Source organism: Patagioenas fasciata, chromosome Z (genome assembly GCF_037038585.1).
Source record: "Patagioenas fasciata isolate bPatFas1 chromosome Z, bPatFas1.hap1, whole genome shotgun sequence".
NCBI classification, from domain to species: domain Eukaryota; kingdom Metazoa; phylum Chordata; class Aves; order Columbiformes; family Columbidae; genus Patagioenas; species Patagioenas fasciata.
Genome location: NC_092560.1, coordinates 83089160 through 83232526, shown reverse-complemented (window position 1 = coordinate 83232526; position 143367 = coordinate 83089160). Strand labels below are relative to the sequence as shown.

General features: G+C 44.8%; 2 protein-coding genes across 11 annotated transcripts in view; both read left to right on the top strand.

The window, feature by feature from the left end:
- ZBTB7C (zinc finger and BTB domain containing 7C) overlaps positions 1-56956 on the top strand; it is a 161730-nt gene extending 104774 nt beyond the window's left edge. For 6 of the 7 annotated variants that reach the window (XM_071802314.1, XM_071802313.1, XM_071802316.1 and 3 more), the window contains 2 exons: positions 48202-49398; positions 54197-56956. In XM_071802314.1, coding sequence (XP_071658415.1) covers positions 48218-49398; positions 54197-54833 — 1818 coding nt within the window. In that variant the 5' untranslated portion in view covers positions 48202-48217 and the 3' untranslated portion in view covers positions 54834-56956. Of the gene's footprint in view, positions 1-8207; positions 8502-48201; positions 49399-54196 lie in introns of those variants that run through there. The other variant, XM_071802317.1, reaches the window with a different exon arrangement.
- A 28816-nt stretch (positions 56957-85772) lies between these two features.
- On the top strand, positions 85773-134032 carry SMAD2 (SMAD family member 2). Of its 4 annotated transcripts, none has more exons than XM_065861018.2 (11): positions 85773-85843; positions 96480-96772; positions 119323-119412; positions 120586-120779; positions 121250-121384; positions 124474-124548; positions 125756-125809; positions 126449-126661; positions 128073-128210; positions 128374-128518; positions 132062-134032. In XM_065861018.2, exons 2-11 carry the CDS (start codon positions 96537-96539, stop codon positions 132183-132185), a joined length of 1404 nt encoding a protein of 467 aa, XP_065717090.1. In that variant the 5' UTR covers positions 85773-85843; positions 96480-96536; the 3' UTR covers positions 132186-134032. The 4 variants fall into 4 exon arrangements, with proteins under 4 accessions (XP_065717090.1, XP_065717094.1, XP_065717091.1 ...); XM_065861019.2 differs by having other exon boundaries at positions 85813-85944; XM_065861020.2 differs by lacking the exon at positions 85773-85843 and adding an exon at positions 89772-89822.
- Positions 134033-143367: the final 9335 nt, after the last annotated feature.

Below are 143367 nucleotides of genomic sequence, written 5' to 3'. Positions count from 1 at the left end.
CTGTTGGAAGGCTCTTGGGAGCGAGTTATCCAAGCCTGCTGATTTAAAATTGTTTATCGCTAGTAGATGCTGTTTAACAACCTCCTTGGTTACTAATGGAGTGGAAAGCACTTCATCCTCCGAGCGCGATCCGAGCGCCTTGTCCTGCTTCTTTCCCAACGCGGAGCAGAAATATTGATTGAATGCTTCTTGCCTTTTCTGCATCATTACTTCTTCTCCCCATCTGAGGTTGCTCTGCTGATTTATACTGAGGCATTAGGATATTTCCAGGAGTATTTGCGGTCCCTTTCCATATGGAGCCGAACATCTTGTTGGCTTTGCGGCCGTGCACAGAGCAGAGGCCTCCACCGTGCTGTCCCCAGTGCTGGCGGGTTGACACAGTTCAGGACCCCGGAAGGTGCCTGAGGAGCAGAAATTCCTCTGCATCTCTTTGCATTTATTAAGGAGGGATTATTTAATTGCTCTGCTGTTGCCCATCTGTGTTGCTGAGCCACTGGGCCACCTCCAAGAGCTCTAAAGCCATCAGACGCCTCCCAGCCCTCCCACAAAGGATGAGATTTGACCCCAAAACCTTCAGATTTTTTAAAGTCGTTACATCCTATGTCTTAATATTTATTTCTTTGTGTGTCAACACGCCAATTTTAGGTTACTTACCCATGGATGGACAAGCCCTCATCTCTCTTTAGCCGTTTGTGACTGCTTGCGAGACAGCAACGTAGAAGAGATGTAGAAGATGTAGCTGCTATTTTTTCCTCCCACCTTTGCCCTTTTCCTTTTCTCCATCTCCCCAGCTCCCTCCTGCCCATGGTTTCTTAAATAATAACCCACGTTCATCAAATCCTCTTCATTTGCTGTTTCTCTCGCACCTTCTGCGAGATGAGGATGGGTTTCCCACACACCATTTTTTCCCACTATGAGTCCAATCTCATGCTCTTGGAAGGACAATCCAGTTGCACTTGGTGGGCTTGACGTAGGAAATCAGGGGATCATGGTTGGGTTCAGTGTTTGTTTGGGTTTTTCTTTTGCCTGTATTTTGCATTATTCTTGGTTGAACAGAGTAAAGTGGAGTCTGGTGGTGAGGTCTGGGGGTGTGGAGGGTGGACATGGATAGCAGGCACGTTTTGTTGCCCCACGTTTTTAATACTGAGACTAATAAAGTGCTCAAAACACTTGCCAAGGGTCAGGGTAAGGCTCCTCTGATCTGAAATCTTTCAACCAAGGTTGCCTCTGCTTCTAAGTGCTGGAGGGCAGGCAGAAATTACTGGGTGAAGTATTTTGTTTTGTATGAAGCTGGAGGGCATAATACACAATCATAACGACCCTGTTACTTGAAAATACCGCCATGAAATAACTTTGTTTTTTATCCTCGATTTCCTATCAAGTATGGTTTGAAATCTGTGCATAGAGTTAGTACGGATGCTAAAATCTTGAATAACTGAGTGAAAATCAGGTGAAATAGCCAAAGGAATCACAGAATCCCAGAATGTCAGGGTTTGGAAGGGACCTGGAAAGCTCATCCAGTGCAATCCCCCATGGAGCAGGAACACCCAGCTGAGGTTCCACAGGAAGGTGTCCAGGCGGGTTTGAATGTCTGCACAGAAGGAGACTCCACAGCCTCCCTGGGCAGCCTGGGCCAGGCTCTGACACCCTCACCAGGAACAAGTTTCTTCTCAAATTGAAGTGGAACCTCCTGTGTTCCAGTTTGTACCCATTACCCCTTGTCCTATCATTGGTTGTCACCCAGAAGAGCCTGGCTCCATCCTCCTGACACTCACCCTTTCCATATTGATCCCCATGAATGAGTCACCCCTCAGTCTCTTCTCCAGTGCCCCAGCTCCCTCAGCCTTTCCTCATAAGGAAAAATGTTCTACGGTAAAGTTTGGGACAACAAGGGATGAGGATGCTCGGGTGGTGAAGATGCGAGACATGAAGGAAAATACTCTTGAACCCAGTAAAGGGAGTTTGATCGGTTGTGTTCGATATCGCGTGGAGCTCAGGTCCTCCCTCCCGAGCGCAGCCTGAAAGCAGAGGAAATAAAAAGCTTGGCTTTTACTAAGCAAAAGAATGACCTGCAATGTCATTTTTATATGTGTTTTTTTTTCCTGCGGGAAGAACGGCTGAATTCAGTGTTTTCCTTTCTCGCTGCAACGCTTCGCTGTTCGGCTGGGCAGGCCAGCCAGCAGATAATGAATCTGCCGAAATGTGGTTATTGATATAGCCGAGATCATTATACCTCAGGGTCTTGTGAGCTTTCCCATCTAAAGGGGCATTTTTCTGAAGGTTGCGGTCGTGACATAAACAGCCTCATTTCATATGAAATCTCAGCCGGCGAAGTCCTCAACCTGGGAGTATTTTTAAAATACGTTATCAGGAAGGTAAATCAGGTCAACCGCATTTATTTTTTTCAGCTAGGAGAAGTAAAATGTTTCATTTGCCTCTCGCTATTAATGCGATATTCTGCAAGGAGCTGCAGCCTGATCCACAGCTTTGGAAAGCAAATGAGGTCTTTTCTCTGTTTTCCACCCACATCAGGGACCTTCTGCTCAATTTCTTATTCCTGGGTAACTTTCTGGATTGTGGAAATGAAAACGAGTGGTCTGGGCAGAGGGTTATCAGCACCCAGAGGCTGGCACGCTGGCTGTGATGGACAATTTGAGCCAGGGGAGGTTTAGATTGGATATTCGGAAAATATTACTCCCAGAAAGAGCTGTGGGGCATTGGAACAGGCTGCCCAGGGCAGTGCTGGAGTCACCATCCCTGGAGGGGTTGGAAATGCATTTAGATGATGTTCTTAGGGACATGGTTTAGTGCTAGAGTTAGGGTATGGTTGGACTTCCAGCCAAAACAGTTCTAATTCACTTCTTCGTCCTTATCGCAGTCATAGGTGGGATAGCACGAGCAGACCCAGCAAGGAGTCGTGGCTCATTTTCTGTGGTTGCAAAGAAAAGTAACCTGTGGAGAAATTATGAGGAACACGTTTCAAAAGCTGCATGTAGCAGTTGTGCTGGGGCTGTGAATTGTGCAAGGAGCTTAGAAGTGATTGCGGTGGAAACCAGGCCCCAATCTGCGGCCATCACTAGGGTCTGGGTCTTTGTGGATGTTCTCCACCACCTCCCTTTCATCCTCCAGCAGATTTTATTTATAGAATTACAGAATCATTTTGCTTGGAAGACGCCTTTAAGATCATCGAGTCCAACTACAACCTAACTCCAGCACTAAACCATGTCCCTAAGAACATTGTCTGTATGTCTGTTAAACATCTCCAAGGATGGTGACTCAACAGCTTCCCTGGGCAGCCTGTCACTTATGTTTTTTACCACCCATCTCATGTTTGTTCTGGGGTGATAGGAAGGTTTTTTGGCGTTGGGGTTGCTGACGAGTGTAAGGTCGATTTTCAGAAGCCCCAAGTGGTCTGGACCTCCCTGGAGGTCTTCATCTCACCCAACTTCAGCTGCTATGGGGTGGGAGAGGTACCTCCAGTAAAACTCTGTGCCAACCCATTGAGCTCTGCAAAGTGGTTCTTCCATCCACATCTTGCCTTTAATTATTAAAATCCATTTGTGCTTAGGCTTCAACCTGCAATCATTTTTTAGTAGCCCTCGCCCAGTCCCAGCCCTGCAAAAACACAATCACACTTGAAAATCTTTTCTGATTAAGAGGAAGGAAGGACTGAAGTGTTAGTCTTGGTTCCTATCTTCTCTCTACAACTGCCTGAAAGGAGGTTGGAGTGACAGCGGGTTGGTCTCGTCTGCCAAGGAACAAGTGACGGGACACAAAGAAACGGCCTCAAGTTGAGGTTGGACCTGGGGAACAATTTCTTCCCCAAAGGGCTGTGGGGCATTGGAACAGGCTGCCCAGGGCAGTGCTGGAGTCACCATCCCTGGAGGGGTTGGACAGACACAGAAATGAGGTTCTCAGGGACACGGGGCAGTGCCAGGGGTGGGGTAGCAGTTGGACTTGATGATCTTGAGGGTCTTGTCCAACCAAGATGATTCTATGGTTCTACGGTTCTATGACTCGTTACCTGCTGGTAACCTCCTCCTTACCATTGTAGAATTCTAATCTGTTGCCCTTGGAGATGATCTTTCCCACCACGCAAGAGATTGCCCAGGCAGCAGCTCTGCCCGACTTCTTCTTTCATTAGACGGAGAATAAGACCCAGTGGGGAAAAGGTAAATGTTTCCCAAGCAAAATACAGGTTTAATTCAAAGTTTGTAGAGAAGTTTGGTCGCATTCTTGCTAACGTGGGATCATTCTCGTTCCCTTGTGTCACCGTGAAGTTGCAGGGGAGCAAGAAGAACTGGGAGCTGTGGGTTACAGACTGGGAGCTGTGGATTAAGGGGTGGGAGCTGTGGATTGAGGGGTGGGAGCTGTGGATTAAGACTATGTTTTCATTTCTCAATGAAATCTCCAGGTAGCAGAAATGACCCGATTTCCACTGAAGTTCACAGAGTTCCACCAACCAGGTTAGGCAAAGTACTGGAGATCCTTTAGGATCGATCTGGATTATGAACCATTATGGTTTCGAATGTGAAATCACTGGGACTCCAGCTGGATTTTTTTAGCAAAACGCTTAATGAACATTGGTTTTCACTGGTGTGCTTCAGAGCTTTTATTTTCTTTTCATCTGGGAAAATTATAAGAGCAGCTTTGCATGTACAATTAAGCTGGACCAGTGAATCTGCCCAGTACCTGGTAATTCATAATTCATCCTTCCTCCTGACCTGGTGGTCACCAGCAATAAGGTGTTAGAAATGAAGGTTGTGGGCTCACATCTCTCCCTTCCACTTACTCTGTCAGCTTTAAAATAAAGCCAACATTTGGAAGCACTTAGGCAAGGCTTAACTTTAATACCTGAGGAGCGGTGTTGAAGTTAACAGGGGGATACACCATGTGTGGGATAAACACGTTGGAGGAAACCTCGTCAGGCTTTTCCAAATTTCCCATTTGCACGCAGTTTCTGTGAGATTTGGCGGGGGGGATATGGTTCTGGGGTTTATTTCTTACCAAAATGAAGCAGGAAAAAAGTCCTTTTTTTCTTTTTTGTCAACAGTTTTTGGTAGCAAAACAGGGATGTTTGAGGAAGGAGATAATTTTGCTTTGAAAGATGTGGCTGGTGCAGCAAATCTTGTTGCAGGAATTATCTTCCTCTGGCTCTCAGAGACCTGGGTTCACTGAAGCTGATTATAGGACTTTAGCAAAAATTTAAAACCAGCCCAAAAAACTCAGGTTCGAAAAGAAAAAAATTGCAAAAATCCACAAAACATGTTTTATTTTTAACAACAGCAGACAAAAAACAAACCTGTAGAAAACAAAACTGTGTCAAAATTTTATTTTGGCCCATGAAAATCTTTAAATTCGATGATCATTTATTTTTCTGATTGAATGAGCATCTTTCAAGTACTCTTTCTTCTGAAAAGCTTTCAATTCAATATACTTGTAATTAGAGCTTTCCTGACATGGGATAAGCAATCATTACAAGCCTTTCTGTTATTTTTTTCACTAGGTGTTTTCTGTTGTGATTGTGAACCGAGATGGGCTCTGGCACAACCCTTTCTTCTTTTTTCTTCTGCTATTCTTATTTCACACCCTGTCAGACGTAGTTGAGCGTCTCTTCTTTGCAGTCTGGGAGACCCATTCATCGCTCAGTTAATGATGATGAAAAAAACAAGAACCAATTTCACATGGGAAACGGTGAATAATTTCCAGGGGACCTGCTGATCTGCAGTGGTTTTGGACTCAAAATCATCGCTGAGATCACAGAATCCCAGAATGTCAGGGGTTGAAGGGACCTGGAAAGCTCATCCAGTGCAATCCCCCCATGGAGCAGGAACACCCAGCTGAGGTTCCACAGGAAGGTGTCCAGGCGGGTTTGAATGTCTGCAGAGAAGGAGACTCCACAACCTCCCTGGGCAGCCTGGGCCAGGCTCTGACACCCTCACCAGGAACAAGTTTCTTCTCAAATTGAAGTGGAACCTCCTGTGTTCCAGTTTGAATCCATTACCCCTTGTCCTGTCACTGGTTGTCACCCAGAAGAGCCTGGCTCCATCCTCTGACACTCACCCTTTCCATATTGATCCCCATGAATGAGTCCCCCCTCAGTCTCCTCTTCTCCAAGCTCAAGAGCCCCAGCTCCTTCAGCCTTTTGTTTGTCACTGCCTCCGCACCTACGTGTTCTTCTGTTTGAAAATGTTGGGTTTGGCTAGCAAGAATTTGGGGACATTTTTAATCATAGAATCATTTTGCTCAGAAGAGGCTCTCAGGATCATTGAGTCCAACCATTAACCCACCCCTGGCACTGCCCCATGTCCCTGAGAACCTCATCTCTGTGTCTGTCCAACCCCTCCAGGGATGGTGACCCCAGTACTGCCCTGGGCAGCCTGTTCCAATGCCCCACAGCCCTTTGGGGAAGAAATTGTTCCCCACATCCAACCTCAACCTCCCCTGGCGCAACTTGAGGCCGTTTCTTTGTGTCCCTGTCTCCCCTCAGCTCCTGTTCTCCAGCTGAACCCCCCAGGTCCCTCAGCCGCTCCCATCACACTTGTGCTCCAGCCCCTTCCCCAGCTCCGTTCTTTGGACACGCTCCAGCACCTCAGTGGTGCTGGAGACTTTCCATAAAACCATCTTTGAAGGAGCAACATGAACAATGCTCTTCAGTATCATGGGACGGACATAATTGTTCCTTCAACGGATCAGCTTTGATGGGGGCAACCCATTTAGATTGGGATAAAAAAACCCAACAACAACAAAAAAGGGCACTTTTTGTGGGAAACAAAGAGTCGCTTGATTTTGTGCTTGTCGGGGTGGGCGGTTGGATGGGTGCTTCCATCCCACAGCTCTGGGACTACCAGGAAAAGTGGGTGGCAACTGGTGTTGCTCTCCGCGCCGGCTCGGCAGTCGCTGGATGCGGCCCAAGTTTTCCTTTCCCCTTATCTGGGGCCAGACACATTGTTCGCACCAACTCCATGTACTGATTTACCCAGACACTCCTTAGAAACCCAGTAGTCAGAAGAGCTGCAGATAGCGGTTTGGGTGTGGGGATGGAAGCAGCAGATTTTTTTTCCCTACAGACCAAAAAAGCGTGTAATAGAAGTTTGAAAAGTAACCGTGTTCTGAGCACAGAGCTCCTCCAAACCGTGTCTGGGAGTGCCAGGTTGCCCCGAGCTATCTTACACTTGATTTTGCCTCGTGCTTCAGAAAGGTTTCTCTTGTATAAACAATTTTGGTTGTGTTTTGGGGTTTCTTTAATGTGCTTCTTTAAAGGGAAACCAGCAGAAGGGCATGTTAGGTGGAACTCCGTGTCCAGCTGCTCTCATCGGATTTATTGTATTAACAAAAGAAAACATCCATATTTCCTCATTGTCATAACACCTGTGCCAGAAAGGAACTAGTATTTTATTTAATGTGGTGTTTGACTTGATGCTCAGAGATGTGGCTGCTTAATTTGGGGGAGAATCTCAAGAATGAGCTGATCCCTGGGACACCCAAGGAGAAGAGGAAGAAACCTGTGGTTTATCACTCAATACAGTGGCCAAGCCTTTGGCGTTGCGCGCATGCTGGCAAGCCGGGCTTAGCCAGGCTAGGCGGGTCGTGGAGGTGGAGGTGACACGCTTTGCTGAGCCGGGCTGACTCCTCTGCTGGGGACGTCCCCATGGACGGGGACCACAGGAGGTGGGTGTGACATGGGGTCCTTGGCCGTGTGGGCGCAGCTGAGGTGACCAGGAGGTGGCTTCCAAATCTGGGTGCTGGGTGGGGGGCGCTTTGAAGCCCCACGTTGGGCACTTGGGAAGGGTTTTAAAGTCACTTGTTCCATGGATTGGACACCCAATTTGGGGTCTTGTCACCTGGATAACACAGTGACGGGGGACTCGGGTGAGCAGACCCCACTGTTGTAGATGCTTTGACTTCATCTTCTTGGGTCATTCATGTGCAAAACCTGATTTTTTTTAGTTAAATTATACCCGGTTCTTTTCCAAAAGAGGTTTGCACCACCCCCCCAGGTTTACCTTGTCCCAGTTGTATATGATTTGCAGGGGAAGTGGAGCAAATCAGGAGTAAAGTCACCTGTGGGGTCACCTCGGTGGGTGCAAAACCAGCAGATCGATGGTCAGGGGTCAGCGGTTACACCAGGGAAAGGCTTAAAGCAAAAAAGATGCGATAAATCTGCTTGAACAAAACACGAGATTTAAAACAAAAAGAAAGTTCTTCTTTCCAAAGAACTTTGTGTGCCTGTTTAAAAAAGAAACACAAAAAGATCCCGGTTAAATCGGTCCGTGTCCTGCGTGTTTTTTAGACCTTAATAATACAGGTGGACGAGGAGGGCTCTGTGCCAAATACTTTTGGTTTAGAGGGAGTGGTGGGAGTGAATTCTCCCAACCGCTCCTAGAAAGGCTTAACTTTCTGCACACAAATCAATGACAAATCTCGGCTGCAGCCGCCGCCGCTGCCGGATTCCCCAGGCGGGCAAGGGCAGGACGAGGGTCGGCACCTGGAGCGGGAAGGTGGGTCGGATGCTCTGCTTTCCACTTCCAAAATACGCAGGTTTTTTTAATTGCTTTTCCCCCATTCAAGGCTTTTATTGAGGGGAGGGGAAGGCGTTGAATTCCGTGCTCGGAGGCTGATCGTGTTCGTGCTAAAAATCTTGGGTGCGTCGCCGCGATTTTGTACCAATCTGTCTCCATTTATATGCGTTTTTAATTGCCGGTTGAACTCGAACCTGTGATTCTGATTTCCCTGCTTGGTATCTTGTGTCTTTACCAACCCCGGAGATTTTGGCTGTGTATCAACACCTGTACGAAACAACCTCTCAATTTGCTGAGTTGTTTTCTTTTTAATTGTAAATCCAGCTTAGTTATTTGTTTGTTTTAGATAGGAAATATCAGTGTGAAAAAACATCTGTTAACATCTCCTGCTGGGTATGCAGAAGGGCTCGGAAGAGGGAGATGATTAATATTTATAATATAACTTAATATAATTTACTGCAATATTATGTTGTGTTATATTATGCTATATATTTAAAACACTTATTTCTTAATATTTGTTTTAAAGCCGTTTTTCTTTCAGTTCTTTGCAGAAAACTTGCTGAAAAAAAACGCAACAAGCTTCCTTCTCTTAAATAGTTAAAATGTCTCAGTAGATTTGATGCTGGCAGGGAAATTGTGATTAAAGACAGGCTGGGAAGTGTGGTCGGGATGAGGCTGCTGCTCAGTGCGGGGTTAAGCCCAGCTCAAGCTGACCTGCTCCGTGCTGCAAGCGGGGATTACAGGAGGTGCTTTATTTGGAGACCCCCTACCTGGCGTTTGGGTTTAAATCTCAGTCTATCTCAGGCAATTTTTGCTTCTTTACAAGCAAGCGGGACGCAGCAGGACGGTATGGTATACGCAGTTAAGCTTTAATATTTTTAACAGCTCCTTCTTGAGATTAAACGCTATTTCAGCAGCGCAAACCCCCTCCCCATCTCCCGTGACCCTGTGTAGGTAATTCCCAGAGCCGCGCTGCTGATAGAAAAAACAACAGCCGGGGTTTTGCTTAAGGTTGGGCTGAATGAAAACAGGAGGGGAGGAATGTGCTGGGCAGAGGAGGAACCGGCGCTCGGCCATCCCGGCGTTGCTTTCCGGAGCGCATCGGGCGGATGGAAACACTTGGCGCCGTCGCGCGGGGGGGGGACCCGCAACTCGTTCCGTCCTCGAAAAGGGGATGTGGCGGCCACCTTCACCCAGGTGCAATATTTGAGGGAAAGAGAGCGAGTGGGATTCTTTTTCCCCACCTTGGGTGGAGGTTTCTGCTCCCGGGAGGGTTTGGAGGTTGGGAGCAGCCAAGGCAACTGAGGTCTATCTGGTCTGAGGACCAAGCCTGAAGTTCGCAGAGCAGGTCTATCTGAGCACTGGTCGCAGGGAGCAGATACCGTGGGCACAAACCAGCCCTCGATGCCTTCAGCATCTCCAGCACCCCACACCAGCGGACAAACCTTTTGCCGGCTTCTCGGTGTCTATCTTGGTGTATCCACCCCAGGACAGCCCAGCAAATAACTCCTGGAAAGGGAGATAAGATGCTCTGCCATCTTTCCTTGGTCTTCTAAAGCTTTCATCACCCCCACCACCGCAAAAAAAAGGACATTTCAAACCTGTGCTCCAGAGCAGGCGGGATTTAAAACCCATTTTACGCTTCTGCTTGCCGGTGTTTACTTGAAGTGCCAGGAGTCAAAGCCGGCGTGTTTGAGCACTGAGCAAGCGTAAGCCATCCCAAGCTGGGATTTTCCAGCGAGCCCGGGGCTGTCCGGCACCTCACTCCCTTATCCTCCTTTGAAATTCCTCCTCTAATTAATAAATAAGTGGCAAGTTTCACTGACATGATTTCGGCGCTATTGCTCTTAATTAAATAGCAAGCAATTATAATTGTTTCCAAAACACCGAAGTCTTCCCTCCCCGGTTCGTAGTCCTGCTCTCATTGCCATTAAGCATCGCCGGCAGAATGGTTTTGTAAATATGGAAGGAATTAGAAAAGGTGGAGGGTCTCAGACGGCATTGAAACGGGGGGTTATGGAGTGTGTGTGTATGATCTGAGCACAGGGGACAGCAATGGGAGAGCTGAGCCCTGCCCTCCCAGCAGAACGGGGATGCAGCATCACGCCAGGTCCCATTGCACAAATGCCTATGTTTATGTATAAATATAATATATATTATAAATTAATATAGTATTTACATTTATATTTTTAAAAATACATATTACACTATTAAATTGGTCTGTAATGAGTGGATGGGGCAGCCTGGAAGGGCGCGGGTCAGTGAAGGAGCTGCCCGGTTTATTTTCCTTTGGCTGAGAGCTTTAGGGATGAATAGAGGGAGGGGATCCGGGACTGGGATGCTTCTGCCAGGAATGATTTGGAGGCCTCTGTATATTAGTCAGACCTTTATTTTATTCCTTACTGGAAGCTTGAGAGGAGCCACATGCCCGATGGCAACATTGCTCACAGGTCTGCAGAATTTTCAACTATCTCTCGTGTGAGCAGCTTGCCTTAGTTGTGGATTTATTTCTCACTGCTGTTGGGTTGCTGTGTTCCTTGTCCCTCAAAAAGATGTCCTTGCCCCAAAGGAGTGGTTGCGTGATGGTCATGAGTGCTTTTTTGGGTGGGGAGGAAGGATGGCACATCCCAGCCGGTGGTTTTGCAAGGGGCTGGATGTGCTTGGCAGCTGCAGAAGAGGAGGAGATGATGTCTTGCACCATGAGAGGTCTCTACCATCTCCATAGAATCATAGAGTCATTTTTAATCATTTCTGTTGGAAAAGACCCTTAAGATCATCAAGTCCAACCATAACCTAACCCTAGCACTACCCCATGTCCCTGGGAACCTCATCTGTGTGTCTGTCCAACCCCTCCAGGGATGGTGACTCCAGCACTGCCCTGGGCAGCCTGTTCCAATGCCCCACAGCCCTTTGGGGAAGAAATTGTTCCCCACATCCAACCTCAACCTCCCCTGGCGCAACTTGAGGCCGTTTCTTTGTGTCCCTGTCTCCCCTCAGCTCCTGTTCTCCAGCTGAACCCCCCAGGTCCCTCAGCCGCTCCCATCACACTTGTGCTCCAGCCCCTTCCCCAGCTCCATTCCCTTTTCTCAACGCTACATGTGGGTCCAGGTGGGCATGTTGATGGTGGGACCATCAAATTGCTTTCTTCTCCCAGGGTTCGGGGAGAGGTGGCCATCCCCAACCCTGCCCTACCCTGTGGGAACCAGTTTGGGAAGTGCTTGTGGATGAGCCAGCCCAGGAGGAGGTAGGAGACCACTTTGGATTGAGATCCTGGCACGGCTGGGAGGAGGCAGGGTGGAGGGATGGAGACCAGCCAGCTTCCTAACTATGCAAACAACCCACACCCTTGTTCGGTGTTTATCCCCACCGAGCCTGTCACCATGGTATCTGGGCACCTTTTGCCAAGGTGAGTTGAAGCTGATGGAGCAGATTCTCTTGCCAAACCCCAGGCTCTCTAGGCATGTGTCTGGGAGGTCTCCTACATCAGCCAGATCTTCCAGAGTTGCTGCTGTTGATTAATCCAAATCATTTTGTTGCTGCCTTTGGTCCCCCTGCTGCTGCCTGCCCCATCCATGGCCACCTTCTGTCTTCAGTGATCTCCTCAAAGCGGGATCATCCTCACCTCCACCTTGGGGTGTCTGTACAGCGTGTCCACCACAGTGCCAGATGGGCATCTGGAGAGCCGGCTTCACAACCCCCTGTGCTGGGACTGCTGCCTTGACGCAAACTTTGGGCTCTTCTCCCTAACATGGCTGTGGCTCTGGGATGCTGGGGAGCAATTTGGAGGCTGGTGGTGCCTCCAGGAACACATGGCGTCTGAGCACATCATTGAGTGACTAACCAGTGATGGTAGAATCATAGAATCATTGTGGTTGGAAGAGACCCTCAAGATCATTGAGTCCAATCATTGATCCACCATGTTCTGCTCACTGTTCATGTTCTTCTCACTCTTTGTGTTCTCATCACTGTTCATCTTCTCCTCACTGTTCATGTTCTCATCACTGTTCATCTTCTCCTCACTGTTCATGTTCTCATCACTGTTCTTGTTCTCTGTTACTGTTCTCCCGTGTTTTGGAGCAAATTGTTCCATCTGCTACCACCAAAATGGAGGTGAGATGGCTTGATGGCCTCTCAAGAGGAAACTGGAGGAGAGGCGAGGCTGAAAAAAGAAAACAGCAAAGAGGAAAGAAAAGCAAAGAAGCATATTCTTTCTTTAAGGTATTTAGATAAAAAGAAGAAGAATATTTTTATTGTTGATGTTGAACAATTTAGAAATGGGAAATATTCCCCCTTGCCCTATGGGCAAGTTGTTGCCCTGGCTGCTTGCTGGTGGTCCAGACCTTCTGCCCAGCCTTGCAGGGATGCAGACTCCTGGTGCTGCTGCCTTTCTTGCACAGAAATAATCGGTTGGGGGATGAAACTTGAGGCAACCTCAGATGCATTTGGCGACTTCTCGTTTCCCAGCGGCTGCCCAGTGATTGCGTTACAGCCACTTTTATAGTCTGCACTGAGAGACTGAATGGCAGCTGGAAGGAGACCTGAAGGTCCACCTCAGTCAGGATTGATACCTCCATGCCATGGCGAGACACTGGAAATACTAAAAGAGGACAGATTGTGAAAGAAATGGGTCAGATTTGCTTTCCTTTATCATCAGGTCCCTGTGCCATGAGCAGATATTGTTCCCTTGTCTTTAGGGAGGTGGTGGATGAGACAACCTTCTCCATGGGCTGGTCCTCATCTGGGTGAGAATGGTAGTGGTTGGACTGGGTAAGCTTTGAAGGTCCCTTCCAACCCAAACTATTCTATAGTTCAAGGTGCTAGGTGGCTTTGGGAGCTGCAAGGGAACATGAGAACATCTGAGCATCGCAGGGTGGAGAAAAAGGTTGTGATTTACATCCAGGCCCAAGCTTGGTTCACTTCTGGCTAGTCCTGCACTCTTAGCCCTTTCTGAAAGAGATTAGCTCCTCTGTGCCCTAATTTCCCTGCATGTAAAGTAAGACCTTCCATGGGTCTTGATCTTTTTTTGAGAAGACTTGGAGATGCTCTGGTTATGGGGTGAAAAAATGACTGACAAGTATTCTACCAAACAAGAATCAGAGATTTTTTCGCTCCTGGCTGCAGAGGAGCAGGCAGATTGCAATATTGCAGCCTTTCTGCCTTGCACACACACTTTCCAAACAGTTTTGTTGCAATTAATTACAGTGTAATTAAAGCAGAACGACCGTGCTAACTAAGGGCAAAAATCTTGTGAAACAAATAGTGTTTGGGCTGATTTTGTAATTGCTCCGGGTTCCCCGGATACAAATTACACTGTCAGGACTCTTGATTTATGGCAGAGCGATACAACACACAAATAACTTGAGGCAAGAGCCGCCTGTGTGGGTTGCAAGTGCAGTGGCCTGTGTCCCATCGGTTCTTCTTGTGGGTGACCCATGAGGTGTGTGGTTCTCCTTGAGTCGTGGGTTCTCCTTGAACTGTTGGTTCTCCTTGAGCTGTTGATTCTCCATGAAGTGTGGGTTCTCCTTGAACTGTTGGTTCTCCTTGAGCTGTTGGTTCTCCTTCAGTTGTTGGTTCTCCATGAAGTGTGGGTTCTCCTTCAGCTGTTGATTCTCTTTGAGCTGTTGGTTCTCCATGAAGTGTGGGTTCTTCTTGAACTGTTGGTTTTCCTTGAGCTGTTGGTTCTCCATGAAGTGTGGGTTCTCCTTGAACTGTTGGTTCTCCTTCAATTGTTGGTTCTCCATGAAGTGTGGGTTCTTCTTGAACTGTTGGTTCTCCTTGAGCTGTTGGTTCTCCATGAAGTGTGGGTTCTCCTTGAACTGTGGGTTCTCCTTGAACTGTTGATTCTCCATGAAGTGTGGGTTCTTCTTGAAGTGTCCCATGTCTAGCAGGACACAGGTGGCACCAACTGTCCCCACTCTGCTCCAACCCCAAGTTTTCTCATGAAGTTTCCTCACCAGGGAGGTAATAGCGGTGTCCTGGGTGCAACCCAGTCCTAGGCAGAGGGACACAGCCGGTGACAAGCCACCAACAGGGACATGGTGGGGTAGATGGGTCTCATCCATCCGTGCTGCTCCAGGCTGTGCGACAACAAGGCTGATGACACAATTTGGCCCTTGGGTCCCAAACTTTTTGTGCTGGTGGAAAGTCCCCATGTGGGTGAGAAGGCAAAGCCCAGCTTTGCTAAGTCTCTGGCACATTTGTGCAGCTTGATCCTTCCCAGGCAATCTCGTGAGGCCACGATAAATCACACCAGGACACGGTGACACAGCTGGGGAAAGTGACCTGCAAAGGGAATACAAAGAGGTTTTGCCCTTATCTGCTTCTCCGAAGCAGAAAAGGCACTTTTTTAATGCTTTGTTTCCTCCACTCTGGTTTCCAGCTGTACTGGAAATACCGCGCTTTGTTTTTGTGCAGGAAGTCCCTTTCCAGATTAGAGAACCAGAGCGGGTGTTTTCTCACCTTTGATTAAAGGAGTGTAGCTGTGACTTTTTAGCAAAGAAATCCTGCCTTTGGAGGTTATTTGAGTTAATGCATTTCAAGGAATGCAAACAAAAAAACCCCCCAAAATATCCAGACACAACTTCATGGAGTTTAAAAATAAATGAGGTATGCTTCTGAAAATTCAGGAGATAAGTGAAAAACAAGGAGATGAGCTAAAAGCATCAGTTCTTACAATCAAACCCCTCTGTGTTCGGCTTTTACCACTGAACTCTGGGGTTTCGGACGTGGGTGTCCCCATGGGGATGTGATGCAGCTTGGTCACACCAAGGGCTCCCTGTGAGATTCAGCACCAAAAACCCTCACTGTGCTTGAATCATAGAACAGTTTGGGGTGAAGGGACCTTCCCAGCTCCCCCAGTGCCCCCCCTGCCATGACAGGGACATCTTCACCAGCTCAGGTTGCTCAGAGCCCCGTCCAGCCTGGCCTGGGATGTCTCCAGGGATGGTTCAGCCACCACCTCTCTGCCCAACCTGGGCCAGGCTCTCACCACCCTCAGGGACAACAATTCCTTCCTCATGTCCAGCCTGAATCTCCCTCCTTTAGTTTAAAACCATCACCCCTTGTCCTATCTCAACAGGCCCTGCTCAAAAGTCTGTCCCCATCTTTCTCACAGGCCCCTTTTAAGTCCGGAAAGGTGCAATAAGGTCTCCCTGGAGCTTCTCTTCTCCAGCTGAACACCCCAACTCTCTCATCCTGTCCTCCCAGCAGAGCTGTTCCAGCCTCGCATCATTCCTGTGGTTTCTCTGTCCCCTCTCCAGCAGGTCCGTGTGTGTCCTGTGCTGTGGGTCACAGGTGGATTCCCATTGTAGCCAGGAACCCGTGGTGGTTCACACCACCATCCCGGCTGCAGCTCAAGTTTGAGCATCTTCCCCCGGTAGGTTTTGGCATTGGGTACGAGTTTTTCCCCCCGACACACCCCATCAACCACTGGGCTCCTGCTCTGAATACTAAATCCTGAGACAGAGAGAAGGAGCCCGAACGCTGATTAATTTGAGCCCGTGCTGCTCTTATCCTGGTTTCAAAGTAATTGTCTCTCTTGTCCACAATTTTCTCTCCTTACATTTCGCTGCATATTTATTAGGTTTTTGTGAGGCTATCTGCAGCCACATTAAACCAATTTACTCCTTGAAATGTCTGACCTTTGATCTGCCAGCCACTGCCTTTCGGAGCCAGAAAAAGAGCCTTTAATAACGTGTCAGATGAAAGGCTTGCTGCCGAGCCTGTCACTTGCACAGCCCAACTCCAGTTAATAAAGTATCGGATGAATCAATTATTGCCTAATAATTGTTACCTATATTTTTGTGCTAAACAAGGAGAGTATTTTTCTCCTCTTTTCCTGGTTGCTTTATCATCTCCTGCTAGAGAAAAGTAATAAGGTGAATGCATGTACACAGCTATAACCAATATTTCTCAAGCAACATCTTCAACCTCTGTAGCTGGTTCTAATCCTAGCAGGCGTGTTGGTTTCTTTTCCTGGCAGAGGTGTTAGACTGTCTGGGTGCATCTCATTTTAGGAGTCTCTGCAGCATCCCTGTGTGTTCTGCCATGTTCTGTGTCTCCTCAACTCCTCCAGCCCTCATCCACAGCAGACATAGGAGAGGTTTAATGGGTTGCAAAGTGCATTGCTGGGGATGTTTCAGCTGCTTTTCAGGCCAAAGCGGTGAGTCAGGGGGTTGCCATGACTCGTACGTCACAACAAGGTTGGAAGCAACCAACTCCAGGACCACGTTCTTGCCCATCACCTCCCAGCACCCTGGGCACTGCCCGTGTCCTTGTGTGTCAGGTTGGATGGTCCTGTGTCATTGCTGGAGGACAGGAATCCCAATCCAGGGGTGATATGTCACCTCTTACCCCATGGAGAGGACAAAGTGGACTTCAGTGGCAAGGCTGGCTTTCCACACCACAAGACTGGGCAGCTCTCATCATGTTCGTGGCTGCATCCAAGCACATTGGCTACCTTTTAGTTTACATTCTTACCATGTATCTGAATGATAGAATCATAGAACAGTTTGGGTTGAAGGGATCTTCCCAACTCATCCACCCCTGCCATGACAGGGACATCTTCACCAGCTCAGGTTGCTCAGAGCCCCGTCCAGCCTGGCCTGGGATGTCTCCAGGGATGGTTCATCCACCACCTCTCTGCCCAACCTGGGCCAGGCTCTCACCACCCTCAGGGACAACAATTCCTTCCTCATGTCCAGCCTGAATCTCCCTCCTTTAGTTTAAAACCATCACCCCTTGTCCTATCACAACAGGCCCTGCTCAAAAGTCTGTCCCCATCTTTCTCACAGGCCCCTTGTAAGCACTGAAGTGACCAACACATTATCTATCTACTGCTCCAGAGCCATCAAGCTTTCAGGGGTTTGCCGAGAATAACAGAGGCAGGTGTGGCCCAGCTGCTGTTGAAATCAGGACATGGTGATGGAGCTGGTGGATGCAGAGTAGCTTCCTTGAGGTCTCTGCAGCCTCTGGGCACAAGATGCCAATGTCCTGAACCCCTACGCATCATCTGTAGCATCTCACACTGGGTCTGAGACCCTTTTTTGTAAGGCTGCTGGCTCTCTGCAACCTGTTTTGGACTCCTTTTGGGGATGATGGAGGACATTATTCAGGTCCTCACGGAAGATGGAGCATCCGTGAGGCGCCAGGGGTACAGGACCCTCTGCTCAACAGCGGGGCTTTGTCCTGTAGCACTTCCAACCTCCCCCCGGGTAGGGACATCAATCCTGCTTCTGCTGAAATCAGCAGCCAAGCCAGGTTTCGCGGGGGGTGAAATGGGCCGGTGAAGTTTAATCACAGCAATTACAGTTTCTGTCACCTGCAAGGTTCTCCGATGCATCATTTGGAAACAGCGTCTTGCCCAGGAGCTCCATTTCACTCCCAGTGACATCTCTCCAGGGCAGGAGCTGGCAGCCGTCCGGAGGGGAGCACCTGGGTACAGATCCATCCTGGAGGTGGCCTTGGCAAAACGCTTCGGTATTTATGCATTATTTATTTTCCCCGACGCTTTTCGTCTCTCACGTAGCTGCTTAACAGCACCAGGCATTCACAAAGTGATGGAGAAGGGCTGTAAAATGCAGGAGGCAACTCAGGTCTCCTCTCTCAGCTTTAGTCTTTCACGGGGTGACTTCTCTCTTGCCAGATGGGAAGGGACGTGCTCCTGACATCCCCAGCCTGCAAAACACCGCGGTGTCGAGTAAAAGCAAAGCCTCGAGTTTCAGGGGAAGGAGAAACCATCTGCATCGCTCTCTCCAGCACATCTGTGCTGATTTGACTCCGCGAGCACTTGGTAGCAAGCCTGGTTGATTCATCTTCAAAAAGGCGGATATTAATTGCCGTTGAAATGGGAAGCATTAAAACCTGGGTGAAGAAGAGGTGGGGAAAAATGGGGAAGTTTGGAAATACCGTGGGCTGGGAATTCTTTCGCTGCTCTTGAGAGTATTAACAACATTCATAGTTAAAATCGGTTCTGTAGGACTCCATCTGCTAGGCCTTGCCTACCATAGGTCGGGAGTGGAGGTGGAAGCGAATGTCACTGGAGGGGTTTCAGACCAAATCTCAGATTTGAGATGAGATTCAGATGGTCCTGAAGACCTTCATAGACCTGCATTTCTTATCTGCATTAAGAAATAAATGTACCAAACCACGTGTTATCCTGTGCGTAATCTGCCTTCCAGCTTCAATACTGGCTCACGCTTCGTGCCTTCCTCTCTGCTTACCCAGTGAAAAAGCCATGACCAGGGACACTTTTTTATCCAGGGCTGTTTCCAAGCTGAGCTTTACAGTGGAACTCAGCCTGGAACAAGAACCTGTGCTAGTCCTGGCCCTGGAAAGCCAAGCAACCGTATTGACCCTAAAGTCCTGTCCTGGAAGACCCTGCAGAGACTTTCACCGTGTCCTCGGGTTTCTCAGAAATCAGCGCTTTGCTTTCACACCTTCCAGCAAGGAGAGCCTGGGAGTCATGGGTTGATTCTCCTTAAAATGATGCTGCCACTTTCACCTTCACCTTTCACGTTTGACACCCTGTGGTGATGATGCTCCACGTTATTCCCCAGCTCCAAATCCATGGATGCTCAGCTTGTGGTCCCCACTGTCCCCTACCAGTGTGGGTGAGGGGAAATTCAAGCCTTTTTGACCTTCGGTTTTCCTCCTTGGGAGATGAAATTAATACTCCCTGCCATACCTTGCAGGGTTGCTGCGGGGTTGAATTAATTAACAGACCTAATCTCACTCGCATGTGGGCAATTGCTGTGTGGCTGAGTCTAATAGTCACCTTTCCAATGGCCACAAGGGACTTTGCGCTGGGATTTGGCTTGGGTGGGGACACCCTGGGGACCTCACCAGGATCTGTCCCTTGGGCGACGAGGGGCTGAGGCTCTTTCAGAGACACCGCAGCTGCCTCCCTGCAGCCCTGCACCCCGTAATTTCCAGGCTCGCAGTGCTGCCTCTGCAAAGGTGGATTTGGTTTCTATTAATAAGGGGATAATAGCACGGGAAACCTGGCTACGGGATGGTCCGTGCCCAATTACTGCGGTCGCTGGGCTACGGCAGCTGCTTCCCTGCAATTATCCCACCGCAGCGCAACCCTCCACGTTTTATTCTTAGTAACAGAGCCCCAGGCAAGGTCAGGGGGGTCTCTGCAGCCCAAAGTCCCCAGCTGGGGGATGCGGGAGCTGAGACAGGGATGGCAGAGCCACCTCGGTGTCACCCATTGCTGGAGGGGTCAGTGGGGGCAGCACTGATGTCCCCAGCCCTGAGGCTGGCGGCAAAGCGGCGCCCTGGTTTTGTTTTGCACATCGGCCTGGTGGGGGGAGGACATAAAATCCCTGATCCAGTCAAGACGTGGTTCAGTGGTGGTCTTGGCGGTGTTATGTTTATTGTTGGGCTTGATGATCTTAAGGGGCATTTCCAAACTAGATGATTCAGGCTGGACATGAGGAAGGAACAGGTATTGAGCAGACTGAAGAAATGATCCGGGGCTGGAACAGCTCTGCTGGGAGGACAGGCTGAGAGAGTTGGGGTGTTCAGCTGGAGAAGAGAAGCTCCGGGGAGACCTTATTGCACCTTTCCGGACTTAAAAGGGGCCTGTGAGAAAGATGGGGACAGACTTTTGAGCAGGGCCTGTTGTGACAGGACAAGGGGTGATGGTTTTAAACTAAAGGAGGGAGATTCAGGCTGGACATGAGGAAGAAATTGTTGTCCCTGAGGGTGGTGAGAGCCTGGCCCAGGTTGGGCAGAGAGGTGGTGGCTGAACCATCCCTGGAGACATCCCAGGCCAGGCTGGACGGGGCTCTGAGCAACCTGAGCTGGTGAAGATGTCCCTGTCATGGCAGGGGTGGCACTGGGGGAGCTGGGAAGGTCCCTTCAACCCAAACCATTCTGTGATTCTATGATTTAAGACTGGACGTGATGCTTGGTCTTACTCCCAGTATAAAATGAGTTGTATGGAAGCTCTGCTGGTTTGCACCCATTGGGAACTGGCCCATCCCCACTAGCAAGCTGGTGTGGGAATCACGGAGGCAGGAGAAGCACTGAGTGGTCTGGAGATTGAGATCTGGGGAATGCAGGGTGAGTTTCTTCTCCAGCACTTTCCCTGTACATCTGTAGGAAGCCGCTTTCCTTCTTTATCCCTCGGCCGGGATCTGTGGACACGGATAACAGCCTGACAGGGGATGCAGCAAAAACAAATGACAGCTGGGGAGATGCTCAAAAGCAAGTTATCCAAATCACTCTAAAAACACAGAGGACCCTTCCTAAACCTGTGTTGGTTGTGGGAAAGCGATGAATGGAAAATATATGTCAAGGATAAAAAAGTGATGCTTAAAGGGCAGGAATAAAGCCTTTCTCCTGAGAAAAGCCCGGCTCTAGTCTGTGCTGTTTCAAATTAAGTTTTCGGTTTCCTAAAGGCAGCAGACAATGCTTCACTCAATTCTCTCCCCACTGTCATTAAAACTCGAGTGTGTTGTCTGGCTATAGTATTTTGCCCTACCTTAAGAGCTCTAATCTTTTTAGGACCATTTCTTGCCACTATCTGCAGCCACTCGAAAGCCTCCTCGACCGCGGAGTGAAATACAATCCCTGTCTCGGGGAGCTTTACCTCCCCTTTGTCTTCTGCAAAGACAGAGGGAAAATAACCACTTAACAAATCCGCCGGGTCTGAAATTTCTGCCCCCCTTCTCCGTCTCCGCTTTTTGCCGCTCTCATTTGTCGTGGGTTGCTTTCTCCCGGTGCCACTCGCCTGTTGCAGGGAGATGGCGAGGAGCCTTTTATTGTTTGCCTGACAATTCCCTGCAATTTGCTGCTCGCTGTTTCTTTCGGGCTCCTTTAATCCTTTCTCTTTTTTTTTTTTTTTTCCCACTTGCTGCTGCTTATTTTCAGCTCCTATGCAGCTCTCGTTTCTTCCCCAAAATTGTTTATGTTTTGAAAAACCCCTTTTTGCTGCCAATGATGCCGTTTTTTGAGCATGGATGCAAGGAGGTGCCATTCCGGGCTTCTCCAACTATCCCTGTTGTTTTTTTTCCTTTGGGATTTTTCTTCCAGCCCTCCCTGGAAGCCCAAATGGTTGTGCTTTGGTTCAGTGAAATTCCCAGGTGAGCTCTCCATAGAATCATAGAATCATTTTGGTTGGAAAAGACCCTCAAGCTCATTGAGTCCAACCATTAACCCAACATTGGCACTGCCCCATGTCCCTGAGAACCTCATCTGTGTGTATTTCCAACCCCTCCAGGGATGGTGACTCCAGCACTGCCCTGGGCAGCCTGTTCCAATGCCCCACAGCCCTTTGGGGAACAAATTGTTCCCCACATCCAACCTCAACCTCCCCTGGCGCAACTTGAGGCCGTTTCTTCTCACCCTACCACTTGCTACTTGGGAGGCCAACATGTCCCATGCTGCAGCCTCCTTTCAGGTAGCTGTAGAGAGCCATCCCAGCTCCTTTTGGGTGATTTAGGCTGTATCAGTGCAACCCAGAATCCTCCTGCTTTACCGGTTGCCAAAACTCTGCTGGGGACAGGCTGAGCCAGCTGGATGCTGGGCTGGTGACACCGACCATGAGATGTGTACATGAAGTTCAACCCATGGCAACCACCCGACACATTTGGTGGCCCTGATCTGGAACTCCTCTGAGCTTTTGGCTGCTTCTAGTCTTAGGCTAAACCTGAGCCTTAGGCAGGAGCCAACTTAGGCTGATCATCTAGATAAGGTGGTGAGTTGAGATTTGGACGAGCTAACTCAAAAATTTTGGCTCTGCCATGGGTTTCCTCCATGGCCTGCAGCAAATCTTCTTGTATCTCTGTTCCTCATCTGTACAAACAGGGTAATCTCTCTCTTTTTTTTTCTCCCACTGTTTGTTTGGAACACGAGAATTTAGAGACAGATTGCTCGTTCTTCTCTCTCGCTTTTAGTGTCTATAGGGGGATGAGCATCCCACTTGTAGTTAAAAGGCACTGCTGCTGTATAAACGGTCACTGCAATTAGTAATAATAATAATAATGATAATGATAGTAATAATAATAATGATAAACCCTGCACCTTGCGCAGTATAAACTTAGTCTCATCTGGAGATGCTCTGAGCTGTCATCAGCAAACAACAGCAGCAGATATTTTTATTTCCTTGCCTGTACGTATTCAGGCAGAGTTATGCTTTGCTCTTTTTACTTGGGATCTACAGCTGGACAATTAAAATCCATCCTTTCTCCTGCTTGCAATCGAAATTCAGACATTCATATCCATACAAGCATCTCCCGATCTGCCCCAAATTTGGCTGCCCTGAAGGCAAACAGCATCGTCCGGCGTAACCCCCTTGCTCTCGAGCTATCCAAACTCTCCCCGCTGTGTCAGCCAGGAAAATAGATTTCACTTCTCCCCAGCGGTCCCGTCTCCTCCCTCGTTAATATTGCAACAAGAATTCCTCCTCGGGAGCACCGCCTGTCCCTCGGGAAGGCTTCCAACCTCCGTGTTTTAGCCAGGTCTATGGCGACTCCGCAAGCTCCATCCTCCACGCAGACACAAAGCCGGTAGCATCACCTCTGCCTTTTTCCTGAGATCGCCCAGAAGGTAGATTTATCATAATCTTCACGGCTCCTTGCCATTTTGTTTTTTTAATGACCAGGTGGATTTAGGTTGGAAAAGCAACTTGAATTTCCCGACCTCAGAAATTATTAGGAATAGGTCTGGGGACGCTCTCGTTCTGGTGGGTTTTGTCCCCTAAGGCGCTGTCGGTGCAGCCCCAGAGCTGCGTCTTTAATTGCTGTTTTTATGAGCATCGCGGAAACTACGCTGCAGTTTAGGAAAATAAGTGGGATCTCTGTTAATAACCAACTGGTCTCGCTGCCGATATCTCGGACCAGCAAAATAGAGTTCTTTCTCCTCTTTGGTAATAACAAACTGATTTTCTCTGTTGTCTTTCAGCATCCGATGAGTCCTTGTTCCCATTTCCCTTTAATAAGCGCTATTTTGTTTCCATTATTACTCAATAGTAAAATCTTTTCCGGCAACTTTACCAGAAGCAGATTTACGGCTATGAAAATAAACTTGGGTGTGATGAGATCTTGTCGCTTTTATTATCTATAAAGCACCTCGCTTGACTTTGTAGTTACCAAAATGTAATTATACATGTAGATTTTTCCATCGTCTCTCTTTATTGTTGTTTTATTTTTTTTAAGAGGGAAATGATGAAAACTTAAGACATCTATGCTTGATATAACTCAAGATATAACTGCTGTTGACTTTACCCTGGCATTTTCCAGAAGAAGGGCAGAGAATAATCACCATGCGTTGCGATGGTGCAGATCTGCCCAGAGTGTTGTTCATGTTAAGACACATCTTTGGGGTTTATTTCATGATGAGCCTGGAAAATGTCGACGTTTCCTGGTTTGATATACGGTATTTACCGATTCTTACGCGGGGCTCGATGTTAATTGTCGTCGGAGGCTCTGGGTGTGGGTGAATCATTGTATAATGCCCACACCCTTCGGGTGGCTTAGGGTGCGGCTTTGTCTTTGCCTCACCGTGCAGTTTTCAGATGTATTATTACCCAAAAGGAACACACCCTTCCGTGCTTCCTTGGTTTTTTTCTTTCTTTTGTTTTCTTTTAAATTTTATTTTATTAGGGATTTGCTCAGAACCAGCGCTCCAAGCGCCTGGCAAAGCCGCTCTTGGATGCGGAGCTGGCAACTCCGGCTTGCCCAGGCTTCCCGCTGGGATTCCCGGCGCAGGAGCCATTGCTGCTGGTGCTTTGCCATGGGAGAAGGTCAACTGGGGCATCTCCTTCTCCAGGCTGAGATGGGTTTCTTCAGCTGGGAGAAGAGAAGCTCTGAGGAGACCTTATTGTGGCCTTTCTGTGCTTAAAAGGGGCCTATGAGAAAGATGGGGACAGACTTTTGAGCAGGGCCTGTTGTGATAGGACAAGGGGTGATGGTTTTAAACTAAAGGAGGGAGATTCAGGCTGGATATGAGGAAGGAATTGTTGTCCCTGAGGGTGGTGAGAGCCTGGCCCAGGTTGGGCAGAGAGGTGGTGGATGAACCATCCCTGGAGACATCCCAGGCCAGGCTGGACGGGGCTCTGAGCAACCTGAGCTGGTGAAGATGTCCCTGTCATGGCTGGGGTGGCACTGGGGGAGCTTTAAATGTCCATTCTAACCCAAACCATTTGATAATTCTATGAGTCTCCCCATGGGAGTGATGAGCATGCTGGCCTGTAGCCACATCACGGTTGAAGACCGCTGGGGACTTGGGCTGATCTTACCTAGGCTGAGCTCCTAGGCGGAGCTTATATAGATGGAGCTTTCTGTGATAAGAAGGAGATGGAAAGCCGGGAAAAGTGAGTATTTCTGTGGAACTGGAGAGAACAGGAATTACCCCTTTGCAGAGGACTTCTAGCCTGAGCTTAGGTTTAGGGACTTTGATTGGACTTGCCCCATGCAAGAACTTTTGAATGTGTGTCCTGTCCTGCCTCAGTTTCCCACCTCTCTGTGGGATGAGGATCGTGATAACTACCCAAACGCTTCCCCAACATGGTGCAGGCTCTTGGTGATGGCAAATATAACCAATTCTTTGTCCAAATGAAGACTTCTCTTGCAAACTGCTTAGGAAAGGGCTGTCCCATTGAAGAGCCCTCTTCATACATCGTATCCGGCCTTTTCCTTAAGCACACCAGACATCATATCTTCTCCACCTTGACATGTCCACCCACCATGGTGGCTCTTCCACCATCTCCACCTGGCCAACCCTCAGGAGTATCCGTGGTGTCCCCACCATCCATGGGGACCCCTTTGCTCTTCTCTAGGTCACTGTCATGTTCTCCGACCACCTCGTTTTCCTTCTGTGAAGGGTTTTATTCCTGTTTTCTTGCCTGAAGTAGGGGCTGTATTTAAATGAAACACATCTAAGGCAAACTCACAGAGAAGTCTCACCTTTCCCCACACCACATGATTGAATAGGGGGGCAAAGATGCAACCCCCTTATTAGAGTAATATAATTTTCCATCTCAAATAGGAACCAGGGATGTTTTAATGATTGGGCTCATTAGATGGACTTTCCACTTAAAGTGTCTGTCTGGCAATTAAGGCTGGGAAAAGCATGACTGATGACCACACCTTCTGTGACTTAATGGGGAGTCTGAAGGCTGATCTTATTATCGCACCGATACAGTCTGTGATAAAAAAGAATTTAAGATACTCTCCAGAGATTTATTTGCCCATTAGGAAGCTGCCAGGAGAAGGTTAAGGGAACTCGTAAGGTCAAAGCTGAACAGAGAAAAGTACTAAACGCTTGGGATCTGGGTGGGCAGTAACCAGAGGATATGGTTTCTACTCTTTGCTCTGCTGCTGACCTATTACATGGCCTTCATCAAGTCACTTTATTCCTGGTTTTGGTTTGTTTTATTTTTCCAGTGTGGCTGGTCATCACTTTTGGGTGGCACCTTGGTGGTCCTGCTGGTGCTTCAAGTAATGGGGCAAAGCCACGGTGGCACAAGTCCTTGCTGCCATCCGCTGCCAAAATGGGATAAAAAATTGTGTTGAGTGGAAGGAAGAATCTGTAGCCAAGAGGGAAGGAAAACGATGGTGTTTGGGGCAGGGGACTGAAAAAGGGTACAGCAGAATTTCCATTCTCCTTCAAGAGCATCCTCATGGGTCCTCGGTGATTCCCTGACCTATTCTGTCCGCTTTAAAACGTGACCCGCTGTAATATTTTACTTAAGCTTGGTGTTTAATGGGCTGGAACTTATTGCAGAGCTCACTGTGTTGGCTTCAAACCTCCTGTTGGGTACCGTTTTCCTGACATTAGCTTGCTATAGCTTGTCAGTGATTTTAAGTGTGCTGATGGGTTGAACACCCCGGGATACAGGAGACGGCTCTTTCAGCTTTGTATTTAGCTTCAGATTCCTTAAGTACAGTTGGGAGAGATAATTCAGCCAAATACGGTTTTGTACAAAGTGAAGTTTTAGATCATGGAAAAATTACTGTGTGTGTAGGGTCAGTTTTGTCGTATTAACAGAGGAATTGTGAAAAACGGAAGCATTTCATTTCAGCATCTTCAAAGCGAAAGCCTTGGCTTTCACTGGCAGCGCGATTTGTTTGCTTCAACATTTCCTGTGTTTTTAATTGCACAGGTGCCCAGAATTTAAGGAAAACATTTTGTTTCGGGCTGAGCAAATAATTTTTGAATGTTTTTCAATTCCAAAAGGAGAAGCCCTGCTCGCTCCCAGAAGAGCCGCTTCTCCTTCGCTCCCCATCTGTTGCAAGAGGGTGACACTGGCTCCATCCCTGTCTCGGTCCATTAGGAAAGCAAAGAGTCCCAGACTTCTCTTTGTGCCAAATTGAGTGTTGAGAGAGGAAAAAAAAAAATAAATTATAAATATATAACTTAGAGTTGTGTGAAAACTAAATAATTGAATATGAAGGCTTTATGTCTTTTAAGGAATCCTTTTGAAGTTGGCTCTTTTGACCTTCCAAGCCCTGCATAACTCTTTTCCTTCTCCTCTCTCCTCCTCTTTGTTGTTCTTTGCGCTCCTGCAATCTCCTCTCCCGCTTCCTTCATCTCCTCCCACCCTGATCCGCGACTCCGCTTCTCCGTGCCCTGGGTTTGAAGCTGGTGGAGCCTCCTCTCCCTCCCTCGAGCCTTCCTCCCGTCTGCTCTCTGCCAGGAGCCTCTCCGACCCACCCTGTTTTCTCCAGCTAGCATTTTGCCTGGGTTCTTTCCACCCCCCCACATTGCTTTTTTTCCCTCCCCTTCCATTGGGAAATGTTAAATTAAGGGACCTGCCTTAATCGTCTGGCTGGCCAAGTGCAATACGTCCGCCCACGGGTTTCAGCAGGGGATGGGCTCCCTTCCCTCTCTATGGACAGAAGTGGGACTCCACCCTCCCGTGCTAATAATATAATAACTGTGTGACCTTCCTGAGCTGAATCTGCATCGTGTCCAACCCCACTGCCTTCTCTGTTGGCCTCACGGTCTCCCCACGGGTGGTTGTTCCTACATGGTCCGGCACGTCCCAACATCCCATCCTCGGGCTCTAGCGATGCTGTAAAGTCAGAGTTTGGAATAATTCAATAAAAGAGGTTTCAACCAGTGAAAAGGTCATTTAGGTAGTATATAAAAATTGTTACAGAGCTTCAGTTTTACCGGTTCAGGGAACGGTTTTCTGTATTTACTGGGAGTTGTAGCTTTGCTGGGGTGAATGGGAGGATTCAGCTGACTTAGAGAATCACAGAATGGTTTGGGTTGAAGGGACCTTCCCAGCTCCCCCAGTGCTACCCCTGCCATGACAGGGACATCTTCACCAGCTCAGGTTGCTCAGAGCCCCGTCCAGCCTGGCCTGGGATGTCTCCAGGGATGGTTCAGCCACCACCTCTCTGCCCAACCTGGGCCAGGCTCTCACCACCCTCAGGGACAACAATTCCTTCTTTCTCGCTTCAATGAGACAAACAATTTTCTTTCTAAAGAATAAATTCAGGTCTGAATAAAGGATGTGTGCACATGCATGTTTCTTAGAGGTATTTAAGGCAGGAGAGCGCTGATATTGGAGGGAAGGCAAAACTCTTGCCCTGCATTTATCTGGACAAGGCTTTCTTGCTTATTCCCTGAGAGGGCGGGATGTGGATTCGCTCCTGTTGCAGGTAAATATTCGCAGTGATTTCATGAAGTCTCGAGTTCCTCCTGCAGCAAACATGTGAGCTGAGAAAGGGCAGCAGCGGTTGGCTTTGTGAAGAGCTGCTCTCCTTTCTTGCCAGGGTGCAGAGTTCATTTTTCCACTTCCACATCTCCGACAAACGCCCGATGAGAGCATGGCACGGGGGGAGCCAAGCGATTGTGTTGTCATGGCAAAGACTCGTGAAAGAAGAGCAAGATTCGTATCGTGGCCGTGCAGAGGGTTGGAGGAGAGTGGCCCAAAGCCAGGAGTCATGCAGGCATGGCTGATACGGTTCTGCGCTTTTTTGCCAAGTGTGGGCTGGTTGGTGGCTTATGCGAATTGGGCCGTGTAAGTCTTGGTCCAAGTCTCAGTGGGCATGATTCCACATCACAGAAACCAGCCGTACGGTTGACGCTTTTGCTGACAGTCTTAGCAGAAAGATGAGTTGCTGAGTTGGCCCTGAAGATCAAAAAAAAAGAAAAAAAAATGAAATCCGAAGGATTTTGCACCTAGAAAAACACCACCTTCTACCAGGGCAGCAAGAAGAGCAGATGAGCCCAGAAAGCCCAGCACACACGCACAATTATGGTGACATGTTTACCCAAAAGCAATGAGGGGAGGGCTTTAGGTTGATTTCTGGAGATGTGGCCTCATGTGCAGGTTCCCTACATGCCTGTGGTTTTACTAATTCGTCTCCTTTGTCCCGTGGCTCCCTGTCTCCAAAACTGGAACGTGGAGTCAGAGACTGGTTTTGGTGGCAGAAACCTTTGGAGGCTCCTGATTCAGCTCTAGGTCAGGCTTATGCCTTTGTGCAGGTGAGTTTTGAGGATCTCCAAGGATCCAAATCCCAACACCTCTCTGGTTATAGGTTTCAAGGCTCTTCATGGTTCAAGACTTGGCCAGCCTCTTCCTAAAATAAGCTTTTCTTACATCTTATCTAAACTTCCTTTGGGCAACTTCAGTCCGTAGCTTCTTGTATTCTGAGACTGACTCCATCTTCTCCACATTTATGCATTAGGTAGGTAGATAAAAAAGTTTTATTCCTTATTAACTCCTTCTTCTCCAGGCTGAATAAGCCTCTGTTCTTATCTTGTGTGCTCCAGCTCCGTGACCATCTTGGTGTACCTCCACAATGACAATGTCCATACAGTGAGCCCAAATTGGACACAGCGCTTCAGCTGTGGTCTCAGAAGTGACGAATAGAGGGGAAGGATCACTTCTCGTCACCTCTGGGCAGCGCTTTTGCTAATGTGACTCAGTGTATATCCAGTCGTCTTAACTGCAAGGACATGCTGCTGACTCCTGGGCACCTTCGTGGCCACCAGGACCACCAGGTCTTGTTCTACAAGGTTTCTAGCCAAACCCAGGCGACGCTCACTCCCTACTGAGGTGGCACGGATGGGGAATGCCAGGGTCTTGGCAAAGCTCAGAAGTCGAGGAGCAAATTGTCCCTGGAGACGCAGGACCTGGACGATCAGACGGGGCATGAGCTTGGCCATGTTGTGCGCTGCTGACTACGGCAAAACTCACCTCAACCTTTTTGCTTGGAAGCGTGAAGCCCATTAACAACCGAGAGGTGAGGTGGCTGTAAGGAGCAAGAAAACTCTGTAGAAAGCCTGAGGATACGCTGAAGCACTTCTCTTTTTTTGGCTCTCAGGGTTGTTCTTGCTCAGAGGAGACACAGCTCGTGTAGTTGATGGGGTACCTGCCATGTGAATATAAAAACGAGATTTCTGTCTCCACCGCTGCCCATACATCACCATTCACAAGCCTGGAAGCAGAAGGAGGAATAAAAGGAATAACAAGAAAATAAAGAAACATTGCAGCCAGAAAGCTATCCTCTGCTTTTCACAATTCTATAAATTATGCCCTTCCCTTTGTCTTTAATCGCCAGGCATATAAAATACGCTTGCAGCAGAATCATATTCTTCCCATTAAAGTTTCAGAGGAGAAATACAGGTCCCATCTGCCTGTTTAGCAAAGCAGGGCAGTGCATGACCATTTCTTCTTCTTTTTTTTTTTTTTCCTCAAAATCTGCTTTATGGCAGGAATTTTCTCTTTTAGGACTGGCCATTCATTTCATTTTCTCATTTCAGCATGCATTTTCACAAGCAGCCTCCTCTTTATTCTCACAGAGGCCTTTCGCCAGTACCTTTAAACTCAAATGCACTGAAAGAAAAGAGGTGCAACCTACCCTCGATAGTGGGAAAAGAGAAATGAAGGTCATAGAATCACAGAATAGTTTGGGTTGAGGGGACCTTCCCAGCTCCCCCAGTGCCACCCCTGCCATGAGCAGGGACATCTTCACCAGCTCAGGTTGCTCAGAGCCCCGTCCAGCCTGGCCTGGGATGTCTCCAGGGATGGTTCAGCCACCACCTCTCTGCCCAACCTGGGCCAGGCTCTCACCGCCCTCAGGGCCAACAATTTCTTCCTCATGTCCAGCCTGAATCTCCCTCCTTTAGTTTAAAACCATCACCCCTTGTCCTATCCCAACAGACCCTGCTCAAAAGTCTGTCCCCATCTTTCTCACAGGCCCCTTTTAAGTCCAGAAAGGTGCAATAAGGTCTCCGCGGAGCTTCTCTTCTCCAGCTGAGCACCCCAACTCTCTCATCCTGTCCTCCAGCAGAGCTGTTCCAGCCTCGCATCATATTTTTAGTCGTCTCCATACCTGTTCCACGCTTATCACAGGTTATGCGAGGAACGTCCAAAGCAGCTTGAATGATTATTCATGGTGCTGCACCCTTAGAAATCCCTCCTGCCCGGCAGAAGGACGTGTCCCTCTCTTTCACCATAGACCCTCATTCTTATTCCGTGGCATTCAGAGCAAATTCAGAGGACTGGGGCTGTGCAGCTGCTGTTTCCGTGCCTGGAGATTTACACCCCTGCTTCTGCTGCCATTAAAGTTGCCCTGCTCTCAGTATAAATCAGGCCGTGCTCTATTAGATGCCTCCTATGTTTCCAAGAAGCCATTTGCAATGGTAGAAAGGATCCACTGCAAATTTTGTACTGGCTTTTGAGGGCTGAATTGTGCTGGGGGGACCTATATTCCCCTATTCTGATGTGTTCACCATAGAAGAGGTTTGGTTCTTTTTGGTTTTTGGGTGTTTTTTTTTTTACCACCTTGGGCAAGAAGTTGTTTGGTTTGATAGAGGTTCAAATTTTATTTTTAAGCAAAATATGAGAAACCCAGGAGAGGAAACCGCACTGTGTTCCTTAAAATAAATGGAAGAAAAGACAGGGCTAGAAAAATATTCTCTGATGCATGCACTTCCTGAGCATGTACCTTGGCATACACAGCACTGAGGAGCTCTGGGTGTTTAACTGGATTGTCTCTTTCATAGGATCATAGGTCAGAGGATGGTTTGGGTTGGAAGGGAGTTTAAAGATCATCTGGTCCAACCCCTGCCATGACAGGGACATCTTCAGCAGCTCAGGTTGCTCAGAGCCCCGTCCAGCCTGGCCTGGGATGTCTCCAGGGATGGTTCAGCCACCACCTCTCTGCCCAACCTGGGCCAGGCTCTCACCACCCTCAGGGACAACAATTTCTTCATAATATCTGATCTAAACCTCCCCCCTTCCACTTTAAAAAGCATCTTGTTGTTCCTAAGCAGCCACTTCTGGTTTTTTCCACTCCGTGCTCTGCACCCCCGATGCAAGTGCCCAATTCGGTGCTGAGACTTCACAGGTTTTAGAAAACGTCTTCAAATCCCAATTTTCACCATCCCCAAAGCCGAAGCCCCCAGCATCCACCTGGGCGAGGGGAGCAGCCCTGCTCATCGTCCCACACCCACATCTCCGCTCCACTTGCCAGCACGCCCACAGCGCCATTCCCTTATAATTAAATCTCCTTTCTTTGTTTTTTTTTCCCCCAACTGGAAGGATTTTGCTATAAACAAGGGTTTTCTCTAACCATAATTGGCACTCGGCAGAGGGAAAAGAGCTGCAATAACTCAGGGCTTTGTTCTTTGTGCAGGGAGCACGTCCCTCCGCCGATCCTCAGGTATGCCAACAATGCGAGCGCAGCTCCCCTCGACCCGACATGAATCGCAGGGCAGGGTTTGCAAATAGAGGCAGCGGTCAAAATGGGGCTTAAGTGAGTTTCTAAATATTTGGAAGCACCGATTTGGAAAAGGAAAGTCCCCGGCGTGCCGCGGTGCCGGTGTTTTGTCGGGTGCTGGTGCGTGGCTTTGAAGTGCGGCGTTGGGTTCCTGCCCGTTCCTAGGAAGGGCTGAATGGATATGTATATCCATATATTAAAAAAAATAATATTATGTATATGTATATATATATATATATATATATATATATATATATATATATATATAAAATGCAAGACACAGTGTTTATGTTCAATTTTTGTTGAGCGTCTTCATGGACAAACAAGGAGAGGGAATTGAAATGCTGCAAAGGGTGTTTGGCTAATGCGATGCATATGTGAAATAAGATAACGTGGATTAGAAATGCCAGAGATGGGAGGCGAGGTGGGTGGATGGTTAGGTAGGTGTTTCCAAATGTCTGCTTTTGTTGTGTCCACTTAACTAATGAATTTTCCTCTCATAGGGAGGATTCACTGTCATACATTTAATGAGATGCTGACATATCTGTGCTGTGGCATGCAAAATATAGTGAAATGATGGGGAGAGTGGGGTAAAATGGTGACGTCGTCCCACCGAGGACAAAATGTACGTCCTGAAGTTGTGTGAGTGGTTACATATTTATGATGATGCTCTTTGGGGCATTTCCCAGACACACACGCACACTCAGAGCATCCTCCGGTCCTTTGCTCGGGAGGTGGATCAAACCTCGCAGCAGAATCGGTGCTCCCTGTGCACGTGCGATTCTCCAACACAAAAATACTTGGGGTTGCCGCTGTGTTAGACATCTGGGTTTTTTTGTTTGTGTTTTTTGGTGGGTTTTTTTTGTGTAGAGTAGGAAGAGCAAAGCATCTTCTCTATAAGATACTCTTCATTTAGAGCTAAGAATGAAAACCTCCATAGATACGGGTGTTGTGCTGCGCCGTGACACTGATCTGTACCATCCCATAGGTTTGCCTGGAAGTTGCAGCACTTTAACTCATTCTGCTCCTACTGCTATCCCAGGCAGATGCAATCAGACCTGTGCAGATGTTGCCTTACGCATCCAGCTGTGCCAATGGAAGGTGATGCCTGCCTCTGTCGCTGTGCTGCTGGAACCGTCCTTCTGCAGTACCAGCCAAATTCCCTTCACCCAGCTGCCCACAGCAGCTGGAATAAACCTGGTTGCTACTTTTTTCCTAGCAGTAATCAGGATTTTCATTAAAAAGCAGCCTCAAAAGCAGAGCTGTGAGGGGCAATGATCTCTGGCCTGATAGTGGATGAGAAGGTGGGGGTCGTTTCTTGTGCCTCTGGCACCTCTTGGACCAGGAGACAGCATCTGTCCTCAGTCTTCAAGTGCTCTGTAGGGGTATATGTAGTCCTTTGTGTGATATAAGGTATTTTTGTAATGGTATAGCTGTCTCTGTTCTAGCTCTTGTGCCCATGCGGCTCTTTCTGTAAGTCCCAAACTAGCTGCAGATCCCATGCCAGCATCTTCATGGTGGCCCCAACACAAAAGGTCTCCGTAGGATGGTGTGATTCGGATCCATCTGCAAGACTGTCTTGCGGACCGCTGGTGCAGATGCAGAATAGCAGGAGTTAATCCCTGGAATCAATCCATAGTTACACCAGGATAAATAAGAATAGGTTTTACCCAGCAAAGCCCAACAAAAGCATAAAATCCATCTGTTCTGCTCCAGCGTGGCCAAGTCCTGGCTCTTCTGGACAACCCCTTTGAGTCGGGACATGTGAGCAGCTTCCCTTGAAAAATGTTTCCTTGTAAAGCCTTCGTGAACTTGTGCATGTTATGGTTATCGCACATGTAATTTCATTTGACATTGTAATGACAGCATGGGGAGTTCAAAATGTAACAGTAAATACAGTTGTTAGGGGAAAAAAAGAAGGAGAAAAAAATCCCATCCCATCATCTTGAATGCCTCTTCACGTCATGGGAGGGATGCAGACAGATTCCAAACACCATCAGCGTTTCTGGGTTCCCGCTGGAAACTGCCTGGAGTTCAGGAGGGGCCAAAACAAACAGGCGGAACTGTCTCTCTTTACATGGTGGGGCTGCATTTTCTCCTCCTTTTCTCTATGTCTTTTTCATTTTGAAGGATCACTCCTCTAAAATCCCTGGAAGAGAAGAAGCGGGGGATTCTTCCCCTGCTTGCTTGGGCTGTTTTTGTAGCCGGTGGCGTGATGCAGCCCCGAAACTCCAGCTGAGACCTGGATCCCGGCTGGAGCTCCGGTTATTTTCGAGCGCTGCCTGTCCGCAGTGCTGCATTGATGGGTCGTTTGCCAATTCCATTATAAGCCTCATTTACAACTCAGCTGCTTTAAATCGAGTCAGACTGTGAGTTGGTGTGTGTGTAGTCAGCTGGCGATCCTCCACCAACTTTGAGTATATTTACCAACCCGGGCATGGATGGACCCCATTGAATCGCAGAGATTGCTGGAGCAGGTCAGGCTTTGCAGGACTCAGCTGCTGTTGAGCTTATCGAGCAGGTTGGCAGAGAAACCGGGAGCTTTGCGCACAGAAGGAGCTGAGATACAAATGAGGTCTGAATCTGACCCCTGATCTTCACTTAAATTGCTCTGTAACCTTCAGAGCCGGATTAAATCGTCCCCTGAAGACAGCGAATTGCCTCTGGATATTCGGTGCTTGGGCTGTGCTGTAAGGTTATGGTCATATATTACCTGTGGTCTTCAGAGAGCTCATTAGTTGGTTGGTTTACATACAAGAAGTCTGGATGAACGTCTCGTCCCCTTTTCCCCGAGTGTCCTCTGCTGAAGCCCGGCAGTAATTCCTCTAGAAACACCCGGCTCAAGGGTTAGAGATGTGATGCACCTTGCTGGATTTCAACGTGGTGGGGACGTGCGATTCAGAGAAGTGTTGGCTTGAAGAGAAATGTTCATAGAATCACAAATGGTTTTGGTTGGAAGAGACCTTCAATGCTCATCCGGTCCAACCCCCTGCCATGAGCAGGGACATCTTCACCAGCTCAGGTTGCTCAGAGCCCCGTCCGGCCTGACCTGGGATGTCTCCAGGAATGGGACATCCATGATGCTCCTCTTGGGTCACTGAAGGGTGGGGGGGTGCAATATTCACCCCTCTGCGATGGATCTGGGGCCCTGTCACTCTGAGGGGATGCTCATATGGGTAAAAAAACAGGTGGATTTGGCATCCTCTCTGAAGGCTGGGACTTCAATTTTCATCCTGTGTTGGGGTTGATGCAGCAACGTGGTCCAAACCCAGGATTCTGCCCATGGTACGGGTGACAGTGGTGCTGGAGGGGCTGTGCTTTGCAGGCTGGATCATTGTCACAGGGCAAGATGCTCTGCAGAGGCGTCTTCCATGACCACGTCTCTCCAAAATCCACTTTATGTCCACACAGGAGCTGCTCTGGCCTGGCTGTAGCAGGGCAGCTCCTGTGCTTGGAGCTCCAGGACTTAAATGGCAATTAAAAATGAATGAGGCTACAAAGGCTCTCATGAGAGACAAGCAGGAAAATAATATTTTGGATTATGCTGGAGGAAAACAGACCAATCTGAGTTACCACTCTCGTAAATACTCATGGGAGTGGAAGATTAATGAATGTCAGCGTGGTGTAAGTAGCAGAGGGCATGGTGGGAGGTGAAAGGTGAGGTTGAGCTTAACACAAGCTGGGTTTTAGAGACATGCTAGCTCCTGAGGTTGTCCTTGTGAGAGGCAGGACAGAGCTCCTGCCATTGCCTTGGTGCAAAGCTGCAGATGCAGATTCAGTACTTAAAAATGGCCTGTGAGAAAGATGGGAACAGACTTTTGAGCAGGGTCTGTTGTGATAGGACAAAGAGTGATGGTTTTAGACTAAAGGAGGGAGATTCAGGCTGGACATGAGGAAGAAATTGTTGTCCCTGAGGGTGGTGAGAGCCTGGCCCAGGTTGGGCAGAGAGGTGGTGGCTGAACCATCCCTGGAGACATCCCAGGCCAGGCTGGACGGGGCTCTGAGCAACCTGAGCTGGTGAAGATGTCCCTGTCATGGCAGGGGTGGCACTGGGGGAGGTGGGAACGTCCCTTCAACACAAACCTTTCCATGATTCCATGCCTTGGCCACGTGGTGGGTCAGACATTGGACACGTCTTGGCCAACGCATGAAGATGGGAGCTCCTCCCGGAGGGATGATGCTTGGAGATGTGATGGGAACCAGCAAAAATGTCCCCCAAACAGTGATGTGGATGACTGGTGTTGCCCGACAATGCTGCAGGGGAGCAGGGGAGGGTCTGGACGATCAACCCTGCCCGGGCAGGGAGGTGAACAGAACCGCTGCCAGTGCCACCGCCGAGCTCAGCCTCCCACCCCACCGCTGCTGGAGCCTGCCTGTACCTGCTCCCAAGCCGATATTAAGCCTGCTCAAACACTGCACCGCCTTCTCCTCGCATTGTTTTCTGTACCCCACACCCAGCACCAAAATAGCGATAACCCCCCCTTCCCCACCCTCCCGCGGTGACTCAGGCTGGCGAGCAGGCACACATCTGCTTCTGATTTAACGTGCTGGAGCGCTCCGACCCTTTTATTTTTACTCCCAAAGTCCTCCCTTCGGTGGCTTTCTCTCTGGGGGCCAAGGGGAGAGAAGGAGGAGCTGGATCCACATCCTTTGCCCCCCCTGCCTTTTTTCAGCACTCCGAAACTGATTTTATTTCATTTTGGAGCCGTGTTTTCGTGCAAGCTGGTGACAGCCTTACCCGGATCCGCGTCCAGGTCCCTCGCAATCCTGTCCACTCCGGAGGGACACCAGCCAAACCAGTTTTCCATGGTTAAGCTGGGCACATTTTTTTCCACTGTGGTGTATTTTTTTTTGTCAGGAAGCAAACCCACCCAGTGTGTGAGTACCATTCAATAGGAGCCTTTTTTTAAAGAATTTCTTTTCCTTTTTTCTGGCTATGGAGAAAAGCAAAGCGAGAGGGAGCGAAGGGGCCGGCTTGTTCTCCCAAGAGAGCTCAGAATGGGAGGAAATGGTGCTTTTTTCTTTTTGCTATTTTTAAATGCTGTGCTGGAAGGAGGTACCGACCACCGATCGGCTCGTGGGGTTGTAATGTTAGACACCAGTAGGGATGTATCCTATATATATACGTATATCACAGAATCACAGAATGGACCGGCTTGGAAAAGCCCTCAGAGATCATCCAGTCCAACCCTTGGTCCGACTCCAGTCCATTGACCAGATCATGGCACTAAGTGCCATGGCCAATCTCAGGTTAAAAACCTCCAGGGCCGGTGAGTCCAGCACCTCCCTGGGCAGCCATTCCAATGCTGACCACTCTCTCTGCACAGAATTGCTTTCTCATCTCCAGCCTCAATTTCCCCTGGCAGAGTTGAAGCCCATGCCCCCTTGTCCTGTTGCTTAGTGCCTGGGAGAGGAGCCCAACCCCCCTGGCTAGAACTGCCCTTCAGGTGGTTCTAGAGAGTGCTGAGCTCACCTCTAAGCCTCCTCTGCTCCAGACTGAACAAGCCCAGCTCCCTCAGCCTCTCCCCATAGGGCTTGTGCTCAAGTCCCTTCCCCAGTCTTGTTGCTCTTCTCTGGACCCACTCCAGCACTTCAATCTCTTTCCTGAGCTGAGGGGCCCAGAACTGACCCCAATACTCCAAGTGTGGCCTCCCCAGTGCAGAGCACAGGGGAAGGATCACTGCCCTTGTCCTGCTGTCCACGCTGGTTTGGTTACAGGATATATCACATATAGCTTCATATAGCAGGTTCTGAGCAAGGGGGAAAGTGGTGTTGGAGGTAAGCAGCTGCAAACATGTGGGCAGAAATGCCACCAACAATGTCACGTACCTCCAGGACCCTCATCCAGGTCTTGCCAGAGGTGCTGGAGGGACCAGCAACCTGATGTTCAGCCGGGTCAGTTCCAGTGTGGGGACACCTCTGGTGGGGATTTTCCTCTCGCTCCCTTTTTTTTCCTCTTTTTGAGGGTTTTGTGAACACAACGTGGGAGAAGGGACTCATCAGTTGGAGTGTGAGTGAGATTCCAGTAGAGTTGGGGGGCTGCACAGGATGACTGGAAGCTCTTCTGTGTTGCTGGATATGTTCCCCTCCCGTGGGATTTCTGTGCACATGTATAAGGTGTATGTATGTGTGTCCATATCGATACATAGGGAGAGGAGATATTAATCCAGGACCATTTCTTGAACCACTGGCACCTCATTTAAAAGTCCCTAAATGTTGGAGCATGACCAGGGGAGCATCAGGGATAATTGAGAGAGATGCAGAAAGGGACCTCGGAGGGTTTACAATAAAAAAAACCCCATAACTAACTGGATATTGAGCATCTCCAGCCCTGGAGAAACCACAGCAGAGAGGTGCAGGAGGGTCGTGATGCCCAGACCATTATCTCCTCAAGCTCTAGACCTCCAAGGAGCTGCTTGGATGGGGGAAACAAGGCTACAAGGAGACACAATGGTCATATGTGGCCACTCTATAAAGTCCCTTCCCACCTGCCTAGACACTGTGGTTAATTAATTTGCCCCTGCTTTGTGCATAGATGTAGCCCTCAAAACACCATCTGGAGCCAGGTTGTGCCTTCTGTGCAGCTCCGCTAACTGTTGATGTTTATTTGACCATTTATCCCTGGGATCCCCCTTTGCCAAAACCTGCCCAGCCCATCAGATGGGACTTGTCATGCGGCATGCTGACTTAATCCAGCTGCCACCCAGAAATGACCCAGAACTCATGGGTTTGGAGACTTATATAAAGTCTGAAATTGGGAAGTGTGCTGGGTAATTTAAAGAAGCCAGAAAGGAGAAAACCAAAGTGAAAACGTGGCCCTTCAATTACAGGAGGCATTGAACTCTACTCTGGCCCTGCCAGAGCTCCTGTTTGCATTTATCTGGGGCCCAAGAAGTGGTTTCAAGGAAACCACCAAGCCATGGGGCTTGGTCGTGCTAGTGTGATGGCATCTGCCTAGCGTCAGTCCCACACCATGCAGAGCTGCCAGCAGGGAGGTCCCTATGGCCTTGCCCAAAGGCAAAGGTGTTGATCTACCAAACTTCACACCAGAGTCTGGGAGCTCGTTATAAAATGATGCTGAGGTCAGGCCAGGGTGGGAGAACTCAGGGTGGATCTAAGGGAATGCTGGGGCTTTTTGGATGCCTATGGAATCACAGAATAGTTGGGGTTGGAAGGGACCAAGCTCCCCCAGTGCCACCCCTGCCATGACAGGGACATCTTCACCAGCTCAGGTTGCTCAGAGCCCCGTCCAGCCTGGCCTGGGATGTCTCCAGGGATGGTTCAGCCACCACCTCTCTGCCCAACCTGGGCCAGGCTCTCACCACCCTCAGGGACAACAATTCCTTCCTCATGTCCAGCCTGAATCTCCCTCCTTTAGTTTAAAACCATCACCCCTTGTCCTGTCACAACAGGCCCTGCTCAAAAGTCTGTCCCCATCTTTCTCACAGGCCCCTTTTAAGTCCAGAAAGGTGCAATAAGGTCTCTCTGGAGCTTCTCTTCTCCAGCTGAACACCCCAGCTCTCTCAGCCTGTCCTCCCAGCAGAGCTGTTCCAGCCTCGGATCATTCCTGGGGCTCCTCTGGCCCCTCTCCAGCAGCTCCATGCGTGTCCTGTGCTGAGGACCCAGAGCTGGATGAGAACTCCAGGTCGGGCCTCACCAGATCAGAACACCTGGTGCCTTCCATGATGAGTGATGATGGAGAGAGCAGAGGAGCTGGACTTGTTCATCCTCACGTGCCAACGGAGGGTTCAACTTGAGTAACAAGCCCATAGAGGAGCTGAGGCCAGGAAAAATGGCGGTGGCAAATTCCCATTACAGCCAGTAGCACCCAACCGCTCGACTCACTGGGGGAAGGCTTTGATTTACAATTTGCAATTTCACCAGATCGTATCTGTACATAAACAAAGTTCTTGAAGAACAAGGTGCCCGGTGCAGGCTCTCAGCAGCTGGAGCTGACCTGCAGGGATAGATTTGTGGAAAGATGCATAATATTTGCTGCAATGTATAACCAGCCTTTAAAAATTCCTGAGGATGGATTCACAAAGGGCACAGGAGTCGCTTGGCTCACACCTCAGTGAGACAATGAATGGCACCTGCAAGCACTATTTATCTTCTTAAGCAAATAGTCCTCCTGATGCTTCTCAAGAGATGCTGTACCAGAGAGATACAGCACCTCACTGGTATTGACGTGTCCCAGCTTAATTTCTGTGTGAATTTTGGAAAACAGGATGAGTGGCTGTCACTAAAGTGAAGGAAGGGTTAAATTTGTCATTGTTCGAGATTCTTGGGCACTCTGGAAGTAGATGTCCAGCACCTTTTATTTTGGATCTCTGATGGGACTTCAGGTGAAGATGGCTTTCTGATCACCTGCTTATATGAAACTAATAGTTTCAAGCCCCCCAAAAAGTCAGTTTTATATAGTATGTGTAAATATATATGTTTCACATGGGCTCATCTTGCCAGCCAGATGTTGATGAGGCCAAATCCTTGTATGCACAAGGATTTTGTTTGGAGATCAGTATTAATATTGAAAAGTTCTGGAGGCAGTGTAGAAATACCAGGCTGAAGGTCACCCGTGTGATCTCAATCCCTGAAGCGTAACCACTTTAATTATGTGATCAAACCGTGCTTGACTTCCCGGGGCTCTTCCTTCGGGTAGGAGCCGTCACACACAGCCATGGCTCTGTTGATGGTTGGGCTGTCTCCCCAGGGCTTCTTGGCCACCCCTCTCCTCCCAGCATCAGCAGGAGGTCTCCGTCTGTGTCAGTGTTGCTGGGGCTCTGCCTGGTCATGGTGCTGGTGTCCTATGGAGCATCCTCTTCAGTTATACTGACCTGCTCCTTTTATGGCGCTTCTCCCTTGCCAGGAGCCACACAGGTTGATGGCACCACTGCAGTCACCTACTGGGCTTCCTTCGCCATGCATGCAGCAAATGAGCATCTTCCATGGCCTATGTAGCTCTCCTTGCATCATTCCATGCCTTATCACTTTGGAAACCTCCACCCTTGTCTGCTTTGTCCAGATCTCAGCAAAATCCATGAATTTTTCGAGGAGGGATCATAATTTTTGCGTGGATGAGTGTATTACAGACCTCTTCAAAACCAAACACCCCACCTTTACTGCTTCAGCCCCAAGCAAGACTGGTCCTAAGAGAAGGGATGGTCTCAGATATTAGAGGATGGGATGTATAGAATAATGGAATCATAGAATCGTTTTGGTTGGAGAAGACCCTCAAGATCATCAAGTCCATCTGTTAACACTGGCACTGCCCCATGTCCCTGAGAACCTCATCTGTGTGTCTGTTCAACCCCTCCAGGGATGGTGACTCCAGCACTGCCCTGGGCAGCCTGTTCCAATGCCCCACAGCCCTTTGGGGAAGAAATTGTTCCCCACATCCAACCTCAACCTCCCCTGGCGCAACCTGAGGCCGTTTCTTTGTGTCCCTGTCTCCCCTCAGCTCCTGTTCTCCAGCTGAACCCCCCAGGTCCCTCAGCCGCTCCCATCACACTTGTGCTCCAGCCCCTTCCCCAGCTCCGTTCCCTTCTCTCCACTCACTCCAGCACCTCAAGACCTTTCTTGCTGTGAGGATGCCCAGCTTGATATTAAACCCCTGGTGCTATTTCTTCCCACAACATCATCTTTGGGTCTGCAAAGTGGCTCATCTCCTTTAGAAAACAAATTATTTCCTTGTGAGGGAGGCAGGGGTTGGTGTCCCCACGTTTCCCTCGTCATTTCAGGCATCTCACAGGGAAGTGATCGAAAGGTGAGGAGCGACTCTCTGCCCCACCTTCTCGCCAGAGGGGAGAAACACTCAGTACTAGGGCGGGTGGTTTAATAACGTGTTCTTCTGGAGGCAGGTTGTTCAGGGGGAGGTGTGCTCAAGGAAATATTTGCCTTTTTTGAGTTTCAGATCTTCTCTTTTTTTTTAGTAAAAGGGAAGAAAGCTAAACAAAACAAAGCAAAACACCTCTCTGCTTGCCTTTCATGTAGGCTTTTGGGGTTCCCAGCTCCTTCTTGGTAGGAATGAAGAGGCCTCTTCCAGTTGAAGTCAAGCACTTGGCCAAGGCTCTTCCCCGTGGGGCCGGTTTTGGGTGGGGTGTCAATGTGGGTGGCTCTCCTTGGGGACACTTGCACAATGGACTTGCTCAAGGTCATGGATGCAAGAACAGAGTCCCAGCATCCCTATTCCCCCCAAAATAACACAGCTAAAGAGCAGGAGCTATCAATCACGGGTCAGCATATCCCGTAGAAAGCAGCTGTAATATTTTGACAGATTAGGGTCATCTCACATGCACATCTTAATTGCCTCATTACGACGAGGCACAAATAAACCTGGTGAAAAAAAAACATAAAACCGTGTATATTTATGGGCTGATGGACGTAGCAGGCAGGTCTACATCGTGGCCACGTGGCGTGGGACCATGGCGTGCTTTGCCGGATGGTCTTGTGCTTCAGAGCTCAAATCCCTGCTGGGTTTTGCTCCCTGCAGGGACCAAACGTGAGGGATGGTGTGATAGGGGGGCAGGATCTGGCTTTGGGGGTGGTTTGCCCTGGGCTTGCACCCCACTCCGTGTTCTGCCTGGAAAAGTGTCATTTTGACACCAGTAGCAAGCAGAGATCAGCTGGAGCCTCAGGCTCCTTCATCCGCTGTGCTGAATGCAGAATGAGCCGCTTTGTGCTCCCCAGTGTACCCTGGGGCACCCCTTTATCTTTGGGGTGGCACTCCTGGTGAGAGCCCCAGCACTTTGCACAGGGAAAATCCTAGCAAAGGCAAAGCCAAGCAACACCCGTTTGATAAGGAAATGCTCCAAGAACCTCTATATAAACATAAAAATATAAAATTAATGTGAAAATATAAAAAAAAAGATATAAAAATCTGAAAATATAAAAAAGCAGATATACATGTGTACAAATATTATGTAAAATATAATATTAATAATATTATATTGATTAGAATATTAAAATATTGAAATTATACACGTTATAGTAATGATGCTACATGCCAGCACACAACCAAAGCCCAGAATTGCCATTTCCGAGCTAAGACTCAGATCGTGAAGCATTGTCCCCATGGATGGAGGGGATGGGATGGGGACATCCCAAGCCCTGAACCAGGAACCACATCTTGCACAAGCTTGGGTGATTCCCGGCAGCTTTTATCTCCTTCTCAGGGCGTTGTTGCTGATGATGAGGAAGGAGATGGGAGAGGGAGGTGCTGATGAAGAACACTCGCAGGTCTCAGGTCTCCTGGCCTTGAGCAATATTGGGTTCCAGGGTCAAGATCCTGTCCCACCTCTTCTGGAACATCTTTCTCAGGGCTCCTCCGAGCCCTCCATTTCCACTTATACAAATGAATATAGACAATATTGCTTTACTTCCCCTGTGTTCTATAAATATACCTCTACAGTCTATGTGTTTACTGCTATTTCTTTACTTATCACAATGCTAGGTGAGCGTTTGGCCTCTCTCTCTGATATTTTGGTTGTGTATTACTGTTTTTCAGGGGCTGTGTTATACTGAAAAATAAAAATTAAAAATAGAAGGGGCTTTTGAGCAGCACGATGAGCTTCGGGTCTCCCAGGGAGTGAACAGAGCAGATGATTTATAGTATTTCTGCAGTCCCAGGCTCGGATCTGGGTTGTGTCACCCACGTGAGGTTTAACCTCAGCATCACAGCTGAGACTGCTGCCCACATCTGCTGACACATCCATCCCCAAAACGGATGGATTTTCACCCAAAAAAAGGGACAAAGCTCAGCTCCCTCAATCCCTCTTTTCTCGCCGTGGTGGGGGAGGTCGTGCTGTATCCAAATAGCATCTCCCAGGATCACTCTTTTATAAATGGGGTGGGAAAGTCATGAATGAGTTTCAAGCATGCCCATAAATGCAATGTTTCAAGACGTCATCTGCAGAAGACGTTGATTTTGGGTGCCCTCCACTCCTTCCCCCCACTGAACCTCGGTTTATTTTAACAATGCCGTAATTTTCTCTTATAAAATGGGATTTATTTTTTTCTGTTTAACTCCATGTCATCCGCTCGGGCGTGTGTGCGCTGGTGACATTTTTTGCCATCGGGTCGCTATTTTTAGGGCTGTTATTCTGGAAGAACCCCACCCTTGGCTTGGGGAGGGGAAGGGGGGAGCGTGGGAGGAGGGAGAGGAGGGAGGCGGGGAGGAAGGAAAAACATCATCCTCATCACACTTCCAGCCTCTGGCCATCACCCTCCCCTGGGGGGCACGGGGACCATAAGGTCATTTCTGAAGCTCCGGAGCTGTCAAACCATCCTAGGAGTTTAAAAAATGCAAATGTATGCAAATGAATCTCCTAGGCTGTTTCTCTCCCCCTCCCCACCCTGTCGAAATGACATGAATCACCTTCAGTTTTGCCAGCGTCTTGTAAAGTTATCGGCTTGCCTAAGTGCTTTGGTTAACAGAACCGAGAGGACCAGGAGGGGAAGAGGAAGGAAAAGGCATCCATTTCCACCAAAAAGAGCTGTACATCGTTTTATTCTATAATCACATACCCCCCGATCTACTAATTCAATTTGTTTCTTGCTGCCAAGCGAATAATCCACAAACTAGGGAGGATGGTGTTTAGTGTCTGAAAAAAAAATTCTATAAAAACAATCATCAGAGTAGCCCAATATTCTGCTTTTCTGATCTTCTGCACTTAGGGTAATCTGGCCATAAAACCTCAAAACAGATTTGTAGGAAGACACGTTCGTTCATGCGAGGAACTGCTTTAACACTAATGCTCCTTCCAAACAAAAATAAATGAGTAGAAGATAAGTACAGCAATAGAAATTTAATTGCTCGTGCTTATTATTAAGGATACAAAGCCCTAAAAAGGAGTTTGTCTTTCCCCCTCTGGCTCAGGGGTTGTTTGTTCTCTTGCACTCCACTTGGAGAACAGGTTGGATTTACTTTCATTTATTGGTGATTTTTCAGGGCAGATTTGATACGGAGCCGGTCGGGCTGGTAGAGGAGCCGAGCTGGTTAACATGGTTAAGCACAGCACACTGTAACGAATCGGTTTGGTTTAAACAGACATAATTAGCGTGGAGTTAATTATGTGAGACTTGCAGGGAGCGGGGGGTGAGGCTGGAGCGTCGTCCCTTGGTTGAAACTCAGGTGGCTGGAGCTTGGGGGGCTCAAAGGGGGTAATTCCCAGTTCCTCTGCCCATCTCTGGACGTGAGGAGGCGGCTGGAGAGGACTTCCCATGGTGGGACTGCCCTCCAACCCCACCGTGAAGGCCTCACTAGATTGTCCCCTGTCCAGTGGGGACCAGGCTGGTGGTCTGTAACCCATCCCTGGGGTGTGCTCCGTAGGGGTTACAACATTTTCCCAAGGCCTTTGCTCGCCGGCTCCCAGGCAGTGTTTGGCAGTGTTGATGAGGCGTGGGGGAGATATGTGCAAGGTCTCAACTGGAGATTGACCCTGTGGAGGAGAAGGGAGATGGCATTTCTCTTGCCATGGGAATGTTCCCTGCACTCTAGTCCTCTCTACGGCCCCCCGAGAGTCACTGCCTTGGTGGCCAAGGTGAAGCAAGCATCTCCCTGGACAACCTTTGTCACACCAGGCCTTTCCATCGCCATCCACACCTCACTGTGTCCAGCTCTGGGGTCCCCAGCCCTGGACAGACATGGACCTGAGGAGCCACAGAAATGACCCGAGGCTGGAACAGCTCTGCTGGGAGGACAGGCTGAGAGAGTTGGGGTGTTCAGCTGGAGAACAGAAGCTCCGGGGAGACCTTATTGCACCTTTCCGGGCTTAAAAGAGGCCTGTGAGAAAGATGGGGACAGACTTTTGAGCAGGGCCTGTTGTGATAGGACAAGGGGTGATGGTTTTAAACTAAAGGAGGGAGATTCAGGCTGGACATGAGGAAGGAATTGTTGTCCCTGAGGGTGGTGAGAGCCTGGCCCAGGTTGGGCAGAGAGGTGGTGGATGAACCATCCCTGGAGACATCCCAGGCCAGGCTGGACGGGGCTCTGAGCAACCTGAGCTGGTGAAGATGTCCCTGTCATGGCAGGGGGGGCACTGGGGGAGCTGGGAACGTCCCTTCAACACAAACCTTTCTATGATTCTATAGGGATGTTTTCCCAAGGGATCTGGGAATGGGGCAGACAAGTGAGGAGTTGTGTGTCACTACATACCTAAATGCTCAGAGAAGGACGACCAGGGAGCACGGGCCTGGCCAGAGGCAGATGGCTGTCTGCCATCGTCCCTCCTGCGCTGAGCTCGCTCCGTTCCCTGTCCTGTTTGGACTTGTCAGCATGGTATCAAATGCCCTGTGCATCTGGCAGACAGCTTCCCCTGCTGAAGCAGCTCCAGCTTCAAAGGGAAATTCGGAAGCAAAAAGCTCACACCCAAAAGGAAAACCTCTAATTTTTTTTTTTTTTGGTCATTTTTTTATCTGTAAGATGTTTCCTCTTTCACATGGCTCCAGCAGCCCTTCCACATGAGAAATCCCAGGAAAGGAGAGAGACTTCCTCCAGCAGGCCATGAACACATTAATCCCCTCACACACAGAACACAGCCAGGCAACTCTGGATACACTAACCCTTTAGAAACCCCCAGGACACAGAGCAGTGTCACCTCCTCGAGCCCCAGCTCGTGGCCCTGCTGCAGGTAGACAGTTCACAGCCGAGCAGTTAATCTCCGAGACAGCACATAAATAAAACTGCAGCCCCATTCTGGCACCTTCTGCAAGGCTGGAAGCATCAGGCAGGTTCTCAGTCCCATCCTGTGCCACTTCTGTATCTCTTCTAGGATCCAATGCCATGTCCTGGGTATCCTTCCCTGCTCGGTGTCTGGCCGTGCTAACTCCAAACCTGCTTCCCACCAGCTGTGCGGACCTGGTCTGTCTCATGGTCATAGGATCACAGAACCACAGAACAGATTGGGTTGAGGGGACCTTCAAAGCCCATCCAGTTCCCCTCTGCCATGAGCAGGGACATCTTCAGCAGCTCAGGTTGCTCAGAGCCCCGTCCAGCCTGGCCTGGGATGTCTCCAGGGATGGTTCAGCCACCACCTCTCTGCCCAACCTGGGCCAGGCTCTCACCACCCTCAGGGACAACAATTTCTTCCTCATGTCCAGCCTGAATCTCCCTCCTTTAGTTTAAAACCATTGCCCCTTGTCCTATCGCAACAGGCCCTGCTCAAAAGTCTGTCCCCATCTTTCTCACAGGCCTCTTTTAAGTCCGGAAAGGTGCAATAAGGTCTCCCCGGAGCTTCTCTTCTCCAGCTGAACACCCCAACCCTCTCATCCTGTCCTCCCAGCAGAGCTGTTCCAGCCTCGAATCGTTTCTGTGTCCCTCTATGTGGTTTATCCACATGCTGAGGTGACATGGGATAGTTTCCAGGCATGAAGTAGCAGGAGGACACGGATATAGAGACCTGCTGATCCCTGAGCACTGTTCTGCTGCTGCAGGCAACCACCATGACCAGCAGTCCCTCCTACTTGGGATGTCCAGTTGTACCGGTCCCCAAAATAATGAAGTAGATGAGATGGGAAGTCCCTGGATCATCTTGGTTAAGTGGTGCAGGTGCTGGCACTTGGCCGTGTGAAGCAATAGAGCATCACCCTTTCCTCACATAGCTCCTGGCAGAGCAAATCCAACATGTGCCTGGAAAGATGTTGGCACTGGGAGGATGTGGAAGAAACATGATGGGGAGGGACTCATTGCACAAGGTTCCTGGGGGAGGTATGTGAAAGAGAAGAGGGAGCTTGTGGTGGTTATGAAAAGGTGGATACTGTGGGAACTGAGAATGGAGACAAAGACGTGGAGGGGAGCAGAGGCTAAATCACAGAGGACCTGGAAAGACTTGAAGGTGACATGGAGGTGCGTTGGAGCAATGCAAGCAGGAGGTGATGACAGAGACCCAAGTGAGGTAGGGGAGAGGAGGACTCTGAGAGAAGGCAGCGTCCTTTGGGTGCTACTGTTTGGGAACCCCCTGTTAATGCTCTCCTCTGTCTGTGTTTTTCCCTAGGGCACTAAATGAGAATATGGCCAATGGCATTGAAGATCTTATCGGGATCCCATTCCCGAACCACAGCAGTGAAGTCTTATGTGGTTTAAATGAGCAGCGGCATGACGGGCTCCTCTGCGATGTCATCCTCATCGTACAGGACCAGGAGTACCGGACCCATCGGTCCGTCCTTGCTGCCTGCAGCAAGTACTTCAAAAAACTCTTCACTACCGGCACTTTAACAGACCAGCCCTATGTTTACGAGATTGACTTTGTCAAGCCTGAAGCACTTTCTGCCATCCTGGAGTTTGCCTACACCTCAACCCTCACCATCACCACCTCAAATGTCAAGCACATCCTCAGTGCTGCCAAGATGCTGGAGATCCAGTGCATTATCAACGTATGCCTTGAAATCATGGAGCCGGACAGGGAGGTAGAAGAGGAAGAAGACAAAGAGGATGAAGATGATGACGAAGATGAAGATGACGATGAGGAGGAAGAGGAAGAGGAGGAAGAAGTAGAAGATTTTGTCAATCAGGAGAACCTAACCGATGTCCAAGAAGTAAGCTGTCACCAAAGCCCTTCGAAGTCTGATCTCACCGAAGAAGCATATACAGAAGCACCTAAAGACTTTCCGAATCACTACCCAGCCAATAACTCCTCTGGACAGCTGGGTGTGATACGAGACTTCTCCATCGAGTCCTTGCTAAGGGAAAACTTGTACCCTAAGTCAAACATCCCGGAAAGGAGACCAGCTCTCTCTCCTTTCACTCCTAGCTTCTTCCCTCATCTATGGAATGGCGATTTTAGCTCCTTCTCCCAACTCGAGGAGCCCCAAGTAGACAACGCCCCCTTGGATCTGGTCATCAAAAAGAGGAAGATCAAGGAAGAGGAGGAGAAGGAAGACCTGCCTCCGCCTCCTTTCCCTAATGACTTCTTCAAGGACATGTTTACCAACACCCCAGCAGCTCCCTTAGGGCATATTAAGGCAGAGACTGACTATAGCGCTTATCTCAATTTCCTAAGCGCTACCCAGTTTGGAGGAGTTTTTCCCCCGTGGCCCTTGGAGGAAGAGAGGAGGATAAAGCCCAAGGCATCCCAGCAATGTCCCATCTGTAACAAAGTCATCATGGGGGCCGGCAAGTTGCCCAGACACATGAGGACCCACACAGGAGAGAAGCCGTATATGTGCAATATCTGTGAAGTCCGCTTTACCAGGTGTGTGTTGGTTACCTCTGCCATGTGTGGCTGTCTACGGTGGGGTGGTGGTGGTTGGAGGAGCCACATCATGACATCATGGCTGATCCTTGATCTACACATCCCTTTTTCCCCAAAAAAATAAGAAAGCAGGGCATGATTTCCATCTGTTTAGAAAAAGAGGGTGGAGGAAGAAAACGAACCTACTGATTTTGTTGGGTTGTGGATCCATCTGCTCACTGGACAAAAGCTTAAATAAGTAACAGGATGTTTTCAGCCCCACCATAGTTCACCACAGTTGGACCAGAGAGAGCTGGAGAAGAGGCGGTCAAACAGCCGAGGAGGCTTCATCTTTGATGTGCTGAGAGATGCGTTGAGTTAGGAGGGTCATTTAGCTACGGGATGTAATTAGTTTGGGTTTGCACATTTTGGCATCAGTGTAGACCACAACCAAGTTGCACATGTTTGGACATGACAGTGTCTGGGCTTTCTGAGGCTGGAGCCGTCCTAATTATTATATGTTAGTAGCAAGGAGGATGTCGGTCTCTTTTCCTAAGTAATGAGTGATAGGATAAGAGGAAACAGCCTCAAGTTGCGCCAGGGGAGGTTGAGGTTGGATCTGGGGAACAATTTCTTCCCCAAAGGGCTGTGGGGCATTGGAACAGGCTGCCCAGGGCAGTGCTGGAGTCACCATCCCTGGAGGGGTTGAAAAGATGCGTAAATGAGGTCCTTAGAGACATGGTTTAGAGGTGGACTTGGCAGTGTTGGGTTAGCAGTTGGACTCAATGATCTTAATGATCTTTTCCAACTGAAATGATTCTGTGATTTATCATGCAGAGTGTTGACCACCCAGGAGTCCAGCACCTCGACTCCCTCCTCTGTCAGTGGAAAGAGCTCAGCACCCTAATAGCAGTAGATGACGAAAGGGGGCGAGCAGAGGGCGTCACCCCTGATGACAAAAACAACCTGTGGGACTTTGACTCAGGCACTGGGCTTTTGAGCATCTCAACTTAGGTGAGACCAGCCCAAGACAGATCTGACCGATCAGATCTAATGTTCTTCTATTCCCAGCTTTTGCACCTCTCTGCACCCCAGCCAAGCCCCCGACGGTAATAAACGGGAGCACCTTAATCAAATGCGATGCTCCAGCTTTCAACCCTCCTCTGAAAAGCCGGGCAAACTTAATCGCTGAGCAGAGACAAATAGATTCCTGGACCTGCACTTGCTGGGTATAATTAATATCTAATGAGTACAATCTTTACCATAATAATAAAGCTTTCTGACAAGAGCAGGGTATTTCAGCTCCTGGCTGCTTGTGAGAGAGAGAACCCTATTAGGCTGGGGTGAGCAATCCGGAGGAAAATAATATTCACAGTAGGCAACGGCGAGCTCCTGACAATGGCCAGACACCTGGGGTGCTCCCGCATTCAGCTCGTCTTTTCTTTTCCCATCCCTGTGATAATATTCAAGTGGAAGTTATGCAGATGATGAGGATTTGACCTGAAAGTAAATTTCCATGCTCCACTCCCATTAACGCGGCAGACACTTTGCTATAAATGTGGGGGAGCATCGTGCCGCGACTTGAGCCGGCTTTGCCTGGGTGTTTGTATTCCCAATTTAGAGCTGGGTCTTCACCCCCAGACAGGCAGGATCTGCTGGGAGGAGTGAGGTGGGTTCAGCCTGGGGAGTCCCCATCACTCTGCTAATTGCTGATGAGGAAATAATTGGGCTTGACCCATCACCGACACCTTCCCCATGATGGGAATAGTAGAGCTGAGCTCTCCCAGAAGGCTCCCAAAGTCCTTTACAAGCATTGTTGGCTCATTTGGGGAAACTGAGGCATGGAGAGATGTTGGTGTTGACTTACAGTCACTGTGAAGGTGGATTTGGTTGGAAATTCAGGTATCCAGACAGGTTAAATCAACATTGTGAAGGTTAAAAGCTCCGCGCAGAGATGGTCTAGCATGGCCCATTATTAAAGCAGGGTTAAACCCAACAGCTTCCACACCCCCCCATATGCCCAACAGCTCTTAAATATAAATAAAAGAGGTAGGAGGACTTTAATCCGAGAAAATAATCACGGAGAAAACTGGGACTAACCCAAAAGTGCGATTTCCCATCATCGCTCACCGAAACGAAGCCGTTCGTTTGGGTCACCCTGCACAGAACTGAAGGCTGGAGGGTTCTTTCATACATTAATACCTCGAGCAAAGTAGAAATTTCAAAACGTTGGTTAATTTTTAAGTGTATTTGGAAGCAGCTGTTGGGGGTTTGGTTTTGTTTTTGTTTTTTTAGCCATTTGCAGCGTTACTCTAATGTGAGAGCTCTGCTTTAGGAGAAAGTGTATTTAAGCAAAGTAAAGTGATTGAGATGTAGAAGGAGATTTCTGTCGGGATTTCCTAAACACCACTGTTTGCATTAATGTGTTTTGCTCTCAGGGGGAATCTCGTGCTTACCAAAAGCGTCAGGTTCGCACCCATGAGTGAGAGAGGGTTCGCTGGGGATCCCCAGGGAACGAGGGTGCAGAGGTTCCCAAATAGCATTTCTGGATGAATCTATATTATTTTTGCACTTGAGGAACTGTGGAAGAGAAAATTTACTGGGGGAAATAGACACAGTATCTATTTTCCTGTGTGAGGGTGCCCCAGCCTCCCCATCACATCCCTTTCCCGCATCCCACGGCAAGGACCTGGATCCGACTCCCAGGGACATCCCATCGGACTTCATTTAACAGCTCATTAATTTTTCCCCTTAAACAAAGGCTGCTCAGCGCCTAATCTGCTGGTTTAGCCTGCGAAAACCCTGGACCAAACTGCAAATATTTCAGCTTTTCTACCAAGGCAGCCCCCGAGTGCTCAAGGAGAAACTGTTCCAGCCCGAAAGGTTAACATTATTTGTTCCGATTATTTGTGTTGTGACAGCTCGCAGAGCCCTGATCGCTCTCCTAATGCAATTGCATTAAGGTTATTCACACACGCAGAGTGCGGTCTCACAAATCCCGTGTCGCATCCTCCCCCCGGGTGCCTGACCAGAGCTTCTCACCCCCCAAAAAACCCTCTGGGCTTCTCCAGGTAAAGCCGTAACACCTCTTTTCCATCCCACAGAGATACTACCGGGGCAGGAAGGTTTGAGTTTCTCCCCATCTGCTGCCAGAGATGGGTAATAGCCTCAAAAAAACAAGCTTTGCCTGTATTTACATTACACACTCCTGGTACACTGCGTGTTTATTAGGAAAAGCGATCCAGTTAGGTTAAACATCACATATATAGGTTTAAATTATATTATAGGTGGGGCTGGTAGCTCTGCTTTTTATTAAGCTTTCCCAACATTTTGCGTTGCGAACGCCTGCGCTGCTCGTTATCCATTTGGGATGAAGTTTTCCACGCTGCTTCGTCTTGGGCACTCGCAGGGGAAATGTGCCCGTGTTAAAAGTATTGGAAAAACAGCATATTTGAACATTTCAGGGCTGGAATTTGGATTCTGACCCTGCACATGGTGGGCACCAACGTGCTGCAGGTCACATCACCCAAATCTATTTCAAGGTGCAGAAATTAGTGCAAAGGCAGCACCTTGCAAGTTTGGAGGGCTTGACCATAAATAGCTTTTTTTCTGTGTTTTTTGCCTTTTCTTTTGCGTGCTGGCGTTTTTTTCTGTGTAATAATGACATGGTTCCATGTATTCTACATATTCGTATCCACATTAGAGGGACCAGGCTGAGAATATTTTGGAAAGCTATGGATTCTCCCACTTTGCTGTTTACTTATTTCAACTCTGCTCGTGCAATCTAGATAGCACTCAGTTCAGCTTTGCTTTTTATAATAATCTGCCTTCACTGGGGCCTTTTGTGGACTGCAGAAGGAAATGTTTATCGGGAAAAAAAAACACAGAGACTGGACTGCCAGCTTGGGAAAATAGTGTTGATGTTTTTAGATATTATGCTTAAAAAAAAAGATAAATGGTGTATTTGTAAATACGTGCTATTGGGGTGGATATGATGCTCTCCCATGGCTGCACCTCTGCCTGCACCTCCCCTGTGCCGCGTTCCCGCTCCAAACCAAAGCTCCTGAGACACCGTGTGGTCAGTTCCAGGATAAAAGGGAATCTCCAAGAGAGATTTTTGTTTCAGCAGCATTGCCCCACAAGCTCAGATAATTTCCTTATCTGCGGGTGGGAATGTAGCTCTGCTTATTTTGATATTCCTGTATGTGTTTTTGCTTTACTTTTTATATATTTTTCCTCAAATTTAGGCTGTTCTGGAGTTTTGGGGATGGTCTGCAAGCTCTTGACATGAGGGGCTGGGTCTGTGTGATGTTCAGGCATTGTCACCCTGGGGAAGGAAGAGTTGAATTAAGATTATTTTCCTGCTGTGCTGGGCACTGCGGAGTCCAGACCTCAAATCCTGGGGGCAGTTTTGGGCCCCTCATGCCAAGAAAGGCCTTGAGGTGCTGGAGCGAGTGGAGAGAAGGGAATGGAGCTGGGGAAGGGGCTGGAGCCCAAGTGTGATGGGAGCGGCTGAGGGACCTGGGGGGTTCAGCTGGAGAACAGGAGCTGAGGGGAGACAGGGACACAAAGAAACGGCCTCAAGTTGCGCCAGGGGAGGTTGAGGTTGGATGTGGGGAACAATTTCTTCCCCAGAGAGCTGTGGGGCGTTGGAACAGGCTGCCCAGGGCAGTGCTGGAGTCACCATCCCTGGAGGGGTTGGACAGACACACAGATGAGGTTCTCAGGGACATGGGGCAGTGCCAGGGCTGGGTTATGGTTGGACTCCGTGATCTTGAGCATCTTTTCCAAATAAAACAATTCTATGATTCTGTTACAGGCAGGACAAGCTGAAGATCCACATGCGGAAGCACACGGGGGAGCGGCCGTACCTCTGCATCCACTGCAACGCCAAGTTCGTGCACAACTACGACCTGAAGAACCACATGCGCATCCACACGGGCGTCCGGCCCTACCAGTGCGAGTTCTGCTACAAGAGCTTCACCCGTTCCGACCACCTCCACCGCCACATCAAACGCCAGAGCTGCCGCATCGCGCGGCCCCGGCGAGGACGCAAACCGGCGGCCTGGAGAGCGGCCGGCTTGCTCTTCGCTCCCGGTGGCCCGCCGGTGGAGAAGAGCTTCGTGATGCCGCCAACGTTGGAGGAGATGAGCGGCCACCTCGGCGGCGCGGCCATGTGCCTTCCCGGTCCCAGCCCCAAGCACTTTTTGAGCGGGGCCAAGACCCCCTTCAGCCTACAGGAGCTGGAGAGCCAGTTTGAAGAAACCCAGATGAAGCTCTTGAGGCGAGCCCAGTTGGACATGGAGAGGAACGCGGGCATCTTCGCCTTCGCCCTGGGCCATAACGAGAACCTCGCCGCCCAACCCTTCTTCCCTCTCCCCGACCCTTGGAGCACGGGCTTCAGCGGCTTGGCAGGGCTCGGCCACATGGCTCCTATCTCAGAGGCGAGCAACTAAACCCACGTCTGGTCCCGCCGTGGGTCTGCTCCCTTCCCAACAGGGCGACGGGCTCCCTTGGGGGTCCCCTTCTGCCCTTTCGCATCATCTGGCTCCCAAGAAGCTCTTTGTCCCCATGGCTTGGGGCACGGGGACATCCCCGGGGTGAGCAGGTGGGTGGGTGCTGCACCCCATGGCCACCAGCACTTTAGACTCTACGATGCACTTGACTTTGGGGCCATGGGGCACTCGCTGCCCCCTCCAACCACTCACTGCTCCTTGTTCCATCCGGGAAGGCCAGGCCGGGACTGCTGCTCTCTTCGACACTCCCGAAAATGTCACTTGCCTTAGTCCAGGGCATGGCCATCACCATGCGATGGCTCTTCGTGGGGAGACATTCCCCATTTTCCATCCACGAGGCCTGCTGGACACCACCAAGCTGTCTAGACATGGTTTTGATGTGTTACATTCCTTGGCCCTTTTGGTCAAAAGGACTTTTGTTTTGTTTTCTGGTTTTGTTTTGTTTTTTAGTTTTTGGGGATTTTTTTTTCAATTAATTCCCATGTCTTGCAACGAAATTCTTTCTACAAGGGATAAAGGGGAGGGTCAAGCAGCCACGTTGGGCGGGAGAAGATCCCGACCGTTGCCTTTCTCAGTGGTATATCAGATTTGTAGTGCTGGTGACAGCCGTAAAAAATCACCCAGGAGCAGACCAGGGTGGAAAAGCAAGATCTTACTTATTTTGGTTCTTTGGCCATTTCCAAATTTCAGAGGGAGAACCGAAGTCTGCTTCGAGTATTTTAACTTCAATTGCTTGAAAATGTGAATGCAAATTCATGGGAGCATCAGAAATGTTTCAATCCTGAGGTGTTTTTAAACCCTCGCTTTGTGAAAATAGAACACATGGGGATTTTGAAATGAATAAGTCATTTCAAACCAAAGATTCAGAATTCACCGCTGCTGACCATTCTGGGTTTTTGTCCTTAATTCCCCCTAATATATTGGTGATAAAAAATTACAAAACACTTGAGTGTCCCTTGAGTGTTGATGGGGAAAAATCAGGTGTGCAAATTTCTGTGCTGCTCATCTCAAGGGATCTGTGTGGACAGGGAGACCCCAAAAGGCTTCTTGCAGGTGATTTTGTCTACTTGCAAGCAAGTGAAAATGCTATTTCCTCACCGTTTTTTGGTTGAAAAGATGAGGCAGTAACATGACGGGCTGCTCCAATCTGAAGGTTGCCCATGGTGGCCACCAGGTCAGGGGTCCTCCCCATGATCCCTGCAGACCTTGGTTTGGCCACCCATATCTAATATTTCTTTTGAGGCCAAAATGGTAGATTTGCTGGAATTGCCCCATTGGCTTCCTTCATCCTCTAAGAACGTGAGCTGCTCTCAAGGATGAAGGCTTCTGATGGCCACCTGCTTCTGATGGCTCCTCCTAGACGTGGTGGGACCCCAGTTTCACCGCTGGCTGAGGTGTCCTGCGGTGGGTGCCCTGGGAAGCTGGTTTTACAGGAAACCAGCTCTCAAAAATGTAAATGCTACAAAATTAGGGCTTTTTTTTTTTTTTTTTTTTTTTTGGCAACGTCAGCAGAATTAAAGGGAACGAGAGGACCGTGGGTTCAGTTGTTTTTTGGTTTGCCCATCGATAATGGAGCCCTGAAGTGGCGGCTGGATAAAGGTCTCCCCACCGAAGCGTGGGGGACACAAGGGGATACAGCCCCATCATGAGGGCACGATGGACTTCGGCTCTGAAACCACCCATAGCAGAGCGACACCAAGGAACTGCCCAATGCTCTCTTCCCCCTCCAAAAATAAACCCAGAAAGACTCCGCCTGCAACAAGTCAATGGAGAAAAATAAAGAGAAGAGAAAACTTCTTAAAACTGCATCAAACTCTTTTTGTTTTTTAATCCACATCAACTTCTTACACAAGCAACGTTTTGCAGGTGACTGGTTACTTCAGGTGGTTTGTTTTTTTTTTTGTCTACGATTTGGAGTCATTGTAAAGTATCCAAAGATGCTTAGTACTGTATAATCTACAAGGACTTGAAGCAAGGTGTTTTTTCTGTCTCAATCTGTTTGTTGGGTTCGTTGGGTTTGTTTGTTTGTTTGTTTTTTTCCTATTTGTCAACGGGGGGGGGGGGGGAAAAACCTTTGCAATTTTTCTATTTATAACTATTTTTACGTGATTGCTTTATGTACAAAACAATGGGAAAAAAAAATCAAAACGAAAAAGGAGAGAAACACACATACAGAGACAAATTTGCCTTAGTTACTCACGGGACAATCACCCTTAACTTTCATTAACACTAGAAAGTGGATGGAAAAAGAGAGATGTATTTATTAAAGTGTATGAGTTGATGCTCTTAAATTATTAGCAGGACTTGGTTCTCTTGCCTATGACCATGAGGAGAGGGCTAAGCCACTGCAGATGCTGAGTGGCCTCCCTCCTTGGGCCGCCTTGGCCACCTCCATGGCCTCAGGTCTACGGATGTTTGCCAGAGACACAACTTCGGTGCTTTCCAAAGACACCTTTTGGAAAGCCAAAATAACAGCACATTAATTAAGCATCTATCTGGTATGGTCTATGGCCCGACTAGGGCTGTTGTTGTGATGCTGATGATGATGAACGAGTTAAGGTTGATTTTCCCGCGTTGCTCTGGGTTGGGTTGAGTTGGATTGGATGGAGCCGGGTGCTGGTGGCAATCACATTCTGGGGTGGGGAGGGAGGACTACATCAAACCATATTTCTTCCCATTTTGATGTTGTATGGTGACTCCAGGCCACAGGTATCCACGTGGGAGCCTGGCTGAGCATAGAGGGGCCTTCCCAGGGCTTGGATCCTCATCCCCAGCCAGGATGGGTGTGATGAGCACCAAACCTTGGGCTGGAAGGACACGGGGCTGTCTCCCAGCTGGTGGTGTGGTGGCTTCTTGGTCAACCTGGAGAAGAGAAGCTCTGGGGAGACCTTATCGCACCTTTCTGGACTTAAAAGGGGCCTGTGAGAAAGATGGGGACAGACTTTTGAGCAGGGCCTGTTGTGATAGGACAAGGGGTGATGGTTTTAAACTAAAGGAGGGAGATTCAGGCTGGACATGAGGAAGGAATTGTTGTCCCTGAGGGTGGTGAGAGCCTGGCCCCGGTTGGGCAGAGAGGTGGTGGCTGAACCACCCCTGGAGACATCCCAGGCCAGGCTGGACGGGGCTCTGAGCAACCTGAGCTGGTGAAGATGTCCCTGTCATGGCAGGGGGGGCACTGGGGGAGCTTTAAATGCCCCTGCAACCCAAACCACTCTGTGATCCTGTGAACACAACTGACAAGAACGCAAGCCCTGTGACTTGTGTTGCTGCTAAAGTTGCAGGATTTCCTTGTTATTTTTGAAAAAGGTGCAAAACCCTGGAAAATACATCCCCGGTATGAACGATGGGACTCATCCCACATCGTTCAGCCATTTAGAAGCGTAGCAGCAGACACCTTGTGCACATGTTGACACTCTAATTTTGGGTGTCCTAACCTGCAACGTGATTTCCAGCCTCCCTCTGAAGCCGCCCTGGCTCTGGAACATGGCAGGTGCTGCTCTAAGGTGATTCACCCCACCTACGCCGGACCTCCCGAGGGTGGGATGAATCACCTTCGATGGCACCTGTCTGTCTCCTACCTACCAGTGTGGTTTGGCAAAAATAGCTTGGACTAAACTGCTTTCCTTTTCCATAGCTGCAACAAGACAAGTTCAACCATGGGGAGGGACGTTCCTGTCACTGCAACCCCCTCCTCATCAAGGATAGGATGCTGGCACAGGCCAGGGACCTTTCCCAGTAGGCTTGACTTCTTCCCAGTCTGTCTTCAGTGGAAATACAATGGGACATAAGGGTCTAAGTCCATCCTCCCAAGCGTGGGGATTAGGGATTTGGGCTTGTTGGTCCTATGTCCCCCTGCAATCCCAACAAAACATCCCACAGCCCACAGTTATTTTCCTTTTTCCATGCTCACGAGAAGCACACCACAGCATCAGGGGCTTGGGTGGGGGTCTCCACCCACAGGCACAGTCCAGAAATGTGGCTTGAGAAGATAGAAATATCAATCCCCCTCCCAGGGTGGGCAATCTCATTGGGGATCTCATCCGTGCTCAGGACCACGGTACGGTCAGCACGTAAACAGTGCGCTTCTGAGCACAAAATATATGAAATTAAAATAAGGTTAGTTACTTTTTAGCTATTTAAATACATTTTTAGTTGGTTGTTTGGTTGTTTTTTAATCTTTTGGCTTTTAACCCCATTTTATGCTCATACTCTGGTTTGCTTATAATGCCAAAAAGAAGAAGATTAGCAAGGGAAGGGTGGAAAATCTGAAAATTGCTCGGAGGAGCTGTGCACTAATCAGACACATGGGAATCACAGAAAGAAACCAGCTTTCGGTAAATGCTTGTTAGCAGCAACATATGGCTCCACTCCTGCTCCCGAACAGCTGCTGTTATCTGCTGGATCATCCAGACCCCGGTGGGGGACGCGGTGCTGGGGCGGTGCTGTGCACACAGCGTTTGCTTGCACCAGGTGTTGTTGCAAAAAGGGAGCATCTCCTGTGTACAACCGGAGTGGAACTGGATGGGGAACTCATTGCCCTTGGCTCCAAAGCCTTTGGCGAGCAGTTGCGAGAGCATCTTCCCCTGGTTGTGCAGGAGAAATGGAATACCAAAAATAAAGAAGAGTTAAAGCGAAAGGAAAGATCCTGCACTTTGGGAAGGGAGAGGCTTTTCTATTTGGCAGTTACCTGCAGGGAAAAAATAAAGTGAATAATTTCTTAAAATACACCCTAAAATGCTTCAGACATGAGCGTTTGGTCCTCAGTTCTGCTCCTCCCCACAGTCCCGTGGGACCCGCTGTGTCCCCCATTTTCACAGCCACTTTGGAGGGGATTAGTGCTTTATTTACAGCCTAAGCGCTGGAAGATGGTGTGATTGCAGAGGGAAGTTTTAAGGTAAGGGAGAAAATGATGCAAGACCCCGAGCATCTCACTTTAAGAAGATGTTGTGTTTTGGAGCGGGTCACCCACGGCTGGGTTTTTAGGGTCTGCTGTTGCCTTGTGGCACCTCGGACAGCCTGCACCTCCTTGGGCCACACGTGAGTTTATTTCCAAGCCAAACAAAACAGGGGAAGAAATGAGAAAAAAAACAACTTTATTGTAAAAAATACATTGACTCGCCCTGTGTAGCCCAAGCGAACGCAGCCCCATCCCACCTCCCAGTCCCATCTCTTGGATCCCCACCACTTTGACAGCAGGAGAGAAAATACCTATGGCTTGGAAATGCCTTTTTAAAAAATGATTTCCTTTGTTTTCCTGTGTTGAATCGATGTTTTACATGACTTGCACTAATTGCTGTAGGGCAGGATACTGTTGGGTTTCTTTGTTTCGGTCTCTTGTTTGGTTGCGACTCCTCTTGGCTGAGAAAACGTCCTCTACACGTACCTGCTGCACATTTTACACCCCTGGAGAAAATAAACTATTACCTGAAGCTGTGAGTGCCTCGTGTATCCTTAATGCTGCTGTGGGACTGGGGGATGGAGAAGTTACGGCATCAAATGATGGTGAGATGGGTGATGGACCACTCATGGAGGCCTTCCAAGGTGACCCTTCATGTGGCATCTGGGAAGACATGGAACTGCTGGAGAGGGGCCAGAGGAGCCACAGGAATGATCGGAGGCTGGAACAGCTCTGCTGGGAGGACAGGATGAGAGAGCTGGGCTGTTCAGCTGGAGAAGTTCCAGGGAGACCTTATTGCATCTTTCTGGACTTAAAAGGGGCCTGTGAGAAAGATGGGGACAGACCTTTGAGCAGGGCCTGTTGTGATAGGACAAGGGGAGATGGTTTTAAACTAAAGGAGGGAGATTCAGGCTGGATATGAGGAAGAAATTGTTGTCCCTGAGGGTGGTGAGAGCCTGGCCCAGGTTGGGCAGAGAGGTGGTGGCTGAACCATCCCTGGAGACATCCCAGGCCAGGCTGGACGGGGCTCTGAGCAACCTGAGCTGGTGAAGATGTCCCTGCTCATGGCAGGGGGGCACTGGGGGAGCTGGGAAGGTCCATTCCAACCCAAACTGTTCTATGACCATGAGGGTGTTTGGGCTGAGGAGCAACCCCTGGTGATGGCTGATACCCCAGCATGAAACTGATCTGCAGAATAAAACAAAACAAAATGAAACATAAGCATGTTTGGGGTATTTCTCCTCACTTCTGCTCATCCGCTTTCCACAGCTCAAACCTGCACTGCCCTCGTGTGGTGGGTGGCCTGGTGACAGCTCTGACACCGAAGCAGCAATGGGGACACCGGCGGGCTGGTACCCACATCTGGAGGTGTTTGGGGGGGCCTGGTTGCACCAGGACAAGAACTATTCTCCATCACTTCCTTAGCAGAGGAAAAACAAAGCTCAACCACATTCAAAATGGAGTTTAACAGCTGGACTCAACAGTTTTTTTCCAACCTAAACAATTCTATGGTTTGATTTGCATCCTCATTAATCACAACCAAATAATGAGGCCAGGGACATCCCACCCACTGACCTCATGGGGATCCTAATTTTGAGAAGGTTCTTCCCTGGAGCCCAAGGGTGAGCCAGGACTGGACCCTCTGATACCCAACAGCTGATATTTCCCCTTCCCGGTAGTAGTAATGATATTACCCAGTTTAGACGAGTGGAGAGGCCAAATAGAAATCATACTCAATTGTATAAAGCCAAAAAACCATGGATACCAAGGAAAAAGCCAAACGGCTTTGCTGAGCCCCCCCCCCCCCCTTTATAATTGGAAGTTTTATTTTATTCCTTTTTTACCTGTGGCGAAGACACCGACTGAGATGTCACAAATCTGATTGCGCTTCCTAATAGTTCATGCAGCGCCTGGAGCCTCGGGGGTCATCTCGGATGCAGGCAGCCAATTTGCAGGCAGGCAATGCAAAGCATACAAGGTGCTGGCTTGCTTAGGCCAGGCAGGGGCTGAGGTTTTAAGGCCAGAGCCTGGCTGGGAGCTAAAACCCTCCTCTGCTCTTGGGTAACCTCCAGCAAATCCTTATATTGGTGGCTAAAAACCTGCCTGCCATGATACCGGGGAAGGTGTATATGTTAACTTGGTTTCTGTGCTGAACAGGACAGTGTTGTCTTGGTGGCACTGACATCAGGTGGAGTTTTGTATCATTTGGGAAATATTTAGTGTTTTTTCTTCGAGTTCTTAGGACCTGGGTTGTCATTTAAGCAGGTCTTATGAGCTGCTACAGCTCTCTGCAACTGCCCGAAAGGAGGTTGGAGCCATGGGGGTCAGGCTCTGCTGCCAAGGGACAAGTGACAAGATGAGAGAAAACGGCCTCAAGTTGCGCCAGGGGAGGTTGAGGTTGGATGTGGGGAACAATTTCTTCCCCAAAGGGCTGCGGGGCATTGGAACAGGCTGCCCAGGGCAGTGCTGGAGTCACCATCCCTGGAGGGTTGGACAGACACAGAGATGAGGTTCTCAGGGACATGGGATAGTGTCAGGGGTGGGGTAATGGTTGGACTCTATAATCTAGAGGGTCTCTTCCAACAAAACTATTCTATGACTCTACGATTCTGTTGCCAGGAGTTTTTTGATGATAACCAGTGAAAAATCAGTTGGAAACACAAAGTTCTCCCCAAGTACTTCACAGCCCAACAGCATTCACAACCTTCCTGAGACCTGGTCCTTGGATAAGAAGGGAAGGCGAGCAGTGATGTGCTCAGAGCGCTGTTGCAGGGATGAAGGAGCCGGGCTGAGAGCCACCAAAATTTGAATACAGGAGGTCGACAGGGAAAGGGAAGAGCAAGCAGAGGCTCTGTAGGAGGTGGAAGATGATCTTCCACGGGGAAATGATGGAGCTGAGGGCAACCCATGCATAGACCTGCTTCTCATCCAGCTACCCGATGTCCTGCTCTTTTGCATTTGATCAGCTCAGCCCATGACAAAGGTTATTGTAGCTGCAAGCACCAGGGATACTTTTTCCTTGGAGCAGAAATAGCTAAGGTGTATAAATATATTAATATATTTGTACTTTAAGATAGATTCATCAACCCTAATACAATTGTAAATACGTACACAGACCTATATACATATAATACGTGTTTAGCTGTTATCCTCACTAGATCTCAGACAGAAGTCAATATTATTATTATTTTTGGAGGGAAACTGAGGCACGGGAGGGCACAGGGATTTATTCATGGTTCCTTTGCAGCACACATGTCTCTGAGTGTGCACTGCCAGCCTAACCTCGACACATCATCTTTGCACAGGTGGAAATCATCACTGGGGAGTGGTCAACCGCAGCAATGGCTTCATCAGTCTGTTAAATTTAATGTCAGGAGGGAGCATCTTCATGTGTCTTTGTTTCCAGCATCTCCATCTGATGCACAAAATAACAGAGTGAGCAACACGAGAGACAAATCTCCATGTCCCACTGGTGATGCTCTGAAACAACCGGGTGAGAACGAGGTAGAATGAAATGTGGGGATGACTCCAAATGCCAGTGAGGAAGGAAATTCCCTTCCCGATGCCACACTGAGCAGCATCAGAGTGAAATCCAGCAGTGGGGAGTGGATCACAGAATCACAGGCTGGTTGGGGTTGAAGGGACCTCTGTAGATCATCCATTCCAACCCACCTGCTCAAGCAGGGTCACCAGAGCAGATCACACAGGATCCTGTCCAGGCGGGTTTGAATGTCTCAGAGAAGGAGACTCCACAACCTCTCTGGGCAGCCTGGGCCAGGCTCTGGCACCTCAAAGGAAAGAAGTTTCTCCTCATACTCAGATGGAACCTCCTGTGTTTCAGTCTGTGCCCATTGCCCCTCACCCTGTCATTGAGCACCACTGAACAGAGTCTGGTCCATCCTCTTGACACCCATCCTGGAGATATTTATCAGCATTGATAAGATCCCCCTTTAGCTTCTCTTCTCCATCTGAACAGCCCCAGCTCTCTCAGTGTCTCCTCATCAGAAAGCAGCTCCAGACCCCTCAGCATCTTTGTGTCCTTCTGCTGGACTCTCTCCAGCAATTCCTTGTCCTTCTTAAACTGGGGAGCCCAGAACTGGACACAGAACTGCAGATGTGCCCTCACCAGGGCAGAGCAGAGGGGGAGGAACAACCTCCCTCCACCTGCTGGTCACACTTTTCCTAATGCACCCCAGGGACCATTGGCCTTCTTGGCCACAAGGGCACATGAGATGCAGCCATGGCCACCAATGCCCCTAATCTAGCAGAGATATCCAAAGCACAGGACATGGTCATGTCACACACACAGGTTTCTTGCTTGCAGCAAACATGAACGCCCACCACGCTCAAGCCCACATAGGTCCATACCAGCCACTGCTCTAACGGCCCGTATGCTGGGCCATAAGCTCAGTCCACATGGGTGGATGCTCACATGGGCCTTAAGGGGAGGAAAAGGGACGTCTGAGTATGTGGAAGGAGGTTTAGAGAGGGCCCGGGGGACCAGAGATGCAGAGATGGGCAAGGATGCTCGGCGGATGTTGGGGAAGGATGCTCAGCGGGTACAAGAGCCCACATGGGAAGATACAGGACGCGTTGTACCATGGCCAGTGGCAGCCCTCAATGTGAAGGAGTTAAAAATGAGCTGGAAGATGTTGAGGAGGTGCTGGTGGGCACCGCTGACCCTTTGCAATGTAATTCTCTCACACAGGTTGGCAGAAAGTTGCACGCACAAAATTTATTATGACAAGGGAGTTTCAAGACACCAACAAGGTTTGAAAACTATCCCGCAGCAAATCTGAAGGTGTTGGGTGTTTCTGCACATGGGGAGCATGCCCTGCCTGGGTGGTAGCAATGGGGTGGATGAAGGAAAGGGTTTCACTTCATCTAGGTCGGACACGACTGCAGAGATGCTCTCATCTCAGCTTGCTGTCTACGTTCCTCCTGTAATCAAGGAGAGAGCAATCCCTCTCGAAGTAAACATCTGAAATGGGTCAAATAAACCACATGTTCTGTGCTCTGTTGCTCTTTGGTGGCTGGGAAGAGAAGACCTCTGTCCCAAGTGTCCCCTCTCAGCCTCCTGCCATGCAGCCTCCACCTGGTCCTTTGCACGGAGATGTCATTATAAACTCTGCTCAAAGCTTTCAGTAATCATCACCAGAGAGCCTGACACATTCATACACCTGGGATGGGATATTTCATGGTACTAAAGGCAAAATTCCCTGTGTGGATCAGCAGAGCAGAGAGGCAGGAGGTTCAGGGTGTGCCCACAGCTCATTAGGTGCCAGATGAAGGGCTAACGAGGGCCATGACCAGCTGAAGGTCCACAGGTTCAGCCCAAAGCACTGAAAAGGGGTGCTAGGCTGCCCTGAGCTAATCCTAGTTCTCCAGGGGAGGGAATGGTGGGTTCTGCACCTCCTTCAGCTCTCACCACGGGGTGGATGGGATTTCTCCTGCATCCTCGGTAGCTCAGCCAGGTTCATGTGATGAAGGATACCTGCATCATGCAAAAGGTTAATTAAAGTGTTTGAAAAGCTGCTTTTTTTCCTTGGAAAAACTCATAATTTATTTGGATGAACTAGAGTCTTGGCCTCAAACAAAGCAAGGGACCTAAGCCAGGTTTAGAACCTCTCATTATGTTTAATAAACTATCTTGTGTCCTCTCCCACCAGCCTACCCCAGGCATGCTGTGATCCCAAGCCATATCTCCCTGCTTAGAGAGAAACTCATTTCAGCTGAGTTCAGGACTGAGATTCAGGTTCTTTGAGGGAAGGCGGTTAATCTTTCTGCCTTAGCTCCTCTATTTGTAAAATGGAAATGATGACTTTGTCCATCTTCATGGGCTGCGGTGAGGATTACTGCTTAATCTGAGACTCTGCCGCACTGTGATGAGGGAGCTCAGGGTGAGAGCGTGTATTAGCTGTATTGATTGGGATGCTGCTGCCCTGCTATGGCCATAATTGCTCCGAGGACGTGGTGGGATTTGCAAATTGAGAAGGTGAGGGATTTGGGAGGTAATTTGGATGTCAGGGTGAGCAGAACTGGCACTGGTAAGGCCCCACCTTGAATCCTGTGTGGCATTTTGGGCCCCTCATCATAAGAAGGACACTGAGGTCTTGGAGAGAGTGCAGAGGAGGCAACAAAGCTGGTGAGGAGCTGGAGCACAAGTGTGATGGGAGCAGCTGAGGGAACTGGGGGTTCAGCTGGAGAACAGGAGCTGAGGGGAGAACTTCTTGCTGTCTACAACTGCCTGAAAGGAGGTTGTAGCATGGAGGGTGTTGGTCTCTTCTCCCACGGAACAAGTGATAGGACAAGAGGAAACGGCCTCAAGTTGCACCGGGGAGGTTCAGGTTGGATGTTAGGAAAAAATTCTTCACAGAAGGGGTTGTCAGGCATTGGAACAGGCTGCCCAGGGCAGTGGTGGAGTCACCATCCCTGGAGGGGTTTAAAACAAACCTTGTTTAGACGAGGTTCTTAGGGACGTGTGTTAGTGCTAGAGTTAGGTTATGGTTGGACCTGATGAGACTGAGGGTCTCTTCCAAATGAAATGATTCCATGACTCTACATGCTCATCCTCTTGTGACAGGACAAGGGGCGATGGTTTTAAACTAAAGGAGGGAGATTCAGGTTGGACATGAGGAAGAAATTGTTGTCCCTGAGGGTGGTGAGAGCCTGGCCCCAGTTGGGCAGAGAGGTGGTGGCTGAACCATCCCTGGAGACATCCCAGGCCAGGCTGGACGGGGCTCTGAGCAACCTGAGCTGGTGAAGATGTCCCTGTCATGGCAGGGGGGGCACTGGGGGAGCTGGGAAGGTTTCTTCCAGCCCAACCTATCCTATGATTCCTGTTGCCAACTGAGGAGCATCTTGCTCAGGCAGAGATGGGAAAATTTAACGAGATCTGAGTCTTTCTGTGTCCTTAACTTGTGTGCGTGTACTGATGCACTTGTGTGTGGCTCCACGATCTGCCAAGACATGGGAAATATCTCCAAGTGCTGAAAAGCATGGGAAGTGCAAAAGCTGAAACAAGGAGATGACAAAGAAGCTGTAAGAAAAGGCAATCGGGGAGCTGGTGGGACAGCAGGAGTTGTAAGGGCCTGGAAAGGGGAAAATATCAGGAGATTAAGGGAACCACAATGATGTGCAAAGTGTCCCAGATCCATTTGAGAAAGCTTAAGCCTAGGTGTCCATAGTCCTTTCTGTCTAGCTTCTTTTCAGAGCTCTTCCCCCTTGGGGAAAAGCTCAGCCTGCTCCTGGATTGTTAATTCCTAGGAGATGCTTAAAATCCTAGAGATGCCGTTGTGTACCACTAAGTGGAGCCATAGAATGGTTCAGGTTGGAAGGGATCTTAAAGATACCTAATCCCAACCCCCATGCAACAAGCAGGGACATCTTCCACCAGACTGAGTTGCCCAAAAGCCCCATTCAACCTGGTCTTGAGCACTTCCAGGGATGGGGCATCCACAGCTTCTCTGGGTAGCCTGTTCCAGTGCCTCACCACCCTCATGGTCAAGAATTTCTTCCTCATATGGAATACAAATCTCCCCTTTTTCAGTTTAAACTGCTACCCCTCTTCCTATCACTATACTCCTTGATAAAGAGTCCCTCACCATCTTTCCTGTAGGCCGTCTTTAAGTACTTGTAGACCACTATAAGGTCTCCACAACCATTGTTTGTTGTTTGCAGGGAGTTGGGCAGTTGGCAGAAACTGACCCCGGTATGGGATTCCTCTGGTTTGCTTCAGGTTTGGAAACCCGATCAACAAGGAGAAGGTGAATTTTTTTTAGTAATGCGTTAACCCAAGATGTGTAAAATCTGCCCTCAGTTCTCTGCCCTGCCCAGGCTTTCAGCGTGAGCTGGCTGTGTCCACCTACAGCCAACAAGGCCCCTGGGATCTGGCCGTGCATCGTTGGGTGGGCTGGACAATCTGAGCTCATTGCTGCGGCCTCCCCAGGTAGTCACTGTAGATAAATAGGCATTTTTTAGGGCATTGTTCTTATCTTTCTTTAAATTTAAGGGATCCAGATGGGAAGTTTGGCCTTGCACACATGGGCATGGAGGAGGAAGAGTCCCCACAACACTTTGAGCATCTAACACCAGTCCTGCCTGTGTGAGAGGCAAAAAGGACAGAAAGCAGAAGGACACAAAGATGCTGAGAGGTCTGGAGGATCTTTCTAATGAGGAGACACTGAGAGAGCTGGGGCTGTTCAGCCTGGAGAAGCTGAGAGGGATCTTATCAATGTGATAAATATCTCCAGGGTGGGTGTCAAGAGGATGGACCAGACTCTGTTCAGTGGTGCCCAACAACAGGGTGAGGGGCAACGGGCACAAGAGGTTCCATCTGAATATGAGGAGAAACTCCTTTCCTTTGAGGTGCCAGAGCCTGGCCCAGGCTGCCCAGAGAGGTTGTGGAGTCTCCTTCTCTGCAGACATTCAAACCCACCTGGCCACGATCCTGTGTGATTTGCTCTGGTGACCCTGCTTGAGCAGGTGGGTTGGACTGGATGATCTCCAGAGGTCCCTTCAACCCCAACCAGTCTGTGAAAATACAGCTGTGTAAGCCTTGAGCTTGGGTAAGGCAAGAGGACAGAGCTGCGGTTGTCTCTGTTGATGGAGGACCAAAGCCTAGGAGCAGCATCTGCATGTTGTCCTCCCGTGTCTTCATAATTAATCATGGTACGTCTGAAACAAGCTCCCGGCGATGTTTTTGTTACTGCCTTTAAAACAGGATGAAGAAGGAAAGGTTTATGGGAGATAATTCATTTTATTGGCTCTTCTGCACCAGAATTAATTGCAGCCATATTTATTGCTCAGGAAAGTAGAGATGAGGTAGATAAGGGAATGTCTTTGTTTAGGGCAATGAATAATTCATGTCATAAATCCACCAGAACCTTGAAATCTGAAGGGCTGATTTTTGCTTCCTTCTGTGTCCATGGAGTGAGACTGAGCCTTTACCCTTATGTGTGACTGATGTTTTACGACTTTCCTGTCACTGTGATCTTCTACTCACCCTTCTGTAATGCAAAATGTAGAATGTCCCTGTGTAAGGTGGCTTGAACTGTCTATAGGGTTGGCATCCAGGCGACTTCTGTTTGCAGTGGTGAGAGATGTATCCACGCAATAACCCGTCCTGTCCTATGACGAATGTCGAAGGCAGAATAAAACATACAACTGACTACAGAGGGAGCTCTGACAAACAGCTTTGATGGCTAATTTCCCATCTGCCAAGACAGGAGTTATGTGTCAAACCCATTCTAGTCGAGCTGGAAAAGATGGTTTTAGAAAGACACCCTGAACAACATTCACTAAAAACCTCCCAAACGTTACTAGGAAGTGGCAGTTTCTTTCCCAAAGTGACTTTCCCCCAGGCTGTAGACTCCTGATGAGTATTAGGATTTGTGTCCTAGGAAATCCCTCATATCAGCAATGTCTGTTTTTTTTCTAAGAGCACAGATCTGCCAAGACCTATTCTGTCCCTGGGGTGGATGCCACTACCTGCCCACCCCCCTGAGACCCTCCACAGCTGTGCAGATGGCACATGTCCTGCTTCCCAGGCTGGGAATAAGACAGTTTTGTAAAGCTTTTGCCTCAGAGACAGAGGATGAATAGTGATTTATTAGCCTTGCCTGCTCATGCTCTGGAGCAGAGCTGGGAGGCTCTTGATGTTGGTGTCCCTTGGATGATCTCTTACTCCAAAATGAGGGGGGTGAGAGGGAAAGACAGTGAAAGTCAGAAACTGTAGCTTCAAAGACAAGCTGGGGTGGGAGCCCGTGCCAGCTTATGAGGGCAAAACCAGGGATGTTTTCAATTAGTGAGAAGGTAAAACACATGGTTAGACTGAACAGCAGTGTCCTTTCATAGCTCAAAGAAAGGACAGTTGTGGGGGACAATGCATTCTGAATGGAAACTATTGTGCCTGGGGAGGAGGAAGATATGTGTTTATTTTAATCGACTGGGAAACAGGTCTATAAATCCTTCTGCTTCGGAGAGGCCCTGGAGCAGCAATGATAGCTGGACCCTTTGCGTGACACCAATGTTACCACCTCTACAAAGGAAACAATGCTGGTAGCAAAATTGGGTTAAAAAGGGGACTTTGGGGAAGGAAAAAAAATCTCTGTGGCTTAATCCTGCCTCCACAGAAGCTAATGGTGCAGAGTGAGCAGGCCACAGGATGGCAGAGGAAACTCAGACTTGATAAACGACAAGTGCTGAATGTCACAGTGGGGAAATGAAGCCACCAAAGCAACGTGGGTGGCTCGGCAGGAGTCAGATTGATGATGATAAACATCAACAGTGGCTTAAAACAGGTATTCAGGGCTTGGATTTTGGATGTGGACACCTCAAAGGGGATTCTGCTGCCTGGTTTGGTAGCGATTCATCAAGAGTTGCCTTAAGTCTGGAGCACAAGTGTGATGGGAGCGGCTGAGGGACCTGGGGGGTTCAGCTGGAGAACAGGAGCTGAGGGGAGACAGGGACACAAAGAAACGGCCTCAAGTTGCGCCAGGGGAGGTTGAGGTTGGATCTGGGGAACAATTTCTTCCCCAAAGGGCTGTGGGGCATTGGAACAGGCTGCCCAGGGCAGTGCTGGAGTCACCATCCCTGGAGGGGTTGGAAATACACAGAGTTGAGGTTCTCAGGGATATGGGGCAGTGCCAGGGGTGAGGAAACCATTGGACTTGATGATCTGGAGGGTTTGTACCAACCAAAATGATTCTGTGACTCTAAGCGTGGCCCCTGTAATGCTAGTTCAGTAACTCAGGCCCCTGTGCCTGGTGGTGCATGTTGCCCTTGCTCTGGTCAAGTCTGAACCATGCCCTGAAGCCCTCAAAGGTTCCTGCTTCTAATACCCATCCTCACATCTAAGATACAGCTGAAGCAAAACACAAATAATGAAGGGGAAAATAATCTTGCTGTTTTCTAATTTGTTTTTTTATTTTAAAAAACAAGCTTCCAGGTCTTGCTTTCCTTACTTGGAAGAACGAGGAAGGCACAAGCATGTTCCCTCTCCTTGTCTTCAATTTGCAGGTCAGCATTCATCCAGCAGTTGAATTTTCAGCTGTCACAGAGGTGGGGAGTGGGGGAGTCTGATAACTAAAAAGTCACCTGTGGATCAATCACAAGCAGACAGCCAGAGATGGAGGCTGCTGGGTGAGTAAATCTCGCTGGCAGAAGTGACCAAACAGTAGGCAGCATTTTCTCTTGCTTGGCGTTGAGTGTTGTCAGATGGATGGTGAGACGGTCTAGAGATTGTGCTGGAAATGTCTGGGACAGGAGAGGTAATTCTTCAGCTCCTGCCATGTCTTAGCCCTCAGCTTCTCTTGTCTTCCTGGACACAGCCTTGAAACTCATCTTCTGAGGACATGTTAAAGCACCAGCTTCTCAGGAGGATACGCTGCAAGAGTTGAGTGTGTGTCAGGGTCTGAACACCCAACTCTTAGCTGTGCATCTCCCACACCTGCTAACCTCATCCATGCTATTAGCCTTCCCTTCTCCTTCAAGCCTCAGTTTTTCCTTCGTTATTTTTAACTCCTATTTACTCTAGTCTTCAAACCCGATAATTAGCCCTCCTTGGCTACACCGACAGCCAAGACTGGGTTATGTTGCTTAGAAAATGAAAGGTCACAACTTTTTGAGCCAGCTGGAAGTTGGGGAAACTGGAGGAGGGTCTGGGCAGGGTTTGAGGACTCCAGGTTAGCACTGGAGCTGGGCAGCAAGTTCTTCACCTTGTCCACAGCTGGGGAAGGATGTTGTTGGAGGGCACGGGAAGGCGTGGATCGTCACAGGTAAAACGGCGAAAATATTTGCTCACGTCGTCTCAGCAGGCTGTGGTTTACATAGAGGCTTCAGGTTGGCAGGAGGATCATAGAATCACAGAATGGTTTGTGTTGAAGGGACCTTCCCAGCTCCCCCAGTGCCCCCCCTGCCATGACAGGGACATCTTCACCAGCTCAGGTTGCTCAGAGCCCCGTCCAGCCTGGCCTGGGATGTCTCCAGGGATGGTTCAGCCACCACCTCTCTGCCCAACCTGGGACAGTGCTTTACTAACCTCATCTTAAAGAATGTCTTCCTCATGTCCAGCCTGAATTGATGAGCATGCCAGCTTGCCCCAGGCTTAGATTTTCGTCTAGGGGGGATATTCCCCAGCAGGTGTTGGCCTTAGGAAGCATCACGTCACAGGCACACCCCTCAAGTCACCATTCTTTGGGGTTATAATTTCTTTTTTCTTCCTCAAACCTGAAATAATTTGCAAGGCAAATCATGACATTTACCATAGTCTTGTATATGCTGACACAGGCTCATGTGCTCTTTAGCAAAGCTCAGACCAGCTTCTCCCCCTTCAGTGCCTGACCAGCCATGGAGAGGGTCTGCAAAGCCTTCCACTTGATGTGTCCATCCAAGGTTCTTCAAGCTCATGTAGGGGAGAGAGTGAGGGCTGAGCCCAGCTGTGCTGTGGGACTAAACTGCAGCCCCCATCATCAATGGCCAACAAGGTGGCCACACCGTGTTGCATGACGTCGTGTCTGGTGGGCTGCAACACAAACCTCCAGTGATTGCAGGCACTGAGGAAAAAGAAATTTGGAGTTACGATAGCGTTGTGTGCCAATGAGAACTTCATTCACAGCCAAGTGTGTCATTTTGGTCCAGCCACTTCGCACAGCTTGGACTCGGGGCCAAAAAAAAACGGTCCTAGTCCAGTCAGGTCGTATGAACTTTGGGTCTATCTTAAGATACACCCCGATTTCCACTCCTCCTGGTGACTGCAGAACTTACACTAAGTTTACAACCAAGCATAAGCAAGCTCAGTCTTACGCTTAACTGCTAGCATAGCATCTCCTCGCTTCTATTGTGTTGTACTGGTCCTCAGCTGGATTTCCCATGTGCTGCCTCACTAGAACTTGTTTAACAGTATCTCTGGACTAAGTGTTAGAACAGGCTTTATGGTGTCCATCAGAAAAGCAGGTGGCTACAACCTCTAACACAACCCATCCGTGTCTGTCTATTTTAATACTCGGTGCCCTCTTGGACCTCTCTGAAGTAGCCAAGATGCTGAATTCACAAACCAAGGTCCAGTAAGGAAGCAGTTGGGGTTACATTAGCACCAGGCTGTACAGTGGCATTTTTTGATTGTTTGTTTTTGATACTGGAGACTAAAAATAGAGACCAAATTTGGTTTAGATCAACCAAGACAACAGATATTTAAAATGCCATAATTAAAATAATTGCAGTTTAAAGTAATACTCCAATGAAAGTTAATGGCAGATAAACCTATTCTGAATGATACAATGGAATAAAGGGAGTAATTACTTAGCTAAGCCATAATTTCATTCATTGTTATTAGGTGGATTTAGATTACTTGCTCGCTTGAGATTAGAGATTTGAGGTATACAGCTGAAATCCTCTTTCAAATCCAGAATTGCTAAATCCTTGGCTATTTCTCCATTATAACACTTTGATTTGCATCTGTGCTCATGTTCAGGGTATAATTTCAGTTCTCTGCCAAACGTTTGTTCCTTTCTGCTACCCCAGACATCGTCCCCTGTTTTGCTGATAGCAAACGCCCCAGACAAACCAACAGCACCAACTCCTCCCAGGTTCTCCAAGGCTCCCAACACTTCATACCTCATCATGCTGTAATTACAAACTTCAAAGCAAACGATAATTAATTTCATTGAAATGAAATATGTCAACAACATGAAATCACATGGAAAAAACTAATTTAAAAAAAAAACAAACAAAAACAAACAAACAAAAACAAACAAACAAAAACTTTAACAAACTTGTGCACAGACTTGATGGCCCTCCTTGTGTGGGTTGCTGCTACCAGAAATTAAATCTAACCCTTGTGCCCAACTTCTTGGTGTGGATGTGGTGAAGGAAGGAGGGAGAAGATGGACCTGGTCCTCTAAGAAACAGGAGCTCAGCCAGTCAACTGGAGTGGCCTCAAGAGGGTCAGCAGAGTTATGCCAACTTCTGGTAGAGAAAGACTTGGTCCTTCATTTATTTGGAAGATGGTTCCTAGACCCTGTTCCTAGCAGTTCTCATATAAACCCTTTCCTCTTGGTGATATATGCACTTGGGGAGCTCCACGAGGTGCTGTCTGTCCTCATCTTCATGAGGAGAAGTGAATTATCTCTGGGTGAGCACTGAAGAAGATGGAGTAAGGTGGTGAATTCAGTTTGCACAGTCAATAGAAAAGCCCCATGCCCCCTGATTTTGCTCGCTGGTGTTCAACCCACAGGCTACTTTGGGGCAGCAGGATGTTGGTTGGTGGTCATTGCTCCAAATGAATCATTAAGAGTGGGAGCGAGGAGCTAACGAAGTGTCAGAGCAGAGCTGGGGGGACATTGTTCAGGCAGCTCTTGAACTGTGGCACTTGCTAACCTGCCCCTTGGTGTTGCTGGAAAAATCATCCATATTTTCCTATGTAAAATTAGATCAATAATTGTATGGGGGGGGGGGAAACCAGCAACAACCAAAACAACCCACAAACAGTTTTCATCTACAAAAAAAAAAACCCAATCCAGTGGAGATTTAAGTCTGGTCCTTCTGTTTTTGAAGCTGTTTCAATGGTCGGGGTGCAAAGGGAGTGGTTGGGTGCTGCCCAGAGACGTAACCACACCAGCCAGTGTTTCAGCGCTCAGTCACGTCTGGTTTCTGGCTGTTACCTGCCCTCAATCAACTGATTTTTAACTCACTTGGCGTTTTCTGTGCGTGCGAGATGTTTGGTTAGATCCCTTCTGCTGCATGTGTGGAAATAAAAGGCCAGCTAAGAACAGACAAGCGATTAGGCATTAGGTGAGGTATAATCCCCCCTAATCACATTTCTAAACCTGGTAGTTGGAGGTAGGATTAGAGTTATTAACATGCGGACGCTGAAGCATATAATTTATTTAACAATTATGGGCTCTTTGCGAAGGGGGGGTCTGCACAAGCTGCAATCGCACGTCAGCTCCTCCATCTCATGCAGGATGGAGCTGCTGCCAGTGATGAAGGCAGCAGATACGGCTCGTTGTCCTCTCGCAAAAATGCCAGCAAAATAGGAATATAAGTAGAAGCAAACCTGAAATCGCCTCGAAAGACCCCTAGGAGGAGCATACGTGACATGTAGATATTAAAAAATAAAATATCACAGGGTGAAAAAAACTCATCCAGTGTTTCTTCTCTTTTCCTGAACATACTGTAATACGAATGTACAATAGCTGAAAAAGCTGTAACTCGTAGGTTGAAGAGCAGGAGGCAAAGGCAACAACTGGCAAGTAGCGGTTGTGCAAGAGCAGCAGGGAAGGGAATTCCAAACCCTGTCCTGAGCATGCCGTAGTTTTCCAAGCTCAGCCGTTGTTACAGCAGTGATTAACATGCCAGATAGACATCCTGGTAGTCAACAGATTGTATTTTAGTTCTTTAGTCTATCACGCCACTGTATCTGTCTGCCTTTGGAAGGTTGAGGTTTGACCTCGTGATTGAGCTGAGCATGTTTGGAACAGCAGATTTTTTTACACAATTTGCCAAATAAAAAACAAAGCTCTGCGCTTCAGCCTGTTGCCTGGTAGGTATTAACCTACTGAATGATGGTTCCAGGTTGCTCTAAGAAGGGTGTCAGGTCTGCTCTGCAGCAAAAGGAGAGGACGCCAAAGCCTGGGTGGAGCTCAGTTTGATCCCAGGACCGTGTAGATGCAGATGTGCAGGCCCAGGGAAAGCCCAGCACATGCAGCTCCCTTGTTTGTGCTCTTCATCTGCTGTGGTCACAGAATCAGAGGCTGCTTAGGGCTGGAACTGACCTCTGGAGATCATCCAGTCCAACCCTCCTGCTAAAGCAGGGTCACCAAGAGTAGATTGCACAGGAATCTGGCAAAGGGCCTGTTGCGTCTTCCAGACAAACCTTGGGCATGATTTGGGATTTAGGTCAGGCCAGGGACCATCTGCAACAACATTTTTTCGTCTGCCCGCCCTGTTTTGAAAGCCAAAGGTCCAGCACTCTGGGTGTTGCTCATTCCATGGCGGCTGGTGTGGTACGCACGCCATGCGCTGCTCCACACGGGTGCAACAGATGCTATGGACAGGTTTAGAACAGGTTCCAGGTTTAGGCCCCACAGGTTTAGACCTCACATGCTCTGCTGGGGGCCTCGGGTCGGGCTTGCAGATTTGGAGCATTTCTGAGGGATCTAAAAATTAAGAGGCTCCTTGTAGGGTCAGTGCAGAATAAAATAAACTATGGTTGGACTTGATCTTAAGTGTCTCTTCTAACCAAAATGATTCTATGATTCTACTCTGTGATTCTATCCCACCCTGAAACAAGTTCTAAAATAGGCCAGGTGAACTTTCCTCTAGAAGGGCCTCTTTTCCTGATGACTGTAGAAAGTTTAAGGTGACTAACTTGAGCTTTGATGTCTGAATTCTAACATTTGGTGAAGTGTGTCCAACCATCCATACGCATGGATCAGGGACTGGTGCTTGAGGGGGCCTCAAGATACCACAGGCCTGTAAATCCATGAAATACCTTTTCATATGTACGTTACAGAGCAAAACCATCTTCAAAATGTTATTTTCTGGACTGTATTTGTACCAGCATGGCTGGAGAGGTTGCCCCCATTTCTCTGATCGCCATCCTCTGGGCTTTGTTCTTGCCCCAGACAGTGGTCATGAGACGCAGGTCCTGGCTCAGAGCACGGAGATCTTCCACATAACACATTTTATGAGCCATCTGACAGCTTTACCAACATTTCCAGCTGAGACTGTAGCCGGGCCATGTGAGAGATTTGAGTCATATCAGCCGCTGTTAAGCCATCATGCTCATAAAAGGGCAAAAAGTCAGGGGAGGGGAACAGCAGGATCCCTTCCTGGCGACAATCTTATTTGTCTGGAATTGCAAATGGTGCTGAGATTGTTCTCTTGCTCCTCTCCACTCCTCACCCTTTTGCTGAGAAGCAACCTAAGAAAAGAAACCGGTGATCTGTTTCAAAATAGATGTGGGGTTTTTTTGCTAATCACTAGCCTTCATTTTTAAATGTATGCCAAGTGTAAAATGGGGTGGCTTTTATTCTGGCTTTATCTACCAGCAGGAGACCATTATCTACTGATATTACCTGTTAAATAAGTGTAAACTACCTGTAACTGCAGCACTGCCTGTGCCTGGGGAATTTATGTAAACCTGAGCTGATACCAGGGGTGGACTTTGGACAAAAAAACCCTGGAGCATCTTGAAGAGCCAGAGTTGATTAATCAAATCATGGCTTCATCAGAAAAATGTTGTACCTACCACTGACACAAATAACCTCTGAGATGATGACTGAAAGAAGATTCACGGGGCGGAAAATACTCTCCTTTCTCGTTTTGTTAACTTTATGTGTTTGACAGTCCATCGCTGCATGGAGACGGGTTCAGGGTGGGCTGACAATCAGCTGTCTGGCAGGTGAGATGCTCCGCACATGCTTTTCCTCCGGATCAACCAGAGGAGAAATAACAGGAGTATCAGCTGAGGGATGAGAAGATAGCAGCCAGGAAGGGATAATCACAAAGAAGGCCACGAACACCAGCTGTCAGTTTTCCAGGAGAGGACTATTCATTCGTGGAGCATCAGAGCTGCCCATCAGCAGAGTCATTAGGGTTTGGGCTGGAAGACCTTGGGCAGAATGACTCCTGGACTCAAAGCGTGCTCAACGCATCCCTGCACCGTGTTTCTGAAGGGTGGGCAGGGTTCAGACTGACATTCCCCGACTTTCTTCCTCCCCAGACGGTGTAGTCACCTGGAATGCCAAGTTTGGTGTGTTGCAAAATCCACCCATGACCTAGGGAAAGCAGCCAGCCCCAAACTCCACGTTAATCTGGTTGCAGCACTCGCAACCCTGAAATATTGAGTTAAATCAAGGGATTTTTCAACCTGGAGTAAATTATAGACACGTCCTGGAAAGGGCTTTCCAGATGATTCTGCTGTTGCCTTTAACTTCAAGGGCACTTTCCTCTCGCTGGTGGGCCAGAGGCAAGTTGTGCTTCATACACAGAATTCAACAAGGACAACTGTACCCAGCTCAAGGTCCTTCAAGGCTTTGCATTATGATAAACTCACTCATCAGTGTCACTTGGGCCTTCACAGGGTCAAAATTGTCAGCCTCTGTCCTGCAAAAGCACAAACAGCACCCGTGTAGCTGAGCAGGAGCCCATGGTTACACTCAACAGAGTTCAGGTCAGGTCTTCACACAGGGTGAGCTGGGTCTCCGAGTGCAAAAATAACGGCCAAAACTCACCTTAAATCCTTACCATCAGATTTAGCTTTCTGGTTTGTGCAAGATACTTGTGTTCATGCTGCAAACAAAGACACAACGTCCTCAGGACATTTCTAATATCATGTCTTGGTTGAGGTGCAAACTACATTTTTTTTAATGTAATTTTTTTTTGCTTTAATCTTGGGGAACAAGACACGGCTTCTGAGGGTTGTGACTGCTTCTCTTCAGTCGCTGTAGATTATAAATTGCTGCAGATTACTGCTTGTATAGACTTGGGAAGCGATTTATCTTGGAATGAGCACACACGATGCTATTATTGGACATTAGCCCCTTTCATTTGCTTCTTGCTCTTTGCAGACCACTTTTATTTCTGTTGTATTTTTTTTTTGTGCACGGCCTGCATCTTACGTGTTTTCAAAGGCTTTCATCTCTTGTAGCTCTTTCTTGCCCTGTTCCTTGCTGTGACATATATCAGCAGGCTGATTAAGTTCTGGATCTGACTTTTGCAGCTCATGTGCTCTGCTTCCCTTATCTCCGGTGCTTAAAACTATACGATCTGTAATAAGTTTGCCTGCAGTCCTGTCAAACCTGCATGAAGGAGCTAACCCATCTAGACCACAGCTTCAGATTTCGTTTGGCCGCACCTAGCAGAACACATACCTCTTTATTTCCATTTTCACCAGCAATATTACTCTAAACAGTTTAAGATCTCATTATTGCCTGGCCTTCCTTCACCTGTAAACGCTAAGGTCTGAAAAATCAGCAGCTGTCCTTGCCTGTGGCTGTAAGCTGGGAATCTTCTCCTGCTGCCATGTTTCATAAACAATGACAAATTGCTTTTATAGAGCGATCCGCGCGGTGCAGTAAATGTAGTCACCGAGACCGGTGGTTTTAAGACAGCTGTCTCGAGGAATCAAGGCTGCACATCTCAACTTCAAGCTGCACTTTGGAAAGCAGCGACTCTAAAAAGGATTTACAGGTCGCTGTTGAAAGCACTGTGAGCATATATCCCTGGTTTTACATAGCAGAGGAAATACGGCCTTTGCATCCATAAGCAGAAGGAAACGGAATAAAGGCAGAGGAGTGTTATATAACGCTGTAGATGTATTTAAACTATTTGTGGTTTCAGTGCCCATAATTCAGAAAGGAATTTGTAACGGTAACGAGGATTTGGGGTGAATGTGGAAGTTTGGAGACCCTCCATGTGGTGAAAGACCAGAGAAACTCATTTTAATTTGCTTATGTGAGGAAAACACAGAGGTGCAGCCGGCTCCCAGTCACCAAATATTTATATGCCATAAGGATTCCTATGTAAAGGCATCATTCTGGCGAAAATAAAACCCAACTAAAAGGCATAATGAGATCAAACAGCATGAAGTTGAAGCTAAACAGATCCCATTTTCAGCACATCACGCATCAACTTACCAGGTAGTTGGTGGTTCCTTCGCACCTCAGGTTTGTAATCTGAGTTGAGCCACCTTTCCCATGGCTGAAATGGAATAGCTTAGAGCGGCACAGGTTACAGGCTCAAAAAACGATTCTGGGGGGAAATTATTTGGCCTTTGAAATGAATAACATAGAGTAGATGGTTGTAATGGTCTATCTTAATCATAAATTTGAAGACCATGGTAAAGTGTTGTTTTTTTAACCTCTCAGTGCCTTAAATCCCACAGCCAGAACGTGACGACAGGACAATATTCTCCCACATATTGGTGACAAGATGGTCTGTAGTGCCAGAAAGGCACTTCCTAAGTACAACAGGGCAAAACTCACTTTTGCAGAGAGTAAATCTTGCTGTGCTGAGAGACAACATGTGCCCAGCACCAGCTTGATCCCAAACTGGAGGAGGACAAAAACAGCTGATTCTTACCCCAAATGGCTCCTCGGGTTCTCCCCAACCTCCTCTGTAAATACAATGGATGTCACAGTGTCACACCACGGCCGTCCGGAGCAAAGAGCTTCTTCTGTCACCCCAGCCGAATAAATCAGCCCGGGCAATGTATCTATGGATGGAGACACTAACACAGAACTCCCTGTGGATTACACAAAGAAAGCCATCAGTTGGCTTCCAGCATTGTTAGTAGGACAGAGATTTTATTTATTTATTTATTTAGCATCCGTTATTCATCATGATAAATGTCAAGAGCTGAAATAAACAACATGACAGTTCTGTAATGATAAAGTCCCGGTATATTTTTAAGGCCTGATATTTTTATTATTATGGCAACATTTTTTATTTGGTGATAGCTTTACCTGCATAACAGTAATATATGGCTTATATCTCTAAATAAAGCTAAGCAAGAAAGGATTGTTCTGGTTCTTTGAATTCTTGCTCAATCTATCCTGTCCATCAGAATAACAATAACCTTTAAAATTATATTGTCATAAATCACCAGTTTTTGAAAGCACAAAGAGAACGTTCTAAATCTGTAACTGAAGCTTTGCAAGACCAATAACAACAACACAAAGAAAACTTTTACCTCAAAGGATCCGAAACCCTTCATCAACTAATATAGACAATATATACAGAGATCACTTCCAACTCGGCTACCAATCTTGCACAGATGGTGTAGAAAACTGGGGTAAATCTCATTGAGACTAATCTATACAAACATATGCTTAATTAGCATAGTGCATCTTACACAGTGTAAAACAGAAACAGACTGTATTGCAATAACTGATCACAGCATAAATTGGTTTATTTTGATCCTTCCTAGGGAAGCAGTGACTATTTCTTATTATTACTTTGCAGATTTCACCGTAATGAATTAATTTCAGCTTGCTGGAAAAAGCAAACATAAAAAAGAAATAAGGATGATACCAAAATTAATCATATCAAGGTTTGAGTTTATGCTGAATTTTGTTCCTATGACTGATCCCGCTGCCTTCAGTTGGCTTATTCACCATGTAGATTTAAACATGCACACAAATCCTAGCTGGACCAGGGCCTACCTTTAATTCAGAAACAAAGCTATTGTCCCCCAGGCCTACTCACAAATTACTCTTGTTTATTTAAGTCAATAAAGATAAACTCGTGTAAATCTCTTCGTAAACAAGGCTATTTCACTTTAACGATGGCTTATTTGGGGTTAGCATAATTGTGTTTCTAATCAACTTCGACTAATCCAAAATAAAGGATGTTGGTAGATGAATGGTGTGGTATTCGGAATAATAATAGAGAGGGATAACCTGATAAAAACCCAGAAATGAGATGTTTCTAATCTACAAAAATCAGGAAAATAGAGGAAAGAAAAGCCTGTTTTGGTGACTACTGATGTCTGAGAGTGGACACGGCTTAATAGCCCAACCTCTGTTGCAAGCTAAGTGTAATTAAAAAGCGTTTGGAGTTCTGGTAGTTTAGGACATTAAGACATCACCGTTGCTTGGCAGTGACTGACCACACCTAAAGTCAGGTTTAAAACTGAGCTTTTGAAGGCAAGAGACTTGTACAACATCTGTGATTGCAGCTGAGCTCCCTAGATGGATCCAGGCATTCAGGATTTTCCTGTAGCAAGATCTTTACTGTCTGGTTGTGTGAAAACTCCCCATCCACTTCAGCGCAAAGTCAAGCAACTTAATGCAGCGAAATAATTCAAATTTCAGGTGTCTGATGACGCCAAAGTCGTCTCAACCCTCTCTGCTTGTGGTTACTCAGGGTAACTGGGTTTATGTGCAAATTAAGATTAGTTAAATCATTTACTCATCAGAATTACACAGCGTGAATGAGGAACGCGAGCAGATACCGAGATCTTCTCATTGCGTTATGGATTTCTTACAGATGTCACCTGGAGGGATTACTGTCTAATTCCATTCCATCTGATAAATGTAATGTACTTCATAACATAAACACCAACCGGTTTGTGCTACGACAAGTCAGGAGGGCATATCTTTGCTTTTAGAGCTTTATTTTGAATACCAGTAATTTCTTAAGTCCGCTTTGACAAGTGTATAAGACAGACACAGCGGGCTTACATCAAGGCCTGTCTATTTTATTTTTGCACTCTGGGATTGTTTCCCCTTTTTCCTTCTTTTTCACTTTGCTTTGAAATCTCACAACAGCCCAGTCTGAAACGACAGTGATTTATGTAACATTGGAAGCACACTTCTGCATTTCAGAAGAGGTAGCGAACAGATTTGAGTTTCAACATTTCAGGGAAATTTCATTACTGAGAAGATAAATAAAAGAGCAGAAACATAGAACGCCTTTTTAATGTATTTTTGCTGCTACACCCAGCCTTCAGTCACAGATTTTTTTAAAGTTTGTGGAGTACTTGGCGTATTTAATCTACTACATACTCGCACATATTTAATCTACTATATGCTTGCATGACTGAGTAGAAGCTCCTACTAATTTTGGAGATTTTTATGCCTCGTGCAGTAGCTTCCTTTTCATTTACAATGTTAAAGCTCTTTCTCTAGCCACTTTAAGGCCTGTTTGGACAGTACAAAACCAGCAGTTAAGTCCTGTTTTTCAAGACGAAAAGCACGGTGTGGTGTCCTCTTTAACCCACTCCGTGCTGCCATGAGAAGTGGTTTATCGCATATTTAACCCACTGATGCCAAGGGAGACACAACCTCAATCCTACAGGAGTGTTTTCACGCTGTTACCTACACCGGGGGGATGTTTTTGGGAGCGTTGTGCTATTTGCCCCTGTGTCTCTTTCATAATCATATTTGTGGAAGACGAAAGCTACCTTCACGTTCAGAGAGGAGACAACGTGCTCAAAGGGCATTTACAGTAAGTGGATCACTGATGGAAGAGACAAAGCACTTATCAAAATATATGTCAATAGGGTGAGTTAAGAAACCTGGGAGCATTTAGCAGTGGTTCTCCGTGGATTTGTGGTCATTTCTGTCACACATTATTTCCTGTCTTTGCGTGTCGCAACACTATTCAAAGCTCTGTTGTTTTTTTTTTTCCAGTTTAACAGATGACTTTGACATATTGGTAATAATGATCCTGGTAATAATGATCACTTCACACCCGTCTCCACCTTCACGCGTTGATATCTGATAGCGTCGGGTCATTTATAAACCCGAGGTGTCTTTGAACTTATCTGATGTCGGTGTTGTATTTCTTTTATCTCCCCGAGAATTTGGTCACAGCCTTTGGGAAGGCAACGTGTGTTCTCTGTAGCACAGTGCAGCCAGCTACCGTTTCATCATGTTTTCTTTGGATCTTAGATTATTTCCCTTGTTCTTCCTAGCAGACCGGTGACTGTGAAATACCACTGCGCTGTTTCTGTCCCTCGGTACAAAAAGGTTGTTTGTGAGGACGCTGATCCCTCTGACATGCCAAAGCACCTTGTGAGAGATGCTGGTGCCCTCCCACAGCAGCTTCACATCCAAATGGGACTGTCAACCACCTGCCCCCAACCGCCCACGTCCAAAACACGCTGAGCCACCTGCTTTATCGTACCCAGCTTTGATACCAGGGACTGAGTTCTGCTGTTGCTTTGTTTTTACCAAATCAGGGACTATTTCTGCCGTTGCAGGTGTGTGGCCGGGAGCCTTTTCCGGAGCAGCGTTTAAGTTACAGATGAACATCTTCTCCACGGCAACCACGCTTCTCAGGTAACTTATGGCCTTGGTGATCTGCAGCCCCGCCACCACTTTCTTCCATTTGCTTTATTTCTCCTGCCGCTTGTGATTTTCTTCCATGAAGAAAAGAGATTTACACAATCACTTTTATATACATTTTTTCTTCCAGTGTAAGCTTGTCAACTCCATTTTGACCAAACGGAGCTTACAGAAACTCAAGGTCTGCCAAGTTTTATGGCACACGGCGGCCGCGATAAGAAAGAAAAAGCCTTGCTAGAGGTGACCCTGGGAGAAAGGCAGGGAAAGCTCAGCCCTTATCAGTGCTGTTTGGCTTCCTTGGCAGTGGAAACAGTGGGCAGCTGGCCAGCCCCTGAACCAGCCCTGGCATGTGCTGCTCCGTGCCCCAAATTAAAGCCAAAATAAAGTAGATTGGGATCTTTGGGTATATCAGAAGTCAGCCTTGGGGATAGGAGAGGGGACCGTGGGTTTATCGCAGCAGAGATGTGAAGGGCATGTCTGACACAAATCCGCACAAAAAAAGGAGGTTAATTGATCTGCTGTTCGTAGAAGAATTTCAGTGAAAGCGTCACAAAGCGAGTGCTGTGCTGGCTGAATAGCCTGGACCTGTTTCCAGGTGGAACATGCCTGGAACACCTTCTTATCTTTCAAAAACATGGTGGTAATCTGTTAGCAGCTCTGCATTGTCTGCAAAGGGAATCTTCTCCGTTGAGTTTATTTCGTGATCGGCTTGAATCTCAAATCGATGGAAAAAACAAAACAAAAAGAAAACAAATAAGCTGCGTGCCTGGGAAAACCAAGGACAGACAAGGCAAGATGGAGGTTTCTGTCAGCCCACATCTATCATTAGCAGGAGGGCCCAGTGATGGGAGAGGTGTCTCACCTGGCTGGGGACACCAAATCTATTGGGATGGGAGGCGTGCCCAAGATGTCGAACCACAAACACCCGTGTCACCAAGCACAGAGGCTGTTTTGGTCTGTATGAGGGACAATACCGCTGGAAAGCAGGGTTGTATGTTGGTGAGGTGGGACCTCGGGTAGAAGTGGTCTGCAGGTGAGGTGTACGGGGCGGAGAGACAAGGAAAAGTGTTGAAAAATGGAAGCGAACAAAACCAAAGCGTCTCCAACAGACTAATAGCAAAGCAGGAATGGAGCTCTTCACCCCCCAAAACCCCAAAGGGTCCCTGTTAAACACACATCTTGTGGCTTCCATCCCTGGAGGGGCTGAACAGACGTGGAGATGAGGTTCTCAGGGACATGGGTTAGAGGTTGGATTTGACCATCTTGAGGGGCTTTTCCAACTAAATGATTCTGTGATTCCCACTTGTCACATCAACAGGGGCTGAAAACAGGTATTCGGGTCTTGGATTTTGGATGTTGACGCCTCAAATGGGATTGAGCTGCCTATTCATCGATAGCCTGGATCACAAGTGTGATGGGAGCGGCTGAGGGACCTGGGGGGGTTCAGCTGGAGAACAGGAGCTGAGGGGAGACAGGGACACAAAGAAACGGCCTCAAGTTGCGCCAGGGGAGGTTGAGGTTGGATGTGGGGAACAATTTGTTCCCCAAAGGGCTGTGGGGCATTGGAACAGGCTGCCCAGGGCAGTGCTGGAGTCACCATCCCTGGAGGGGTTGAATAGACACACAGATGAGGTTCTCAGGGACATGGGGCAGTGCCAGGGGTGGGGTAACGGTTGGACACGGTGATCTTGCAGTTCCTTTCCGTCCAAAATGACTCTTGTCATTCTGCGGAGGAGCGCACTACTTTTTCTCAGCTCCCACCCGCGCCCGGGGCGGAAGGACTCGGGGTCCGTAGCGGTGCAACCACCACCCGCCAGTGCGGCTGCGCGCCCACGGGTCACACAAACCTCTGCTCACCGGCCAACCACCCCTAGCGGGCGCGTGGGATAGTGAATGACAGTCACCACAACCAATGAGCGACGTCTTCACGCCCCCGCCGCGCGGGGCACGCAGCCCCTCCCACCCGGCTCCATCTCCCTTCGCCTCGCGTCTTTTTTTTCCTTATTTTTTTTTTCCGCCGCGGGCACTCGATTGGGTCCTCCATCCGCCAATCGGCGGCGTGGGCCGGGCCTCCGCTCCTTTCCCCCAATCCTCGCTCTGTCTGTTCTCAAGCGACGGGCACCGCAGCCAATGCGCCGCCTCCCCGCCTCCCGCCGGGGGCGGGGCGCGGCGGTAGCCAATGGGCGGTGCGGAGGGCGGGCGCGCAGGGGACGACAGCTCTGAGGGACGAGGCGGCCGCGCAGCACACCGAGGAGGAGGTTCGTCCCGGGACGGTTTCGGCGGGCAGCTCGGCCGCGGGGAAGCAGAGAGGACACCGGGCGGCCGTTCCGCGGGGACGGGGAGCCTCACGGGGTGTGGGGTACGCCGGGCCGGAGCGGGGAACCGGGGGCGCCTCCCCACGCCCTCTTCCCCCTTTGTTGTGGTGGGCCCGGGCGGGTCGCGGCCGGGGGAGCGGGAGGAAAGGGCGGCGGGAGACGGCGAGGAGCGGGCTGGGGCTGCGTGAGGGGAATCGGGGATGGTCGGTGTCACCCCCCGCTGCTCACACGGAGGAACAGCTCCCGGGGGAGGGTGAGGAGGGTCGGGTTGTGCCTCCCTCTGTGTGTACGGGATGTAAACGAGGAAAAACGGTAAAGTTCTGCTTCTTCGTCTCCCCACCCAGCTCTGCGCTTCTTGCGGAGCTCAGGTGTGCTGGGGTGGTGGAGAAAGTTTAGGAGCGAGTTGTAAAGAAGCGTCGAGGGTCGCGAGGGTCTTGAACCCTTTTGTCTGGTCATGTCCTGGTGCAGAGCCACGGGTGTTAAATACACGCTGCCTACACGAGAAATGGCCACAGGAGTGGAGATCAGTGATTTTCTTCATGGCTCTGGTTTTGATGCTGTAGCTGTCTCTATGCATTATAAGATGTCAACAAACGCGATCTGTTAAGTGTTTCATCTGCCCTGATAAGTAGTTGTGTTGTGATAAATAGTCGGTGTTCTTGCAGAGTTGTAGAGTTAGTTCCTATTTGCGATTTTTTTTTTTGGTGGGGAGTAGAAGGGAAGAGAAACAGTGACACTGTGGTATTTTTATTTTTCATTCCTCACTCTGGAGAAATAAAAGAAAAAAAGGGTGAAGAGCCCTTGTGATAGTCTTGGAGAGCTGTTGAATTGAACAGCTGGGATTCAGACTGCAGCCAAGTCTAGTGTCTTTTTGGTTGTCCATCACAGTATTTGACTGAAAAAAAGAATAACAAACGCGTGTTATGCTCCTTTCAAACACTTAACAAGCAAGTGGATAGTGTTAAGAAAAAGTTTTATGTGCTGGATTTACCAAATGAGTGTTTCTGAAAATGCTTCAACCGGTGTATATTGGGTGTAGAGCTCATGTTATCACAGCTCCTGGTTATAAACGAGTCAGATTCCATCTGTAGCAAGAAGTATATAATGACAGCTTATTAGGAGACCGCATGTAACAGCAGGTTTGTCCGTTCTTTGGTGTTCCCCTCTTAGCCTGGAGAGCTGTACTTTCAAACTGATTCATGACATTATTTCTGTGGGGGCTGGACTCTGTAGTGAGAGACCAATTAGTCTTTACTTTGTTCTCCACGCTGGAAAAAAGGAGAAAACCCAAAACAAAACGTCTTGTTAAAGCTTCTCTTAGCAGAACAAGGTTGTTTTTTAGACTTTCCAGTGTTCTAATGTGGTGTTGGAGCTTGCATGGTGTGTGAATAGATTTTTTGGTGTGTGTTTGTTCTGAAGTGTAGCTTAAAAACTGTAGCATTTACAAAATGTAGGGAGCTAGAGGGGAATAACAATATAAATAAAGAGGAGGTTTTGAAGTTGCTTCCCCCCATTTGTTTAGCACTATCCTGATGAAAGATAACATTAGTTACAAATGCCTTTAAAGAGAAGGAGGTGAGGATCTCATTTAAGGTGGTTTAAACTGAGCTCAAAGGTGAGTCTAAGTATACATTTAACAATATATTGGGCTGTTTAATAGAGCAACCTGGTAGTTGATTTTTTTTTAGTGGTTCTGTGGGTAAGACTCAGAGTACCCTGACAGTCGCCAAAAAGAACAAAAATGTTTGAAGTTACAGTTTTCTTCGTGGGGGAAGCTGGATGTGTTTAATAAGATCTTGGAGAAGAACTTGTCAACTTTCCTGAGGTTTTGCGTGATGATGAAGAACAAAATTGAAAAAAATGAGGTTAAAAAATTGGTCTTTTAACTGATCTCTTCTTTTCCTTCCTCCAGAAGTTAGATTCATGAACAAAATCAAATAAGCTTGAATTACACAGTGAATCTCCAAATGAAAGGTGCTCCTGGGTTCTCCGTTTTCCTGTTACACTTGATCTTTCAGAAGTGCCAAGCACCAGTTGATATAATTGAATTTATTGGAGCCTAAAGAAAAATTTCTGCTTCTGAGAGCAACTTTAAAACCCAAAACTTGTTTCCATCTCTCTAATCCCTTTCCCACAAAAGTACTGGGAGAACAGGCTTTGTAGTAGGTTCTGGATAACAATGAATCTGAGCTCTGCTTGAGACTGAAGAGAATTCCTCAGTTTTGTTTGTATAAAGAACAGTACACAAAGTTTTAATTATTATAAAAAGTATTCTAGAGTTTTCAAATGTATTCAATGCTGCCTTAATGATTGTGCATGTAAATGCCCTGTAATTGAAAGCATCCATTTATGGGCCTGACTTGCTAAGTGAGCTGTAAATTCTGCTTTTCAGATTGGATTTAATGACTTATATCATAAAGCCACAAACTGGTTGTGAACTGTGCCGAGAGGCAAACAATACCTAAGCTTACTTTGCCAAAATATTTGTAATTGTTGATTTGTTAAACTGAATTGCTGCAGGTCATGCGATGGGATTAGGTTTTTTGTAATAGAATGGAGAGTACAGGCAGCCCTGTGTTCAATCCTCTCTGGGCCAGAAGAAATTGGCTACTGCAGAAAACCTTCCTAAATGCTTTTCTCCACTTCCAGTAGAGAATCTGTGTTACAGGCATCATTCCAGATGATATTTTATTATGATTATGTGCTTTTGACAACCATAGTGTGAAGTAAGACCAAGAAGAGGCTGTGGGAGAGCAGCTCCTGGGTTTCTTATCAGTTTAGTGTGGGGCTCAAGCTTGATTTAATTACACTGAAGCAATATGAGCTTAACACAAGATGCTCTTTGGTGCAGAGCGAACTCTGCTTATCAGGGACTTGGGGGGGGCTGGCTTGTTTGAAGAACATTTACCTTAGGCCTGTATTGAAAGTGAACTTTCATTAACTAATGGTTAAATGCAATTGTTTGTGGTTTAAGAAAGTGGAGAAGCTGCTAAGCCATAGAGAAAATTTGAAACAGGTACCTGCTAATCAATTCTGTGAATATTCCTGTCAGATTTAGCCCAGGAGTAATTTTATTTTCTAAAATAGTGGAACTGACACTTGCCTGTTACACATGGAAAATTTTAGTCAAAACAAATGAGGTGAGAAGGGCTTCAACTGCTGTGGTTTGAAGTGCTTATTCAGTGCTTTTGTGGGGCTATTAAGGTATTTTAGTTTTAAGAAGCAATATTGTGGGGTTGTTCATAATACTAAGTAGGTGGAAGAAGTATGGTGCTTTGCAGAGACAGCTGGATTGACTGACTGCTACTGTGGTAATTTTCCTCTTTTGTAATTCTAGGAGAGTTGCTAAAATACGTTGGTCCTATTAGTAGTTTAATCAAAGGTCAGTAAAATTAACATCTCTTCTTTCTCATGTCTTTAGTTGCATGCAATTTTAATATACCTTGAATACATGTGTAACAGTGTGCTAATTTTCTAATAGCAACGTAGGGTTTTTTTATTACATTTGTTTGTAATCTGCTACAGTCCTTAGTAATTGAAGAAAAGTCCAGCTTCTGAAGCTTTCATAACACCACGATCAAGCTTCTTTTAGTTCTGTGTATGAGAAACATGAGTTTTCTCATTTGATTCATAATCAAACTTCGTGAAATGAGTGAGAGGAAAAAAGTCTGCTTTCAAATTAGGTGGGTAATTCTGCTTTCAATGAGCTGTATAAAGATAATACAGTTGCACAGAGTATCAAGATGCAATAGTAGAGCAAAATAACCTAAAAATTCCTGTGGAAGTTGCATCTGTAGATAGGCTCGTTACAAAATCCTCATGCTAAAGCTGACTCAGAGGAAGAATTTTTCTCCCTTCTGTCCCCCCAGATGACAAGAAACCTGCCTTGAACTTCATCAGCTCGTGTCAAAGCTTCAGAAAAGTATGTGTGTGACTGCAGGTTTGAACTTCTCCACTATGACAAAACCAGGTCTTTTTAGTATGTGTGTGTAGGGGAAGAAGAAAGGATTATCCCTTCTGAAATCTCAAAAGACAGTTTTTGGAGGGGGTGTGGTTACAATAGAAGTGAAATACCTTGTCTTGTCAGTTCCACTGAGTTATTTAACTAGAGCGTATCCTATGTGAAAGGGAAAAGACTGGCTTGGATTTTAGTTCTAACTTCATACAGAATTCAGATTTCCCGTGAGTTGAGATCGTGAACATCGGGAAAACTTTCTCAGATTCCGCTGTGAATAAACTGCCTTCTTGTCGTTTGGAATAACACAGCCTAAAGTATCCAGAAATGGATCAGAAATTAGTTTTGCTTCCGTTCAAGGCAAGATGAAATGCTTGTTTTATCATTTCTATCAGTCTTAATGACTTTGGATTAATATAGAAGACATATGCACTGCTACATAAGCTATACCCTTTAAAACTTCAGCTCTCAGTACTGTTTAGTCTAACGTAAGGTCTTGATACTGCCTTAATTAGACGATGCTTCAATTAATGTGGCCTTATTCTGAAACCACTAATATCACGGGGATGCCTGTGAGGGGAAAGGGTGGATATTTCCTCCTCTCCTAAAGATCTGAAATACTGTGCACTGGGTGAAATCAATAAAGAATCTTGTCCAAATTCCAGGACTAATGAAAAAAAAAACCATTGCGTTTTCAAAAAAATCACAAAACCAGGACTAAAATAGGGAGGAAATGAACTTGTAGACTCTCTCTCAAATGCCACAAATTATTTTCCTCGATCTTCTTTCCTTGGGAGCTTAACTTCTGTCCTCTTTATTCCAGAATAGCTCTTGCGAATGAAATTCCTCTAAGCCAGAATACTTCTAGTAAAACCAGGAGAGATCAGATTTCTTTATTTCAAGTTTAAGACGAATAAGCAGACTGATATGAAATATGTTGCATAAGGCTTTGGAATAAATTAGCCAGAAATCACTTGATATTTTTGGTAGCACCAGTGTATTTGTAGTGTGTTCCAGACGCTCAGGAAAGGAGAATTTCCCTTGAAGATTTTAGTCTACTTAGCATGCTGCCCTTAAGGTTGTCTTCGTCTTTTATGCTTAGTTATTACTGGGATCATGGGCTTAATATTTAATACTTGTTCCAGAGAGCCACAGTAGAATGGAATAATAGCAGACATGACTCAAACTGTGACTTTAAAAGTTGCCAACTATGACACCGTTTGACCTACTATAGAAGCACGTGTGCATCAGGAAGCGGAGATACAGAACAGGGGCAGAGATGAAACAAATACCACCAAAGTTAGGCAAATTGTAAATTTTCCAGTTTTAATCTGTTGGGAATAACAGCACGTGCTCCCTGTGTTCCAGCAATCTGGAAACACACTCGCAACTCTCTGGGCAACAGAGTGAGTCCTCTTTTGAGTATTCAAAGCTGTATTTTTAAGGCGTAATCCAGAGAACATGGATAACATAGTGGAAGTTTGTTTTTTTTTTTTTTTTTCTCTCTATCACACTGCTGCCTTGATACTAGTAATTAACTGTAGTTGAGCTGAGAAAGGGGTCTCAAAAATCTACTTACAGTTACTCACAGAGGCCCAGTATGTCGATACATTGTAGTGGGAATAGTACATAGGAAGGTAAAAGATCAAATTTGGGCTGTGATGTTGGACCTCAATAGAAGAGAATGAGTAAAGGAGAGACAACACAAAGAATAAGCAATGGCAAGGCACATTTAACGTCCTTAAAAGCAAAGGCTGTAAATGGGTACTTGGTTTTTGCAGGTGGTTAACTGTAGACTAGAAGGAAGTAACAACAACTATATTGCGAGGAGGAAGGTATGTTGCATATTAAGCATGTATTTAATCTGTGACCATTTTAGCAGTGTGAAAATATTTTTGGCAGTGTTGGCAATAATTGTTTTCTGGGTGCATTTGGGGAAAAAGCAATCCTCTTTTTTTTTTGTGGATGAGGAAAGTGTACATTGAAAAAGACTAGACAAATGTTTTTAGTAAGAGGCTATTGTCAAAAGACAGGGTGTGACAGGGTGATTCTTCAGGAACAAAGATCAAAACTCTATATATTACTGTATCAATTTGAAGGCAAAAGTTACAGGTGATGAATTGAAACGGGATTTACTGGTCAAAAATGAGCTGCAACAATGACTCCTAAATCCCTTAGTATAAACATTGTATCCAAGACCATCTAGGTCGATACCTTTAGAACCCAAGGCAAATTTTTATTTGAGCAGCTTCCGGATGTTCAGCAGCTGATATAAGGTGCCCACCTTCTGTCTCCAAATTCCTGGTGAGGTGTAGATTTCTTTGTGCTTTTAATTGTAGTGTTGAGAGCTTTAGGGTAATATAATAAAAAAGAGAAATGAAAATATAACTGTAGACTGATAAGAGTTTTTTCTGTCGTCTTTAGATCAGTCCTTATACAGTATCTTCAAGGACTTGTAGTTAAATTGAAGTAGTAAACCTTTCAGGCTTGAGATCTGACCAGAGGAGCTTCCAAAACTGTATGAGCTGCATTCAGATACTTTCTTTGTGACAAAAGGCTAATAGGCTTCTCTTAGGGAGAGGGACGTGATTCAGATGTACAGAAACCTGAAGCTTGTGGACGACATGAACACACATGGTTCTTTAGCAAAGCTTGCAGTGGTAGAACAAGGTCCACTTTCTGATGCTAGAAAGAGATCGAATTAAAGCAACCAAAAGTACTTCTTGAGACAAGTGGGCAGTTCAACTCTGGTGCTGTCTACCACAAGAGGTGGTGGAAGCAGGTTCAAAAAGTGGTTAGATGAATTTGTGGACAACAGGTCCATAAACGGCTGCTAAAGGGAATAGATAGGAATGGAGCCTTTAATTTCCTGCTGGAACCGTTTAAGATGCTGAAGAATTATGAGGAGAATGGACAACATGTAACAGCCAGTTTCATGCATTTTCCTTGAGTAATGAATCCTTTTGCCGCCTTTGGAGACAGCACTACCCAGTAGGGTATTTCTTCTTAATTTCTTTCTTGCTGCATTTTCCTGGCATAATTTGCATGGATCAGAATTGCTCAGAATTCAACCTAACTGTGCCTTGTACTTTGCAGTGCCTTCTCTAGGCTTGGAGCAGAGTGTCACTTTTGCAGAAATTAAACTGGCTGAAATACTCTCCTGTGAGCACTCATCACAAGTGACTGAAGTATTAAACCGAGTGAAGTCCTGCCCTACTTGTGTCACATTCTCTCTGCTCAGCTTCTCAAAGATATGGGGCCAATATGGGAAGAATTTAGTGAAATTCTTATTGATACCCCTGGCAAAGCCCTGTCATGGCAAAACAATAGCTAGAAGGAAAAAGTTAGTTTAAGCTTCTCAGATTTTTAGTGTGCAGCTGTGGTGTATGTTGATTTTTTATTTGTTTTTTTTTTAAACAGCTGCTAAGCTGCAATAATAATTGTAATAAAGGGCTCTTTAAGTGTGTCCTTTTATTTTTTAAAATCAGATCAACCTGTACTTTTTGACAGCTTCTGCAGAAACGGGATGAGCAAATGTCTGTTGGGGAACTGGTTAAAACCGAGTATAATATTTGGAAATTTCAAATTAGTTATGTCTGCATGGCCAGTCTTTTGGAAATGGGAAAAGAAAGATTCTTCTTATTATTATTTTTTTAAACCTCTGAGTATGTCAAAATAGTATGGGAATTCAACTGTAAAAGAAAACCGAAACGTATGGGGTTTCTAAATTTTCTTCCATACTACGAGACTTAAAATATGCATTTGAAGCAGGAAAGCAAATCTTAGTTTAAAAAAGAAAATAGAGCACCAGAGAATCCAGAAAATTGTATATAGATCAGTGTTATGTCTTAGGGGAGAGAATATTGCAAAATTGGACACCTCATCACGAGAGGTATTGTAAAGCTGAAAAATTAGATAAAAGCAATGAGGATGTTTAGAGGGCCTGGAAGAATAGTCAGTTTGCCCTGGTGGTAAATAAGGCCCTTCTGAAGTGTGTATTTTATAAGGCTGACAATCGAAGGAGTATTCTGTGGAATTGGAAGGTGTCGAATTTGAAGCTAAGGAGCAGGAAATATGTATATTATGTGTCAGTGAGCTCGGCAAACAGGAGAAGAATTGGTGTGTGGATAAGCAGCGATACTGGGACTTGGTTGCATGTGTCTGTCAGCATTGAATTCATTGCTCAGATGTTAAACCACCAATTGGTGGTGTTCAAAGCGGGATCTTTGCTGCGGAAGAAGTTATCGTCTTTGCTTTGGTGTTTTTGAATTTCTTGCCTCTGAAGAATCTCGTGTTGGCTTTGCTCAGTCAGTGAAGTCTTTATAAAGGTCTGAGTGACCGTGGTTCCCTCAGGGAAAAACAAAACAAAACACCAAAAAACCCTCAGTTAATTAGTTTTTATTTAGTTAACTCCCAGAGTCTTTCTGGAAAGGTGTTAGCACTAGTGCCGAGGTGGAAAGAAAGAATGGAGACCGGGGCTTCTTATGGCCCGAAGCTGTTGGGTTGGGTTGGCTTGGCTCCCCTTGAAACTGTACCCTGAGTGTCTTAGTCACTGTTTAATTTGAAAAAAATTGGATATTGAGTTTATTTTTCTTGTGTTTCTAGCAGCCAGGGCTCCTGTGCAACGCTTTTGTGATCTGCAAAACCTGTAGTCTGAAATATTTGGGACAATTATGTAATAATGTAACATTACTCAAAGAATAAAAGTTCTTTTCGTATTATAGTCTTGTGAAGAAGCTTTGACTTTTTACCAAGGCCTGTACTGACAGGACAAGGAACAAAGGTTTTAAACTGGAAGACTAGGTTTAGATTGGATATAAGGAAGAAATTTTTTACTATGAGAGTTTTGAGACATTGGAACAGGTTACCCAAAGAAATTGTGGATGTGCCATCATTGGAAGTGTTGAAAGTCAGGTTGGACAGAACTTTGAGCAACCTGATCTAGTGATCTGTGCCAGGGGGTTGGATTAAATTATTTTTAACTAAAACCATTCTGTGGTTCTCTAATTTGGAATAGAGTCTTTTGAATGGCTTCATAAAGTTAATGTTAATCTTGAGTCCCTCTTAATTGGAACCTGTGTCTCCTTGACCCCAGAAAACTACAATTCTTGCTTCAGTCATATTTTTAGGTGCTCTCAGAAGCTCGTTTTTGGAGGTATATTTTATTGAAACTGAAATGTCATTGCTGCTGAATGTTCTGTCTCGTGGAAGTTGGAAAGGTATGATTTAAAGTTACCTGTAGAATATGATTTAGTGTTTGTTTGACCTGTCAGCCCTCACTGAAACTGTGCAGGTATGATGAGGTGTAAATTAACCATGAATACTGTAGCTTGAAGCTTCCCAAATAATCCATGCTGTTTTGCAGATGGAAAATTTCAATAGGATGAAGTTGGTACATTTTGGGTAGAAATGAGGCACGTGCCTGTACATGATGGCGAAATTTGTAAGCTGCCCTCAGATCTCAAATTAAGTAGCCTGAAGGTAGTGTTAGCTCTTAGCTGAAACAAAATATTTTCAGGTGACCGAACTAATTTATACAGCTTGGAAATAAGGTAACTTTCTGGACATCAAATACCCATTTACTCCTTGGAAATAAGGTTGTTTTTGACTTCAACCCATAGGGCCATTATGTCTTCAAGCAATTTCTAACATCTGTCTGCCTGAAATAATACGGTTGATTTGAGGCTTATGTTTTAATACCTCAAACTAGCCTAATAAGAGCTGCAAGAACAATTTTTTTTTTTTTTTCTAAATGGCTATCATTTTTCTTTAAAATGATTCGAAGTGCAAATTGCAGTGGATGCTAAACATAGCCCAAGTTTCAGCATCACTTCTAATCTTTCATTTTATATAAACAACCTGATCAGGTAGTTGTTACTATCAAAATTGAAAACACAGTTCTACTGCTCAGGTGTCTGCAAACTCAGATTTTAGATATCCTTTAATGAATTTTGAAAGACTTGATGATTTTAAGTGCTACCAGTTGAGAAGTTTCATTTTCTGTGGACCATTGAACTCTAGAGTGCAAGATGGGAATAAGCTTATTACCAAATTTGTGAGAGAATTTCAAATCAGTGTCCTCAGTGAAACAGAAGTTGTTAGTTATTTAAAATATGACTAACAAAATGAGAAAAGGCTTGTGAAATGGCTGGCTATTGGAAGACTTCTATCAAGCCATAATGACTAAATTACATTCAAAATGCAATTTGGCTTGCTAAATTAATTTGGAGATGGGCAGAATGTGCATATATGTGTATGCAATGTGTCAATCATGTGTGGAAATTTTTAATAAATGGCTAAAACCAGCCAGCCTAGGTGCAAAGTTAAGACTCAAGTTAACGTCTTTGTTTTCTGGAGTTGACTTTAGGCAGGAAAGACTTGCAGAAAAATTAAATGTAATCCAACAATAGCCTTAACTGTTGAAGAGTCTGCAGCAAACTTGCATTTTAACTTTAATGGTGAAATTCTGAACCATGATGAAGACAATTTCTGAACTATTATCTACCTTGTTCTGGGTTGCAGTGTTCTATGGCATTTAGTAATGAAAGGTCCTAAGCAAGGTATTAATATTTGTTTCATGTAAAACCTCAGTGCTAACGTGTCTGTTTTGATTTGTGTTTTTAGGGATCGGACAGGAATCTCTAATTTATTGCTTGCTGAGCGTTCTGTCTGCTGAAAGTCATGTCATCCATATTGCCATTCACTCCACCGGTGGTGAAGAGACTCCTGGGATGGAAAAAATCTGCTGGTGGCTCTGGAGGGGCTGGTGGCGGTGAGCAGAACGGTCAGGAGGAAAAGTGGTGCGAAAAAGCAGTGAAAAGCTTGGTCAAGAAGCTGAAGAAAACAGGACAGCTGGATGAGCTCGAGAAGGCAATTACCACTCAGAATTGCAATACAAAATGTGTGACGATACCAAGGTAAGTACTGTTGTGTTTGAAATTGTTACAACCGCTTAAGAAACAACCGTATGGATATTTAGGCCATCCTGTGAACAAATGACTAAAAAAAAAATCAGCTGCATGATTTTGATTCTCTAAAACATGTTTTAGTTTTACATAGTGCTTGCTTTGTAAAGTCACAGTTTCTAATGGTAACTTTACGTTTCAATTTCCATTACTATGTAGATTCTAATTTGTGTTGTATTCTGGTGGTGCCTAGCACAGCTCTTAGTTTGTAGCTCTGCCTTATGCTTTTATTTAATAACCTGTCTGTAATCGGAGGGGCAAACTTGAATCTACACTACTGTAAAAAAAAAAAAAATAAAAAGACTAGTTTTTCCTTGGTCAATACTTCAGTCATCTAATTATTTTCAGTTGTATATAGTAGTTTTATTTTAAGTTGTACAAGCTGCATCCATTCTCCCTTTTGAAGGGGAATTTTCTCTTTAGAGGCAGGTTGCCTGAATACCAGTTTATTTACTGTAATTATTATTTGTTATTGGTTAACAAAAGTGCTTTTTGTTTAATAACCTGGAGTACTTCTAGAACTACTCTTCTGCTCCTCATATGTATATACATCTAGGTGAACGACTTGCATTCTACCCCTTTGAATTTCTCAACTTAATTCACAGCAGCTGCTGTGTGAGAGGCAAGGGTTATGTTTGTAAGTATAATGCAGTCTACTCTCAATTCACGCTGTACAGAAATCCCACTAAGGTGCATGTGTAAGCTCATTATGTGTGACATAAGTGTCAAATCACTTCACAGGTGTATTTTTCTAGGAAAATTTAGAGGATCTGGTGGCACGGGAATATTCTGGGCACTTAGCCCATTGACACTTGGAATACTTTCTAGGGGAGAGAAAATGCATCTGGTTTATGAACTTAAGTTCCTCATTAGCACATTTGCCCCAGCTACTTTTAAACTTTGTATTAATCATAGCACAACCTAGATTTGACTGGTGTCAGTAGTGATTTCCATATATCAAATGTGTTATAGCTGTTAGATCTGATAATGGTTTTAGCATTCTCCTTCAGATTTGACACAGCTTTCTGGGAAAAATCATAAGTACGTTCTGAATAAATGGCAACTTGAATTCTGTTCTCTCTCTTTTCTGTTCACCTTTTGTTTCCTATGCTGCCCTCTGCTTGTATTTTCTTCCCTAGAGCAGTCCCAAAATTCTCTGGGTTTTCTTTCTGCTTCCTTCCTTTTGCCAGCTGGAAAAAAAATAGAAATAAAATATTTGAGTTTTCTTGTCTTAAGTGTATATCAGTAAACTGAGATTGGAACCTGCAGAGACATGGACTTTCTGAGTTGACATGTGATGACTCTATGATTTTTAGCAAATATTTATCATGACAGAGACAAAATGCTTAAGTGGAAGGCGTTTCATATGACAGAAAGTCCATGTGTCATACAGAACTTCACTTGATATAAAATGTACATCTAACTTTTAGAGCTCTTAGAGAGACTTCCTAGAGCTCTTCTGCAGAGGTACTGGGGCAGTAAATGTTACTACTTCAGAGGAACTGTTGTTTAATTTTGAAGATGGTGTTGGGAGATACAAACTGAATGCCACTTTATCATTGTTTTCATAGTGTACTTGTCATCTGTATTTGACTATCTCCTCCCACATGCGTGATTGTTTTGCGTTAAGGTAAATATAGTAAATAATTATTTAAAACGGACTACAACCTCAGTTGTACTCTGTATAGGCTCCATATTGTGACCAGCAATCCTTGCTGGGCTGTGATTGACAATCTTCCTCTACCCTCTAGTCCGCTGTAAAAAAGACTGGACCTGCGTTTTATTTTTCTTTACTACTTCAGGAGAAGCTGGTAGCCTGGAGAGCACTTCACATGGTTTTAGTTATTACACAAGGTTTAAAATTAAACTAAGAAATGGTTTTGGTATTAAGGGGTGAGGTATCAGGGTTGCCAGCAGTGCTACACAGAATTCTTGAGTTTCATAGTTGGCTTTTGGACTGTTGATATAATTTAACTTTGACAGCAGTAGTCTGGGTTCTGGGTTCCCAAGAAAGAGCAAATGTCAGCTCAGTACTGCAATGACTTCTGGAGATTCTTGGTCTTGGATTTAGTACGTTAATGAAACTGCTGCTTTAGACTAACTTTAATGAGTGTCTTTAACGGTCTGCAGATCAACAGGGCTAAATAATAAAATGCTGAATTTGAAACTTTTTGTTTTCTTCCTAGTCAGCAGGAAGTTTGAGGTGCTAAGCTGCTGAGATGTGGTTTTGATGTGACCGACCTTTCCGCGTGGGGAGGGTTTTGTGTTTAGTTTTGTGTGTGTGTGTGTGTGTGTGTTTAGCCTTAGATTTAATTACTAGTACTGTTTAACTCAGTGTAGATATTGCCAAGTGTTGTGGGATGCTTCTGTTTGCAACTGCTGCATTATTCCCTCAACAGAAGTTTCAGTTGTGGTTTCACAAAATTCTGGTCCCCTTGGAGATTTCCAGTGAATTTGATACAGTACTTGATACTTTTTCATCATTGAAACCTAAAACAACTCAACACCTACAAGCTTTTTTTTTTTTTTTTAGAAACTGAGAGCAAAAATTGAATTAAATTGCCCCTTAAGAAATCTGAATATTGTCATTGATAACCCTGCTGCGATTGGGATTGTTCTGTTTCTGTGCTGTTTGTCCAGGTGACTACGCATTCAGTGAGGCTCATACTGTCTGTACTATACAAAAGCCGCTCGTTTGGTAATTAACACAACGCGGGCTAATAGAGGTTCCGAGAAAGCAGAGGCAAACAGATGGAGTGGGTGTTGGCATCGCGCAGCGGGGGTGCTGAGCTCTTCATAAGTGGGTCAGTAATCTAGAGCAGAGGCTAAATAAGTACAGAGGTCCTTTTGACACTGGCCCTCTAAGTAATTTGTAGTTATCTTGCTGAATCCTTCCAGAGAGCCAGTGGGATTCTAATCACATAATCCCTGTGTATCCTGAAACTAAATGTTGGCATGTGAGTTCACTTTTCTAAAATTCATGATGAATTTGGTAGATTTTATAATGCTGTCTTTGCACTCTCCCTTGCAGTTTCGACACAAATAGAGCACAAGAAGGAGTCAGTGAAGAAACAGAGCATGAGCATCCGTTTAAGTAATTCTTAGAAGGGAGCAGTTTCTTCCTTATTAGCGTGGGTTGTTATGTTGAAATAAATACTATGTAACTGGGGATAGCTAAAATCAAGCCTTTAACAAACCAAACGTTGTTGTAAATAGTCAACAGGCATGTTCATAGTCTATGTTATTTAAGAAGTCATTTCAGTGGTGACAGTACAGAGTATTGGAATCCAGAGTAGGGAAACACAAATTGCTTGTTTCAGTGTCCCAGTATTTTGGTATTTCTGTCTTAAAAAGAGTGCAGACATGCTTCATGCTTGCTTCTTGCTGCCTTTAGATGAGACTAAAATGCACCTGTTTTTGTAAAATGCCTGATACTGCACAACTAACAAGAGTTTAGTGGGAGTAGGTTTGGGATAATGTTGATCTGGGATGTTGTAGCTCTTCTGTCTTTAAAATGTTAAAAAAAGAAGCTAAGGGAAGCATTGAGTTTTAAGACTCCTTTGTGGTGTTTTATGTTCCTCTAGAGCATACATATCTGAAATCTAATGCAGAACTGTGTCCTTCCTAAGATGTCCATCCCTATCACATGTAGAATTCTGCTTCCATGCGGTACAGTCTGTTAAAAGATGCGTCTATAACATTTATTTTTCTCTTCCCAGATGTTTGTGTGCTTATGTCAGTACTGTAAAAGGGTTTAACACAGAATCAAATGACTTCCTGGTTGATAACTTCAAAAACTTTCTTCTTGAACAGATAATTTTTTTGTTGATGTTAATAATAGTAGTTACATTATAGTTTTTATGTAAACTTTTGATATCATGTGTGGAACGGTACTTAACTCCTGAATCTGAGCTTTAATGGGAAATCCTGAGTTTAAATGAGGGAGTTAAATTTCATCACTACTTTATATTAGAGGAAACTACAGCACAAAAGCAGAGTGATATTGAAGGTTGATGAAAAGTGATCTGGCAGTTCACTGGCAGAAATAAGGTTTTCAGACCAACTTGCTTGAATCTCAATTCAGAGAGCCTTTGCTGGAGTGCTAATACCATGCAAGTGCTTTAGATTCTTAGGTGGAAAGCAGCGGTTGCTTCCAGTGTGGAGAGAAGGGTAATTGTCTGTCAAACTCTTGCTTTCCAGCCTGCTGTGCAATAAGAGTTTTATAAAGTATTTTCTGTAATATACTTTCTCTTGCTTAACAGTTCAATATGTATGTAGGAAATGTAGTCTTATGTGTGCCCTCTGTCCTCCTTGCTTAACATGAGGACAGCACCCGTGTGCCATGTTTCCTGTTTTTCAGAAGCTTTCTTTTGCTTTATTTTCTGCACCCGCCTAATTCTGACTTAAGTGGGAGTGTGAGAGGGGCTCAAATCCTGCTATTGTTTTTTGAAGAGTGTAGCTGATTTGTGAGACTTACTGTCAACAATTAGACTTTGGAAGCATCTGACTTCTGCTTCAGAAAAGTTGAATTCTACATATTTTATTATCCAGAGGAGAAACTCTACAATGGGTTCCATGGTTTTGGGAATATGGAAGATCTTCTGGGAGTATTGGAAATGTGAAGCAGACAGTTGCAAGTGAAGTGGTTGGTTGACATTGAAAGCAGGAGCTACTTAATGACCAATTTCACCATTATTGCTGTTTCTTTGAGCTTGTTAGGATGAAATGGTAGTATTTTAAAGCCATAACTGTTGCATATCTTTCACTTCAGCCACTAGTGAAAGTGGATAACTTTCGAAATTGATGTTATGGAATAAATCACACCCTGATTCTCCCAAAGAAATAGCATGGTGGTGGTATTTAGGCATTGTGTTCAGAATGCCTTTTAATATTTTTTCCTTAAGATAGTAAAAATGCTTGCTTGTCCTGTAGCCCCTTGTTCATTCCTTGCAGTGAGTTAGTGCTATGGATAAGACTTAACAGCCTAAGCATAGTTTGCGGCACATGTTAAAATTGTTTTTTGAGGGCTGACTCTCTTTATTAATGTAATAACTAACCTTCATCCATGGAACTTTTTTTTTTTTGTGCTGATCAAAGTGTCTTCAAAGGAGTTAAGAGCAGAAGTAAACTGGGCAGAGAAAATATCTTTTTCAAGATGGGACAGTGGGCTTGACCCTGCTATTTAAAAGCAAACAGATCTTTTTAAATGATGGCACTTTGACGCGTTTTTCTTCACATCGCTGAGTAAAAAGTAATTTCTAATTTAGGTATAAGAGGCACAGTTTTACTTGAATATAACCTGTGCTACCAGTTAACATGTCTCTTTGAATTCCTTGGGAATATTTGTTGGAAAAGTGATCACATAGGTGCATGCAGTAACCTAGTTTTAAGGATGCTTTTGATCACCCATAGAGCAGAGTTGTCAAGCAGATGTGGCTTCTAGAATAGATTGTTTTCAAGCTTTAAAATCTTTCCCCGAAATAGGTTACTTCAGAGGATAGCAATACAAAAATTCCTTTGTTCCTTCTCAGGTTAAAGCCATAGGAGATGGGTGATTTTGGCAATTACACTGCAGGGGGAGATTCTTCTGGAAACTGAGGAAAGCTCCCAACATCTGCTGCTAAGCTGTGAATTAATTTAGCTGAGATAGTTGGATTGGCACAGCAGATCCTAAAATAACATTGTTACCCAGACAGAGGTGAAAGCTCTTTTCCCAGAAACAGAATTTGACACTGTAGGTTTGTAACAGAGCTGGGATAATTCACTCTTCAAGTTGGGCTTGGATGTTGATTCTTAATCCTAGGTCACAAGTTGTGAACTGCTACGTATTAGTATATAAATATAAAGAATGTCCTCCAACTGTATACCATATTTCAGTCTGGATGCATTTGCTTAGATGTAAATTGGTTCTATAAATGTTTGAAGACTATGGCTGAACATCTTAAGCTTTCTAAAATATGTATAGATATTTAAGGCAGTACATCAGAATACACTAAAAGCACAATTTTTATTGCTGAGATGACAGGAAGAGCATGTTTGTAAATTGTTTTTTGATAAGCTGACTCTTTTTCTCATAGGATGCAGCAGAACCCCCTCTGCTTTTCTCTTGTTGGAATTTCAATAAAAATAATGCTTTAGAACAAAGCAAGAGGGTCCTTTCCTGGAAAGATGTCTGAGATTTTGAGGAGCGTTGACCGAGGTTAGCTTCAGAATCCCCTGATCCTCATGACACCTGGTGCTGTGAAGACTGAATGTGTTCACTGGAGAGGTGTAGCAGGAGGATCAAATTGCCCTTGCTCTTCTCGGTCCTGTAGTTATGGTGGGACTTGAATGTTGTCTCTACATCCTCCATAAAAGGCTAAAAGATGTTCTCGGCGCTTTCTAAGTGTCACGCCATGCTCTGGCCTCTGCAGAACAGTAAGGACAGAATGATGGTGCTTTGCAGTGGTTTCCTGTTGCATGCAACATCTCTTCATCTCAGAGTTGGCCTGGTGCGTACGTGCTCCTCCGACAGATTACCGTGTACCTTCCTCTTAGTAAATGGTTTTGAGCCTAGAAAAAAGCCAGGTGGCTGCTGGCCAGGTGAGCGAAGTCCATCTGCATTGCCTGAAAATAAAATGTGAGAAGATGATCCTGCAAGAGAAACAGTCTGTTGTTGCTGAAAGTAGCCAGTGAAAAGCAGTTGAGTCCAGAGGTGTTTTTCTGACTTTTTGCAGTGCCTTCTAATCTGAGTTGAGAGATTCTTTCGATAATTTTACAATGACAGCTTTCAACTGGTCCATGTTCTTTAGTGCAGAGAGAGAACAAAACAAAGGGATTCTGAGAGATTCACCAACTTCAATGAAGTCTTTCTCAGAGCTGGTGTGACACAAGCAGGCACCTGGCTTTCCAAGACCTTTTCCTGCTTAGAGATAAATGGGGCCAGGTCTTCTTAGTTTCTAAATGTTCAGGATGGCGTGATTGTAGACAAAAGGACGTTGGACTTAATTAAATATGTGTAAAGTGATGTGTGCAAACTCTAGGTTGCAGGACACCTTTAGGTGCTGCATGGACATATAATGGGAAATTAAAATTCATGTCAAGTTTGACATCAAGGCTCTATGAAAATCAATTTCTAAACTTGAGGTTAGCAATAAGTAGGGCAGTGTTGGTGACATTATCTGTATCTGTTTAAAAACTACTTTTACACATTAACTGCAAAACTATATTAAAAATTATAGCCTCACGTTATGTTGTGCTTGCTCTCTCCTGTTTGATTAATGAAATCAGTTTATTTTATATGTAGAATAGGGCAAAGGATTAATACAAGCATAAGATAATGCTTTTTTTTAATAGCATATTTTTCCTCTACCAACTGCCTTCTAATGCAGTGTTGATTGAAATTAGAGCAGTGATTGTGTTCAAGTGTGAGATTTTATCAAAATTACTAAAACATAATTGTTGTTTTGGTTTGCACAGCTGTGACTGATGTTGAGGACTGAATTGCCGCAACTAAGGTTAAGCTTTAGTTTAGGCATAGCTCAGGTTACAGCGTCTTATAAGATTGATGTCATCCTGAAAAAGGAAGTCTTAGAGTATTAAACAAAGAAACTTAGGGCTGCCAGTTTTAAGCTCGTGCAATTCAGGAAGCCACGTGACTTACCCACATCATTTCTCACAGAGTCGGTATGCCAAGCATAAAGTATTGGCATGTCATTTGGGGTATGTCAACGTGTAAAAAATATAAGTGTGCAAGATATTTAGCCAATAGCAAAATGCTGCGTAGTTGGAAGAGCTTGCCTGGAGTCAGGAGGGAAAATTGCTGTCAGTTTTCAGTCTATAAATTGAGATTAATTTTTGTGATAATGCCTTCACCTCCCTGATCTAACCTGAATTGCTTGGTCAGGGAATGTAGGTTTAAGGCATTGTGCCCATTGGAGTATCAGTGATATGGAAAGCAAATTTAGGGGTGTTGGAAGCTGTTGGAATATGTGGAAATTCTTTAATTTCAAGGTGCTGTTGCTCCTCACTAGGAATGCTCTAATGCTAAGAAGCAGGAAGAGTTAGAACTTGGTTGGCTTTATATGCCATTAATTGTTTGGTGGGTAAACAACTGATGCTGTGGCTGTTGAATTTAAAAAAAAAAAAGAAAAATATCTACTTGTGGTTAATTTAGAAGTGTATCTGCTCAGCGGATCCCGCTACTGAGCTCTAACTAGGAATAGTAATATCTGTATCTGACATTTCGTGCTACTGTTAAGTAGACACATTCGTCACCCAAGGAAAATAAGTTGACTGTGCTTTATCGTCAATATTGAGCCCCAGATTATCTCGGAAATAGTACTTGTTTTTCTCCAATAAAAGAATTGGGGCTTTAGTCAGCCTAAGTCAATGTTAAACTATTCCCTAGCTTACTGTGGTAATTAATATCTTTATATATGGTGAAGATTACTCTCTTCATTATATTGTGGTTTTGTTTTGTGGTGTGTTTGTATTTTTTTTTTCCTTGGTAGAAGTCAGCCAATTTCTTTTTCTTGGTACTGTTTTTACTTGTGTGAATGTTTTATGACAACCAGAGCAATTTTTACAGGAAAAACTTCCCAATTGTGTAGCTCAGGCTGTTAGTCTGGTAAGGATTTATAGGATAAACAACATGCTGCAGTTCTTCTACTGCTGCAGCTTTTGAACACAAATAGCTAGTTAACAGGTTCCCTACTGATTTAATCCTGTTTGGAAGCGACACCTCCTAATTTAATAAAACTAATTCCCCATGTTTTGTTTACTGCTTGTTTCTGTTCACTTACTCTGACTTGGTTGCAGCGCTGTTTGGTGGAAAACTTCTAAAATTTACAGTATACAATGCCGTAATATCATCACGAGCGGCTTTCGTTGGCTTCTGTCACACTGCATTGTTTGAAGCAGACCGGCAGGATACGAGAGAACAATCGGGAGCTGGAGTAAGTTCACATCTCGCTGCGTATGCTTCAAAATTGGCAGAAGAACAATGAAATTGGGGAAATCCCCTCGGACAAGTGCTGCGCAGTAAGCCGACTTCAGCTTTTGTTCAGAAAAGATCCCCCAAATTGTGAGGTTTTTTTATTCTGAAATGTACAAGCAAGTTTCAGTTGGTCAAGAACTGCAAGCTTTCAGTTGGAGTCTTTTTTCTGTAATTGTAGCAAAACTGATCATTTATTTGGATGCTTGGGTTATCTTTTCTTAGGTACTTGATAGAGAAAAGCTTGATGCAAAAGAAGTAAACTCTGAGTTTTGCTTAAATGCAGAATTTCGAACTTACTGTGTGGTTAAATTGGCGAGTTACATCCCAGAACTGGTCTTCACTTCCTCTTAGTTTTGTGGGAGGCTTCAAGTCAAGTTCCTCTGTTGATATTTGAAATAATTTTAACTCATGCTGTAGTTTTGAAATTTTGACTCAAGGGTGTGAAATCTTTCAGCTTTGTGGCCTGGAAAGTTGCATTTAAAATGGTGTTTGGTTGAAAAAGTCTTTTCTTTTTAGTAGATAACTCAAATATTAATTTCATGGACTCCAGCTACAATTTCCAGGAGCACCTTGCTGTGTTTGTGTAGCCTATACTAGCGCAGCTTCCAATCACCAGAGGTTATTGGTAGTTCTTTACTGTCTTTCCGTAATAAATCTCCCCTTCTGTTATAGTGGGAGGACTTAAATGTAAACTTCATTGCCATATCAGGGGAAGAATTCAAGTGTGCCCATTCTGATGAATTCTGAAAAGCTAATATGAAAATATCTTTAGTTCCTTTATATCTAAATTTTGAGTGTTTTACATCCTGTGTACCTGCCTTGCAGACAGGCGCCTGGTCTAAGCACGGTAAGTAACCGAAAATCAATGTTTAGCTGTCCCCTGTATATCTATCTCTATTGTAAGCTGCCTTGGTGGTGGCCCTTTTAAAAATGCTGTAATAATCTATTCAATGATAGGAAGACATTTTTACTGGAGATCAGTGTCAGCGTGTTTGTTCATCATGTGGGAATCCTTCAACGTTTTGGGCAATAACCACAGACATTCTGAGAAGGATTTAAGCAGCTCTTCTTGTGAGAAGCCAGGTAACCATTTACTTGAATGCTAGTGGTCCTAGAGCCTTTGAAATTCTCTTTTTTTGTTGGCTGCAATGGGAGAGAGAGTGAGCAGGGCAACTGCCACCTCAGCAGAGGGCAGATGGTGGTAGATCAGAGTTGATTCTTTTTAGGTGGAGTGAAGAAAAGAAGCTTTTGGATCTCCTGGGAAAGTGCTTCAAGCGTTAAGCAATTGCATGTGAAGCAAGAGGGCTTGTGGGCATCGTCTTCAGGTGCGTGTTGTGGGTGTGGAACATGAGTGAGATGCTGAAAACCTCAGGACTTGATCTTAACACATCCCTTCTGGCCAGCTCTAGGCAGCAAAGCTCTGGAAATAGATTTTAATTCTTCTTTTTCTAATAGTGTACCCTGCATACTCAGATTTTCTGTCAATAGTGTCCTACATGGGGTCCTGTATTCTGCTCTGGACCTGAGGAGAGCAGATGTCTGTAGTTGGGCAGCTTGGCTATTAAGTTACTTGCTTGATTTTTGCGTTTGCTAAGCACATAAGGCAATATAATGTCTCAGCAAACAGGCTAGGTTAATTTTAAAAATAAAATGCCAGTTTCTTGTATCTGAAGACTGAAACTCTTCAGGCCTTTTAATGCTTCCTTGCTAGTTGTGAATTTTCTTTAATATTTCTCATAAGATATGGACATGGCTGTGAGTGGTGGTAATGTCATCATCTGACTAAATTTTTTGCTTTTATTTATTTATGAAAATGGCACAAGTGCCATTCAGTTCTCTTCCCCATTTGAAATATCTTATGGGAAACGCTGCATGCCTTAGTTATATAACAGTTGATATTATATATTCTGTGTTCATTTTTCCTCCTGGGTTTCTCGAGATGTGTGTGTAATTCGTAAGAAGCTGTCCAGAGGCAACTTCAGTTTGAAAAGAGGTATTAAAAGTTTCTGTAACTGTTGTTCTAAGCGTAATGTTTTGCCAAGTTAGCATAGTTTTCAAGCAACGTGGACAAAATAAATGTCTTGCAGAGCTAATACCTCCCCCTCACTCCCGCAAATACCTACTAGTTGGAGAAGGTTAATCAAAATGTCACATCTTTTTTCAGCTGTCCATCAGTTGCAAACCAACCCACTCGTGCAGTAGCATCAGCCACTCGCCCACTTGGAGGATGACGGACTATTTCAGAAAAATTATTTGACGTAGCCCTTGGTAGCTGTACCTTTTAGCTTGTGGGAAAAGCTTTCACCGCACCTACTATGACTAATAGCGGTTAGAGACCTTGAGATAAAGGTTGTTTTTTTAATATCTGTCTGGTGCTAGTCCTGAAATGTGTACGTTTATGTCTTTTGAAAGTATGATCTTCCATGAGATTCCTTTCTGCTGTTAACAAAGCAATTTGTTGTGGATAGATCACCCAGTATTGTGAGTATATCTTCCTATAAAGATCCTCTGTCCTTTGATACTTCTGTTTAGGGCTGTTAAGGATGATACAGAGCGTTAATCTGCGAAACTGCATTGGGTGTCATGTTAACCCGCTGCGTGATACCGCTTACTAATACCAACAAGCAAAAAAGAAAAAGTAACAACCACATGTGGTGCGAAATGAAATTGAGATTAATCTGTTGGGTTCTTCATTCCTTACGTAACTTATAAGGAAGATATTAACAGTTTGACATTGCTCCTGTCTGGAAGACCATACAAGTCATCTGTCTCTTTAGTTGGAACTTCTCAGTGGTAATTCAAATATTAAAAGGAATTGCTTGATCAGCTGTTTTCACAGGCACGGCATAATGAGAGTGGAGGACATGTGGTGATTTCTTCACTAGACTGAGTTGCTGAACAGACTTACTTCATAGCTGCTTGCTATGTGACATAGTGCAACATCTCACTAGATATCCAGAGCTCTGATTCTTCTCCTAGATGGACGTTTTTGGAGCTTGTGTTCCTGGTTATGCTGCTTTTACTGTGATAGTATAGTTTTCATACTGTATTTCTTTCAGGAGGTGGTGATCTTGTGTTCTTTAGAAAGCTTGTGTAAGAAAGTCTGAAGACTTCTTCAGGTGTGATGTTCTCAGATGAAATACAGATAATTAATCTTGAAGATAAGTTCGCTCAGACACATACTGAACACAGTGTTTTCAGCTGTGGGAATTTCAAACTTGGAAGCTTCCATCCCAATTGAAGAGCTGTATTTATGTTTCTGAAGATACTGTGAGAAATCGAAAAATAATACAGCAATCAGAAAGCCCTTATTGGATATAATAGTGTAAAAGAAGAAAGCAGTAGGAGCTCCAGGTTATCATTTCAAGAATGCCATCTTAAAGTACAAACATGCATGTCCTCAGAGCTTGAGAGCCCACATGACAGTCTTTTTTTTAATTAATAACTCACCTTGTTAGTCTGGGGAGCTGCCATTGTGAATGATGTTGTACTTGCCATCCTCACTAGATGCAGGACATCTAGAATCACAGAATGGTTTGGGTTGGAAGGGACCTTCCCAGCTCCCCCAGTGCCACCCCTGCCATGAGTAGGGACATCTTCACCAGCTCAGGTTGCTCAGAGCCCCGTCCAGCCTGGCCTGGGATGTCTCCAGGGATGGTTCAGCCACCACCTCTCTGCCCAACCTGGGCCAGGCTCTCACCTCCCTCAGGGACAACAATTTCTTCCTCATCTCCAGCCTGAATCTCCCTCCTTTAGTTTAAAACCATCACCCCTTGTCCTATCGCAACAGACCCTGCTCAAAGGTCTGTCCCCATCTTTCTCACAGGCCTCTTTTAAGCCCGGAAAGGTGCAATAAGGTGTCCCCGGAGCTTCTCTTCTCCAGCTGAACACCCCAACTCTCTCATCCTGTCCTCCCAGCAGAGCTGTTCCAGCCTCGGATCATTCCTGTGGCTCCTCTGGCCCCTCTCCAGCAGGTCCATGTGTGTCCTGTGCTGAGGACCCAGAGCTGGACCAGCACTGCAGGGGGGTCTCACCAGAGTGTCACTGGTTTTGGTGGCTTTTTTTAAACATGTGATTGAGGGGAGGAATAATAAATCAGTGTTGTGGTTCATCCTGTCTCCACTAAGAGTGTTTCAGAGTTTGTGTGACAGAAACTGCAGCTGCCGAAAGCTTTGGTGTTACGTTGAGAGTAGGGAACTGCAGGGCATGTTTCCAGTGAAGCTCTTAGCTCTTGATTTGCATAGGTGGCTTTTGCATGCTCCTTGTCTTCAGTCTCTCTCCGTCAGACTTGTGACCAGCTCCCTGCCGGCTCTTGAGTGAGACTGAGCTGTGTTGCACGCCTTTTATTTCTCAGTCCTGAACGTATTTCTGTGCTACTCGACCTTGCCATTTAGAAGCATAAATGTTTGCAGGCTGCCCTTGAACAGAGAGTAAACACTCCCTGGTAGGATCTACATCTGAACAGACCATATGGACAACAGTAAAAGAAAGAAATATTTTACTTATGCTTGGTTTCCATTGCATCCTGGAAAAATCACTCTTGAACTTTGAGGTGCTATCCTTCCAGTATCATGTAGTATTGAGAGAGAAATCAAGGTAACGCTGATTGTTGGCTGATTTATTTTGTCTGACGGCACTGGGCTAGCATGTCAGGATTTGGAAGAAGGAAGGTACTGCAGAGTCCCGCCCACTTTCTGTATTTTTGCTTTTGTAAGCAGTTTGTCGCACATGTGACTTAAGAAGTGTGCCTTTAGAAAAGGCAACTGAAGCATATACTGTTTGTCAGGACGACTTGTTGGCGCTCTGCGAAACTGGAAGAAACCAGCTCCTGGCCCTAAAATCAGCAATGGGCAGCTCAGATGTTAGGCTTTAACAGAGTATCTTTTGTACGTCATGTTCCACTTTTGCGTCCCCTGTGGACATCCTTAAAGTTTAAGCTGAAGGGGAGTTGTGCAATGACTTATTTTTTTTCTTTTCCCACAGTGTTAGAGAGGTTAATTTTATCCTGTGCCTCCTGCTTTTCTACCTGTTTTGATGTGTTAATTCTTTAGCATACATCCATTTATAAGTAGGTTACTTAAGTCACTTTCTTCGGTTCTGATGCTCCATTTTGTATTTGATGTAGTAGTTTTGAATGTGTTGTGTAAAATTCTATGTCAACTTTATGTGTAAAAGGCTTGTGATTATGAGGAATTGTGCAGTGGTTCCTGGTTTATATTCCACTGAGTATGCACATATGTAAACATTTCTTTTTTGGATCTAGTATGTCCTCAATGTGTGTGTGTGGGGAGGAGGGAGGCAGGGGGAGAAGGTACAGTTAATGTTTTGAGCAAATAATCTGTGTTGCATATGTTTGATAAAAAAGGTCTGCTTTTGTATTACAGGGGAGAGGGAAAACTGAGCGCTTTTTTTTTGTTATGTGTGTAAAACCAATTGCTCAAATATAAGTAAATCTAAGGGGTTGGGGACACACTCACAGCTGTGGGAGCTGAGTGTCCCAGCTCCCAATTTTACTATTGTTTTGTTGAGTTTGTGCTGAGAGAAACCTGAGCTTTCAGTTCTGTGAGAGATTTCTTTTCTGGAGTCCAGGGCTCTTTTAGACATTACTTAATATCCTTTTCCTATTTTTAACAGGCTCTGTTTCTCCTTTGAAGAAGGGGAGAATCTTTTAGCAAGCTAACTGCCCACCTGTGCTTAAACGTGTGTAAATATCCATTTACTCTGGTTGCTTATATTACCCTTTAACAGAACTTTTCTAGTGATTTGCTTTTCTGCCCCAGTGTTTATTACAGAAGGGTCTCCATGGAAGAACCTTGTCCAACTCCTCCTAAAAAGTTTTTCAAAAGAATTCACACTTGTGCTTTTTATTTGGCATGGTTAAGATATTAGCTTATCCCTCTAGTAGGTGCTTAGAAAAAAAATTATTTCATCCTGAATTAGTGAATCTTTACGTTTTCTGTGGCAAGAAAATGAGATCAGGACCTCTGTGTTCGCGTAACTCTCAACAGTTCATTTCTGCTTGTAGCTTTGAGTCATGCTATTTGATGAATGTGCATGCCTGGTTGTGTACATTTAAGTAGGTAAATGACATTTTGCCACTGTAATATGGGATGATGGAAATGTGAGTAAATAGATCGGTCAGTTCTGCAGGGATGCAAAATGCCACGAGATTCAAAGAGCAGTAGGGCAGATATAAAAGTAGCTTAACATTTGCATTGTTATTGCAGATCTCTAATGTTTTCTAGGTGAGCATAGTGCAAATAACCTTTTCCCTGCCAACCCCAGCATGGAGCAAAAAAAAAAAATCAGTAATTGAGACACTTAGGCCAGCAAAGCTACATTTTATAATAAGCTTTTGTTCAGGTGACTGGCTATACAGTTAACTGAGGTGCTTTTTGCGAAGACAGGTAGTATAATTCACATTGCTGCTGGCTGGTGCAGAGACATTTCAGGGGGTAATAGGGAGAAATGCTAATTGCCAGTACATAGGAAGGTCTTTCAAGTCAGAATATAAAAGCAGCTGCATGTGTTTTCATTTGAAATCCAGAATTAAAGAAACCATGATCAGGCAGATTTGGTACGAACTGTCGTCACTGCTGAATAAAATACTACAAGCCAATGAACTTTTAAAATTGTTCACTTTGTTTCATCTATATTACACCTAAGCCTTTCAAATCAGTCTTTCTTACTACTGTTTTCATTGAGACCCTCTCTGAGCTAGTTCCAAAGGTTTGGTGTATCTCCTACCACCCAGCTTTTTGGGTTCTTGAACCCCACTTGTGTCAGGAAGAAGATCATTGGTATGAGAGGAAAGACTCTGTTCTTTCATCCGTCAGTTAGTTGCTCCTTTTCTCAGTTTGAGTGTCAGTGGAGTGTAATGGACAGTGTCTTCACAGGAATGTAACTTAAATCTATCTACACTAGCGATGAACCAGAGCCTAAGGCAATATAGAGGTGTTCTTGCCTTGGATTTCTGTTCCATATGTAGCTGTGTGAGGTCTTGGATCTTACATAGCAAGGTTTGGGGGGGAAAAAACAGGTTAGTACACAAGGTACAGATCTTCAATCTGCAGACATTAACCTGTTTTCTCAGGCAAATTTTATAGAAGGAGCCATGTGCAATGTTCAAGTGATGACATTTACTAATTTTTAGTGAGAAAATGGGATTCCCTAAATCTGGTGGCCATTTTTTACCGCTGTAACTCCATTTTGGATAGCTTGGTGTAGCTCTCCAAGCAAATTCTGCACTTTTTTTCTGCCCCCTTGGCAGAATCTCAGTAAAGGCAGTAAGTGCTATAAATGTTAGGCTGGTATAAATGTGCTTGTGTGCCTGTGCTAAGTGACTTCTCTAGCTCGGGTGAAAACCTGATAGCTTCTTCTCTTATTCTTATGTTTTTCTTCTTTACTCTTTGAGTGAAAACCTAAGTGGAAAAAACAAGTGAGTCTCACACCTGTAAGGAAGACTTTGCATGCGAATTCTAGAATTCGAAAACTAACTTTCGTTCTTATCTCCCACTTTAAAACTGATAATTTGGTTTCCATCACAGTTTGCTGAAATTATATTTCAGCTCCAGCACTACAAATGCCTCTGAAAACGTAGGGGTAGACAAATTAGACTAATTGGAAGAAAGGCTCTTGATGCAGGAGACAGATAAATGGAAAAGATTGCCTTGAACTTGCAAACTTATTGGTAGCTGTAGATCCTGGAAGATAAGAAAGATTCAGGAAAAATGTTAGGTTTTCAGTGTAATACTTCAAAAATAAGTGAGTTAAATATCCAAGACCATTCTATAATGATTCCTATATAATATGGGCTTTGACTAGCATGATGATATTTGCGTTTTGGGTTTTATTTGTAATTTTTCTAATGCTGTCACTTCAGGTAAAGAAGAGGCTGTCAGCCAAATTCTGTGCCTTTTAGCTCCTTTAGAGCTGTTCTACTTGCAGGACTTCAGAGAAGAAAGTGGGATCACGGTTATGTGTGAATTGTGACAATATTTAACAACTTCTGCATAGAGTTTCTGGTACTTCATATGCCTTTGAAGTGGTTCTGCTTACTTTAATCTGATGGCGTACTTGTTGCAAGTGCTTCATTTAATACAAAAAATACCTGGAGCGCACAGCATTGCTGATAGTGTAGCTAACATAATGGCAGGATAGTTGTTTTGTTCATTCTGTCTTGGTAAAAAACTGGTCATAAATTCATATTAGCAACAACCTGTAGTATATAAATACCAACCTAAGCACATGTGTGACAGTTTTGTTACACACAGCGTACTGTTTAAAACTCTGCTGGCTTCGGGTTCTTTTGACTACAGCCTCAAATAAACTGCTTCTTGAGTATTATCGACAAGACCTACCACCTTTATCCCTGGTTGTATCTGCCTTTTGGCAGATGCACGTGGAGAAAGTACGGGGACATCTTACAGTGTGCAGTGCCGTGGTTGTTTGGACAGTACTTGCTTATGTGTTTTTGGATCTACAAATCCATACATCTGCCTTTTAACTGTGCTGAACTTAGTTATAATAAATGGTATGGTCTAGGTTGAGTACCAGCCTGAGGTGGCTTTATTAATTGGCATCTGGACATCAGTGAGGGGACTGTGGATCGTTCTGTGTAGCTGCATCTCCATCTACTCAAGTTTTTAATTCAGAATTACTGCCACTGCAAGCCAGGATTTTCTGTATTCAGTAAGATGAGGTTGTACTGTCACAGATTTAACACTAATATGCTGGTTGGCAATGGTCATATTGTCCCATTCAGCCTTTTCCTGTTCCTTTTTTTCACCTGGATGGATCAACATCCTTTTTTAAATATAAGAATAGTTTTTTGGGTGGTGTGTTCCAGTCCAGATGATGTCCATTGGTATTTTTGGACTCTTGAACATGACTATGGTGTGTTTCTTTAGATTCATTCATCCCACGTAGCTTATATCTGGTCGTTACAGATTTTGATAGGGACTTTGATTTCTCTAACAGGGATGTAATACATTAAAGCAAGCAATCATATGGCTTACTTAGGAGTTTGCCGATGTTCATTCTTCATGGGCACATCAATAATTCATTTATATTTTGACTGCGACTTGATAGTCCAGTTTTGTAGTAGACTTATAGATACTGTGATTCCACTAAGAAAATGTTCACTGATGCTGTTTGAGAACATAATTCGTGATATGTAGACTAGACAATGCAAATACTTTTTGGTTATCTTTGATATTTAAGTTTTTCCTGTGTCCACATTTTTCTTGTGTGTGTCACTATTTTCTGTCTTACTCAAGAAAGGCAGTTTTGGCACTTGGTCTCAAAATTGTGCAGCATTGCTGCAGCTCTTTGCTGTTGAGGTAATTTCTTGCCCAGAGTGGGGTTTTTTTGGAACTCAGATTTTCCTGTGAAAGGAAATGATGAAATGGAAGAAGTGAGGACATACTGTGTGCTGTTGCATGCTGATAGCCACATTAAAGATTCTTCTTGCCGGAGTTATACCATGTCACCCGAGATGCTGCTCCTTATAAGTAGATAAAAAATCAGGTTGAAACACGAGCTCCTACAACCCTTTGTACCTATGGAAAGCTCTGATGGAGGTGGCTTTGATTCCACCCATTAATAATTTATCTGAGCCTTTCTTTATTACATCCGTCCTCTGGTCAATCCCAATATAGGGATTGTGGGGTAGCAGCTTAACCAGATGTCTACTAGACTTCAATTTTCCTTAAAAATCTGTGGGTCACAAAAAGTAGTCGCCATTCCTTGCAAGTATCCTTTTAACATTTCTTCTCTAGAAAAGTTTTATTTTGTTAGGACTTCAAAACACCTGGGAAATTGAGCCAATTTGATGCTTTATGTCCCTGAAGTCCCTTATAAATTCACTTATTTTGTGGGGTCTGCAAAAGCAGCAATCTAGTATTCAAGCAGGCTTGCTCTGGGAGTGCTAGAGGCCACAGAACACAGTGATTTGCTAATCCAAGCTAGTGTTGAAAAGATAAAAATATTAGCTTTTGTATAGCTGACCTTGTTTCTGTCAACAGACCAATTGTTTTGAGAACAGCAGTGAAAATGCTCCTTGGAATGAAAGTGTCCGCTCTGATTAGAGGAAGTATATTAGCTTTAAGCTTGTGTTTTTGAGTGTATTTAAGTGCTGTCTACACAGGAAAGATTTAAGTAGAGCTTGGATGCGGGAGCCAAATTATATTTTGGAAACAATGATGCCTTACCAGTGCTGCAGTATACAGTGAATTGAAACAAAAAAAAACCCACCCACACTGTATGGCAGAAGAATGTTCTAGCTGCTTTCTAGCATATATGATTGTGTTCCAGGGGCTAGGATTGTTTCCAGGCAAGATGTAACTTCTGAGTATGGATCTTAGTCCTTGGTGGTTCTGAATTCTTTATGGACTAAGGCCCAGAAGGACTTTTCATATTACAAGGAGTTTGGGACACTTCAGAAAGGTAGGTTTAGGAGAGAACGCTTCATATTTATTTTGAGGCAATAATTCTGTGCTACTGAAAAGTCCGTGCCTCCGGTCTTCCTTTTAGATGGTTTTAGTGGCTGTCTAAACATCTTTGAGAATTCAGTCACCTTCTTTCCAGCCACAACCTTTCTGGGATGTGTAGGAGTGTCTGCCCTTCCTCCGTCAGGGTATTGCTTGCGTATGAATGAACACACTGTGGCCTTTCATGGAAGTACTGTGTATGAAATATGCTTTTTATGGTTGTGAGGAATTCAATTCTGATTTGGTGTGCATGTGTGTGAATATCGAGATACCTAGTTAACTGTCTGGGTGAAGTGGTGGGACAGTCTTGCATGTTTTAGACTTTAATGTGAACAGGAGAGTGAGGAGACCACTTTATTTTCTCAAATGTTTCTTCTAGTGAACAGTAAAAGCTGTGTTGAGCTGACTTTATTGATCACACAGGATGATTTCCTGCAGGCTCTTCAGTGTTTGGTTGTGGATTATTGGAGTTGGTGTGTAGTCCTAGTGTAGATGAGCCAGTAAAACACTGTTATTAATCCCAGCTCTAAGCAGACATACATCCTGGAAGACAATGTCATGTAAGCTGCTGAAAACTGGAGCAATTTTGCTCTAACTGATCACTTTTTCTGTCCCTCCTAGCCTCCCCTCCCTGTGTGGCATCCTGCGTTTCTTTCAAGATGTGGCTCTGTCACATCCATCAGGATCCTGTTTGTCTCTCCTTAGCTTATGGAATATGCTGTCACCTTTGATAATTTGAATATTTATAAAGAGGTTAGCAGTGTAAAATACTGTTCTTGTTTGTTGTGCATGCTCGAGGACTGTGAAATTTTACTTTTGCATGTGTGGGGAAGCAAACACGTGGCATGTCATGCCCACACCATTGGTGCGCCCCACAATTTTGGAAACGTGTAGTCTCAACTTTGGAACACAGCTTTGTACAAAGGATACATTTTCAAAGGTCGTAAGCTGTCGGAGCTGACTGTGCCAATTAATATGCAGCAGGCTTTGTGTCTGCTGATTGTTCTTCTAATTTAATGTGCCTGATCTGTCTTCCCAGCAGTAGCGGTGCGTATTTAAGGACATGGTTCAGCACGGGGATGCTCCCTGGTGTCCCACAAGCTGCCTGTGTGTCTTCAGGGCAACTGTTTTGTTCTTAAGCAGCTTCTGGCAGCCCAGTGTCCTGGAGGCATCTCAGGAATATGAAAAAGGGAGGTTTGCAGGCTTTGCTGATGGTCAATATTCCTCTTCTTGCCCGCTTGGTTTCTGGAGAGCTGCAATGCTGCCCGTGTCTGAGATGGATGTGTCTTGTCCAGGACAGTCAACTCTTTTGAAGAGCTGGGTTTATGTCAGAGAATGGGCTTCTCTGCAGCTCTCTTCCAGAAAAAATGTCATCTGCTGCAAGGTTTTACCTGTGTCTTTAATCAGTAAAATGTCAAAAGGCATATTTTGTTTAATGTTTTTGTCTGTTGCCAAAAACGATGCTCTCAGTCCTGCTTTGTAGTGCTTGTGTAGCTCCACGGTGAACAGAAAAACTGATATGGCTGAAAAATGACTTTGAAAGTGTCGATTTTCAGCCATGTTTTGTGGTCAGACAGCCAGCTCGTTGCTTTGGGTTGCTGCACAATTGGACGGACACTTCAGCCTCCCTGGGATGGCAATAGAAATGAAGCGTGTGGGACCAGGCGAGAGTGGGACAAGAACAATTTGGTTCCTTTTTCAGTAGCCCACACTTAATGTTTTATTAAAGTCACCATGGAATTGAGGTGGTTGTTGACCCTGAAAGTGGTTTTAAGTACAATGCTGTTCTCTCTCCTCTTTAGTTCCGTAACACTAATTAATTTTATCTGTGTAGGGGCATGAAATTCAGAATACCTGCTACATTTTTCTTCCCTGTACCACTCAATCGAAATTTGTGAGTGCATCAGCTAAGCTTAGTAGCTTATATTTAACTAGTGAAACCTGTATTTAAAACCAGGAGTTCGGTGAACTTGGATTCTTTTTGTTGCCACTTTTTGGAGCTGTCAAATTTAATGCAGCAGCCATACTTCAGGCTTTTTAAGTAGGGAGTGGAGTTTTAAGCTGGTTGTGAACCCAAATTCTCTTCATTTCTGAGGTGTGTTACTTATGTAAGATAAACTGTCGGCCTTCAGTGGTCACAGAGCAAGTCTGTGGTAGAGCTGAGCTTAATTTATGCTTCTGAAAATGTGCTGCCTGTTTACAAGTCCATGCTGTTTTCTTGCTTTGCCTAAATCTACTGCTGCTTTTATGCCCTGAGGCTCCTTTTTCTTTCCTGTTGTGATCTTGTCATTCAGCCAGTTTGGTCAAGAATTAGTTGTCTCTCCTTTCCTCCTGCTTGATTTAGCAATTAAGTTTTGTTATTCTATGGTTAAGTCTTAAAATACTATACTGTAAAACTCAGTTAAACATTCTGTTTTGTATACAGTGGAAAATAATATTTAGTTCTTAAATTGAGGAGAGTATAGAAAACTGTGAGAAGCGTTGGCTACAATCTGCTTTCCTTTGGAGTCTGAATCCTACTGTTTTGGGAAAAGCAGCGAATTAGTGTGTGCATGGAGAAAGTAGAATAATACCTAAGTGGGTGTACTGAAAGTTAGATTGTGATGTTTGGTTTCAGGTACACGTGGCCTTTGTTTGAAGTCTTAGAGAAGCTTATGTTTAAAAACAAACAAAAACAAAAAAACCCAACCCAGAAACTACCCTTTAAAATCTGATTTTGTCAAGAGCTAGGCTGAGGAAGTTTTGCCTGTTTTAAGGAACATTACAACTGTATTGACTACTTAAAAACCAGAGAACTTGTTCACCTTTTAAAAACATTATCATTTACCTTGAATCACGTGTTCCATTTTGATAGCCTCCTTCATATAGAAAATATAGCATGAGATGTCAATTCAAATGCGAGTCTTACAATGCTCTATCTTCTATGTGAAAGGAAGTATTCTGTACATTTTTCCATGTTTGACATCATGGTGTTTTGAATAACCATGTTCCATATTCATATCAATTTTTTGTTTTTGTTTTCAATTTATGCACAGCACTTGCTCTGAAATTTGGGGACTGAGTACACCAAACACGATAGATCAGTGGGATACAACAGGCCTTTACAGCTTCTCTGAACAAACCAGGTGAATATTCCGCCCTCTCTCGCATCGTAGAAATCTTGTGGGAGGGATTGGCTTTGGAGGGTCTGTAAGGGGATGCTTTAGCTGTAAAAAATAGCCTAAAATGCTTCCTAGGCCTCTCATGGTATAGCATTTTAAAATATTTGCTTGCCAGTGTAGAACTCCGAGTGTTCTCAGCTGATGTTTTGACCAATGAAACTCTAATTCTGGAATATTCCTTTTTCACGCCAGTGCCGTTGAAAGAATGGGAAGACTTGTTAAATGCAAGCTCTAATGTGATTTGGTATTTATATTAACAAAGTTGGGATATTTAATTCTTTAGACCTAATCTTACAAAGTGTTTAAACTGCTTTGTATGCCACAAGCTTTCAGTTAAATCTCACTAATTGGCTCAGATAGGAGCTACTAAAGAATTGTTTGTAAATTCTTCAGTAGTTAATGGTGGGCAAATTATAAACACGGTCTTTATTTTTTTTTCATGTCACATTACTTGATTTGTGTATTGAGGTTTGTCTCCCATCCCATAACGATCATAAACATCTGCATTTGTGTAAGCATATGCAGTCTGTCTTTAAAACTAGCAAAGTGTTTTCAGCTGGTAGCAAGGCAGATGAAGTCAAGAAGATAAACTGTCCAGCCCTTACAAGATGTGTATTCACACTTTTTTGCATTACAGTTATACTGCCATGTGGATCACTTGGGCAGCTGACTGCTTATAGGCTTATTTGCAGTCCTGTGGGAATTCTTATGCTTAAAACCATAAAATATCCATGCCACAGCAAAGCCTTGAGGTTTAGCAGTGCAAAGGGACTATTAAGTGTGTGATTATTTTTATTTATTTATTTTTTTAACAACTGTCTTCTGCATTTAAAAAGATCAGTATGAAGCAATCATCTTAAATACTTGGTTGGAGGTAAAGTGGCTTTTAATGAACTCTAAATTCACTGGCAATAATTGTAGCAGCTCAAAAATAAGTTAAAGACACTGCTTGATACCATCATTTTTATCACATTTGAAGCCTTTCAACAAGAATATACATAAATGTCGCTAACAGTGCCATTCCACTGAATTCTGAGAATAAACAAACTACCCATCCCATGCGTGTATATTGTTGCTTGAGTGATTTAAGAGGCAGCATGCAGGCTGTAAATACCTCTCCAAATCTTTCCCTTACAGATCTCTCGATGGCCGCCTACAGGTGTCTCACCGTAAGGGGTTACCGCACGTTATTTACTGTCGTTTGTGGCGCTGGCCGGATCTTCACAGTCACCATGAACTTAAAGCAATTGAAAACTGTGAATATGCTTTTAATCTTAAAAAGGATGAAGTCTGTGTAAACCCTTACCACTACCAGAGGGTGGAGACGCCAGGTAGGAAGAATTCTGACTTTCTTTAGCAGCATCTCTATGTGCTTGTTCAGCATAACGTTTTAAATGAAAAATAGAGAAAGATGATGCTTTCTCTTGCCAGAAGATTCTTAGAGATACAGCTTTTGAGAATACCATCTTCTAGAAGTTTTTAACAGTAAAAATGCTGAAAAATCTTTACAAATGTGTTGGATACCCCTGATAAACACTTCCAGTACCATTAGCATTTTCCAGCTGTTAAGTATGGTCTGGACTGAACCTTTACTAATGTGGAATAGTTTTACTCAAGAGATACCACAGAAATCTGTTCATTCTGTGAACTAGCAGTACATTTGCAGTATTAGTAGTGCTGAGAGTCAAAATTTCAAAATGTATTAAGAAATTGTTAGGTTTCTTTTTTTGAAGGGGGTTTTTTTTGGCTCTTGATGTGTATTTTGAGGGTCTTACTAATGCTTTGCATTTTGCTTTTCCAGTCTTGCCCCCTGTACTAGTGCCACGACACACTGAGATCCTAACGGAGCTTCCGCCTCTCGATGACTATACCCATTCCATTCCTGAAAACACTAATTTTCCAGCTGGGATTGAGCCACAGAGCAATTACATACCAGGTATTTTCTTAACTCCCACTGCAAACAGTACACTTAACACATTGCCACGGGGACAAAGACGGTGATTTCATCCTCCTAAGTGTTTGCAGAAATTGAAAGATATACCAGTGAATTAAATCTAGGTTGATTTTGTGTATTTATTCCAAAGGAAGTACTTGAACACTCGCTGTTTGCAGAACATGATCCTGTGTGAAACCACATTGCTGTGGTTTCACCATAGCTTACTTGGTTTCAATAGCTTATTTGAGATTCAAAATGCTAATGAGTGCAGAGTAGACCTTCACCTGGTGCTTTAAGCCTGTTTTACAGACATATAAGGGTTGCCAAATGCTATTTATTGGAGATTTGAGGAGTAAACAGTCAGATTTGAGGAGTAATCAGTCTCACCATGTGTATGTGGAGAAAACTTAGTTGCAGAACAGTGACTTAAAGTGTTTTGTTATGTCGTTTGCAGTTGATCAAGGCCTGCTTTACGGATTTGTTACTATAGTTTGCCTATAGTTTTGCCTTTTAATATGACAGAACAACCCAACAATATTGAATGTTTAAATAATTCCTCTCCCTCACCCCAAAGCAAATACTGCTACAGTGTACCCAAAAGCCTTGTACACTTATTGGAACATAAAATCATTGACTTTTGTTTCCTGCCCAGCTTCCTGTTTCCTGTCTCTTCAGGAAGTTGCCTGGAGTGTAAAACCAAGCAAAGCTGAAGTTTTCTCAAAAACCTTTAACATAACTTCATTACAAACAAACTGAAAATTCACATTTGGACTCTTGAAGAATAAGATGACTGCCTTGAAACTAAATTATATGCAATGTACAAGTTGTATCTCTGTGTCTGAAACAGAATTTTGCTTATGTTTTCTTTACATGTATCCAAGAATTTAAATGTCACCAAAATTTTTCAATTAATTTGGTCTCTTCAGTTCAATTTGTGTCATGTTTGTTGCCAGCAGATCTTTAAAGAGCAATTTCGGGTGCTAGAAGCTAATGTTGTTTTCTTCACTGTTTCTGCTATTTTGACTCAAACTGAAGGCTTTTGGTAGCATTTGCAAACAACTTACTGGAAAGCCTCCATTAGGAAAAAAAGGAATTGAGTGGTTATTTGCAGGAAGTTTCTTCAAGGTGATTGTTGGTATTCACAAAATCTTCAAATATTTACAAAGCTAAGCACACCTTGCCTCCTTTTGTCACTGACGCCCTAATGTTCTATTCATATAATGACACCTCGCTTAATTTGACCTTGCTAACAAAATATTGAATATTTAGCTAGGTTCTGCAAAGTCTTGCATCTTGACCGCCTGCTTCAGAGATCCATTTGCTTTAGGCCAGGCTTAACAGCCATTGTAGTTTTGCACCGTAAAACTCTCTCCATACTTGGTCTACAGAGAGGTTGGTTTCACCAAAAGCTGGGAAGAAGATTGAAGGTGCAACGTGTGGCTTTTGGGGCTGTTTGTTCCCTTTCGGGTTACAGTTGCGCTGAACTGCAATATTCAAACTTTACGCAGTGCTAAAACTCCGCTAAGAATTTTGAACGCTGCACTTGAGCATTGATTTCCAGCTGTGGTGGTGCTCAACCTCTGGCCTTACAACAATATTAATAGTACTAGGTGGAGGAAGTATCTATTCAGACAGAGACTAGATATGGAAAAATAATGTGTGCCAAAGAGCTGAGATTAACAACTGGAAACAGGAGGCGTGAGTTGGGTTGGAAATGGTTATTGACCTTTTACCATGGCTGTGGGCTTAACTATAATGAATGATTTGGAGAGGGGTGGAGTCCTCTTTATCACAATAAATTCTCTAAAAATGTTCAAAACAAGCGTGATTTTTTCATCCTACTTGGTAATAAAGATTTCCCTTAATCTTCCTTTAAAATTCTCTGTTCGATTTTGCCGCATCTCTCTTTAGCACGGTAATTTTATAGAATGAATCAAAGATATAATTATTTTGATTAATTCTTATTTAGTCAACCGGCTCAATCCAGTTTCCTCTTGTTGACTTCCTTCTGATCTTACTATATTCCTGTAAATCTCAGGTATGATACTGGATATAATTGGATTTTAATTCTTAAGCAAAAGACCTTATCTTTAAATTTCTGCCATTTGGTAATAATGTAATTAAATGTGTTTAATCTCTCAGATGTCTCAGAGACAATTCTAAGGTGATTTAGAGATAGTTTAGCTTCAAACGCTTTCACTAAAGAAATCAGGTTTTGCATTTAATGTACAGGAAAAAAACATTTACCCAGTTCAAAGAAAATTATTTCCTGAAAGGCAGTTGGTTCACTCATTATTTGGATTACCAAGTACATTTTGAGTGGAGAAAAGGAACAGCCGCATTTTGCTGGGTTTTGAGGATACTTCTGTGGAATTAGACACAGTTTCTGGTATCAAAATGCTTCAAAATTGTTGTTGAGTTTAGTTTGGTCTATGAACCTCCATCTTTAAAGAAAACTAGTTAAAAGAGTAGATTGTTTTAATAGAGCTTGGAAGTAAAAATAATTATAGTATGCCTTATATAGTGTAACTAGTTAGATAAAATAGGTATTATTAATGAGTGAAATCAGCTGCTGGGTAGGGAAGAAAAATGGGTTTGGTGACTGAACTAAAAAATAACCTTTAAATCTAAAAACTTGTATAAGGTGTGGGAGGGTATCTGATCTGATGGTTATTCTACATAAAGGCAGCTCACTTTTTTTTTGTAGAAGTCACCAGATGGGTTTTTTTCATTTGTAATTCTCCTAAATGTGAAAGCTGTTGATCACAGTTGCAAAGTTGTTACTCATTGTAGTGAAAGTATCTTGTATTAAATGGAACAAACAAGGGTTATGTGTTAATTATATAACATATCTGAGCAATTGACTGGCAGACAAGAGATGATACATTTTCCATAGGCAGTAAGGCAGGTAATGGGTTTGAAGTACTGCTGGAAGACAAAAAGGGACAGCAAAATAAAATTCTAATTCTATATTCAGGTATATGGATCTTGTGAAGGCTTGGGGACAAAACCCCCAAATGCTAAATATTACACATTTCCCCAATCATTGAACCAATATGACCAATACGTGGATTTTTTTTTTGTAACAGAAACACCACCTCCAGGATATATCAGTGAAGATGGAGAAACAAGTGACCAGCAGTTGAACCAAAGCATGGATACAGGTAATATTGATTTTGTTTGTTTATTTTTTTTTTTTTTTTACTACTTTCAAGGCTTGGGCATTAATTCAGCCCGAAAGATGCTGGCAATGGCTCTCTAGACAATGTGGTGGGTTTTGTTTAAAAATATCACTTTCAGTCTTTTGTGAACCAACTAATTTTTTGTGAGGGGAATGCTTTTAAAATATCCTGTGCCATATTAAATACATTTTGTTTTGTAACAAAAGCGTGCAGATCTAATTGAAGTCCTCATCAGAAAGCCTTAAAATAGATTTTAATAGCTGGCTGATTTCACCCTACCCCTGTCTTCACCTTCTGAAAATAGGTTCATCAAGCAAAATGTCTCTTGGCCTAAAGTGGCAGAAATCCTACGTTTTGAGAACCTCTTAACTCTGGCAACCTTATCGCTTCAGCCATGTTTCAAATTAATTCTTGCATGGAATGGTTTATGGGTAATCTGGTTGGCCTTAGTTGGACAAAGCACATTGAATGTGCTGGGTAAGAACCTCCTACGTGCTGGTTTAGCTAATGTTAGCAACCATTTTCAGTTAAATTGGAATCACCGCACTAATTTCTGTAAGAACTGCAATATTTTCCCCCTGTCTGACAACAGGTACCTTAATTAAAAAAGCGTGACGTCAGCAGTCATGGTAGGAGTGTTTCTGTGCTAAGCTTATCTATATTTTTCAGTGCAAAAATTATGTTGGAGAGTTCATGATTTTTTTTTCTGAGTTTTTTTCCTTCCTCCTTCCAGGAAAGAATGATTTCCTCAAATTAGGAAATAAATCCATCTTGTTCATTTCTAGAGATAAACCTCTCCTTTGAGAATAGAGAGAGGTAATATCTTCATTGTCTCAGCCACTTTTTCTTAGCTTTTTTCCCCACTGAATTTGGGAAGAAGTCACTACTTTCTCACATAAGTGAAGTTATGTGCACAGAGGGTGCATGAAGCGAGAGCTCTGCCAAAATACAACACTAAGATGTTAAGCGAGTCTTTACGAGGAGGGGTAGGTTCCCAGGAGTCTGGAACATTAAATGCAATCTTAATTCAGAATAAGCATGTGACATGCTGGAAAACTGGTTGTAGGATTTCTGAGGTTTCGTATTCCAACGAATTTTAATGTAAAACTGTGTCTAGATAATGGTTATACCTACCCACCTGAAATAATGAGAGTTATTTGCTCTGAAACAATCTGTGTTGCTTCAACAGGATCTCCTGCAGAGCTGTCTCCTAGTACTCTCTCCCCAGTTAATCATAGCCTGGGTAAGCTGGAAATACTTTTAATTGTTTCTGTGTGTGGTGACTATTCTTTATATATGTAATTACATTAAAAATGAAAATGTACTTTAAAAAAGTAAGAGCTGTATTAGGAGGAGACTGTTGGTTTGGCTTCCTGATGTTAAACGTGATACGGCTGGGTTAATAGCTTGTTAATAACTATTTCTGTAACTATTGAGCTTCTAGCAAATAAAAGAACATAGTGGTGTGTGCAGGAATAGTATTTATAACATAAATATTTTAAAGGATGTTAGCCTATCCTTTATGTGGTTCAGTATTTGATAGTTTAATCTTTTCTTTGATGTTGTCAAAGTGTTTGCAAGTTATAGGAAGGAAACAGAAATGTCTCCATGTCTGGCACTCACAGTAACATCGGCTTAATCATTTTGTCAAGCAAAATGCAAGTGCTGAACTACATGAGCTGTGGTCAGATTAGCTCACCCCTTCCTCTCCCCCTTCTTCCCTTGTGTGGAATCTTGAATTCCATTCTGTTTACTGGGGTAGGTAAAAATGACAGCGAGCAAAATATAATTGGAGTAGTTTGAGGGAGACACGAAGAGCAGGGCAGATTTCGGCTTCAAGTTCTATGTTAATCTTGTTTTTCAATTATCTTTTTTTTGTTAGACTTGCAACCGGTTACTTACTCAGAGCCTGCGTTTTGGTGTTCGATAGCATATTATGAATTGAATCAAAGAGTGGGAGAAACCTTCCATGCATCACAGCCTTCCCTGACCGTAGATGGCTTTACAGATCCATCAAATTCCGAACGATTTTGCCTAGGTCTGCTCTCCAACGTTAACAGAAACGCTACAGTGGAAATGACTAGGAGACACATAGGTAAAAGTCTACCATCTTTTAAATGTTTGGTTTCGTCTTAGCCATTACATTATCTGGAGTCACCCAGGTAGGATGAACAGATCTGTGTGTTGGGATCGTTGTCGAATTTCTTTCTTTCAAACCAAATCATCCCAAGGGCCGGGTTTATGGCTTTCAGGCTCCTACTGTGCTTCAGGTGGTGTTTATAGTCCGAGTTGCTTGTAATTGAAATATAAGCTTTAATTACAAATTATTCACATGTTGCTTACTTATTCTAATATATAAAATACAGGATGGACATTGATAGTACTTAATTTAAACTTAAAATATTTTTTGAAATGGGAAGAGCTGACGTTGAGATAACACATGATCAAGTTTTTCTTTGTAAACTGTTTTCCGCAATGCAGCATCTTGGCTTTAAGTTCTTCAATAAATGACTTTTCTTTTTAATTTTTTTTTTTTTTGGTTCTTTTATTTAGCAACATTTGCAATATTTTTTTTGTTTTCAATTTTAGTAAAAAAATAAAGTTTAACCACTTCAGTAGAACCTTCTGACTCCCTCTATGCCAAATCCAAATATTTGTTTAATAAAACTTTAGATATACAGAAACCCAGGCTATGGCTGTGATGAATGATCAGAATGGTCAATGTTGAAGAAAGGCAATACTATAAGGAGCTCTCATTTTTTTATAGAGCAGCTCACATTTCATTTGAAAAATGGTTTTAAAGAAAAAGAAGAGAAACTGGCCTTTAAAGGACTTGTTCATTATTAATAGTTGTGGGTTTTTTTTGAGATTAATTGCACATTATTTCTCTTGCTATAGAAGTAACTTATACAGATTTTTTCTACTCAGAGAACAAAATCACAATTTAAGAATGAACAACAGGATTTCTTATGGGTGTTTTTTGCGATAGGGCTAAATGAAGTCCTGTTGGTTTTGTCCGCTCAGTGGGTTGTGAAATAGTGTGGTGTGAACATTGAATGATACACTTCTGTTTTCCTTTTTTCTTTTTTTTTTGCCACAGTGGCCTGTGCCACCTCACACCACACTTTAATGTTAGCAGAAGTTTTAATTCTGTTGGATCTCAACTTTTTTATTTCCATTCTGGTATTTCTTTAAGTGAAAAAGTTATTTGGTAATGAACTTGGAGTTGGTTACAAGTCATTACATGGCTAGAAAATTCCATCTCACTCTTGACCAAAGTTATTCTGCTTCTCCTTTAAATAGTGTGTGTTCCTGGGAGAAGGATGCAAGTTAATTGTGTTCTCTTTCTACTACAGCCGTCAGCCCAGGAGTGTGGTCCTGTAGATAATGGATTTCTGCTTCTGTTTTAAAGAAAAACCTTGACTTTCACTGAAACAAAATACTCCCCTGTTTGTTAATCAACTCTGGTCGTATCGTAACAAGAGTTCCTTTGAATTTTGCTACAGGAAGGGGAGTGCGTCTCTATTACATCGGTGGAGAAGTTTTTGCCGAGTGCCTAAGCGATAGTGCTATTTTTGTTCAGAGCCCCAACTGTAATCAAAGATACGGCTGGCATCCTGCAACTGTGTGCAAAATTCCACCAGGTTAGTAGCCTACAAAAGGTGTCACATAAAAATATCCAGTGAATATATTCTTTTGCTTTCCTTTGGATAGTTTATTCGTAGTTTATTCATAGGTTTTGGTTTCTTTGTAGCAAACGCAAGTATTCATGGATTGTATCCTTTTGGCATTTTTTTGTCTTTACAGGATGCAATCTAAAAATCTTTAATAACCAAGAATTTGCTGCTCTTCTGGCTCAATCTGTGAATCAGGGTTTTGAAGCAGTTTATCAGCTTACTAGAATGTGTACCATAAGAATGAGTTTTGTTAAAGGATGGGGAGCTGAATACAGGTAAGAAAACCTTTGTTTTTAAATGTGTTAGTAGTTTTCCTTTTTTCATTAATATACTATTTCTCTGTGCCTTCAAAGCCATAAGTACAGGTTTCTTACTTCTACTTCAGAAACGTTGTCTCCAAGTTGAACCCATATTTTCCTTTTTCTACTCCTCCTAAGTCATAGAGACCAATAAACCGATTTTAGCATTGCATTGAAGTCAACTGTTGAGCAACAAATGTCGTCAAAATTCTGTTTCCTCACTCAGTCCTGCTTGCTTATTGTGGTGAAAACGCTGACAACATCTAGAAGTTACACATCTTGTTCTATGAGATTGTTGTTTATTAGATGTATGGTTGTTTTGGTCCCTGTCGTGTTCTATATGGAATACAATGCATCCATTAGGTTGTGGTATGGGCTAGTACCCAACAGAAAGAATTGGAGATACTTGGAGTGCATTCTACAAAACAAACCAGCTGGAGAACACACATTTAAAGGACATTTTGGAACGTGCAGCGGAAAAAATTTTTGCAAGAGTAAGATGACTGTGTAAAACTGCTAAAAACAGCTTCTTGAGTGGAAAAAATAGGGTTTTTTTTTAGTCTGCTTTTGAATGAATTCTAATTGTATTCTCTATTAGCATAAACTAAAAACTATAGTATAGGACTCTGCCTGTTTTTAATGTAGTACAGTAATTTGGGAAGAAAAAACATTGACTTCTGAGCACCATTAAAGATTTTATTACTTTGAAGAGCTAGAGATATAGTTTTAAATAAATCCCTTAAACCTCTAGAAATTTTCATCTGAAAGATGTCTTGACCTATACCCCATTTCCATTCAGAATGTTGGGGTTTTTTGTTTAAATCCTTATCATTTCTGAAGTTGAATAATGGCAAGTAGATTCCACTGTAAATCCTTGGATTTTTATCCTTTTATCTGCTCTTGAAATATGTACATGTAAATAGTGGCGTCAGTATGTGGGGAGAAGCTTCTCGGCTAAATGAGGCCAATTTTGTGAAAGCCTAATTAGGTGAAATAAGAAATTTGAGTAATGGAATAAATTGGTACCTCTTTGTGAACAAGAGTTACATGAGAAAGAATCTGGCTCAAGTTTAAAGAGCTGTTGGATTTGGCTCAAAAGGAGTATATATAAACTTACACATAATTAAATACAACATTCAAATCGGAACAGAATAAAGGCTTAATCAGTCAGATTATATGGAGACAGCTTGAAGTGAATGGAGCGTAAGTGCTGGGTTAAAACAGTGGGGGAGGCTTTTGGTGAAGTGATTTCTAATGAAAATGTTGGCTCTTAGTCCATAAACCCTTCAGAGATCATTGGGTTGAAAAAACTCCAGTGGAAACTCTACGAGAACAGCACAGAAACCGATATTACTGGCATAATGCTGAACTAGTTTCTTTTCATCTCGGTTTAAGACGCTGCTAATAAATTATTGATGCACAAAACTTGTAAGTTTTGCTGCAGTTGTGATTAAAGCAAGAAGAGACTGCTCCTCCAACCACAACCTAGGATGTAAATGAATATAGTTGGAATTGCCAAAATAGACCAGGAAGCTCCGTGAAATCTATCATTCTTGTTAAAACTTCTATGCTGGATTATTATGTTAGAAATGTTTCTCATAGAACTGGCTTTGCTGAAAAATTACTTGCATTTTTGGGCGTATGTGCATGAGTATGACAAGGTGGTGGATTTTCTAAGCTTGTTAGACAAAACGGTTTATAGCTTTTTGGTCAGTGTTTGTTGGTTTGGGCTGTGGTAAAAGTTCAGATCAGCAGATAAGTGTTGACGTTAACACATGAACTATCCAGGTTGAGGGTAATCTGAAGAAAGTTAGGCAGAGGTAATTACAGCAAGAAGATTTAGTGATATATGAACTGGAAATGCATGAGTAGAAGCTTTGAAACATCTGCTAAGTGACCATTGCTATTTTAGCAACTTTTACCAGTGTAGCACAAAGCCAAGGTTGTTGAACAGATCCAGTTAGAGAATTTTGAGGAAGTGTGTTGTGGAACACATGGGAGGGGAGTTGACAGCGGTGGAATAATGAGCTTCCTTCTTTGGGAGAAGATTCAAAGTTAAACGGAATTATATTTCCTGTGGTTTAGATTGTTCTTTTATTGGATCACTTTGTTTTGGCATTGGCATTCAGGGCACAGACCCTCACCACTTTCTTCTAGAAAAATGTGAAACCACAGACAACTTTTGAAATCCATCCTTTGAAATCCATCCTCTTAATCTTTCTGCCATTTCAGTTCCTCTGTTTACGTAAACAGATTTCCTTCAAGCCAGGGGTTGCAGTGCCAACAGTAAAAATGTGTCCACCTAATCTGCTTGCCTTGAAATCTTAACGCCTCCTTGCTTTGGCTTTGGGATAGCTAGAATTATTTGGAAAAACTGACTTAGCAACACTAGTCTTGCCAGTCTCTTTTGGGAAAACTCCCATGCCTGGAGTGGAGACAGTGAAATAACAGGATTTCTCAGGCAAGAGGATGGCCAATACTGATTTATTGATTTTGGAGATGAGCAGGAAGATTTTCTTTGAATAACAGGTCTCTGAAACAAGGGTATGTGGCAAAGTGAGTCAAGTTTTAGGGCTGACAACTATAAAGCTTCACTGAGGCTTTCTAGATGGTGTTTAATTAATGGCTTCTGTGGTGGAAGTTTATATACAAGACAAGGGAAATGCAATTTTTACTGAAATTGATCGAGTGAAGATGTTACAGTGCAAAACACATGTAGAAATGTAAGATTACAGGAAATCAGAGGTGAATTTTTGAGATAGCATCAGTTAGCACAGCTCAACCATGCTTTGACGTAGCATTTCTGACAACATCTGCCGGTTTCCTCAGACGTTTCTCTTGTACATCGCTCTAAAAAGCCAGACCCGATGGTTGCAATAGTGTTGTGTTGCTTGGCCACGCTGACAGTGCAGAGCCAAGTGGTTTATTCCGAATTTCTCAGTAGTTTTCTACAAAATTCAAACCCTGTTATGCATACAGGCCTTTCCTGCCTCCTTCTCTTGCTGCCTCCTTCTCTTGCTGCCTCCTTCTCTTGCTGCCTCCTTCTCTTGCTGCCTCCTTCTCTTGCTGCCTCCTTCTCTTGCTGCCTCCTTCTCTTGCTGCCTCCTTCTCTTGCTGCCTCCTTCTCTTGCTGCCTCCTTCTCTTGCTGCCTCCTTCTCTTGCTGCCTCCTTCTCTTGCTGCCTCCTTCTCTTGCTGCCTCCTTCTCTTGCTGCCTCCTTCTCTTGCTGCCTCCTTCTCTTGCTGCCTCCTTCTCTTGCTGCCTCCTTCTCTTGCTGCCTCCTTCTCTTGCTGCCTCCTTCTCTTGCTGCCTCCTTCTCTTGCTGCCTCCTTCTCTTGCTGCCTCCTTCTCTTGCTGCCTCCAAGACTGTCTGAAAAAGCTTAGGAACACTTATGGTAATGGTTGCATATTTTTATACTCCTGGGTAGTAGTTATGGATGGAAACATATTTGATCATATGGTGGAGAACTTTTTGGCAGCCGAAGCTCCTTTCTCACTCTCCTATTTTTCATTTCCTAGGCGGCAAACGGTAACAAGCACTCCTTGCTGGATCGAACTTCATCTGAACGGACCTCTACAATGGCTGGACAAAGTATTGACTCAGATGGGCTCCCCTTCAGTACGCTGCTCCAGCATGTCGTAAAACTCCTTCCTCCCTTACCAGTGGGCTAAATATTGAGTCCAATCAACAGACTTAATATAACAGCTCGTCTGTCGTTAGTATTTGTGTGTGGTCCCCATGAACTGTTTACTATCCAAAAAGGTTTTTAAAAAAAAAAAAAAAGAAAAAAACAAGAAAAAAAAAAAAAAAAGAAAAACAGCACTTGAGGTCTCATCAATTAAAGCACCTTGTGGATTCTGTTTCCTATACTCTGATACTAGATGAAAATTTAGTGTATAGAAATGCCTTCTTCAGAAAGAAGAAGGGACAGTTCTAAAGACTCTTAATGGTGTTTTTATTTGGTATATAATTGAGTGTCCTAATGGTTTATCAATAACATGAATAGCTAAGTATATGTACAGATAACGTATCATGATCTCAAATATCACAGTATTGTGCTGTTCTACATTTTAGTTCCCATAAATAGTTGTTTTTTTGATTGGGGCAAATCTCTCAAAAAATTCCAAGACTCTACTCCTTTATTCTTTTATATTTTTTTATATAAGCAGATTTTCGAGTTGTCCTACACATGAAAAGCAGACTTTCCTTGTAGAAAAGCTTAACGTTTTGCTGCCTTCTTAAAGAAAAAGAAAATCCCTCCATTGGAAGGGAAAGAAATGTCTTGAGATTCATCTGTGAAATCTTAAGATGCTTTATATGCTTAATGGGGCCTAAAATGAATTCATATTGTAAATTCTGAGTATCCATCACACTAGGAGTCAATTTTTCCCTACCCATCTGAGTTGATGCGTCTGTTGCCAGCAATATTGCTGGCACTGATGTAATTTGTGACTTTTTTTGTACCTCGAATCATTGAAATCAGTGTGTTTTCTCATGGAATGAGAATTTACTGTAGCATTTTGGATACTGGATTAAGTAGACAAGGTTACTAGCTTACCCCTTACATCTGTGTTTTTTTCATTAAACAGATGTCACTAAAAATCATGGATTTTTTTAGTTTTTTGGAGCCAAATACCTTGAAAAAAATCCTTTCCCAGGGTAAACTAGACTCTTTCTTATAGGTTTTAAATAGATGCAGCTTCTTAACATATTTCAGTAACAGAATTTAAATTTCTGATCAGAGTGGCTTTGTCTAGCTTACTTACATACCAGATCATACGCATTCATTATGTCATAATGGGCCTTGTTATTAAAAGTAGTTGCTTCTGCAAAACCTCTAGGATAGTGGTTGCTGAGGTATGACCAGCGAAGAAGGACTTCTAGGTTCTTCGTGACAGTGCATGTTATTGTGAACCCTTGGACACTACAGCTGCACCATATTAAAAATATTCTGAAATATATTCTACAGATAAGTCTGGGTTGGGAAAGGGTTGGGAAACTGTATAGAAGGGTTATTCTGACTTGAAAAAAAAATATCTTACTAACAATCTTGTGATCTAGCTGTCTGTCATTCTTTTGTTATTGTGGCAGTAGCGGGATTGCCTTTGTCTGTTTTTTGTTTTGTTTTTTTCCCCCCATTGTTTCATCCATTACACTAGTTCTGTACTTTGTAAGTACAACTAGTGAGAACTTTAGCTTTGAGAACAAAAATGTGGCCAGTGTTACAGCTTTTAATCAGTCGACTGAATCGATGATAGCGATGGATATTTTTATGCCATAATGACTAGGGCATAGAAGCAATACCAAAAATCAAGCCTTGAAAAAATGGGCCAGACACCTTTAAAAAAATTTGGCAAAGCAGTTACCAGTTTGTGTTAGTTTTACCAGTAGACTAATGTATTGGTAGAACTTGTGAACCTAAGAAATATGCTTCATGCGTGTTGCATTTGCCTAATATGTGAATACACTAATAAAAGTTTTAATTCTCATGATGGTTGGGTTTTTTTTTAATTGTTATATTTATATATATATGCTATATATATATGTTGAACGTTAGGAATCATTCTACAGAATAAATGGCACCAGTGCCCTTCACGTTGTGGCTGGAAAGCTGTTGTTTAGATGGTAAAATCCGTTCTTATACATCTGTCATGGAGGTTCTGGGTCTGTGTGTGTTTAGTGGTAGACGTCTGCTCTAGATCAAGTTTACTAAAGCTGATGCTTTTCTCTACCACAATCCAGTTCTGTAATCTGCATCCTGTGGATTTCTGCACGTGTCCATTTGGTGACGGTGGCGTTAATTACTTTGCTGTGAACATGGTGATAGCCTTGACTGGACCCTGTTGTGTTTTTTTATGGTGGGCACTTCCAAGCGGCATACAAGGACACCGCGGGCGTTATCTGTGGACCTGCGGTGCTGCTGGCATGTGAGGCCATTTCAGTGTGTGCAGAAGTCGCTTTTTTTGACTTCTTTTTGTACCACTGAAATATTCTCTCCTGCCGTTACTCTTTCAGCCACAGCGCAGTGGAACAAGGGAACTTTATCTGTGTTCAAAATGTTTGCTTGCCTGTATTTCATTTAAATGCCTTTGGCAGTTCTTGGGTAACTTTAACCTACTCCTGTTTCTTAATCCAGTACCCTTCTGACTTACCCCACTGCTGGTTCCACTCTTCTTCAGGATCTGACCAGTGCCTGCTCAAGCATCTTAATGCCTGTGGTACGTAAGGAGTGTGGCTTCATCCCTCCTCTCTTCTGCCAGTCAAAGTACCAACGTCCAAAATACAAGTGAAAAGTGAATTATTTTTTTCAATGAGGCTGTTTTGTTAGATGAAATACTTACCAAGCAGGGAGAAATCAACTTTAAGTGTGGGTAGCCAGCCACTTATCTATATCATGAAACTGGAAAAGCTCTACATACTGTTGCCTCTAGTTTGGTCTGGGATTCCGTGCACATGGGTTCTGATACCTCTCTTGTCATTAGCTCTGTCTGAGCTTAATTTCTATAGTACTACCAAAGCCAAGTCATCAAAAATCAGGTAGTGTAAACAGCCGAGCCTAAAAATGATTTTTGAGTTGCCTTTTAGCAGTTTGGATGCACTGAGCTGACATTTCAGAACCATTCCCCCCCTCCAAAGAAAAACCTGATTTAGGTAGAAGTTGTTCCAGGTCTGAGGCTTTGAAAACAATGTGGAATGTCTGGACTCTTGCACCTGTGAAAATTGATAGTAGAGCATCATCTTTGTGTATTTCTCCCTTCCTTTTGTGCATGTTTCTATTTAGGTGGTAAACTCTGCAAAAGGAATTTTCTGCTGTTACTTTAGCATCTTACACAGAGTCTCTTGATTTCCAAGTGCTGTTCTACAAATTCAGAACGTGGTGGGAGCTGTGGTGGTTTCTTGTTCTTATTCAGAAGTTGAGACTGATTGCAGGCAAACAGCATAAATAGTTTTAACTTCAGACTCCCTGTATACTCAGCAGGGAGAGGTAAAATCTGAATTTGGGGGTCTGACTCCCTCTCTGCCTGATTTAAATGCATAAAGTACAAATATCTGCCTTAAAATATTTTTGTGTGCCATCAAATTAGTCAGCTTAGATGTTTAGGAATAATAGCTTTAAACTAATTTACACGGTGAAAATTAGAAATCACAACTACTGTACTTCACTAAAATTTTTATGTTTATGCGTCCAACCTGATTTTTCACGTTGAAGTGGGAGGGTGTGATGTTTGGGGGTTTGATAATCATCTGCAGCTCTAAACTGTTGGCACAGTGAACTGTAAGTGCTTTGTTTTAACCTTCAAACTTGTCATACTTCATTGTGGTTACAGCTTTTTTTAGCATTGCAAACTGAAATTTTACTGCAGCTGGGTTTTGAGTTAAAATATTGTGAAATACAGGATTTCACTATACTCCACCCACACAGCATTTTGAGTATGAAGCCGTGTTCCTTTTACCAAAACAAGTTCGACTATAACCTGATTTTGGGGACACTGAAGATGCATTAATAGCTCTGAAGAACACTGGTGTTCTTAGAAGAATTACAGATATTCCAAGCAACACACCACCTATATCAGAAAGGAAGGACCTGCTCAGGGAATTAAATTGCAGCTGGTCTGAAAGTTTATTACTATTAAGAAAACATTAATGAAACATGTGTTTTCATGACTATGTGGCTAGGAAATAACCATCATAAACTGTGTTAAAGGAGGCTGTTTAAAAATAAACTTCAGTCACGTTGGTCCACTTTCCCATCTCTCTTTTGGGTAAAAATTGCTCCAAATAAGGTTGCTGTTTTCTTCTCCTGGGAAAGCACAGTTGGTGGAGTAAGTTTCTAGAACCAGGCTGTCACAGCTACAAAAACGAGAATCAAGGCTTCAAAGCCAAGAAGAGTCTTTGATGTTACATTAGCTGTTGCTTCATTACCTGTAATCAGGATTAAATCTAGTTAGTTGGCAGAAGAAAAATGAGCGACAAGAAATGGATATGTAAAGATGTCAGAGCTTGATGCTCTTGATTCTTTTCTGCCACGTAGAAAATTCAGTCAGGATGGATTCAGTGAAGCCCAGTTGCTTGTTCTGTTCCTTTTGGAATAGAGTCCAAAGTGGCAATGGATAAATACATATTCCAGCCCTACTGTTGCGGGGTTTTGTATTTTAATTTGCAACGGGAAGTTGAAACAAAGCTGATTTTTCTGTTAACAGCATCTAGATATTTGCTCATCTAAAGCTGTAGTAAGATGTAATAAAAAATTAATGTATGCCTCATGAATTAATTGAGCTTATGCACAATGCATACCTGAGGCTGCAAATTCCATTTGATTTTCAAACCGATCTTTGCTTTAAAGTCTTACTTACTTGCCTTTTCGTTTTGAAGTAAAATTTTAAGAACAGGTATTGTGGCACCAAGCATAGAAAAATCATTAAATTTAGGCTGCCAGCAGTCGTATTTTATCTTCATGTGAAGGAGTGGGTGCTGCCCATTGGTTCTTATTTAAATATATGAAATCTTTGTCTAGGTGGTGGGTCGGCTTTGATAGAGGAACAATGAAACAGGGATGCTGGAGCCTCGAACATGCAGCCAGTTTACAAGAAGCAGGTCAAGCTGTGGAACCATATGCTGGACCAGATGTTGCAGAATCCATAGGGTTATTTGTCATGTGCTCCAAACTCTGCAGAGATGTGAAAGAGTTAGGGAACAGAATACAGGAAAGCTTAGGTTGTCTAGGGTTATGAATTACTTTGAAATAAAACCGAAGCGTAATGGGTTTAGAAAACACTTCAGAAGTCCTGTCTTTTCTGTTTGTGTTGCCTCTCCTTGAAGAGTTGATCTGTAGGATTCACGAAGCGAAGCTGAGAAAAAGTTGTGCTTAAGCTGTTGAGATTTGGGTAGGAGTTGTTCAGCACGGCCTCGTCAGGACTTTCACAGCTGGGTGTTGGTGTAATTTTTTTATTCTGTGAAATCATTGATGGAGCCTGTGGTTTAAAAACAAGCCTCAGGCAGCAGAGACAGGCTTCCCAGGAGAGGAGCAAGACTCGATCCTACTATAGCTCTGAGAAGAGCAGAGTTTATCTTGCCAAGAAACAGTGGCAGGTAGGGCTGAGATTTGTGAGCTGGTGGAAATCCAAGTGACACCACATGGAGAAGGACCGTGGACTAACCCAGGGGATGTCAGCTCAGTGAAATTCCTCAGGGACCTGAGCCAGGTTGTGCCGTGTGTCGGTGCTGTGACCTCCTCACATCCTTGGTTCCCAAGCCAGGTCAAGCTTGGGCTTGTCTCTGCTGCCGGTGGAGATGGGTAAGAGCTCCACAAGGTCCACCAGAGGGTTTAACAAATGTTCACTACCCAGACTGCTGTCTAAGAGTGGAGAAAGGACTGCCAGGAAATTTTAGAAGTGATCTGGTGGAAACAGCAAAGAACATCCACTTTGGTAGAGAAAGATCTGGGGAAAAAATGATTTGTAGTGGGGAACAAATGAAATCGTCTTTTGGATGAGGACTGTGGTGCATCTGAGGACGTAGGTGATGTCAGAAGTGAGGAAGGACTGTCAAGCTGTGGGTTGGGAAGGGCTGTGATTGCTCTGGAGAACATCAGCCCTCCAGGCTGGACATGCCTTGCAAAAGAGATTCATACACATACGCCAACATAAACCCTCTCTTTTCTTTTTGTAGTTAAACTTTGCAAATGATAACATTAATTTAGGAACAATAATCCCCTTCTAGACAAGTTCACTCATCTTTTCTTTTCCAGCTTCAGAAGTCTGAGAGTCCAATGGGAGGAAAAACCACAACTATTAGCAATGCTGAGGTTAGTACTGATGTGAAGGGAAAATATCTTCATAATGTGCTCAGGCTTTGAGGTTTGTATAGTGTGTGAAATTAAAATGGGCGAAGAGCCAGGGCTGAGAAATAACTGAGGTTTGGTAGAACAGGAAAAGTGGTAGAGCTGAAAAACAAAGTGGCTGATGTTCAGCTTCAGCAGTGATACGTGGTCACCAAAGCACCCTGACCAGTTATCTGAACGCTCTTGATTATGTATCAGCTAGTTAAAGGTCATAAAACTGGTTTTCCTTTTGTTTCAACACTGACACAGGAGCAGGCTTAATGGAAATGGAGCTGAACACAACTCTAGTTTTGCATCTCTTTTTCCTGTCAAAGCTAAGACTTAGCTTAGTCCCTTGAGGAGCAACTTGAGCTCAGGACTGAAGAACTGAAATAACTTGTTCTGCAGCCTGGTGCTGGATGGAAGAGACTGTTACCTGACCCACAAGGAGAAGCAGTCTTACAAATAAATAGTAATAAAAAGCCCACAAGCCTTGTGAGAAGAGGTTTGCTGTAACATCTACATGAATTTTGATTTCGGAGAAGAGTTTTGCTTGCTCTCTAATGAGAGCGCTTGGACAATCCCTTCAAGTGTTCAAGTACTCCTCAACAAATAGCAGATCTTACTCTGTGAAGCAAAAGTGTTTTGTTTTGGGGGTTTTTGATGGTGTTTCTTTTGTTACGGACTGAGCAGAAACTCTGACTTAAGCTTTGCAAGACTTTTTTGTCTCCCGATTTCATTCTGAAAACACTTAAATCCAAAATCAGTGGAATTTGCATGACAAACAGCAGCCATGCCTGTCATATATGAAGAAAACACCGTGTTCTTCTGAGGAAGAATATTAAAGAGGATTTTTTTTCCTAAATGCTTATTTCCACAGGAAGTCCTATTAGAAGGAGGAAGGAAAAAACAGCTTAAAAGTTATTTACTTCAGTACGGGGGGAAATAGGAAAGGAATTAGTGTGCAGGTAACAATCTAAATATTTTAATTGTTTGGATTTAAGAGTACTGGGTTGAAACCTGCCTGGCTGATGGACCCAAGTCTTGCTGAACTTCAGCTTGAAGAGGCTTTATTTCAAGTGCAGGGCACTTGATCACAGATTTGTATTATTTTTAGCTTCTCATGTCAACAGACCCTTGTTTTGTGCAGCTTCGTTTGGCTGACACACAGTATGGCAAAGGTGTCCTGTCTCCAGTGAAGACATCAGAAAACAGGTCAACCATCAGTTGAGTTATTGATTTGGTTTGATGTAATGAACTTAGTACCTCTGGGAAGGCAGTTCTGGTCTTGGTGCCACCCCAAGGGCACAAACTAAAGCTCAGCAGTTCCGTTTCTCTCAGAAAGTGCTTCCTCGGGACCTTATTTCTGGTCATCCAGTTGAAATCAAGGGGAACTACCAGTAAGCTTTGCTGTGGTAATACCATAATTACATGATAATGACCAGAATTTGTGTTTTCTCTCTGAGTTCTACCTTCTGTTAGGAGAGCTGTGACCAGTTTACATGTTGAGTGGATGCTGTATGGAGTCAAAACCCTTGAGCCTTGTCTTTGTTAGGGAACTGAAAGGTGACTGTAAAGTTCTGGAGGTCTGTTTGTACCCAGTGCTTCCTCTGGACACGCTCTGAAGAGCTTAATGAGCAGAAAGAATCATTTATTAATATCATGACACTGGGGAGGTTGAGCAGGATTTTGGGAAATTGAATCTCTGACCTAGGATAAGCAAGGATGCTTCTCCTGCCTTCCACCAACACCCCGTGTCTGGTGCTGTCAAAAGATCTGGGTACATTTAGAAGGCCTAATTGTGCTGTTAATTAGCACTGCAGTAGGTAGCACCCGCCACACTAATTGCTACCATCGGGTCTGTTACGTCCAGCTGGGTGGCTGACAAAATACAGACAGATGGCAATGGATTAACTGACTTTTTGACCGTGGTTCAGATGCTGGCTTGAGGAGCTCCAGTCTGCTTGCGGAGGCTACTGGTGGGCCAAATTTGCTAAGACCTTGTCAAAAGCCAGCTTAATGAGTTAGCTAGGTATTGAAATGCATTTTTATTTCTTAAATATTAGGCCCAATTGATGTCTGGTTAAAGAAAACTCTAGCTGAATTAAAACATCGGGGAGGAGGGAGGAATTGGTTGACATCTTCACATGGTGTGGGATGTTTAAGTGGTTCCAGTTCAACCCAAAATTCATGCATTGTGTGCTAATCTTGGCATGTCTGCACCTGTGGAGCTCTGACTGTGATAATTTCCCCAGCTGTGATTGAGCTAGTTCCCAAACCAATGATTTTTAAGATCTTTTGAGGTGTACAGGAGCTGTTCCTTCCCTTGATATTCATAAATTTTCTGTGCTGTAGCTGGCGTCTGTGAAGCCTGGCCTTTGACTGAGCAGTCTGTGATCTTTTTTGTGTTCTTGTTATCCGTGTGTTTAAAAGATGCATAGACAAGGTTCTTACGGACATGGTTTAATGCCAGAGCTAGGTTATGGTTGGACTCGATGATCTTAAGGGTCTTTTCCAGCTGAAATGATTCTGTGATTCTGTGTGGTTAAGGCATTGTCAACTTTACAAGCCAAGTCCCTTGGGGCCTCTTTCCCACAGAAAAGATCTAATGAAGTGTGAAGATTAAAAAGGGATGAAATGCTGATACTGAGTATGATAAGAGGTAACATGGTCATAATTTCAGAAATAAATTAAAAAAAAAAAAAAGGTAGTAAGTCTCCTCAGCCACCCTCCCTTAAAAGGTGGTTGCGTGAGTCGTTCTATATAGCAGAGGCATCAGGTTCCCTCAACGTGGGCGTCAAATGATGGAGGAGGAGGGGAAAATGATCTGATAGAGGTTTGTGTGGAGGAATGGCCAAGGGAGCAGAGCTGGAGAATGATGTGAGGATGGAAAGCAGAGAACTACAGTCAGTGGGTTTTTTCTGCCTTTGTTTTCCTGGAGTCCTTGGGTGTTTCTAGTGTGTGTCAACCCAATGTACTTTCAAATAAGTTTGAGCTCATGGGGGATTTCTTGGTTGCTTTTACGTGGTGATGCAGCAGCAGAGTTGGCACTAAAACCCGCGTCTTCCTGCTTTCGAGCCTCAGGCTGATTTCACTAAGCCACAGTATAGTAATGGTTTTAAACTGAAAGAGGGGAGATTCAGGCTGGACATGAGGAAGGAATTGTTGTCTCTGAGGGAGGTGAGAGCCTGGCCCAGGTTGGGCAGAGAGGTGGTGGCTGAACCATCCCTGGAGACATCCCAGGCCAGGCTGGACGGGGCTCTGAGCAACCTGAGCTGGTGAAGATGTCCCTGTCATGGCAGGGGGGGCACTGGGGGAGCTGGGCAGGTCCCTTCAACACAAACCATTCTGTGATTCTATGAGTGTTGTTTTGGACAGGGTACCACCGTTGGCTGGCAGTTCATAGCTCTGAGTCATGGAAACATTGAAAAGACTCATGACTACAGAGACATTTTGCTTTGTTTCCCCCTTCTTTTAGCTTGTGGGAGTGTTCTTTTTCCAGCCCAATGACACCCATCAAGGTACTTTTCTTGTCCTTAGTTCATGAGACAGTGATGGAGGTTCTATGTCCAGACTGTAACTCAAGATGGGGTTGGCCTTCTGACCAGCTGAAATAAGAAAGTGTCTTCTTCAAAGAGGCAAAATAATGAGAAACAGGTGTTTGATATTTATGAAACTAGTCATGTATCAGTTGACTGACTATTTTTGCTCTTAGGAGTCTTGGAATTCGCAGATTTGACACTATTACAGGCTGCCCTTGCTTATTGTGAGGGTAACGCACAAGGCCTGAGGACCCTCGCTGACCTTGATTCCTTGTGTAAGACAAGCTCGTTTGACCTTGGGCATCAACCCAAAGCCATCTGATAAACAACCTGCTCTTCTCAGCTCCCGGAGAAGGTGGGTGAGAATGACCAGTGACACAGCTATGTCACAGCTAGCAGGGTTTTAAGTAGACCCTGACGCTTGTGAGAGTGAAGAAGTTTGAAAGAACAAAAGCAAATAAGCACCTTGCATTGGGAATAACTCAATCCTTTGAAATTTACTACTCTTAAACAATAAAAAAGAGGGGTACCTTTGATTACAAATCTTTAAGGAACTTATTAATAAAATATCAAAAAAGCCTTTGTTGCACAGTGTTGGGTGATAATTTTTATCCCATCTACATAAAAGAGGTCACTGAATTTTATTTTGGATTTATTTTTTTAAAAGAGCCAGACACTTCTGACGGAGTCAAAATGTTACATGGAAAAGTGTTGATTACATGGGACTGTTGAATTAAAAGCAAAGCAGACCAGTTGGTCCCTTGGTCATCTTTCCAGCCAAGCAACCTCCCTGAGCTTATGTCACCCCATGTGTCTCCAGGTATTGAAAAACTAATTTTTTCTGACAAGTCTTCTACTGAATATTTCGCACTTTCAATTTTCTATTCCCAAATAACATGAAAATCATCCGCCTCCTTTCACATAGGGTAGGCATTTGGTTCTAAACCTCCTCCAGCTGTTGTTATATGCAGCACAGTAACTTCTATTGGATGTGGGCATTTCTCTTTCTCAAAACTGTTGTATGAATTCAGGCCACTTCTAAACCCCTTCACAGTTTTCACTCCTCCTAACAACAGGACTGTCTTGTCTTCCCAAAATTTGCTGTGCTGTTATTTAACTTCCCAGCCTCATTATCTTACAACCCGGGGAAGCAACCTCTTGACCTGTGTCATGGGGAAGTGTCATTTTTCCCATATCATGGAGTAATTTTGTTTGGAAGAGACCCTCAAGTTCATCAAGTCCAACCATTAACCCAACCCTGGCACTAACCCATATCCCTAAAGAACCTCATTTATGTGTCTGTTGAACCCCTCCAGGGATGGTGACTAAACCACTTCCCTCTCAAGATGGTTTGTGCAAAACCTTGGGTCTCCCAAAGCCTAGGACAGCTAAAATCTGGAAAAAAGGCCACAAAAATGTGTTTTGAAGACATTCTACAGTGGTTGCAGGTAAGACCTTGTGG

Coding starts and splice junctions, on each gene's coding strand:
- SMAD2 (XM_065861018.2), top strand. CDS start 96,537: ATGTCATCCATATTGCCATTCACTCCACCGGTGGTGAAGAGACTCCTG. Junction 124,549..125,755: donor GAACCAAAGCATGGATACAG/GTAATATTGATT, acceptor TTGCTTCAACAG/GATCTCCTGCAGAGCTGTCT. Junction 128,519..132,061: donor GGATGGGGAGCTGAATACAG/GTAAGAAAACCT, acceptor TTCATTTCCTAG/GCGGCAAACGGTAACAAGCA.